The 101,979-nt window shown below is 37.3% G+C and overlaps 12 protein-coding genes and 3 long non-coding RNA genes across 21 annotated transcripts; 10 read left to right on the top strand and 5 right to left on the bottom strand.

Annotated features, from left to right (window-relative positions):
- The first annotated feature begins 4,867 nt into the window (after window positions 1-4,867).
- LOC149037036 (uncharacterized) lies at window positions 4,868-8,122 on the top strand. 2 transcript variants are annotated; one of them, XR_016181010.1, is made up of 4 exons: window positions 4,868-5,915; window positions 6,383-6,469; window positions 6,979-7,115; window positions 7,528-8,122. It is a non-coding gene; the product is annotated as an uncharacterized LOC149037036 (long non-coding RNA). The 2 variants fall into 2 exon arrangements; XR_016181009.1 differs by lacking the exon at window positions 4,868-5,915 and having other exon boundaries at window positions 6,004-6,469.
- Window positions 8,123-8,502: 380 nt separating this feature from the next.
- On the bottom strand, window positions 8,503-12,617 carry LOC149037035 (uncharacterized). The gene is made up of 2 exons (XR_016181012.1): window positions 12,347-12,617; window positions 8,503-8,816 (listed from the first exon to the last, which is right to left on the bottom strand). It is a non-coding gene; the product is annotated as an uncharacterized LOC149037035 (long non-coding RNA).
- Window positions 9,513-11,794, top strand: LOC113676892 (uncharacterized). Of its 2 annotated transcripts, none has more exons than XR_003446749.2 (4): window positions 9,513-9,610; window positions 10,236-10,322; window positions 10,610-10,737; window positions 11,678-11,794. It is a non-coding gene; the product is annotated as an uncharacterized LOC113676892 (long non-coding RNA). The 2 variants fall into 2 exon arrangements; XR_003446750.2 differs by lacking the exon at window positions 9,513-9,610 and adding an exon at window positions 9,844-9,988.
- Window positions 12,618-13,578: 961 nt separating the features above from the next.
- LOC113676897 (uncharacterized) lies at window positions 13,579-31,028 on the top strand. The gene is made up of 19 exons (XM_089188382.1): window positions 13,579-13,706; window positions 13,875-14,204; window positions 21,517-21,591; window positions 22,262-22,313; window positions 22,826-22,891; window positions 23,042-23,198; window positions 23,835-24,019; window positions 24,345-24,380; window positions 25,195-25,263; window positions 25,416-25,481; window positions 25,589-25,748; window positions 26,693-26,877; window positions 27,128-27,178; window positions 28,357-28,396; window positions 28,628-28,673; window positions 29,352-29,406; window positions 30,079-30,222; window positions 30,311-30,379; window positions 30,853-31,028. The coding sequence occupies exons 1-18, from the start codon at window positions 13,680-13,682 to the stop codon at window positions 30,373-30,375; spliced, it is 1,809 nt and encodes a 602-aa protein (XP_089044508.1). The 5' UTR covers window positions 13,579-13,679; the 3' UTR covers window positions 30,376-30,379; window positions 30,853-31,028.
- Window positions 15,840-19,539, top strand: LOC113676900 (uncharacterized). Its single transcript, XM_027193636.2, has 8 exons — window positions 15,840-15,932; window positions 16,411-16,750; window positions 17,258-17,321; window positions 17,826-17,871; window positions 18,136-18,193; window positions 18,364-18,492; window positions 18,792-18,926; window positions 19,396-19,539. Exons 1-7 carry the CDS (start codon window positions 15,888-15,890, stop codon window positions 18,920-18,922), a joined length of 813 nt encoding a protein of 270 aa, XP_027049437.2. The 5' UTR covers window positions 15,840-15,887; the 3' UTR covers window positions 18,923-18,926; window positions 19,396-19,539.
- Window positions 31,029-32,294: 1,266 nt separating the features above from the next.
- Window positions 32,295-35,009, top strand: LOC113676885 (bone morphogenetic protein 2-like). Its single transcript, XM_027193622.2, has 3 exons — window positions 32,295-32,559; window positions 33,318-33,619; window positions 33,917-35,009. The coding sequence occupies exons 1-3, from the start codon at window positions 32,337-32,339 to the stop codon at window positions 34,502-34,504; spliced, it is 1,113 nt and encodes a 370-aa protein (XP_027049423.2). The 5' UTR covers window positions 32,295-32,336; the 3' UTR covers window positions 34,505-35,009.
- Window positions 34,602-40,179, bottom strand: LOC113676884 (uncharacterized). The gene is made up of 4 exons (XM_089187021.1): window positions 39,682-40,179; window positions 38,750-39,167; window positions 35,900-38,556; window positions 34,602-35,467 (listed from the first exon to the last, which is right to left on the bottom strand). Exons 1-4 carry the CDS (start codon window positions 40,058-40,060, stop codon window positions 35,232-35,234), a joined length of 3,690 nt encoding a protein of 1,229 aa, XP_089043147.1. The 5' UTR covers window positions 40,061-40,179; the 3' UTR covers window positions 34,602-35,231.
- A 448-nt stretch (window positions 40,180-40,627) lies between these two features.
- Window positions 40,628-46,602, bottom strand: LOC113676888 (uncharacterized). The gene is made up of 4 exons (XM_027193626.2): window positions 46,119-46,602; window positions 45,164-45,596; window positions 42,231-44,872; window positions 40,628-41,653 (listed from the first exon to the last, which is right to left on the bottom strand). Exons 1-4 carry the CDS (start codon window positions 46,495-46,497, stop codon window positions 41,418-41,420), a joined length of 3,690 nt encoding a protein of 1,229 aa, XP_027049427.2. The 5' UTR covers window positions 46,498-46,602; the 3' UTR covers window positions 40,628-41,417.
- Window positions 46,603-46,632: 30 nt separating this feature from the next.
- Window positions 46,633-52,254, top strand: LOC113676871 (pre-mRNA-splicing factor 38A). Its single transcript, XM_027193604.2, has 9 exons — window positions 46,633-46,793; window positions 47,596-47,755; window positions 48,440-48,561; window positions 49,053-49,138; window positions 49,749-49,790; window positions 49,965-50,030; window positions 50,453-50,553; window positions 50,792-50,830; window positions 51,120-52,254. Exons 1-9 carry the CDS (start codon window positions 46,664-46,666, stop codon window positions 51,415-51,417), a joined length of 1,044 nt encoding a protein of 347 aa, XP_027049405.2. The 5' UTR covers window positions 46,633-46,663; the 3' UTR covers window positions 51,418-52,254.
- Window positions 52,255-53,252: 998 nt separating this feature from the next.
- Window positions 53,253-58,907, top strand: LOC113676872 (serine/threonine-protein kinase STK11). Its single transcript, XM_089187019.1, has 10 exons — window positions 53,253-53,778; window positions 53,944-54,027; window positions 54,800-54,889; window positions 55,049-55,115; window positions 55,559-55,624; window positions 56,271-56,407; window positions 56,692-56,819; window positions 57,345-57,402; window positions 57,859-58,034; window positions 58,516-58,907. The coding sequence occupies exons 1-10, from the start codon at window positions 53,441-53,443 to the stop codon at window positions 58,608-58,610; spliced, it is 1,239 nt and encodes a 412-aa protein (XP_089043145.1). The 5' UTR covers window positions 53,253-53,440; the 3' UTR covers window positions 58,611-58,907.
- A 900-nt stretch (window positions 58,908-59,807) lies between these two features.
- Window positions 59,808-66,057, bottom strand: LOC113676886 (glycine receptor subunit alpha-2). The gene is made up of 8 exons (XM_089187020.1): window positions 65,841-66,057; window positions 64,929-65,041; window positions 64,408-64,475; window positions 63,346-63,557; window positions 62,881-62,963; window positions 62,217-62,348; window positions 61,319-61,692; window positions 59,808-60,766 (listed from the first exon to the last, which is right to left on the bottom strand). The coding sequence occupies exons 1-8, from the start codon at window positions 65,924-65,926 to the stop codon at window positions 60,422-60,424; spliced, it is 1,413 nt and encodes a 470-aa protein (XP_089043146.1). The 5' UTR covers window positions 65,927-66,057; the 3' UTR covers window positions 59,808-60,421.
- Window positions 66,058-67,718: 1,661 nt separating this feature from the next.
- Window positions 67,719-70,284, top strand: LOC113676875 (uncharacterized). Its single transcript, XM_089187018.1, has 3 exons — window positions 67,719-68,013; window positions 69,461-69,600; window positions 69,795-70,284. The coding sequence occupies exons 1-2, from the start codon at window positions 67,734-67,736 to the stop codon at window positions 69,595-69,597; spliced, it is 417 nt and encodes a 138-aa protein (XP_089043144.1). The 5' UTR covers window positions 67,719-67,733; the 3' UTR covers window positions 69,598-69,600; window positions 69,795-70,284.
- Window positions 70,285-70,369: 85 nt separating this feature from the next.
- On the bottom strand, window positions 70,370-73,793 carry LOC113676874 (plasminogen receptor (KT)). 3 transcript variants are annotated; one of them, XM_027193607.2, is made up of 5 exons: window positions 73,657-73,793; window positions 73,195-73,321; window positions 72,502-72,632; window positions 72,205-72,314; window positions 70,370-71,334 (listed from the first exon to the last, which is right to left on the bottom strand). In XM_027193607.2, the coding sequence occupies exons 2-5, from the start codon at window positions 73,285-73,287 to the stop codon at window positions 71,219-71,221; spliced, it is 450 nt and encodes a 149-aa protein (XP_027049408.2). In that variant the 5' UTR covers window positions 73,288-73,321; window positions 73,657-73,793; the 3' UTR covers window positions 70,370-71,218. The 3 variants fall into 3 exon arrangements, with proteins under 3 accessions (XP_027049408.2, XP_027049409.2, XP_089043143.1); XM_027193608.2 differs by having other exon boundaries at window positions 73,195-73,317; window positions 73,657-73,730; XM_089187017.1 differs by having other exon boundaries at window positions 73,594-73,659.
- On the top strand, window positions 73,743-79,895 carry LOC113676873 (ribosome biogenesis protein BRX1 homolog). 2 transcript variants are annotated; one of them, XM_027193606.2, is made up of 12 exons: window positions 73,743-73,868; window positions 73,943-74,001; window positions 74,366-74,418; window positions 75,001-75,044; window positions 75,473-75,543; window positions 75,649-75,698; window positions 76,823-76,896; window positions 77,301-77,351; window positions 77,946-78,047; window positions 78,153-78,186; window positions 78,500-78,594; window positions 78,678-79,895. In XM_027193606.2, exons 1-12 carry the CDS (start codon window positions 73,788-73,790, stop codon window positions 78,870-78,872), a joined length of 909 nt encoding a protein of 302 aa, XP_027049407.2. In that variant the 5' UTR covers window positions 73,743-73,787; the 3' UTR covers window positions 78,873-79,895. The 2 variants fall into 2 exon arrangements, with proteins under 2 accessions (XP_027049407.2, XP_089043142.1); XM_089187016.1 differs by lacking the exon at window positions 74,366-74,418 and having other exon boundaries at window positions 73,759-73,868.
- A 3,553-nt stretch (window positions 79,896-83,448) lies between these two features.
- On the top strand, window positions 83,449-100,410 carry LOC113676856 (uncharacterized). Of its 2 annotated transcripts, XM_027193582.2 has the most exons (17): window positions 83,479-84,450; window positions 84,975-85,088; window positions 89,386-89,520; window positions 90,192-90,320; window positions 90,738-90,851; window positions 91,198-91,326; window positions 91,460-91,600; window positions 91,696-91,812; window positions 93,045-93,146; window positions 93,479-93,601; window positions 94,071-94,193; window positions 94,489-94,617; window positions 95,379-95,772; window positions 96,035-96,426; window positions 96,771-96,902; window positions 97,088-97,313; window positions 97,554-100,410. In XM_027193582.2, the coding sequence occupies exons 1-17, from the start codon at window positions 84,261-84,263 to the stop codon at window positions 97,765-97,767; spliced, it is 2,904 nt and encodes a 967-aa protein (XP_027049383.2). In that variant the 5' UTR covers window positions 83,479-84,260; the 3' UTR covers window positions 97,768-100,410. The 2 variants fall into 2 exon arrangements, with proteins under 2 accessions (XP_027049384.2, XP_027049383.2); XM_027193583.2 differs by lacking the exon at window positions 93,045-93,146 and having other exon boundaries at window positions 83,449-84,450.
- Window positions 100,411-101,979: the final 1,569 nt, after the last annotated feature.

Raw genomic sequence — 101,979 nt, 5'->3', positions numbered from 1 at the left:
ATCAACATAAGTGGACTAATGACATAAGGGTAAGGTTAGGACTAGACTACGAGAAATCTATGCTTTTCGGCGTAGTCGTCAACATGATTTATTGAAAAACATTATTGGTGTTAGCTCGTCTTTCGGAACGCTGAGAGTGAGGCGCACGAAACTACTCTTCATGTTGTTGCTATTCGATCACAATTAAACGACTCAGTTGTCTTCCGGGTTGGGATGAAAACCATATGAATCACGATGAATTAAACGGAATCTTGGAGATTTTATTGCTATTAAATAAAATTTTATGTTTATATCAGACAAAAAATAATAATAACAATACCAAGACGCATGATTACATCACTACCAACTAAGAGAGACAGACTTTGCCTGACACAGTTTTGTTCCCCTTTCGGTTTTAAGAAGATTTTTTTCTCTGCATAGGCCCTGTTTACTTTTTACGGAATCTTGGTGGGAGGATCCCGAAAACGTCGCTGGTCTCTCAGCTCCAAAACCAAAGGGAACACTGCTACGTCTTAGCGGCAAGGTATCTGCACCGCAACTCAGTTCTGGAGTCAGCGACGGGCTTACATGGGTTGCCTGTTTGTTTGCTTTACGAGCCGCACAGGACGGCGAACCAGGCTGGTTCCTCGGTATCTTTTTTTTTATGTTCGAGGGTGATAGCTCAGCCACTGTGTTTTCGCACGGCGTTTGGAACCTTTCATTGTGATACAATCCTACACAGTGTTTCTTCTCACTCGTTGACTGCACGGAATGTTTCGCTCTTTCACTTAATTCTTGAGCAGCGGTTTCCAAATCAACAGGTGATGAGATTAGCCAAGAGTATGACGGGACCACCTTTGGAGGAGAAAAATCAGGGTTACTGCTTGCAGAAGTTTCGTGTCTTTCGTCGATGTTTACCGAGGTTGATGCATTGGGCCGTGTTTGAAATTCTTTGCTCTCTGTCCCGCTTTTGACATTAATGTTTTGTTCAGTGAACTTGTTTAAGTTTGAGTATCGGTTTGTTCTGGATACAACAGACCCCATGGCTTAATATAAACTTTGTATGTACCTGCTAACTCCTCACTCAAACTCAACTGAGTAGATAGGCACTGTGGCAGTATTTTCTTTTCAGATATAAACACGAAATAACGTTGGAAAAACATTCCCACACTTTGACACCTTAACTTAATTGATTGATTGGTAGAGAGTAGAATGTTCTCCAAGAAAAAAGGGTAATTACATCAAGGAAGAAAATTAGGGGATAAGCAAAACGTCAGCACGAAAACAACGGAAAACTTCCAGGGTTAGAACAAAAAATAAAAAGTAGACAGTAGGGGAGAGATTTGGTTTTTGGCAAGGATTCAAATTGAAGGTTCAGATATTCTATTTTAGAAATTTTCATGGATGTTTTTGCGGTGGAGGGAATGAATTTTTCAACCACATCCTGTCGAAGGGGTTAAGACCACTAATTAACAATGTTTATTGACGTGGCGCCGGTAGCTTCAAAGTCAAGTGATGATAATTATCTTAAGTCGAATCCAAAATTACCCCAATTTGCAGTGAGAATTTTCATCAACAACATTCATAGTTTGCACGATTTCTGATAGAGTCAATAATAATACAAAGGACTTAATTCCCGAGTCAGCACTTAACACTGATAAGCCCGGCGGTTAAATCATAATAACTTAACGGATAATTCTCCATCGCCGTCAATGATCCTTATTGATCCTGTTTCTAAACTCTTTGTATACTGCGTCAGCAATTCTACTTTATTGTTTTTTTTTACGTTGCGCCGCCATTTTGTCGATGCGACTGATTTACAAACGAAGAGTCAGTGCATTTTTGAGCAGGTTATGGAATTGACTGCACCGTTAAGTGGCCACTTAGGAAAGCAACAAGTCACCAGGTAATGATGGATTAACGGCTGAATTTTATAGAGCTTTTTGGCACATTTTAGGAAATCTGATGGTAGGCAGTTTAAACTACTCTTATGATTATGGCGAGTTGTCAAATTGCCAAAGGTAAGCCGTTATCACCTTAATTGAGAAAAAGGATAAAGACAAACGGGATTTGTCGAATTGGAGACCAATCTCACTTATCAATGTGGATGTAAAAATAGGGTCAAAAGCTATTGCAAAAAGATTAGAGAAGGTCTTACCAAACATCATACATTATAATCAATGTGCATATGTTAAGGGAAGAACTATTTTTGACGCAGTCAGAACGATAGAAGATGTCATGGAATTCTCACAAAGGTATAATCTTGAAGGGAGAATGATTTGTATAGATTTCAAAAAGGCCTTCGATACTGTCAGTAGAGATTTTCTATTTCGCACTCTAACCTCTTTTGGTTTTGGTCCATCATTTTTGCAATGGATACACACATTTTACAACAACATCTCAAGTTGTGTCATAAACAATGGTTTTTCTACCCAGCCCTTTGCAGTTGAAAGGGGAGTGAGACAAGGAGACCCCCTCTCTGCTTACCTGTTCATCATAGCGCTAGAAATTCTTTGTATTAGGGTACGCAGTAGTAAAGATATTAATGGTATTAAGGTAGATAATGAAGAGATCAGATTAAGCCTTTTCGCAGATGATTTAACTGGTTTTTTGAAAGATAATCTTTCGCTTGTGAACTTTCTTAAACTTATAAAAGATTACGGGACTTGTTCAGGCCTGAAGATTAACCACGATAAATCAGAAATAATGATATTGGGTAATTGTTCTTCTACTCTACAACAAGACAATGTCGTTTCATGCAACTTAAAAATTAAAAAAGTTGTTAAAATTCTGGGAGTGCACTTCACCTATGATTTTCGATTGAAACAAAAATTAAATGTTGATGAATTAATTAGTTCCATTCAACAAAAACTACGAATTTGGAGGTGGAGGGATTTGACGATTATCGGAAGAATTCAAATTGTCAAAACTTTTATCATTCCTATTTTCCTGTATCGCGCGAGTTTGATATTAGTAAATAGGGAATTTGTGAAAGATGTGAACAAAATTATCTTCGATTTTATCTGGAAGGGGAAGGACAAAATCAAACGCTCTGCTCTTATTGGTGACATTGAAGATGGGGGACTTAAAGCCCCACATTTAGATTCTATAATTGAGACTCAGAGAATCCTCTGTTGCAAAAAGTTGGCAAGCGATCAACCGAGCAATTGGAAAAAAATTGTACTGCATTATCTTGAACCTGTGGGGGGTAAACTTATTTTATGTTGCGATTTTGATTTGAAGAAATTGCCCATAAAGCTTCCAGCATTTTATGAAGAATGCTTTAAAAGTTTCGCAAAATGTTCCGCAGCAACTCACACAAGTATACAGGATCAAAATAGACAAGATCTTTCAAAAGCTATTGTGTGGAATAATAAATTTATTTGTATCGGTGGCAAATCTGTGTATTTTAAAAATCTCGCAGAAAAAGGAATTCTTCGAATAGGGGATCTAATCTCGGAAAATAACGAATTTATTGTTAAAAGTAATTACAAGTTGAGAGAATTAAACACCTCGCCGTTAGATATATTTAGACTTATTTCTGTAATAGACGCCTTACCAGTTGAATGGCGCGAATCATTAAACACGCTTGCTTCTACAGCTGACGAGCCTTTCAATTTGTATAACGAAATTAAATTAAGTTTTAATGACAAAAACGTTTTAATTGAAACAGTCATTTCAAAGACTATATATAAAGAACTTCGAAATAGAATCATCACTCCACCGACTGCCCAACTGAATTTTAAGACTCATTTTGTTAATGATGTTTTAGAATGGAAAGAGATTTACAGCTTGCCATTTCGTACTTCCTTGGACACAAAATCGCGTGAATTCCAGTATAAACTACTTAACAGGTGTCTCATCACAAATTCTTTTTTAAACAAAATTGGTATTATTCCATCCCCGGCGTGTTCCTTCTGTGGCGAAATGAACGAATCCTTGGAGCATTTTTTTATTTCTTGTCGTTATACTAAGGATTTCTGGGCTGAGGTAATAAAGTGGTTCGATAATCAAGGCGTAAAGATAAAACACCTCTCTGAAAAAGATATAATGTTTGGTATTTTAAGGTGCGAAGACGAATTATTAATCAATCATATTTTAATAATTGCCAAACAGTATTTATATTCTTGCCGACAGAACAAATCTCTTCCTTCAATTAAAGTATTAAACCTCAAAATTAAAACGATCCACCAACTCGAGACTATGATCGCAAAATCAAATAATAAGCTAAAAGCTCATAATATGAAATGGGACAAGTACAAAAATTATTAGATGATATAGAATCTCGTGTTTGTTGCTGCGCTGTACTAGTATTATATTTAGAAGCCGAGGAGAGCTAAGAGGAACTGTGGGTTGTGTATGTAGATATATGATGTACCGTGTCTGTCTGTTTATGTGAATTATGTTTGTTTATCAAAAATGTATGTAACTTTGAATTAATAAAAATTAATAAAATACAAAAAAAAAAAAAACTTAGGAAATGAAAGAGCACTTCTTTTATCGTGTTTGACCCCTCTTTTGTGGAACCTGTATTTAAACCAATTCCCATGAGTGACCGCTAAATAAAGGTTCGACGGTATTTTCCCCATGAAAATGAAAGAAAGGAAACCAGGAAAAAGGAAATTATTTGGTTTTACTTCTCCCTGAGTGTGTTCCTCCGGCCTTCGTGAGGATTTTCTTTCAAATATCAAAATAAGTGAAAATTCGAATACTCAACGAAAAATTAAGATTTGAGTTTTTTTGCGCTCCCTCTTTCTTTTCCTTTTTTTTCCCAAAAACCAAAGGTGCTGAAAATGACAAATAAATACACTATTGAATAAAGGAAAAATTGAAATATTTCAAGCTTAGATCATTTTATCGCTTCAACTGCGCTAAGTAGTTCACAGAGACAAGTTCATTTTCTTCATAAATTCTAATATCACACGGCATCCAAGGAGGCGAGAGAGACTTAACGGAATGCAATTGACCCAGCCATTTTTCATCACAATGATACTTATTATCCCTTTGTCGCGCAGTATGGCGCATTTTGGCGGGCTAAAATGGAGATTCTGGCGGACGCACGTACGATTGATTTATTGTTTAAATTGTTTCTTGTAATCTTTTTTTTTTTTTTTTTCAGTTCGTATCCCTTAGTCCCTCGATGACTTCCAAAGTCACGATAACAATAATAAAAAGAGTTTATATTCTTGGACATAAATATGTTTTGGGCCCTTCTTAAGGCTCATTTTAACTCTCGCCTCACGGCTCGGGCTGCAACGACTCTGAGTCTGGCCCAAAACATATTTATGCCCGAGAACACAAACTAGTTGCGTAATGATGGTAGTATTGTTTTTAAAAAAGAAATGAAAGGAAAGACTTAATTTTCAACAGACTAAGGTAAGCGAATTTCTTTTTCACCTTTGAACGAAGTGAAGGTGCTAAAAAAGACAAATGGATGCGAAATTCCATAAAGATAAATTAAATTACAAAGGGCTTCAATCATGCTATCGTTCTAACTACACTAATTAATTGGTTTTAAACAACTCAGAGGTAAGTGCATTCTTCAACGAGACCTTTAATGTATGTGCCGTATTACCTCAAGTATTCCTATAGATACGAGCCCATTTCTTTAAATCGCACCCAACGGAGTAAGAGTTACTCAGTGGAATCGAATTTCTACAGATATATTTTTGAACTAATGCTTATTGTAAGTTTTGTTATAATGGAAGTATTGTTCTGAAAAAAAGAAAGGAACGAAAACAACAAAAGCAACCAATATCAGCAACTAATCGTTATTGGGAAGGAAGTTTGACCAATGACAAAACGTTACGTTATTATTCCCTACTTCACCTGCTACACCCCGTCGGCCATTAATCAGTGGAAAATTACCCTGTAAGATTATTCTTTCTTAGATCGCGTGGAGGTTACGTTGAAAAAAAAAGTTTGAAAAAGCCGAGGTAAGGAAACTCCTTTGCGTTATTTTGTATATTTAGTTTAGAAAAAACCTTCGGATTCTCCTTCTTTATTGAAATGATCTTTTTTACTAGATTTCTAAGACAAGTAATTTGGAAGTAGATGAAGGGCAAATGTATATTTGCAAACGTATGTTAAAAAATCCAAGATTTATTGTCTCTGTGTTAGGGGAAATACGGAGGTTATGGCTTGCATAGAGACGCACAGAGGAATGTGCACACAGGCGAAAAGATAATTCTTTTTTTTTCATGACTTTTGCGAGAATTTAGCGATTGATCAATCCAAATCATGCGCAAATACTTTTCTTACAGTTAAGTGATCACTGAGGATGTAAGCGTAAGTGTTTGGAAAAAGTGACTCTGAAATTTAGGATTGTGACAGGAACACCTGTTTTTATGGACAGATGTTAACGAACACTGATATCTTTTGTAATGTTTTTGTTTTTAACCAGGGCTCAGGCACAACATGTCTATCGTTAAAAGTGTTTGTATTTTGCTGCTTTTGACAGCTATTGCTTTGGAGGCAACCCCATTGTCAGGTAAAGGTGACGTTCAGCCTGATTAGATAGTACATGAGTACACTAAGTAAATCATTAGAGTAATTATACGCGCACACATTGAAATTTTGGCAGGTAAGTGGGAATGTTACCGAGCAGGGGCAGATCGAAGGGAGGAGTGCAGGGGGTGCACACCTCCCCCCTCCCCTCCCCCAGATAAACTGCAGCTTTCTAATATAACTTCATGGTTAAAGAAAATTTCACACCGTGTTATTGCCAGCCATAAGCCTTCTTCTTCGTTCTTCGCTTTTAAAATTTGTCTACGTCACCTGTCAGTTACCAGTTACGTCTTCCTGGATCTGCCCCTGATGAATAAATGATTAGGCAAGATGGAAAGCAAGTAAGTTACATCAGAAAGAAATAAGGGGCTGTTTAATACGACAGGTGCATTTTAAAACCGTGGAGATTGTGTGACGATAAATTTGTGTATGAGTTAAATGCTTATACTGTTGGTACTGAAACACTGAAGATAATTTAATTGGTTCTTACAGGAACAATGAAAAAGCAAGTAAGGAGATCACCATTGATCCATCCATGCAGATACACGTGTATACCTTTTGGAGCAATCTGTAGCGGATGGATAGTGGTTACTGGTTCTTGCGGAGGGACGAATATATGCTGTCAAGTCGTTAGTATTTAATTGTTATTAAGCCTTTTTTTCATGTACTCAGGTGACTCACTCACTCAAGGTAGAATAGCCCTTAAAGTTAACGGGTAATGTCAGAGGACAAGGTTCCAAGTGACTTGAATAATTAACAATTACTCGCCGAAGTAAAGTAAACTCGATTCAAGACATAACTCATTCATTCATTCATTCATGTATCCATCTAGCTCCATTTATCCATCCATCTTCCCATCCATCTATCCATTCTTTCATCCATCCATTAAGAGAATATAAACTGAGCTTAGTTTATAATATTTTGATTCATCCCTCTATCCATTCATTGATCCATTCATTCATAAATTCATTCATAAATTCACTCATTCACTCATTCACTCATTAATCCAAATATCTACGTAAATCATTCATTCTTTTTCAGTTGTTTGGATGAAAGGCATCAAGAAACATAATACCAGTTGTGACTGTTTAGTATTTCTAACGGAGAGAGCTTCGTTGTATTTACATAAGAAAATTATAGAGTCACAAAAATAAACTGAGATAATTGCCCAACTCTTGAAATTCTACTGTTTTTGGACGAGTTATATAACTCGTCAAGAAAAATGCCGGAGCGGTCAAAAACTGGCCGGTCTGTCAGACTGAACAAGTTACGAAGCGTAGCTGGCATGAGACCGTTAAGATGACGATTTAGACCGATTTAGACCGTTAAGATGACGATTTAGTAATATTCTATGTTGCACTCAACGAATGCTCACTAAAGAATGGATTAAAAATCGCTGAAGCTAACGGCTAAAGCATGAACGTGAATGTAGTCAACACAGCGGGCAAATGCAGGGCATTCGCGAAGGGATTAGCTTTGGCCCCCGCGCTCCGATTTCCTATCCGAAAATTGAGAAGAAAACATAAGAAACAACCGCTGTCTCGCAAAATATGCGAGAGAAATTGAAACGTTCAAAGAAATCTGAAAAGGGAAAAAAAAAAAAGGTAGGGAAAGGAAAACTCGAGACCTTTCAGACGCAAAGATTCACGCACGGGTATCCTGTCTTTCTTTCTTTAGCTTTACCGAAAAGGTTCTACGCTTCCAAAACACTGCGACTGATTGGCTTGTGTGGGTGTTGGTAACTCGTGTGAGACAAATTTGGTTCTGACAGCCTGAAAGCATGCCACCAAACCCTTATAATCTTCGTACATACGTAGACGTTTAACCGCTAAGTTTCATCTATCCGTATATCAAAGATGTTATTTCAGCATGTAATTTCAAAGCACCCCCCTAAATTTAAAAATGAAGTAATATTTCCTTCGCGTTCGACCAGCTGGTGGACTGCTACATTCTATAGTACCATAAGCGGTTCCTTGACAACTTTAAAAATTTATTCTTAATAATTGAGACAAAAAAAACTGGTCGAGTCTTTAATGACAAAAAAAAAATTTGTTTACAACAATGACAGGGTAATTGTTATCCTTCAGGTGTTACCGCTACTGCTCCACCTATTCAGCTTATTTATAATTTCTTCCAAAAACAAAAAGAAAGGAAATTAACGTTAGTCAAACAAGGATTATTTTTTTGCATCTTCAGGTACACCCTTCTCTCGTTTATGTTCCTTCTACTAAATGTAAAAAAAAAAAAGAGAAAATCCCATGAAAAACTCAGTTTTGAGCTTCTTTTCCACCCTCACTCCTTCTTTTCCGTGATTCCAAAGACCAAAGGTGCTGTAAATGACAAAAATTGGATGAAGAATTCAGCAAAAGAAATAAAATGATCCCTAAACTTAGATAATTCTATCGTTAAAACTGCTCTAACTTATAAGTTTTAACAACTCAGAGGCAAGTACATTCTTTAACAATACCGACTGAGGCGCAGTATGTGCGCTTTAACCTTCAGAAGTATTCCAATATATGATACACCACGAGCATATTTCTTTGCTATAAAAATTGCAACCAAGGAGGTGAGGGTACCTCAATGGAATTCAATTTCCCAGCTACATTTTTAATTAAAATAGTTCTGTTATCTTTCAACAAAAGCCTTAAGCCGTGATAATTCTATTGTTATAACAGCACTAACTGATGCATAGCTGACAACTTCCTTAACAAAAATTAATTGAGACGCGATATGTGCAGTTTTTCATCCGTTAAGATTCCAATATAATACACAACAAGCCTCTTTCTTTAGTTTTTACAGTTTGACCCAAAGAAGTTGGGGGGGGGGGGGGGGGGGACTCAACAGAATGTAGCCACAGCTACAGTTTTCAACGAAACGTTTATTGTAGGTTTTATAATAATGGTAGTACTGTTTTCAGAAAAGAAAGGAACAAAAGCAACCAATATCAGCAACTAATCGTTATTGGGAAGGAAGTTTGACCAATGACAAAACGTTACGTTATTGTTCCCTTATTTCACCTGCTACACCCCATCGGCCATAAATCAGTGGAAAGTTACCCTGTAAGATTATTCTTACCTAGAACGCGTGGAGGTTACGTTAAAAAAAAAAATTTGAAAAAGCCGAGGTAAGGAAACTCCTTTGCGTTACTTTAAATTTTTAGTTTAGAAAAAACGTTCGGATTCTCTTTCTTTATAAAATGATATTTTTTAAACTATCTTTCTTAGACAATTTATTCGGAAGTAGATGAAGGACAAATGCATATTTGCCTTCAGGCTATAACTGTAAGGATAAGATCTAAAGTTTTTTTCATTTTGTGTTCACAAATAAGGCATTCTATTTTAACTACTTATTTATTTACATAGGGCCATTTAAACACGCATTAGCCGTAAACAAGATTCTTAGATATATTTTCCGTTTCCCTTTTGTTTTTTTAACTAACTGATCGACTTTAGGGGTAGCGGAAAGAACAAGTTTAGAAAAATCCAAGGCTAGTTGTCTCTGTGTGAATAAAAATACGGAGGTTATGGCTTGCATAGAGACGCACACGGAGATTTGCACACAGGCGCAAAGATAGCCTTTTTTTTTCAATGACTTTTGCAAGAATTTAGCGATCGATTTAATCAAAATCATGCGTTAGTACTTTTCTTAGATGTAAGTGATCACTGACTCGGAAATTCAGGACTGCGATAGAAACACCTGTTTTAAGGACAGATGTTCATGAATACTAATATCTTTTGTTTTTTAACCAGAACTCAAGCACAACATGTCTATCGTGAGAAGTGTTTGTATTTTGCTGCTTTTGACGGCTATTGCTTTGGAGGCAACCCCATTGTCAGGTAAAGGTGACGTTCAGCCTGATTAGATAGTACATGAGTACACTAAGTAAATCATGAGAGTAATGCTATACGCTGACTGTGTCTGCTACATAGTGTTTCACGTTTAACTTTTAGCAATTAAGTAGGCGTGTTAGTAAATGGGTGAAAGCAAGACAGAAAAATTGGGAGCGGACTGGTGCACTTTAAAACTGTGGGGATTGTGTGTTGATAAAATTTACGCAATTTGAGTTAACTGTTTCTACTGTTAAGCACTAAAAAACTAAAGATAATTTGATTGGTCCCGACAGGAGGATTAAAGAAGAGATTGGGACAGCCATATCCGTGCACCGACTCGTGTGTACCAAATGGAGAGTGTGACGGGTGGCCCCTGTTATATGGAGTCTGCAGTGATTCCACCATGCAATGTTGTGATACCGTTAGTATTAAGAATATTATTGTGAAGATCATTTATTTGCTCGGCAATAAAATTCATAATGAAATAACTGGCAGCATGACGGTTATAGTTCCAGAAAAGAAGTTCTAAGTTCCAAGTTACAAGTGACAAGGCTCAAAAATACTTGCAGCTTAAATTTAACCTTTTTGTAATTTCTGAGCGACTCGATCGAATTCGAAAGACTCCGTGTAGTTCCAAATGGCTCGTAGTCGAATGCTGCACTTAGAATAGTAGAGAATGACTTGCAAGTAAAGTCGTTATCCGTTTTGTTTTGTTTTTGTTTTTGTTTTTGCTCTTTTTTCCTGGGACAAATTCTTCGACTAGCAAAAAAGCTTTTACTCTATTATAATATGAAAGTATTCATCCATTTATCCATTAATTTAGCCATTTTCTCATCCATCCATTTATTTATTCATTTTTTTTTTACTTATTCTTTCACTCCTTCATTTATTTAATTATTCATTCATTCACTTATTTATTCATTTATTTGTTCATCCATCCATCCATTAACTCATTCACTCATTAATCCAAACATCTATCAACGTATATCGTTTTTCTATTCTTTTTCGGTATGTGCAGTTTATGGGGTGAATGTCAGCAAGAAATACAATACCGTTGTGACTGTCTAGCATTTCTAAAATTATAGAATCAAAAAATAAACTTGAGATAATTGCTCAACACTTGAAGTTCTATTGCCTTGGATAAATGCTGTCATATAACTTGTTAAGAAAAAAAAGCCAAAAAGATCAGGCTTCGGCTGATTCATTAACGAGTTCATTAAAATTCATGCGATAAAATGTATGATGAAATAGCCCACAGCAGTGACGGCTTGTTCCACTCAGAGGATAAGTTCCCACTCACTTGAGTAAGATCCAACAATACTTGTGGTTTTAACTTAGGCTAAATCTTCATTCTGTTTCAGGAATGGTGAATGATGCTTCTCATCAAGTGTGACAGTTTAGAATCGTCGTGGATGAAAACTTCACTGGAGTTACATCAATAATTTTGAGGTCACAAAAATAAACTTAAAATAATCAAACAACCTTTGAAATTCCGTTGTTTTAAAAAAATACTACAGCGTAAGTCCCTTTAAAAAGGTGGGGCCCCTTTAAAAAGGTGGGGCTAACAGAGACCGGCCAGTTTGTGAGACTAAACAAGTTACGGAACACAGCTAGGATGTGACTATGCTGATAAAATGACGATTCCCTAAAAATTTTATGTTGCACTCACATAATGCACATTATGGTGACAATGGTAGCAACATTAGGTAAAAAAAAAACAAAACTAGGCTATTAAGTCGGCAGTCACAGACTGTTGTTTCGGCCTGATCAGGTTGTTCAACCCATAAATAGATATACATAAGCTTGAAATTCTTCAAAGAAATTTATCCGTGTTCTCAAACTCCTTTAAACGAGTCTGGTAGACCATCATATGGAACATATTTTCGCAAGGATATTCCTAACCTTTTACTTTCAAGCTATTTCGCATTGCACATACCTTCCTGTCAAAGTAAAATGGGCGTGCCTCCCTGTAAAATGTGCATGTCTCCTTGTAAAGGGCACATGCCTCCTTGTAAAATGGACATGCCTACCTGTAAAAGGCATGTGCCTCCCTGTAAAAGGCACATGCTTACCTGTTAAAGGAATGTGCCTCCCAGTAAAGGGCACATGCTTCCCATTAAGTTGCTGAGATCAAGGGAGAAGATCCATGTAATTATCTTCATTTATCAACTCAACAGTCTGGTTCTATTGTGAAGTAGGGTCATGCATATAAATATTACGCCAGTCTTTAATTTGTGATCGCTGTTAAGAACCAAATGGGCAGTAAGTGAAGACAAATATTAAAATTTGGATAAGCTTATTGCATTTGATGGATAACTTAAATAATAATAAAGTTGCTATACACACTTGTAAGAGCAAGTCTATCCAGTAATTATAAAATCTTGAGCAGGTTTAATTAGCACAGTAAACAATAAAACCTTTAGTATCGAGTTAAGTCTGCAAAAGCGTTGACTAAAAAAACTTACCTTTGCTTTGTTTATCTTATATGAAATAGGTGTTTTTAAGAGATTTTCCGTGATTTTCATGAGTGTATTGGTTAGATATAAAAAGTAAAAAAAAGAGAACAGAAAATAAGCGATCGACAAGAGCAAAGGACCAAAAATTAAACAGTCAGCAAAGCTGCTTAACCCTTAAATTCCCAAGTTCTGATTCTTAATTCTCCCTTCTAGCTGCTACATATTTCCTCATAAAATTGTTTCGAGAATTTGGTGTTGGATCAAGATAGCAACTTCCACCTGATAAGTTTGAGTCTTCTCACTACCTGTTTGCTGGATAATGTATGGATTTTATAAGGAGAAGTTAAATGTTAATCACTTCTGCGAGTTGAAGGTTTAAAGACCCACAAAAGCCCATACCCACTGATCTGGATGATCTAATGAGGATTTAAAATGTACCCCTGACCTCGCGCCATAACAACAACTTAAAAGTGCTACAAATGGCGACACGTAAACTTTCGACCTCATCGCCTGACGAAGTCCAGCAATATAGCAATCGAAATGTTACGATAAATACACTATTGAGTAGCATAACTCTTACATCGTGAGACAAACGATTAAAAGTTCATCTATCTATAAAAACACGATGAACAACAACACATTCTGTAACATGATCTGGATTTTTTTTTATCAAATTCTTACACTAATGGCCTTTCCCGGCACATTGCAGTAACTTTATCACTTCTCAATCAACCACCTTTTCTTCATAATAGCAATTAAAAACAGCTGCATACTTAAATTAAGCCATTTTTACTTTCCACTCAAGATATCTCTTATCATAAGGTGATTGAATTAAACTCAATGTACTATAAATTGCTCCGTTTGCAATTTTCATCATGCATCGAGCAAGTCAGCGAGTGTGTTTGAAATGTCTTCAAATATTCCGTACATCGTGGTGAGTAAGATTCTATGAGGAAAATCAGCTTTTATTCGTTTGAATGGGTTTAGCATACAACAAAATAGAACAGAAAATAAAGTTTTCGCATGATAACGAAATATCGAATCTCAATAAAACTTTTTTCAGTTTAAACATATTAACAGTTTTTCTTTTGCTCGGTTACAGGTGTTGTGCCTTCTTTATGGCGTCCTCATCAATCTTCCACCAGCTCTCACGCTGCAGTGCTACGCCTGCTTAGAATACCCGGGTTCACAGGATTCTTGCGCCAGTGCATCCGTCGTCCAATGTCCATCTTTCTTCGACTCTTGCATGACAATGGTCGCCTCGGCCGAGTACTATGGCATGCAATACACAACGACTGCTAAAAACTGTTCCTCGTCTATTTACGGTTGTGATGAGTCGGTCATGTGTGGTTACGTGCAAACTTCAGTGTCTGGCTCTGGTGGGAGCTTAAAGAGTTGTTCCCTGAGCTGTTGCTCTGGAGATCTTTGTAACTAATGGCTAGGTGTGTACTTTTCTTAAGATTTTCTTGCATTTCATAATGAGATGAAATTTGTTGGGTTTATCGCTTCTGTCCTGCTACTGCTTAGAGCCAATGCGCTTCTGAATCTCTGAGTTGATATCACATTTTGCTCTTTCTTAGGGGATGGATGAACGACAGCATTCTCAAGACAAAATTAAGATGAAGATGAAAATAAATGTCCTGTTCAATCAGTAGTCATGTAAAAATGATATAAATAAATACTCAAAAAGTCGTCTCACGATTAAGATGTTTCTGTGCAAATAAGGGCCGTAAGTTAATTGAGGGCCGTAAGTTAGAAAACTGTAATAGGTTATCTTGGAGGGGAAGGGAAGTAGGAAGCAAAGAGATCATGATGCCCGCGAATGTTTTTTCTGTGGCAGACCCAGAGGGCACGAGTTGATTGAGAAATAATTTTGAGCCCCCTTTTCAAAAGTTCCAGGATCCACCCTTTCTTGGATACCTTTGAAGCACACAGGTTGGAAAAGCCGCTGTCGTCACAAAAGAAACACTTCCTTTTGCATAAATCAAAACAAGAAAAATTTGAATGGTGCACACTCTGACGTTTGCGAGTAGCTCTTTAAGAGCAACTCCAGGTTTCTTGAATAATGTCTAGTGACTCAAGTAACTTTCGCTTTGACTCTGAGTGACTCGAATGAGAATGTGTCATAATGGTCAAGAATTGCCCTGAGTCAGTTTCTCGATCTTAAACCAAACAAGAAAAAAGAGTTAAACTATTCAAGCTCATAAAGTTAGTGAGTCTTTTCAAGAAATGGACCCCGAAGCGACCTTCTCAATGCAAGCTATACCTGTCTATCAACGTACTACCTGGCGAAAGAATTAGTTGCGCGCACTGAATTGTGGGGAAACTATCTACGTAAACACATTGTCTTGAAAGGCACCATAAGAAATCCTATATCTATTTAACTTTTCCTTATTAACTCAAGTTCAATTTTTTTCTGATCGCGCGATTGACATATTCTGCGGAATTTCACAATTAATTTCACAACTTAATAAAAAATTTAACAATTTAAACAGAAGTTTATTTATTTATACAGCTTTACAATTGTTATGTCGTTGGGCCTAACCATAAAAAAATTAAGAAATAAATGATAGGGGAAAGTGTTTCCTAAAGAGAGACACTGTTCAGGTATCTTCTATGTTAGATCTCAAAATGGTTCTCAGTGTTCTGTTTTGAAAATCCGTTTTCTCTTCTCCCCAGAACAACTCCCTGCAACGGGCTCACCAATCAGCTTGCTGTCTTAATAACTACATTACGTTAAGCAAAACTTGCTACTATGGCAACACAGTTTTCAAAAGTATGTGTAAAAGCCCACTTTTTTGGAAAATAGCATTAATTTTTAATTATGAGACCGCGCTTTATATTTAGAGCCACTTCTTAGAGTTTCTCATTAAGTTTTAGATTTGTTTGCTCGGCGAAAAACAGCTCTATAATTATTTGAAGGAACTGTACATATTGTTTGGTCAAGTAACAATTTTCGAGTTCATAACTCATGCCAGTTAATTACATCGCCTGAAGCTGAAGTGTACTCAAGAGAAAAAAATTAATAAAACGCATATTGACTCTTAGTCTATACATTTCTATAAATTGACGATTTTGCATTTTAGGCGTGACTTATTGCGTTTGTACCAAGTGGATGAGACAGATTTCTGTAAAGATTCCGGAAATGTCGTTCGCGTTGGTGAGTAACAACTTCTGTATTGCTTATCAATTGTTCTTTTCTTTTAAATTGTAGTTTCCAACCTAGAATTGCCTGATAATTTTGACCAAATTTATTGATTGATCATTAAGTCAAGAAGGAAAAGCCCGGCTTCTGTATAATTAGGAACCCCTAAAGCCTCGTCTATAATTCCTTCAAGCCCTTGCCACCTTCTGCTTTCTGGGAATACCTTTCCTTATAGTTTCCCAGCTCGTTCTAAAAGTGAGTTTCATGCATGACATTGTTTATCGAACGTTTGATCTTGTTAAGTGTGAGGTGTAACCAAGCCCTGAAGCGAAATTGTTATGCTGACTGAAGCATACCAATTTTAGTTGAAAATGTAGATTGGCCACCGTAAAGAATGAAAAAGCTGACGTTTCGAGTGTTAACCCTTCGCAAAATACTAAATTATCTATTTCACTCTTTCAGTAACATATAGTATCATAATATTACCCAACAGGGATTGTGCCTTCTTTATGGTTTTCTAGCCAATCTCCCAACAGCTGTTGGAATCGAGTGCTACGCATGCGCAGATTACCCAAATTCACCCACCCCATGTGGTGACAACGCTACCGTGCTGACCTGTCCATCATATTATGACTCCTGTGCTACAATGGTGATGGGCTTTGACTACTCAGGCTTCAACTTCACAACGATATCTAAAAACTGTTCCATGGTTGATTACGGTGCCTGCAATGAGAGTTACATTTGCAGTCTCGTGAACAGTTCAGTGGCCCCTGATGGAATCCTGACTGAGTGTTCAGTGAGCTGTTGCCAGGACGATCTGTGCAATGGGCCAGGTATTTACTCAGGGGGATGGGGACGGGTGGAGGGGGTTTGAGGTGGAGACTCCCACGATAACATTAAAAGTGATTTCAAAGAGCCCTGAAGGATACCAGGGCCTCGTTTTTAGGGTGAGGTAAAGCGTTTTTACGCTGAAAAATACCAGTAGTCGATTCGTAGGACTGACCATTGGTCTAATTTCATACTTTCCCGGTAACACATAATTTCCCGTCACAGAAACACTGAACATGCTGTACAAAGGTTTTTTTTCAGGATAGGTAACAAAATGAATCTTGATTATCCAACTGCAATTCTATGATGATGATAAGAAATTTGAACGATATCACATGGAAAATTGCAATTGTATTGATGCTTCAAATAATACTTGAATCAAATAAAGGAACCTTTTAAACTGCCGTGATTGAATGAGAACTCGAAACATCGACTGTTTTAAAAATTTGATGAAAAAAAAGGCAAAAACTATTAACTGCCCAGTTTATGACCTGGAATAACTTCTTCCACAGCCGGACCAGGACCAGAACCAACAGTTGGGCCAGAGCCTCCCGCTCCTGGACCAGACACTAAGAGGTATTTTGCTGGGTACCTTGTCTCTAAACATCTTGGATCTTGATAGAGTAGCAAAAATATGCTGAGAAAGAAGGATTTGGCTGGATAATAACCTTTTCCTTAAACTAACCCTGTTCCTAAGCTATGCGGCTTTTATTTGTCTTATTTTTTCTGGAACTACTTGACTCACAAAAAACATATTTTTCTTAGTTTGAGTCGTTATCTTTGTACTGCTTACAGTATGAATATTTTTAAACAGTTTTCACCTAATCTGTAGGGTCTCTACAGGCTCTCTTTACTTCTCACGAACCAAAGATTCTATTTTTTCATGCTGTTTTCAAAACAGTGACCACGCTACTCCGCGAAACACCCATCTATTTAAATTAAATGAATGAGTAAAGCGGTCAAGATAAAATTGAAAATTCTTGGGCAAGTTATTTCAATACATTTTCAAGTGGCGAACGTATAGAGAAGTCTATGGTTATCAACGTTATATTAAACTTGTAATCGTCGTTCTCATTTCAGTCGTTTACAGTACTACATTAAAACCATACGCGCCATGCTAGATCAGGTATGAATCAGTCTTGAGGACCTAAAACAACGCCTTCGTATATTTCAATAAGAAAATTATGGTGGGGAAGAGTCTTGACAAAATGCTGGGGATAGAGGATGGCTTAATGCATTCTATACCACTTCTTTAAGCATTTCGACTTCCTTCTTAAAGTTTGGCTATTTGAGACAATACAGTTCAGAACATAAAATAGAAGCAAATGAGTTGATTATCCCCAAGAGATACACATAACAATTCATTCTGTTTGTTCGTCTGTTGTTTTAGATGGAAAGTATCGTGGAGAACGAAGTCGGAGGCAATAGGCTAAAAAGGGAATTCAAAGGTACTAATTTGAAATTTAAGGTTTGCAATAATCTTAAGTCTCGTGAAATCCCCTTAAGTAAGATCCTATAATCTATGCAATTCTCTATATCTCGTTTCAAAAATCTATTTAAAAAATCTTTTCCTTTATTCCAAAATGTCTGCCTAAAGAATAGTTTCGTTAACCTACAGAACGTATGCGAAGATCTCTCACAGATGTGCAACCGGCATTGGATAGTGAAGGAGGAAAGCTCGACGCTTTCGTTAATCAGCTGAAAAACAATGCTGCAGTGGCCATGAGAACACTCCAAGCTAAGCAAGGTATTCAATCAATGGCTTTCTATCTGGTTGTTTTAAAGGGGCCGGGTGATAATAAAGGCACTGAAGCCTTTGAAAGTACCGATAACAACAGGGGTTGCGATTATAGTTTTTTCCTCTTATTCTTCTCGTGGATCCAGCGCTCAAAAGTCTCACAACACAGCCAGCTACACGTGCTAGGGTATGTATACGTCCACTAGTGACGAGTTCCAAGCATGGGCTCCTCTGTCTCGAAAGATCTTTCCTAATTTGATCCAAGTTTTCATTCTTTTTTTTTCTGGTACGATAAAATTAAATTTCAGATCGATTCAAAAGACGTGCTGAGAGGAAACTGCCGCAACAGAAACGAAAAGCCAAAAGAAACCAATTTCTGAATGAAGCCATGAAAACTGTCCAAGAAACATTTTCAGGGTTGTCTGCGAAAAATCGCTAAATGGGTGAGTAGTAGAGCTCACGAACAGAAACACAAAGACAGAAAAAAAAAAGAAAAAAAGAGGAGAAGAGGAAAGAAACAGACGACAACTAAGCACAGAGTATTAGTCACATTTTTTCTCTTTGCAGAAAGAGAGTTTTTGCTCAATTCAAAGAGGATGGGAAAAAATTTATACTATGCACTATTTTATAGATGTATCCACCATAATTTAGGGTGAACTCATAAGCTGTAAGGATGCGTACAGCACAACATGCTGAGTCAAATATTTATGGTCATGAGGATAGGGAGGAAAAGGAATTGATTATTAAACAAATTCTCCTTGTCAGTACCAAAGGAAATGTTTAAGGGGCTGTATGGAGAAACACATGTTGATGCAAAGGTGTAAAAGAAACTGAAACTGTTCTGATACTCCTTGTTCACTACCCACGGGCAAATTTAGAAGCAAATGATTCATGTGCTTTCTTTTCAACCAGAAAACAAGATAAAGAACGCCTATATCTGCAAATGTGGAAATGATGCAAGCAGAAAAATAATGATTTACTGGAATAATTCATTTATTTAGTACGGGATAGTAAAATGTTCAATGAAGCAGAATGAATAAAGTGTGGGAAATCTCATGTTTTGTAGTTTTAGTCGATGCATTTATGTATCTAAAACAAGCTTAAAAATCGTGCCTCAGTAGTATTAGACAATACACTAAATAAACAGCTCCTTTCCAAAGATTGATCCGAACTTAAACTGCCCCAATCCTACTCTCTATCAAATAGTGCCCTTGTCTCCGTTGTACCTTTCAAATAGAAAATGAAATAGCTATAAAAACGCAACATAAGCTACCTGGGGTGCATCAACTTTACTTCACATCACTTCACGATTGATTTAGAACACGTGCTCGACTTTATCAACCAACGAGATGTTATGCTGAACCCAAATGATGCGTAGTTTTTCCAACGCTTCAGGAACTTTTATTTTTATTACTAAGGGTTTTCAGTGGCTCATTGTTATAATTCCTTCGTTTTGATTGGCCTTTGTAATTGTTTTACAACAATTAATCGAAATGAGCTCTGAGACAAAGAGAATCTAGTTCATAACAAAGTGATACTCCTGGCTCCCAATGTACGAAAAATGGATAACGCTATCCACTGAATAAATCTCTATCCAGTGTATAGTGCAGCATGTTTTGCTAGCACTTCTATCTACGTTATCTGCCCTTTGAACAACTGGGGACAGATTTGCATTACGAAACCTATGTTGGCATTTTGGGCAAATCACGTTCCTGATTATTCTTCGCCGTATCAATAAATGCGTCGTAGCGTGCAATATCCTCTTTCGAAGTTTAAGCTCATAAGATCAATGAAATATTTATTTCTACAAGATTTAAATCTCTGGAAATTATCTATTCAAAGAAAGCATTCACATAATTTTTTAAACCGTCGGCAGCTGTTTCAAGTAACGTGAAGAAAGACAGTTCTCAAAACATCATCAATCCCATATAAACCTGCACTCGCTTCCGTACATTCTCCCATATGTCCAAATTCGTATATGAAATATGTGGGTCCACAGCAAAACATGTATTAACAGAGACGAAAAAAAGGGGAAAAAACCTAATTTGAAATGATGGACTTTCCTTGTCGGGTACTGGAATAAGTATAATAATAGTAAAAATAAATGTAATTGATTAAGTATTACTGATGAAACGTCGACCTTAGAAGAAAATGTGTATTTACTCGTCATCACAAAATGCCACTTTCAAGTCTTATTAAGTGTTATAAAAATAGCCAAAATTTCACAATTTGTGGGTGTTGTCATAAACATGTTCACTTTTAATTTAACATGGTACAACGGGCAGGGCAAATAATCGGTCACATTTGTATGCTCAGCTCTAATCTAAGTCAAAGAGAATTCCTATTCTTTTTAAAAGCTTTAAAAATCTTGCCTCTAAAGTTGAAAAGTTATCATGGTTTTTTATCAAATCAATGAAGTATATATTCTAAAAGAGAACAGAGATTCCCTGAGGAAAAGGTTCAAATCCAGAGTTTTGTAGTGTCCTTCAAATATTATGCGCATCGCTTAATTAAAGTTTTTTCTTTTCTGTTTGACTAATGCTACATCGAATCAGGAACCATTCTGCTTATTTACTCTCTGTGCGAGATTAAAATTGTCTTCTTACTTCCCTCAACAATTTACTCACTGAACGTGCCGAGAACGTAAACAAATTATATTTTAATTAATGCCGTGAAAATTAAGTTTATCTTTCGTTGTAGCAATTAAAGCATTCATGAAGCATTGCTAGGCACCTTTTTTCGCTCACATGAAGCTTCAATGTCAATGCTTGCAAACGTATAAAAAAGTCTAACGCATCTAACTAGGATTTAAAGTTTTCTGTTTTATTATCAAATTAATAAAAAATTCTTATTTCTTCAGTTATTTTCCCGCATAGAAACACTTTGTTTGCGTCGGAATTTTCTTTAACTTCGACAAATTAACTGACGAGAAGGAGCGTAATTAATTAAAAAATAACTTTGCATTTTGCAATTACATTCCAAAAAGGAAAAAAAACAACAATCACAATATAAATTGACCTATTCTAACTTAAACATCATTTGAGTCTCTACTCTGGAGCAAATCAGTCCTCGGAATTTAGCACGCTTCAGAAGATGTCAGCACCTTTGGTAAGTAAATGATCACCAACCCTTTTTGACTTTGGCTTCTAAATACACGCTTTGGCCACTGGAGGTCTGGTAACTAACGAAAAGGAGCATACTAGAAACTGAAAACCGCCTAAAATTTTCAGAAAAGGCGTATTAACCCTTTAACTCCCAGATCAAATTTGTAACTCTCCTTACTGTCAACTATACAATTTTTATAATGTTAGTTCAGAGAATTTAGTATTGGATCAACTTATTATCCTCAAATAGATATTTTTCTTTGTTCTCATCACTTATCTATTTGATATTGTATTGATACCGTAAGGAGAAATTCTGTCTCGGTCACTCATGAGAGTTAAAGAGTTAATAATCGATCAAACCCTAAAAAACCACCGGAAATCATGATTTCAATCTAGAATGAAACAGTGAGGGCACGGAGTTGGACAAGTCAGTAACAAGACCGTGACACCGCTTTTAACGAATGTCGAAAGCGGCAAAAAGGAGAGCAGGGAAGAAGAAAGAAAGCGGCAATGAATATGACCAAAATTGGAAGTCGAAAAACCCCGTGCCTTTAAATTGCTCTACAGCTAAGCCCCACGAAAATATTTTCCACTCACGTTGGAAAATTGGAATGTAACTTAAAAAGGTAAAATGATTAAAAGAACTGAGCGGACTAAATTGATTCATTTTTCAGATCTTGTGGTGTGTGATTGCTCTCTTTGCTAATGTTCCAACAGCATTTAGCAGTAAGTTATGAGTTTGTTCATATATTTACTTTTCATTCATTTACAATCACTATGTAAAGCCGCTTTCAGTTAAAAGATGTCGAAACACCAAAATAAATATGATCAAAACGGCAAATTAGAGCCAAGGTTAACATCGTCAGTAGCTAATAGGAACTCAGGGTAAAATAAGCGAAAGTGCAGGGATACACGTGACTGGCAGCAGTTGTTTAGAACAATCAAAGAGCAAAGTTAAGCGAAACCAGAGAGATTCAGGATTACTTTCCTTACGCAATTGACAAATTGCTATCCAGTTTAAATACCTCTCGATAATATTTGAAATACTGTAAAAAATCTTTTAAAAAAAAGATTCTTAGAAGCTTTGATCTATGGGCAATATGTTTGGAATATGATAACGATTAACATTATTAATATCATTACTATTATTATTACTATTAATATTATTATTATTAAATATGAAGTTAGACAATTTCTCATTTTCTACGGAACCTGACTTTTGAAAAATACGTCCATAGGACCTCGGCATATTGGAAAGCCTGTTTCCGAAGTAAAAGCGGATGAAGTACAAAAAAGGCAGTCAGGTGAGATGTACAGTGAAGCTTTTATCTAAAAAAATACTGTGGCAAACAAGTTCAAGACAAATTGAATAAACTTGCTCCATATGACTGACATGCTATCCTAAGCTTGCGTTATTAAAAGACTATTTAACATTGATAATTGCGTTTTTACAGAATGCGGGAATGTGACGAATAATGAACTGAAAAGTCCCAGGTACCCGAGTTACTACCCAAATAACATACATTGCGTTTACTGGGTCGTCATACCTGCTGGCAAGACAATGAACATCTACTTTAATGACTTCTCTCTCGAATATAACTCCATATGTAGGTAAGTGGGATGTGAAAGTAAAACGATGCAAAAATAAAGTATTTCATACAAACTCTCCCATACAAACTTGACAATCGTTACCTCATTTATTTCCATCTCAATATTCAGTCCTATTCCATTCCTAGGAGTGACCAAAAAGGTATTTCTCTTTGACATAAAAACTTTTCCCAGCTGAAAGGTGTTAAGAAAGAAATCTATCTCATGGAGATGTTTATTGATTTAACATCTGTTTTTCCTAAAAATTTCACCCCTTTATACATTAAGGTCACAAGAATAAAAGAAAAGATGACCAACTCAAGAAGCTCTTGATGATTTTAAAAACTCTCCTTTTCAGTACCTCAGGAAATGTATGGAGAAAAGTATGGCAAAATGACTGTAAGGTGGAAAGGGTAAAGGATGATTGAAAATACAGATAAAATTTCCTACTTTTTTAACGAAAACCCCATGAACAAGTCCTATTTGCATGTAAATATTGTCTACCACAATATTTGCTAATGGAGGTAACATGTCTATAATAATTGTTCATCCATTTTGAAAATTACTTGACTATTATTACTCAGGTCAGGATCTCATAATAGTCCACTTTGCTCAGGTCAAACGTGACAGAGAAATTTGATTTAATCTTTTACATAACAGCTATGACTATTTGAAGATTGCAAACGAAAAAGATGAGACATTTGGTGGGCGCAATGGAAAGTACTGTGGTGTTCAATATGGAAACGTCAGTGTCACTGGTCAATACGCTGTGTTAACATTTCATTCAGACGGCATCTTCTCACGTAGAGGATACAACTTGACATTCACTTTTGCCCCTGTCGGCTGTAAGTACTGTGACATTTTGTTTTCATATGGGTCTTTACTTTAACCTTCTTAGAGATAAGATATTGCAAAAAGAAAAGAAATATGGTTAAGGATGATGGAGATCAAGCTGAATTGTAAATTAAGGAACTCCAAAAAATCGAGGCTGTCTTTTTCCAGATGCAAAAAAAGTGTGTGCTGACTAAGCCCTTTCTTTGGCTGTTCTCGTATCACTGAACTCCAGTGAGTTTCCACTACTCGGCGTGAGTTATAGGAGTACTGGGCACTCTCAATCTATAACGATTCCATGGGTGGACCTTAATGTAGTGATCTCATTTCACTTTGCAGCAAATGGTACCCAGTCTCCGCCCACTTACCCTCCAAGTAAGTAATACTGTGTTATACATCAATTTCAAATGGAATTATGTTACTGATTATTCAAAATCAAAAATTGGAAATAAAACACATTATATGGTAGACAAACCCTAGTGAGGTAATTGTGCTTGAAAGGGAAAAAAGAAGGAATATAGTGGAGAGGATCAATTTAGAAGATTAATGTATATTCCCAGAAAAACCATGAAATAAAGTTCACCGATAATTCATCAAACCCTGTCTCTTCCTTAGAAGACAAGTGATTCAATTTGGTTCATCTTGTATCAATCAACTCCAGTGATTCCCCACAGGATGTAGTGACTTAGCAGTTATAATAGCTCATTACAAGACGTCATTACAGCATTAAGCAACTTCATGAATGTAATGTATTAAGTGGTGTGGTTTGTTTTCACCTCTTCCGGGACTCGTACCCCTTATACTCCCACATACCCTCCAACATCAGCAAACCATCTATGTAAGTAGCACTGACTTATCCATCAATCTCAGTTGATATCTTTCAAATATCAAGAACAACTTTTTTATGTAAATTGTAACATTGATTTTAACAAAACACAATCTAATGAGTCAATCTACACTGTGAAGTAGATTTCAACTGAGAGTGAAATGTTATTTAAGATTGCATTGGGTTTGCTTTACTTCACTCTGTGATTGGTTAAGAACAGTCACACTACCCCCTCAACCGCTAAACCAATAATAACTTAACTTGTGGAATTTTTCTCTTTCTTTTGTAACTTCTATTTAATTCACCGTTGGCCTCTTGTAATATTATCATTGTTTACCATAGTTGCATTCGTTTTCAATTCAGTAGGTACCCAAGGTCCACAAACAGTATACCCAACAAATCCTCCTTGGTATACCACAGCACCACCAAACGGTAAGAAGACCAAAGTACTACAACATTTGAATTAGTTTGTTGAATAATGTAAAATTCCATTGAGTCAGTATTTTCTCTTTCCCTTTATCACAGTTGGCCTCTTGTAATATTATCATTGCTTTCCATTGTTGTGTTTGCTTTCAATTCCACAGGTACCCAGGGTCCACAAACAGTGTACCCAACAAATCCTCCATGGTATACCACAGCACCACCAAACGGTAAGAAGACCAAAGTATTAAAGAACTTAATTTAATTTTTTGGATGCTGTAAACTTCATTTGTGTCGATATTTTTCTTTAAATAATCCTTCTACTTTTATTATACAGTTGGTTGTGGTTACGTGCAAGGTTATCAGCTCACAAGTCCCGGATATCCAAACAATTATCCAAATGGGATAGACTGTGAGTACTGGGTCTACATTCCTTATGGCAAGGCGTTAAGAATTTACTTCAATGTCTTTCAAGTTGAGTCACATCCAAGTTGCAGGTAAATGAATTGTGAAGCAAACAGGTTTCAAAATTACCGAGTAATGCATCAGTACTACATATAATGATCTTCTCCAGGAACATGACAAGTGATACTTGACTTGGATGGGGAGGGAGGTGGGGAGGGAGGTGGGGTGGGGGCTGTGGCTGGTGGGAATTAGAAAGCAAGGAAGATGTACTGCACCCTGACCGAAGGCTGTTAGAATAGAGTATGGTTTATGACGGTCCCAATGGAATACTTAGAGAAATGATTACCATACAAAGCATACTCGCTGGTGCATTTTATGATCAAATCCAGTACCAAGCTCTACTGCGATTCTATCTTTAACTATTAGATTATGGGCTCGAGATTTCTATCGCATAGTTGCTGATAAGGGAAAAGCCCAAATCAACTACTACTTTTGGCAATCGAGAGAGAATAATGTAATTATTTTGGTTTAAATCTGCAAGTAATTCAATCCTTAACAAGATAGGTTCATGTTATTTTTCTGTCTAGTTTAGAACTGTTCACTGAAAGGTCTTTCACTCAATTCACTGTCTATCACCAAATAGGAAAATATCTATCTCAGAATAGAAAGCGAATAGCACAGCCAATCAGGTTGCAGCATCTGTGAACGAACGCAAGTAGATTAAAACGAAAAGGAAATAAAAATAATTGATGAATAGTTTAGTGTTTGTTCCTATATTTGGATAAATAACGTAGCCATTAGATACCTTTATTTCATTGGTTAGCACACCCTTGACCGCAGTCATGTGATTATCCATATATATTTGCGTATAAATATTGTCCACCACTTCACTTTAACTGCAATATTTGCTGATGAAGGTAACACGTCTATAATAATTTTATAACCATTTTGACAATCACGTGACCGTTTCTCAAGTCAGGAGCCTCTGCTCAGGTTTAATTTGTAGAGGAATTTGGTTTAATCTTTTTCATAACAGCTATGACTATTTGAGGATTGCAAACGAAAAAAATGAGACATTTGGTGGGCGCAATGGAAAGTACTGTGGTGTTCAATATGGAAACGTCAGTGTCACTGGTCAATATGCTGTGTTAACATTTCATTCAGACAACATTGTCGCACGTAGAGGATACAACTTGACATTCACGTTAATCCCTACTGGCTGTAAGTACTGTAACATTTTTTTACAGATCAAGTCGAATTGTAAAATAAGGAACTCCAAAAAATCGAGGCTGTCATTTTCAAGATGCACAAAAGTGTATGCTGACTAAGCCCCTTCTTTGGTTGTTCTCGTATCACTGAAATCCACCGAGTTTCCACAGCTCGGCGTGAGTTATGGAAGTATTGGGTACTCTAAACCCATTACGATTCCATTGGTGGACCTTGATGCAGTGATCTCATTTCACTTTTGCAGCAAATGGTACCCAGCCTCCGCCCACTTACCCTACAAAACGAACCCCTGCAAGTAAGTAATACCGAGTTATATATCAATTTCAAATGGCAGCCTTTTACGAAATATTCAAAACAAAATTTGGAAATAAAACACATTATGAGGAAGACAAACCCTGGTGAGGTAATTGTGCTTGAAGGAAAAAAAAAACGCAGTGGAGAGGATCAATTTAGAAGATTGATGTATATTCAAAGAAAAACCATAAAATTAAGGTCACGAATAATTCACCAAACCCTGACCCTTCCTTGGAAGATAAAATAATCAATTTGGTTCATCTTGTATCCATCAACTCCAGTGATTCCCTACAAGATGGAATGGCTCATAGCAGTTATAATAGCTCATTACAAGAAGTCATCAGTTACAGCATTAAGCAACTTCATAACCATAATGTATTAAAGTGGTGTAGTTTGTTTTCACCCCTTGCGGGACTCGTATCCCGTATACGCCCACGTATCCTCCACGGGTTTCGTAGATCACATTATGTTTCAAACCATGTTTAAAAGGTGAACTAATCGGAGTAATGTGTAATAAAGAGATGAGACAAATTCTAAGTTTCATCGGTCTCCGCTTCTATAGTTTCAACTATAATGTTTTCGCTAATGTTGTTTTTCTTTTAAAAGGAAGATAACATAAATATAAAAATTTTACTTGAAACTATAAAATTAAAAATAGAGTTCACCACACCAATACCAAACACAGCTTATCCGACAGCCAGCCGTGAGTATTTTAGGATTTCGTTAGCGCTCTTCTTCTGGATAGAACTTCATAACTGTTACCAAGTTTCACGCTTTAACTCAAATTCAACAACAAGGTCACGAAATTCGCCTTCAGTTTGTCCTCAACTTGTATAAAAAGTGAAATTATGTTTCATTTCTTCAGAAACTATCCATAACGCTGAAAACAGCAACGTAAATTCATTCAAACGCCAGAATTTAGAGATATGTTTTCCACGAAGCTTAGATAAATCTCGACTCGAACTAAATTGGGTAATGTACACGGTAAAATATTTTGTTATGTTTGTGGCGGATCACGAATCACGCAAAGCTCAATACAAATTTAACTTAAGTTTCACGAGAAAGTGAAAATACCAATTCAAGCTTCACGCATCATTTACAGTGATGTAAGTTTAATCTAAGATGCGAGAAAATGATGTTGTGTAAAGTTTCTATCCTTTTCTGGACCTTTTTTACCAGCTATGTTTCCATCTGTTGGACCATCTCCCGATGCAAAGAGGTAAATAGCGAAATCTGAGTTTTAATTTTTCCATGTAGTTCCTATTACCGAGTAACAGCCATCAAAATACCAAATATTAAGGTTGCTTTTCAGCAGAAATTGCTGCATTAAGTTACACTTTTAAGTCATAAATAACCAGACCTTGCATACTTGATTTTGGAGTAACGGATAAGCTAATGATTCTATTCATTGCTTGCTAATAGAGGAGTTTTTTGTCGTTTTTATTTTCAGGGAACTCCAGTACCTCATTGCCATCGTGCGATACCTCCTAAATCAGGTAATAACATTGAATGAAATAAAAGTTACCGAGATCCGTCAGGAATATTAACGATGGAAGTCTCCTATTTGTATTTGGGGACTGCAGAAGTCCCTAATTGATGCCTTGTTCGACCAGAAAACCTCTCTACAGAAATGAAAGACTACTCCTATATCGCCTATAGAAAAATGTAGCCTGGAAATATGGGTTGATGAAGAAAGCCCAGATTGAGAAATATAGAAGCGGCGTTTTTTCCTTGCATTTTTATTTGATCTAATTCCCCTAATTCGAAACTCAAGTTTTATCATAATGGCAAATGAAAACCACCTCGTGTGACGTAGGCTATATGTGTTTAGAACTGTATTATAACAGAAGCACATAACATTCAGTTTATGACGATGATGATGAAGAATATGATGAAGATGATGATGAAGAATATGATAACGATGATAATGAATATGATATTAATTACACTTCATTTCAAACCACCCAACCAAGTCATCAAGCAAAGGTATTGGATAAGTTCCTGTCTGTCTTTCAAAGTTTCTCCAAACTGAAAAATTTAGCCTAAATTTTTTAAGTTGTACATGCGCAATTCACAACTATCGGTTTTCCAACGACCCACTAAACTGAGAGAAACTAAAGATATCGTTACGTGGCTCCATTAAGGCGCTAAATCTTTACAATTTCCTTCCCCAGATGGAGTATGTAGTGAACAATGAGGTTTTCAGTGTGTCTTTCAGGGATTATGAAGGTAGATCGTTTAATCAAGCATTAATGTACATTCAGAATGTTATTAAAAAAACTTACAAGCCTACGATTAAAATTGCATCTTGTTTGAGCAGATGTACTTTCTGGGAAAACAAACAGCAGCCGTATCAAAAAAAATCAATGGACGAACGAATAAAGAACGAGCACCAGTAATGAAACAAACGAACGAATCGAAGAACAATGAACGAACAAACGACCAAACTGAAGAAACTAATAAGCCCGCTAACATACAAACGAAAGAACCAAAGAATGACAACCTGAGAATGAAAGAACGGACGACCAAACGAATGAGCCAATGAGGACCAAGGAACGACGAAACGATCGAACGCACGAACGAACTATCGAGGGCCAAGGATTGAGCGAATGGACGAACGAACTATTGAAAACCAAACAATGGACGAACGGACGAACAAACAAACGAGCAAACAATAGAATAAATGAATGAACAAATGAAGCAACGAATAAATGAATAAATGTTAAAATTTTGTTTAGTTTTGTTGAGCCGTTCAGCGGACCTCTATCTGTGCCACCATAAAACTTCCCTAAAAATAGATGATTGCGTGAAAACCAAAACGTGGTAAGATGCACCCCGGCTTCACCCCTAAAACCATGGTTCAAATTACTACGTCAAGGTTTCTTGTTTTTTAACCGACAGCTCGAGTCAAGAGAGCGATTACTGATGTCCACCATGCTCTACGGGCTGAAGGAAGGCAGAAGCGTGACGTTAGTAGTGTGAAGATGATTAGCCAGTTGGAAAAGAAGGCTGACGATCTAATTAAGCAACTGCAAATCAAAGAAGGTGGGTAACACTCCTTGGGCAACTCATAACAAGATGAAAAAAATCATTCGTTTAGGACTAGATAAAGAGTCTTTGTGTCCTGTTTTAGATCGATACCAGAGGAGTGCCCCTAAAAGGAAAGTTGCTATTGAGGATGCTGAGAAAGCTTACTGAGCTGGTAAGGATATTAGTTAAAACTAAAGTTATAACGATAAAAACCACGAAATGTTAAATACATGGCAGTAACAGCTGAGCTGTAGCAAAAAGTACAAAAAATATAGCAAAACAGTCCTTATTACCAACTCTCCTGAAAACAACTAAAAGGAAACTATTATAGTAAATTCATGGTTTCAAACAGTAACATGATTTTCTCGACATCTGCTGGTAAAGTAAACTATTGTTATCTAAAAATACCAAGAGAATTACGGCTAAAAACAACTTAAGATGGGTTAAAAATGGGCCCACTCCTTGAGAAGTAGATGGGGAAATAGGCTCAGAGAGATTGAAGATATGCAGAATGGAATTGGGCCGCTACCCTTCAGCTTACAACAATGCGGCACTGAGCAACAGGAGAGCGATTAAAAGTTAGGGAAAAATAAATGTTCAGATCTGAAAACAAGTTGACACTGACGTTCTTCTTTTTGTCCACAGATCAGGTTGACATAGTCAAAGCAACTAGAAATACTAAAAAGAAAGTTGATACTAGAAGAGAAATAAGCGTAGAGAAGAAAAACGAACCCGACCTGCTTACTAAAAACTGAATGATGGCTGTGCTGTGGGGATTGGGTGCGCATATTTGAGTTAAGGCACTGAATAAAGGAACTTATGGCATAAAAAATGTTGGACTCTTTGTTGGACTAAAATTGTTGGACTTTTCCCACAATTTATGGTGCTTTTTTGGTGGGTTTTACAAGATAAATTGAATTTTCAGTGTAAATTGGCCTCCTATCCATCCTCCTTCAATCAAACGACGAAGGGCTAACGCTTGACCCGTAATCTCTATAAAACTCTTTTTGGTGGCCAATTTATATCACAAATTTTGTAGGTAAAACCAAATTGTTGTCGCTTTCAGCAAGTAAGTGATTCAATCATTCAGCAAACTTTAAATTCATCACGAAAAACCCGAGAAATTTTGACTTTTTCTATTAGGGAGAACTAAGGAAACAATTTTGCATCGATCAAGAATTCGATACAACTTTCATTCGTTTTAAGGCAAGTTTGCCTATTTTGTATGCACTGAAAAAGAACTCTTATTGTTAGTTAATAACTAAAATATTACCTGAACGCTTCTCTTTGATTCCCCTTGGACAAATTTCCTATTATCATTGTGTTTTGAATTTCTTGTTGACCACGCGTATGGATGAGTTGAATTGAACTACTGTGCAACCGGGTGCGGCTTGTGCAGCCGCGTTACTTTTGGCGCGAAATTCTGCTGACTTCACACGGACCAACTGAAAGCGGAGCCGCCTACTAAAAGAACTCTTACTGAGACTAGCTTTCGTAGGCTTCATTCTAAACCCCAGACCTCTATACTGATATAAATTTGTCAATTACCCTTTTTATTCCATTTTTTTTCTTGAATTTTCTATTATACCCTAGCCAACGACCTAAGAGTAACTGAAGAGGTCTGAATAAAGCGTATATTTCACCTCGTGCTGTTACGCACACATTTGAAATACTGCGAGATCAATGATTTGAATTTGGCTCCCACCAACACTGTACGATTTCGTGTAATAATCACCAGCCAGTCAACAAGTTTTGATTCGTTCCTTTCCTTTTTCGGACATTTGATTTAAAAATTTCGAATTTCCCGCTGATTGATTTTCATCGTAGATGAATCCAGGCGGTAAATTTTTAAGCTGTGTAACTGTTCATGTTTTTTCAAATCTGGTTTTTTTAAGAGAATCCCCCGCATTAGTTTTTCACTCTTGGTTTTTTCGCAGCATGTGCATTTTTTCCCGTGATGCCGTTCTTCCTCTACTCCTCTTTACGTGACCGACCCCTTCTTAAAAAAAATTTAATTATATAAATCAGATAAAAACTCACTGCTGCGTGACTTTTTGTTTACTCTGCGAGTGTGTATCTTATGATTGAAGAGTAAACGCCCTGACATTCTTCCCCCGCCTTTAACGAAGATGAAGGATCCTCGTGTGTTGTTCCTATGCGTCATATTTGCAACTTTTCACTTTGCCATTTCGCATAAGCGAGAGACAAAGCCAAAGATCCTACATTCTTACATGCTTAAGATATACAACACGCGTGCGCGAGGAAATGAAAATGGTAGCTTTACAATCTTGCTGCGCCGAAACCAGAAGATTCTTGCTGACTCCATTCGAGGTTTCCAGCCGGAGAAAAGCGGTGAGTACCGTCTGAACACAGTATGAACACATACCTTTCTTAGTGGGAACATTAAGCTTTCTCAAAGGATCACTAATTCGACTAGATTTATTAAAATTTCAATACTCTAGCTGAACAGTGAATATACGTAACCGTCGAGGAAGCTCAACCTTTCTTGAGGTGAGGAATTTTTCTCATAAATTTCTAATAAACTTTTTTGAAAAGTACTTCAGCTGTCATTTGTTGTCATTTAGAGATACTGAGTAACGTTGAGAGGAACCTTCCATCGCGGATAAATTCCACGAGAATGCTGCACTGCGTGTGAAAGCGTAATCCACGTCACGTTCGATGCACTCAGAGTGTGCATTGACTTACAAAAGAGACGTAACCAGCGCTGATTAATTAAAAGTAACTGTTAGTTTTCCTTATCCATTTTATACTGAGTAAGGTTAGCATGTGTAGAATTTATTTTGCATAATAGTGCATTGCTGAAGATTTTAATGATTAGAAGGAGCAGATCGTTTGAAACCACCCCGCCCTCGGCCGGCTGCGATCACGAACGAGTGTAATTGAAAATCTCCTTTGAAAGATGAAAGTAGAGGTTTTAAATTGACAGGTGCGCATGACTTGCTCAACTACCTTGATCTTATGGTGAATTCTGGTTTACTGCTTTTATAATTTTTTTCGAAGTTCACTTAAAAGAAGACGTGCTCGTTATCCGTTTACACCCTCTTTGATGTTTTATTCCGTGATAATTTTGTTGTGCTAACATTTCTTAGGAACCACGTGGCAAGGGTCTATTGTCAAGATGAAATTTCACATGGGGAACAGTTTCAAGGACGATTTCGTAGTGGAAGCTGAGCTTGTTTTGACCTCCAAACTGTCCACTAGAAATTTGAGACGACGATATAATGTCAGCGTGTACCATGAAAAATCCGCATCGAACATATCGGCGCCAAATAATACAAGGCTTTCCGATTCCCGCACTTTTCCAAAGAGGGCAAATGTTGAATTTGGTCTTAACGTGACACAAGCTGTTAGAATGTGGAGTTCAATTTTGGCTAGGACTTACACACTATTGGTAGGACTTTGAACTTCATATCTCGATTTTCTGTTGTACACCAATGACGTTCGTTTACCATATTTGCGCCATACAGATTTGCTAAAGTCTTAAATGTCGTTTTATTTTTTCATTTGATTTTTTCTTCTACCAAACAGTTTCGTAAAACAGTATTAACAGAAATGTTGATCCTCTTCCATCACATGGCCTTTCTTCACACCTGAAAATCTTTGAGTTTTCCTTTTTTTCTCTCCCCTGTTTAGACAAATGTTCTTTGACACCATAATCTATTCCTTTGTTCATTTTACTTTCTTATAGGTAAAAATAGAACCACACGATGACTCTAAAGCTTCTTTAAGTGTGTTGAGATACCTCGAGCATGGCCACTTGCATGGACCCTTCCTTGTACTGTACACACAATCTAAACAGGGACAAAACAATAATGACATCTGGAAGCTGTTGACAATCAATTGGCTTGCACTTTCACCTGTGCTCAATAGTACCACTGCTCAAAAGGGTTATAGAAATGGCAGTTATACACAACTTTCTGGGAAAAACACCAGGAGATCTCCTAGGAACCCAAGTCTCACTTGCTACAAGGTTTCATTCTCAGTAAGAATGCAAGACATATACCAAAATATAGTTATACCAAAGACTGCATATATAAACTACTGCGATGGCTATTGTTACTTCCCTATTCAAAATCACTTAACTCCCACTATGCATGCCATAACATGGGCATTGATTTGGAAAAGGCAAAACCCCACAACAATCACACCCAGAAGACCTATGTGTGTACCATCTAAGTTAAGTGCTCAAACTGTAATCCAGAGTGACCCTGAAACAGGCCAGCCAGTGCAGAAACAGTGGTTGAATTTTTCAGCCTCTGAGTGTGGATGCCGTTAAATTGGTGAAAGGACCCTTAGCTGACTTCAACCTGGTGGCACTCATTTTAAATAAACTTTTGAGAAATAAGTTAGTTAAGGAAGTCTAAAACAGAAAGGAAAGGGAGATATTCCTTTACTTGTCTGGCCTGCTAATAAGTTAACAAGGGTTTTGTGTTTACCCAAACATTCTTTCCTGTTTAATTATATATAATGAACTTATTCACTTTTTTGCAACCTTAGGGTTTGATAGGCCACTGTTCATTTGCTGGTACTTTTGCTTAAAGTAGTTCATTTTAGGCTTGAAAATATGTAGTTTATCTGCAAGTTTCAAGCGCATGGTAGTTAATTTTAGCTCACACTTTGTGTAGAATAACAATAAGCATTAGAAAGTGAGCTCAAGAACTTGAGTTTATAAAAAAACCAATACTGCTGAAGAGTCCACTGACATTGTTTAATTTTAGAGTTTATAACCTTATATTTTTGTTTTCATCTAGCAGTATAAAATTTTGATACAAAATGGAAAAGCAGTAGCTGTGGTTTCTGTTGCATATAATTGTTCCCACAATTCTTGATGAGAGATCTTAGGCTCATTGACAGTGCATCCTTCGCTTACTCTGACTAAAAAAAGAAAGATGGGTACATTACAAGAAGCAAAGGTAATCCCAAATAACTTTGATGCTCAATTAGAGTTTGTACTATTTTGAAATTGTTTAACTATACAACGCAGTTAGCCCCTGGGAAAGGAGTTATTTGAGACCGGTAGCACCTACAATTGAAAACGCGGCCCAATGTTGAGGACTTCGAGTGTCCTCTTTAGTTTGAAGAGTCTTCATGGACTTCTGCAACGATACCGCAGCATCACGGGAAGCTTTGTATTCGCGATAGAATAACGTCATCAACTCAGAAGCAGGTTTGTCATCAATCTTCCATAACGTGACAATCACGCAAGCTGCACCAGCTGCTAGAAACGCCCGTGACAAGCCTATAAGAAAGTGAGTAATAATTACAGTGTATCTCCATTGAGTACACGGCATCGCTCAGTAGCTATGCAGAAAATGGAGCCACACCACTGATGGAAATATGGTGACGAGAAACAACAGCGTAGTTCCATTTTCCGCATATAAACTCACACACGATCAACAATTCGTCCAATCGCCCTGACGCCCAAAACTTCAGATTTTAAATTCTTATATTATCAACTTAGTTGATAATATTAAATTACCTTGTTATACCCTCCTACAGACGCGGCACCACTATTTCTTTTGAAACTTACCCCCTCTATTCTTAAAACGCTGAGGCCACTTATGGTAGAAGGTAGCCTTGATTGCGTCTTCAAAATTCTGGAAGGCTGAGGAGAATACTACCACAAACTTAAGCATAGGAGTAAAATCTTACAAAAACGTTATCAACTCACCCAGCATTCCATCGCCTGTCACTTTACCCAGTCCGGATTCGCAACAGCTTAGCACAACAAGTTCAGCATTCAGTTCCAAGCCCCTCACTTCCTCAGCCGTGAGAATACCATCACATTCGAGCCCAGACTTTGTAAGTACAATGAGTCCTCTCATGCTAAAATCCCCGTGGGAGTCTGAATCATCTATAATAGCGTGCGTCGCAAAATGTAGGACCCTGTACTTTGGCATGGCCTTTATCACCACCGCCTTTTGGGCCTGAGATCCTATAAGAATTTCAGACATCGGCGATTTAAGAATCTCTTTGATCATGCGTACTTCGTACTCTGCAGAGGGGAGCTGTGGAAGTTCTTCGAAAGGCATGATGGGGTTTCCAACTGCAAGGAGACTAAGCTCCAGAGGCGTTGTGGTCTTTAAAGAAGTTTCACGAGAGGTGCAAGCTAAATCGAGGAAGTGGATCGCTGGACTGGTAGAGATTATGAAGTCCTCCATGAAATAGTGACCCCTTGCCTCATTTTGTAAAGCAGCGAAGGGAACTTTGAGCAAAAAATCTTGAGGTATGAAGGTCACCCTTTGAGATTCATCATTTTTGGGCAGAAAATCCATAATGGGCTCAATAAGAATCTTGTGGAGCTGGCTCAGCATCGGCGTCCAAGGATCCAATTCTGGGTCACTCTGAGGTTCATTTTTGTGTACCTTTGAATGTGCGCCTAAGGGCTCAGTTTCAACTTCGTAAAAAGGACCTGATGAATTGCCCACAGAAACGTGATCATCATCTTTCTTAGGGAACTCATGGAACTGATCTCCATATTTCCCTTCAATGTTGTTGTCACTTTGCAAAGAAAAATTAGATTCCTCACATGAAGGTTTAGAGGCGATACCATGTTCAAGACCTTCTGCGGTAGCCCCATAGCCGTCATGACTTGTTACTATCAGAGAGGGCTTATCTGCTTCTTCTTCAAAGGGATTGTCACTTGGTTTTGAAGCTGCCAATATTTCAGATTTAGCTTGGCCAGACTCTAAATGTGTGCACGAGTGCGAGGGCTCTGAACCACTTAGTGAATGTTGAAGGCTTTCTTCGCTTGTTGCCAAAGGAAATAATTCATTTTCCTCGACTTTAGCGGGATTCTCGCGTTCCATACTTGAGTCATCTTGAGGATCTTCTACTAGGCATTCAACTATGAGGGGTGACTCGCCAGAAATAACATCAACTTTATCAAAAGTCATCACATTACTTGGCTTTACAGATTCAGTTGAATGGGCTTCAGTTGAATAGGCAAGCTCCTCCTTACTCGAAACTACGTAAGCTTCTTGACTTTCTGAACTACAAAGCTCGGTTTTAGAGGCGGTTGGCTTCTCTGCAACTGTCTCGTTCCAGCTCTCTTGGCTGCCTGTTGACTCGTCAAAGGTTTCGTGTTTAGGTATTGAAGCTTCTTTAGATAACAGTTCTTGTTTTCTGAGATCCTTAGTTTTGAGCGGAATACCAAAACCCTTCCAACCGGTAATATAATCGTGTTCAAAACCTCCTAGCGAACTCAAGATGTCCTCGACTTTAATTGCCGCAACATGTACCTTAGCCTCCCTGGAAACCTTTTTTTGCTCTCCACATGATCTCAGAATCTTGCTTACTTTTCCCATTTGAGATTCCTGGCCCATAGATCGTCTAAGAGACGCTATAAATTCGTCGTTGATCTCAACTTTCGTCTCCAAATCGTGCTGCAGACGAGTCTTGTTGAAATTAAGGCTCCCGGAAGGACATAACACCCAGGTGTACACCCATGTGAAATATGCCCCTGATTGGTCAAACTCTTTCACCACCGAGTAAAACACAAGTGTTGTGGAACGCTTACGGCTGATTTCCACAAGATTGTTGAAGGATTCGGCGATAAACTCTTCATTAAGAGTTACCGTTTCTTCTCCACTAGAGATATCACTACAGCCTGATAATCGCTTCCGAACAATTTCCGCCAATGCTCGTCCTCTGCTTGCATCAGCTAAAACAAGAGCCTCTTTAAACTTCCCCTGCGCGACGAGTACAACTTGTAACAGATTATATGCCTCGGCTTGGTTCTTCTCAAAGTTAGACAGTTTCGATTTGTCTTCTCCACCGACCTGTGAGCGGATTCTTTCCAGTGTTTGAAACGCATCGAGAACCGACCTCTCTGCTTCCGGTAGCTTTCCCAAAAGGAGGTAATCCATAGCTAACTGATGCTGCATAATGGCTACCCCACCGATATCCATTCGCCTTTCAGCATTATCTCTATACTTAACATGGCAATCAATCGCATCTTTAAACTTTTCTAAAGCTCTGTAAACCGTGCCTAAATTTCCCCACGCCATTCCTTCGCGAGCAACATTGTCTGCCTTATGCGCACGATCGATGGCGAACTTGAACATCTCTTCGGCTTCTTCATTGTAACCTAGTGCAGTATAAAGTTTGCCAATTTTGTTAAATGCCATTCCCATCCTTGCAAAATCACCTACTTCCCCAGCAAGGGAGTATGCAATGTACTGATACACCACAGAATCATCAAACTCTTTGGGGTTGTAAAACTTCAAATATCCAATATTGTTGCAAGCAATAGCCAGGCCATGGATGTCTCCTCTGCTCAATGCGAACTTGTAGTGAAATGAGAAGAGTTGCTCTGCATCTTTATACCTGGAACGAATGAGTGCCTGAGAGTAAGCGATAACTAGTTTATGTCGATGGAAATAGGGCTGTTAGACAACACAGAATTAAAAGATAAATTGAATCCTTTAGCTCCAAAGATTTTTAAAAGCATGTGTCTTCTTTCTAATACCTCACAAAAGTAACAGGATGAAATTTCTGAATTACATACAACCCTTAATACCTTCCTTCCGATCTGAAAACGTTACCCAGGTCCCCGCAGCAACTGGACACAAGACCAACGTCTCTCACTTTCTCGGCAAGCTCCAGGGCTTCTCGGAGATACTCTTTAGCTTTGCCCCAGTCTGCCGCAGATCTACAGGCATTGCCGCAATGCTGCAGGAAAAGAGCTCTTGTGTGAGGTTTCAAAGTGGCTTTGAAAACCATCAGTGGCTTGAAATAGGTGTCTATGGCCTGTTTTAGTTCACCGCGATCGAGCAAACAGATTGCAAGATGTATTTTAGCTAAAGATTCTCTATCAAAATCTTTCATAGATGAAGCAATGTTCCACGCCTTCCGATAAAACTCCTCGGCCTCGTTTAGTTCTCTAAGAAGGCGATGTATTGTTCCAAGATTGAGAACAGCTTCAAATAGGAATGGTGCTGTAATATGAAAAAACATGACATCAATTAAAAACCAAAGAATGGCAGAAATAACCAGACAAATTATCACAAATCCTACAATTAATATCATCAATATTTCGAGTCATTTCTTTTGTGAATACAATGACTGGAATATTGTTATCTTCTGTGGACTTTCACTCAGCCGTGTTTAAAATTATCTACCTTCTCGACTCACTCAACCTGAACTGAGTTATGGCTCTGATTGAAAAGAAGAGTCATTGGGATGCACTGAGTGAGAAACTTTGACCAGTGATCTACTTTTAGATCTTTTTTTTTTTAACTCCAACTGAATTCTGTGAAGCTTGTTCATCAAAGCTTCCTTGATAGCTAAAATGTGGAAAGCGTGACCTTTCAAGCTCAGCAGTCACGAAAGTAAACTAGCGTGACGATCAAAACTACAGAGCGCGGAAGTGCAAAAAATTTTCGACAAGTCATCGTGCTTTCTACTGCTTCCAAAACAATGTTTCATTCCAAAAAAATGAGTCTAACTTACCTAAATCGCTCTCCTTCGCTTTTAGACGAACCAAGTTATCAGATGCGTACTCCTGAGCAGCGTCTTGATACAATTTCTTTGCTGTCTCAACAGCCACTCTCCAAGGACCTGTTGCGATTTGAACTTTAAATATTTCGTTCATTGCAGCAAATTTCTGTTGCTTGCTCATGGCTCTCTTTAGTATATATTCCCATAATATTAATGCTGTTGGCAGATCTCTACTCGTGAAATCCCGCGCCATTTCAAATAAACAAAGAAATGGCGTTTCTTCCGCTTTCACTTTCTCAAAGACATCTTCATCAGCTGACGGCAACTTTTGTCGTAAATTGTCGAGTCCAACTTTGACAAGATCTTGGTGTTCTGGCGCTAGGTATTCCATAACAGAGCCGATTGAGTTTTAACGGCGATCAAAGCCAAAAAGGCTGTAAAGATCCTTTCAGAACAGTCAGCGAAAACTATCAAGTTCGTTGCTCTGTTTAATTGAAGGGAAACTCCCTGGGAATTGTGGGAGGAACAGTTTAAATGAGAGGAGTCTGGAAATAGCTAAATTTTAAACGTGGCTGATGCTAAAACCGTCAAAGGAACAAATCCACAGTATCTTGTCGAGAAGTAGTTCGCTTACGTGTTTATGACAATAAATACTGGAACGAGCAATATTTTGCACTTTCAGGTATTGAAGTCTTATTATCCCTAATATGACTAGATTTGACTGGGATATAATCAACCCTTTGGTATCCAAATTTGTTGCAGTTTGTTGCATTTATTTAAATATAGATGTATGTAAATTGAACAGAAGGGTGTATTTTTATGTATATGACAGTACCGTGATAATATATAGGAGCACTACAGAGTCGAAACTCTCCCTAAAATTAGATCAAGAAGTTGGTTGATCGAGTTGAGTACTCGTGGAAACTAATGTAACATGACAATTAAGAGGCCTCAGCCTTGTGTTACTCGTGTTTAATCAATTCTTTATGACAAAACAACCTCAAAAATATAAAACGGAGGTGAAGGAAAAGAAGTTAAAACTTCACTGTCAATTTTGCACTCCTTTATTTGGCTGGCCGGTCAATAAGTTGAAATAAGTATAAAAAGGGTTTTGTGTTTATTGTTTACCACATTCCCTGCTATTCAATAATACAAAGAAAACTTGTTTGTTTCAAACAGCTTAGAGATAGACGAGTCAACCAAACTTTCATCTGGTGTATGTTACATTACATTTGTTGGTACCTTTTGCCAACTGTGCTTCGTTTTGCATTTCCTACTTAAACAAATGTAAATAGCAGCCTCCACAATTTTTGTGGCTTAAAAATGTTAACATACGAAATTCAATAACATAGTAGTTGATTTTAGTGGGATTACTTCAAACTTTGTTTAGATTTAGAGTCAGTATTAGACTGTGAGCAGAAAAACTTCAGTTGAAAAACAAACCAACAACCGGTTGGTGAGTCCACTGACATTGTATAATTTTAGAATTAACTGAATATTGTTGTTATTATCTGGTAGTATGTAAAATTTTGTTGCAAAATGAGAAAGCTGTAGCTGTGGTTTCTATCGCTCATAGCTGTTCCCAAAACTTTTGATAATAAATCTTAGGCTCATTAACACACCCTGTGCTAAAAGTGAATAAAAAAATTTGGAGAATGAAGTATCTTGAATGACTATCGATGCTCATTTAAAGTTTGCACTATTTTGAAATATTAACTGAACAAAGCATTTGGCTCGTTGGAAAAGAGTCATTTGACAGCGGGAACACCGACAATGGAAAACGCAGCCCAATGTTGTGGACTTCGAGTGTCCTCTTCAGTTTGAACAGTTTTCATGGCCTTCTGTAACGATACCGCAGCATCACGGGAAGATTTGTATTCACGATAGAATGACGTCATCAATTCAGAAGCAGAATTGTCATCAATCTTCCACAGTGTGACAATCACGCAAGCTGCTCCGGCTGCCAGAAACGCCCGTGACAAGCCTATCGGAAGGAAAGCAATTGTTAAGGTTGAACAAGATATTGTCCAACAGATTTAATGAAATATTCACATTCAAATTACTCTTCCTAGTAAATGAAGGTTCTCTTCATGAACTTATGCGATTCACCGACGCACTGAATATTTTGGGCAGTAAGGATGTATAAATACACATATGGAACAATCCATTGTGCGTTGTCCGTTGTTTGGAGTGAAAAGGGCGCGACGCCTTAGCATTTTTTTTTTTGTTTTCAGCAAACTAAAACGCTGGAAAGAATGGGGAGAATCCCAAAACCCATAACGAGTGAATTAACGACATAAATTAAAAGCTTTACACTTATCACTTCCATCAGCCCCTGCTTGCGTCCAGTCTCAGCTTAAACTTGTTCCCAACTCCTACCCGTCTAGACTCTTTGGGCCATCGAGACCTACCCTAAAAGTTGTGAAAATGACTTCCTACAGATATTCCTATCAGATGGATTTGTTTGTGTCTTCGAAATTTGGAAAGGCTAAGAACAAGATAGGAATATCGCAAATATAAACATAGGCGTAAAAAAATCTATAAAAAAGTCACCAACTCACCCAGTATTCCATCGCCTGTCACTTTACCCAGTCCGGTTTCACAACAGCTCAGCACAACAAGTTCAGCATTCAGTTCCAAGCCCCTCACTTCTTCAGCCGTGAGAATACCATTACATTCGAGCCCAGACTTTGCGAGAACAATAAGTCCTCTCATGCTAAAATCCCCATGAGAGTCTTCGTTATCGATAATAGCGTGCGTTGCAAAATGTAGGATCTTGTATTTTGGCATGGCCTTCATCACTACCGCCTTTTTAGCCTGAGATCCTATAAGAATTTCAGACATTGGCGAGTTGATAGTCTCTGTAATCATGTGCACTTCACGCTCTGCAGAGGGGAGCTGTGGAAGTTCTTCGAAAGGCATGATGGGGTTTCCAACTGCAAGGAGACTTAGCTCCGGAGGCGCTGTGTTCTTTTCAGCGGTTCCACAAGAAGCGCAGGCTAAATCGAGAAAGTGGATCGCTGGACTGGTTGAAATTATGAAGTCCTCAATGAAATAGTGACCACTAACGTCACTTTGCAAAGCAGCGAAGGGAACTTTGAGCAAAAAATCTTGGGGTATGAAAGTCACCCTTTGAGATTCATCCTTTTTGGGCAGGAAATCCATAATGGGCTCAATAAGAATCTTGTGAAGTTGGCTCAGCATTGGTATCCAAGGATCCAGTTCTGGGTCACTCTTAGGTTCCTTTTTGTGTACCTTTGAATGTGCGCCTAAGGGCTTAGTTATAACTTCATTTAAGGGACCTGACAATGTGCCCACAGAAACGTCACCATCTACTTTTGCAGGGGACTGATCTCCATATTCTTTTTCAATGTTGTTGTCACTTTGCAGAGAAGAATTAGATTCCTCAGGTGAAGGTTTGATGGTGATATCATGTTCAAGGCCTGGTGCGGGAACGCCAGGACCGTTTTGACTTGTTGTCATTAGACAAGGTTTATCTGCTTCTTCTTTAATAGGATTGTCACCCGCTTTTGAGGCAATCAATACCTCAGCTTTAGCTGTATCGGACTCCAAATGTGTGCACGAGTGTGCAAACACGGAATCACTTATCGGATGATGAAGGCTTTCCTCACTTGCTTCAAAAGATGATTTATCTTTCTCCAATTTGCTTTGCGTCTTCACGTTGTCTTGGAGGTCTTCCTCTGGGCATTCAACTATGAGGGAAGACTTACCAGAAATATTGTCAGGTTCATCGAAAGTTACACTATGCTTTATGACACTGCTTTGCTTCATGGATCCACTTGAATGGACTTCCTCTTTACTCGACACTTCGTACGATTCTGAACTTTCTACACTGCAAAGCTCGGTTTTGGAGGCGGTTGATATCTCTGCAACTGTTTTTTTCACTAACCAGCCCTCTTGGTTGCACGTTGACTCGTCAAAGGTTCTTTCCTCATTAGATATTGAGGACTCTTTCTGTACCATCATGTGTTCTTGTGTTCCTTGATCCTTAGTTTTGAGCGAAATACCAATACTCTGCCAACCGGTTATAAACTCGTGTTCAAATCCTTCCAGAGAACTCAAGACGTCCTCGCCTTTAAGTGTAGCAACAGGTATCTTAGCCTTCCTGGAAACCTTGTTTTGCTCTCCACATGATCTCAGAATCTCGCCCACTGTTCCCATTTGAGATTGCTGGCCCATAGATCGTCTCAGGGACACTATAAACTCGTCATTGACCTCAACTTTCGTCTCCAAATCGTGCTGCAGACGTGTTTTGTTGAAATTAAGGCTCCCGGAAGGACATAACACCCAGGTGTACACCCACGTGAAATATGCCCCCGATTGGTCAAACTCTTTCACCACCGAGTAAAACACAAGTGTTGTGGAACGCTTACGGCTGATTTCCACAAGATTGTTGAAGGATTCGGCGATAAACTCTTCATTAAGAGTTACCGTTTCTTCTCCACTAGAGATATCGCTACAGCCTGACAATCGTTTCCGAACGATTTCCGCCAATGCTCGTCCTCTGCTTGCATCAGCTAAAACAAGAGCCTCTTTAAACTTCCCCTGCGCGACGAGTACAACTTGTAACAGATTATATGCCTCGGCTTGGTTCTTCTCAAAGTTAGACAGTTTCGATTTGTCTTCTCCACCGACTTGTGAGCGGATTCTCTCCAGTGTTTGAAACGCATCGAGAACCGACCCCTCTGCTTCCGGTAGCTTTCCAGAAAGGATGTAGTCCATGGCTAACTGATGCTGCATAATGGCTACCCCACCGATATCCATTCGCCTTTCAGTATTATCTCGATACTTTACATGGCAATCAATCGCATCTTTAAACCTTTCTAAAGCTCTGTAGACCGTGCCTAAATTTCCCCACGCCATCCCTTCGCCAGCAATATTGTCCGCCCTGCGTGCACCATCGATGGCGATTTTGAACATCTCTTCGGCTTCTTCATTGAAACCCAGTGCAGTATATAGTTTGCCAATTTTGTTAAATGCAATTCCCATTCGTGCAAAATCGCCCACTTGCTCAGCAAGGGAGTATTCAACGAACTGGTACACCACGGAATCATCAAACTCTTCGGGGTTGTAAAACTTCAAGAATCCGATATTGCCACAAGCAATAGCCAGGCCATGGATGTCTCCTCTGCTCAATGCGAACTTGTGGTGAAGTGAGAAGAGCTGCTCTGCATCTTTAAACCTGGAACGAATGAGTGCTTGATGATGATTTTTATGTTAGGAATAGGGCGGTTAGAGGAGACACAAAGATCTTCTAAGCATACTGTACTTACCCTCTAACATCTAACAAGGTTGATCATCAACTATGTTTTTTTCTTGAAGAAGTTGAATGTGGGGGTCACCGTGCACCCCTGGCTACACCCTTGTATCTAACAAATTGTTAAGCTGAAACTCTAACTTATCTGTTGCCGCCGCAGAAGCCGCAGTAAAACCAACAGGAGAGAATTTCTGAATTACATCGAAAACTCGTTACCTTCCTTCCGATCTGAAAACGTTACCCAGGTCCCCACAGCAACTAGACACAAGACCAACGTCTTTAATTTTCTTGGCAAGGTCCAGGGCTTCTCGGAGATACTCTTTAGCTCTGCCCCAGTCTGCCGCAGATCTACAGGCATTACCATAATATTGAAGGTAAAGAGCTCTTGTGCGAGGTGTCAATGTTGCTTTGGAAACCATCAGTGGCTTGAAATAGGTGTCTATGGCCTGTCTTAGTTCTCCGCGATCGAGCAAACAAATTGCTAGATGTATTTCAGCTAAGGATTCTCTGTCAATATCTTTCACAGATGTAGCAATGTTCCACGCCTTCCGATAAAATTCCTCAGCTTCGTTCAGTTCTTTAAGAAGGCGATGTATTGTTCCGAGATTCAGAGCAGCTTCAAATAAGAGTGGTGCTGCTATAAGGGGTTCTAATGAAGATATAACAATAATTATTTAAAATACAAAGAACGGCAGAAATAACAAGACAAAAGCCACAATATACATCAGTAGTATTTCGAGAGTCATTCTTTTTGCGGATATTTTGACAGGCATATTGTTACCTTCGGTAAATCTTCATTCTGCCGACTTTAGTCTTTCCTACCTTTTCGATCTAAGTTCAACTCCGTCACTCCAAACTCAGATATGATTCTAATCGAAAAAAAAAGGGTTATTTCGCCTCCAGTTATTTGGGATACATTAAGGAACTTTGACAGGGGATCCATTTTTGGAACTTCTTAAATACTACTTAAATTTGTTGATGCTTGTTTATCAATGCCCCCTTCGATAACCAAAATGTGGAAAGCGTGACTATACCTTGAGCAGTCACGCAAGGAAGTTAGCGCGACAATCAAAACTATAAAGTGGAAAAATTAAACATTCGATACGAAGTGATCGGACATTCTACTATTAATGATACTAAGTATTATTTGAATGAATTGTATTAAACGCACCGAGACGGTTTTTATTTCCTGTGAGTCCCTTCAAACCATCAGATGAGAACTCTAGAGCGGTGTCTTGATATAATTTCTTTGCTGTCTCTACAGCGACTGTCCAAGGACCTGTTGCGATCTGAACATGAAAGAGTTTGTTCATAACAGCAAATTTTTGACGCTTGCTCGTGGCTTTCTCTAGCAAGTATTCCCATATAATTGATGCGGTCGGCAGATTTTTACTCGTGAAATCCTGTGCTATTTTAAACAGACGAGGAAATGGCGTTGCTTCCGCTTTTACTTTCTCGAGGACATCTTTTTCTGCTGACGGTAACTTTAGTCGTAATTCATCAAGTCCTTCTTTGGCAATATCTTGGTGTTCTGGCGCTAGATATTCCATTATAGAGCCGATTGACTCTTAACTGTGATCACAGCCAAAAAGATTGGCAAAATTCTGTCAGAACAATCAGCAAATAATGCCCACAATCGGCGAAAGGGAAATTCACTAGGAATTGTGGGATGCACAGTTACACGCGAGGAGTCTGGAAATAGCAATCAAATCCACAATGGCGAACCGCACGGTGTCTGATGCGAAAACCGTCAAAGGAACTAATCCACAGTATCTTATCGAGAAAATAGTTCGTTCACGTATTTATGAGAATAAATATTGGAAGGAGCAATGTTTTGCGCTTTCAGGTAAGTCTTGTCTCTAACATGAGCAGATTTGACTCAAATATTAATCTCTGGTATCCAAATTTGTTGGAGTTTGTAGCAGTGTAAACTTCATTTGTTTGAATCCACAACTATGCAAGTTCACCAGAGTGGTCAATATCTATGTATAGAAAGGTACCGTGATAATATATAGGAGCACTAAAGTGTTGAAATTCTTCCTGAAATTTGATAGAAAATTGGGTAATATGAGATGAGAAATTGGACAATCGAGCGCTGAGTGCAAGTAGAGGGTATTTTTACATGAGAAAAGCAAAGACAGGTCAGGACTTTAATGAGACATTGATCCAAGCTGAATCTATTAATCTAACATATTTTTATTGCACAGTTTGAATACTGTACCGTGAGATCTCAATGTTTTCCATGGTAAATTTCCTTGTCATCAGCATTTTTGTGCAGAAATGTTGTAGAGGAGTAAATTCTTAATATTGAATTATGAAGTTGACAGCAATGAGGACAAACACTTGGATCACAAAAAATGCTTTTTTTTAAGTTGGAACCCCCCTTACCTAAAATCTTATTGAAAGCACATTGTTAAACAAATCCAGCCCTTTGAAACATTCAAAAAGAAAGTATAAAATCATATTATAATCAATGTTTTTTTATATGGGGTTGTCACTTTGACCATTTAAGGTCCTGAATGTCTGGTTAAAACACACATGTACCTCAGGCCTTTGAAATTGAAGTTGAGAACTTGGTGAAACAGTTGATATTTTCTAATCTCCAGTCCCTAATGAACTCACTGGTTACTTTCCTGTCTTTTCATCAGCTGAATTGTTGGTGGACAAGGCTATGGAGTTGGATCATGTTGGTGGTACATTTGGTGGGAATATTAAACCAACGCCGTTTCTGTGTTTGGTGTTAAAAATGCTACAAATTCAGCCAGAAAAGGAAATCGTGGTGGAGTTTATCAAAAATGAAGATTACAAGTAAGTCAGAATTCAAGATGAATTGATGACAAAGGCTTCAACCACAAGTTATCTTTTCAAAGTATCTGTTCTCATCTCAACTAAAACTAAAGGAAATATTCTTGTCCACAGTAGTGTTTTTGGTTCTGTCTTCACCTGTGTAAAAGTTCATTTGGATATTTTATGATGCATTTTTGCCCATCATCTGCACTAAGGCCTCATGTTTGATTTTAAGGGGGTTAGTTTCTCAAGAAACTGGTCGTGTGTGTGTTTAAAAAAAAAATGTAGTTTGATCAGCTGAGTCGATGATATGAGTTGGCCTCTGTAGATAGTTTTTAAAGCTGTTGTTTCGATCATTAGTCTTTGGTGATTCACGCTAACCGACAAAGGACTAATGCCAGTGATGTCAGTTTTAGAAACTTTCTATAGTGGCTAATTTATGTTTTCAACTCAGTTTTTAAAAATAAATTATCTTATTTTTATTGTCACTTTTGGTGGGTGTGGAGTGCCTGATTGGTGAAAAAACATGAAAAATTATACATTTTACAAATTTATGAAAATGGGAATTAGTGTGGATGAGACCTAAGAAGTAACAACCCTTGGTGAATTTTGTAAAGGCATTTTTTTAACAAAAATTAGTAAGTAATCGTTTAAAAATTTTTATTTTGGAGGCATTCATGTTACATTTATACCAACAACATCTAGGTATGTACGAGCACTAGGGGCCATATACATGAGACTTGTAGGGACGTCACTTGATTGCTACAATTACCTGGAACCTTTGTACAATGACTACAGAAAGATCAGAAGGAAAAACAAGATGGGCGGTAAGTTTTCTGGCTTGTTGCTTTCACTGGTTTTGTATTTGAATAAATTATTTTTTTAATGGAAGTACTAATAAATACCATTCTCAGGACCGGTATGTACATGTACTTAAACAAACCCCTATCAATGCATTGCACTATAAAATTTTAGTTATACTTGTCCATGTGCTAACCATTCAGTATTTTTATGAGGTGAAAATGAAGGATATTAACCATTTAGCCCCCTATGAGTGGCCAAGAAGGAATTCCTCCTTACAATATCAATACAATGTCAATACAATGTAGGGTGACCAGTAATGAAAAATGGCAATTAGGGGATCATTAGTTGATCCAATACCAAAGTCTCCAAACTAACATGATAAGAATCGTGTGGCAGACAGTAAGGAGAATTCCATAGGAGTGAGGAGGTGACAATTAGTACCAATCCAGGATTAAAAGGTAACGTTTGTTTGAATTTTTCTTACGTTATATGGAATGATATTCTCTTTGTGCAGAAATGGAGCTTTCCCACATGGATGAGTTCATTGATGAATTACTCAGAGAGGACAGGGCATGTGATGTTATTCTGCCTCGCATTCAGGTGAAACCATTTTTTTGTAAAGAAAAATTAATATACCATCATGTGAACTATATAAAAGAAAAATAGATGGCAGAAAATAAATTTAATGATTGACATCTCACTGTTACCTCAAATGTGTATGCTGCAATCTTGAGTATTTTTTAAGGAAATAACTGACAGCTCAAGGCAAAAGAGTCCTTTGTTTTTTTCTTTTAATTTAAAATATATTCCAAATTTATTGAATATTGTTACCAACTCTTATTTCAATGAACAAACATAGTTCTGAACTTTATTTTGCTAGGTTTGCATTCTTTTTTGCTAGGGGCAAAATTCTCTACTCTCCTCGCAGCTGTCTTTGATTCATAAGAAACTAAAAACTATGTTTCTCATGTTCATGAAACCAAGGCCAGTTTACAATTAGCAAACAAAGGTTTGCACATTGTTTGGCAACTTAAACTAAGCATTGTGCTAAAATTCAGTGACTTCGGAGCTCAGTTAAAAGTGACTTACGAAATTGAGGGGATGTTTCTTCTCAAGGCTTTTTATTTTCTCATCACTTTTAGCTTGATTTTTTCCTTTGTTTTATAGGCAATTAAGTTATGATAATTTTATAATTTCAATCCATTTTCAGAAACGCCAAGTGTTGGAAAACACCAATCAACTTGAACCAAGGGTAAGAAAAACAACAGTACATTATACATTGCTGATAGACAAAAATTTTTTTTAGGATGAATTCAGTTCCCATTTTTGATCAGATATTCAACAATTTATTGAAAATAATTTTTATCATATCAAAAAGTCCTCTCATTAGTGGTTTGATGTTTGGGTTCTGCTTTTAAATTTACAGCGCAGCCTTCTTGATGATGATTTAGAAGATGTTGAATCAGAGTCAGATGAGGAAGAAGAAAGACAGGTATGATTGGCCACAGCTTTATGCCACATTCTTCTGTTGTTTTTCTTATTTCTTTCTCCTCTATGCTTATCTTTAAGAATTCTTTGACCACATAAACTGTATGCCTAAAAATGAATATACCCTTTTGTATAGGACATGACCATATTTTTCTCAGAGGTGCAGGGCTGTCCCCCAGCTCATTTCCAGTTTATTTCCGCCCATCAAGATGGTGGTCAGTTCAAATTCCCGACCCTGAGGTAGAAATTCCTTCAATGTCAAAATCTCTACTTACGAGGGGTCCTCTCAGTCATTTTCGGAGGAAAGCCCGCCCCGTCCCCCAACCTGGGGCCAACCATTGGTAGATAATAGGCGGCTTCTATAACCTTACATTACTTTTACAACTTTGCTTTATCTTGGGAGCCCAACTCTTATTCTTTAATTAGTCTCCGCGTCGCCGAAGCAGAAGTCGGAGTCATTCGCCAAGGCGTTCGCATCGCGATCACGACAGGAACCGAAAACGCAGCCGATCACCTGCACATCACAGGTACGTGTTGCAAATATTGATAATTATCTTTTGGTCAATCTTGGAGAACGAAGAACCTTTGATATAGAAGATACTTTGACAGGTTTCAAACGGATTTTTGCAACGACAAAAATTTCCTTTTCATTTAGGGGAAAACCTCAATATGCTATTTTTCCCAAGAAAGACAAACAGAAGAACAGTCAGAATGAAACAAATAGGAAGAAAGGTTACTATGATTGTGTCTTTGTCTTTCTTTCAGACGAAGTCGATCCAGATCCCCTCGCCGTCGGCGCCGGAGGTAAGCTATTTACAATTTGAATGCTACTGCAGACTGAAATTTCTATTTCGAATTATATCCGTCCCTGCTATTGCTGTTGTCATTTTACTGCAAGAGTCAAATACTAAGCCTTTCGTGGACTTCTTTAGAAAATTTGATCCCAGACTAAAGTAACTCACATTCAGCAGCAGTCTTTCACCAAGCGAATCGGCATTGAACATCAGTTGTGCGTGAGTGTATTTTGATCTGTGGGTTTTTAAGTTGTGGAGAAAGTCAGTTAAGAGTTTTTGTTTTCTCTTTTTGTCCCCAGTGCCTCACCTCATAGAAGACGTGGACACAGAAGTCGTAGTCGATCACCTCATCGTCGCCATTCAAGGTCACGCTCTCGCTCACGATCGCCACATCGTCGGCGTCACCGATCCAAGTCTCGATCAAAATCACCGGAGAAGTCGTCATCCAAGAAGTCAAAAAAATCAGAGAAATCCGACAAATCGGACAAGAAAAAGGAGAAAGATAATGAGGGAGCAGGGATGGGCAAAGAAGAGTTAGAAATCAAAGAAGCAAACGAACTCAGAGCCAAGCTTGGACTCAAACCGCTCAAGCCTTGAAAGACTTTTATTTGTGTACATGTTAAATTAATCCACCAAAGGCTCCCTCGTCACTACGCCTAAGTACCCTGTAGACTCAAGGCTTTTGTGACCTCGTTTTCATGCTATTCTCATCAGGCCTCGCGCTACGTCCGCCATTATGAAAGTCGTGCATGTCTGATTTTCCTTTGCATCTTTATCTTGATCGGTAGGATTTTGTGCTTGTGTGAATAGTTAGGTCTCCTCCGTGGCAAACTGATCGTCAGGTGGCCACCTAAAAAGATGACTGATGAGAGGACTTTTCAACTAGATTTAAATGTATAATCACGGGAGAGATGACATTTATTTTCCAATCAGTTTCACCTATAGAAATATTTGATTTACACCAAGCATGAGAAGTTGTCAGTGCCTGATTCAAACGTAGACTTAGTCACATGTTATAAGTTTAAACGATCCGGAAGCTTTTGAGAGAAGCGCCTGATGGAAAGCGCCCCTTGATGCGATTTTACGCTGGACGTTGAACCTTTAGAATTCCCATTTCCTATCTGCCTTAGGACCACGCATGGACCCGATTGAAAGTCCAGTTGTTGGGAACCGCACGATACATTAATTATTCTTAATTTGACTGACATTTATAAGTGATTTCGTTTATCTCTACATAACCAAACTAACATATATGCAGCACGTGCTTTATCCCCCCATATATGGCACTGTTGCACGTGCTTACAACGGGACGTTCAATGGTGTGGTTTTTTTTTTTTTTTTTTTTTAATAAAACGAGAGTTGTGAGTGGGAGTCAACCGAAGCGTTGTAATAGAATCGCTAAATCAAGTGAATAAACCGTGACTTAATAAGGAAGCGTGGTACATTCTTTCACGTTTTCGACATAGTCAGTCCTTTCTTTTTTTAATGTGTAACTCTGACCTCGCAGCTAAATCCAAATTTTCAAGGTAAACAATTGTGGAATTAGCTAAGTCCTAACACAGTTTATTTGATTGTTCGCGTTCTACTCTAACAAGTACATTTTACTGCCTGTGAAGGTGTCTGTTATAACGAAATAAAAAACTTCGTACTTGTTTACTTTGAAGATACCTTATCACAATTTGTATAGGGAATGGTAGAATAATAACCCTTGGCACCCTAACACTAGTATACATATTCTCCATACCGTTCTCTGCACATTTCCTAAAGTGCAGACAAGGAGAATTTGTTTAACAATCAAGACATTCTTGGGATGATAATATTTCCTTTATTCTCGTGACCTTGATGTTTGATTCGGGCGTGGCATCGAGGGGAGAAATTAGATGCTAGTTACTCTTAAGAGTTAAAGGAGTTAAAAAGGAATTTTGTCAGTGACAGTGATTGACGTTTTGACGTTTTTTAAAATGATGTACGAGAAAATTTTCATTGTTATCTTTGTGGCTGGCATGTCATCAAGTTTCCACATTCTCTAACGTGTGGAAGCAAAGTGAGTTTTATGGCAGAAATGACGGAAAAGTTGACAAGGGAAACAGTGAGAAATAAACTATTTGCAATTTATAATTACGGGTGATGATAGAAACGCAGATTTCTTTTAATAAGTCGAGTCATAGTTGGTCTTCGAAAAGAGATAAAAACCACATAGATGACCCTTAAAAAATTACTTTCTTGAGAAAAACACATTTCTCCTTGTTATTCAGAGCAAGTAAGTTTAAGAAAGATTCTGTGTGATAGCCCTAATCTCGTAGAATTTGCGCACATTAGTCTTTTGGGGTACTCCTTTCAGAAGGGATCGGGATCACTACTAAATAGGGTTTCGCTCCTCAAAAGTTAGATAACAGATGCTTGGAAATGTTAAATTGTTTTCCTCACATCAGGCAAGTTTGGCTTATTAGCCTCCCGGAAGTTCTGTCGTCAGGAACGAGTGACGTCACATTTCCTCTGATGTCACGATGCAAACAAAATGGCGGACGTCGAGGACGATGTGTATCGTAAAGTCTTAGAAATTTTTAGACGAGCATCATGAAATAGCAGTTATTTTGGTCGTGCTGACCAATGCCTTCAAATGGTGGAAAGTATGGTTGTAGAGAATGGTGTCCAGCGACTGTTTGTGGTCGGAAGCGAGGACGGATTTTACGAAAACATCGACAGTCCTGCGTTTCTTGGTGATGAAGATCCAAACATTTTCTTTCATCGGGTTGACTCCGATCAGATTATATATCAACCTCGAAGGAAGAGAGCTAAGTTTATTGGGAAATATTTAATGGGAGATGCGCTTGGTGAGGGATCTTACGGCAAAGTGAAGGAAATGCTCGACAGCGAAAATCTTCGACGTTGTGCTGTGAAAATCATGAAACGACGAAAACTAAGAAGAATTCCAAATGGAGAGCAAAATGTTCAGAGGTGATAGCGTGTTCTTCGTACTTTTTTTTTTATTTACCGAAGGAAGTTTGTCAATAGAGTGTGTGTCACTGATTTTAAGTATGGGATCATATCCTAATTGATAGATTCAATTTTAATAGACAGGATTGTAACCTTGTATATCTTTGAAACTTTATTAATCGACAGAGAAATTCAGTTGCTGAAACGGCTGTGCCACCCAAATGTCATTAAACTGTACGATGTGATGTACGACGAACAAAAACAAAAAATGTATCCTTTATGTGAAAACAGAAGCATTGCATTCCGCACATTTTTTGACCGGCATTTCTGCGGAAATCTAATATACTATTCATTGTTTTACTCTATTTACTTACATTGACAACAATACAATACTTTGATACAGTACCTTAAATCTTATTTCTACCTGTTGTTGTTATTTTTTGTCGCTTCTGTAGTGAGAGTATGTGAACATGAAAATTATACAATGTAAGACCTCCAAGAATGTAGTGAAATAGGAAATCAGTTGCAAATTATTTCTTTATTTGAAATACATGATAATGGTAGAACTTTCTGTACATGTACATGTTTTATGAAACCCTAAAAACAATATATGTTGATCAACACTTTTTGAAAAAAAATGTTTTTTTCTTTCTTTTTTTTTTATGGAGGGGGGGTAGGGTCTACATAGCCCTCGTTTTCTCCTTAAACGTGAATTGGTTTTGGTAGACCTTCAAGCAGATTTGACAGTAATATTTGTTTAAATGTAACCTGGAATACTGTAGCTTTTTCCTTTTTTACTCAAATCTCTAGGGTTAACCAAATGATGTCATGTAGCTGTGCTTAAAATAATTTGCTTCCATGCATTGTTATGAGTTTTGTATTTCTTTATCCCACATAGCATTATAAAACTATGATCTTCCAACAGATAAGAAAACATGAGCTTGTCTGATACCTGCAACTAACACACTTGTTACTGTTGATTAAATATCATGAAAGAACTGAGCAATGCTGTGGTTAAAACCTTGACAGACTTTTTGTGAAGGTATATGATTATGGAATATTGTGTAGGAGAACTCCAAGAGATGTTGGAAAGTGTTGAAGGACATAAATTTCCCATATGGCAGGCCCATGGGTAAGTAAACAATAAGCTGCAACAGAAGTAGGCAACAACATGGACTGTTGTGGAACTTAAGAAAACCATGTTGATGCTTTTATTCACACATTGTTAAAATTGATTCCTCAGTTTTCTGTTAGGAAACTAGATTTAACTTCCTTTTTATATTTTTTGTAGGTATTTCACTCAGTTGTTGAATGGTCTTGAGTATTTACACAGTCAAGGAATTATCCATAAAGATATCCTTTGACAGACCTTTCATTTTTACTTATCACTAAGTTGTTTATATTCAAAGTTATGATCAGTGCCAGGAGCTCAACTTTTTTTCAGATCCTTCATTTGGTATTGCTAGTTCATAACATGGTCCCTGATATGAAATTGTAGTCACCAAATAAAACGTTGAAAAAAAGGAAAAGGAAATTTTGCACAATATTTAAAAATTATTCACTGAAGTGGAGGTGGCCAGCAGTGGATATTTACCAACCACAAAACAACAAGGGAGATATCCACCACTTTCACAGGCACTGTGGTGAACAACTGTTTCAGTACCGCTTAGAAACTGAAAATTAGTCTCTTTCTGTGACGTATTACTGGTACTCTGTCTGTTTGGCTGCTCAAGGGTGAATAATGCTCGCTCATCATTTCCATACTAGCTGAGTCATTAACCTTAATTTTGTATTAAATATCAAGCCTGGTAATTTACTCTTAGCAACTGATGGGACTTTAAAGATATCAGACTTTGGAGTCGCAGAGGTTTGTAAATTGCTATAAAAATAAGGTCCTTTTTAGTGGGGGGGGGGGGGATTATTTGAATGTGTATGTGAGTGTATATATACTTAATTGACCACTCCCCCAATGAAGCTTTTCAGGGCCAACACTAACTAATTGAAACATTTGCTAATAAATGTAGTGTTTTTCAAAAATCCCAACTGGTAGGAGGCGGACCAGTTGGCCACATACAAGGCAGAGCAAAAGAGTTGAATTTGGGACAACTGTGAAAAAAATCCAGTGACCATTAGGGTGTAGGGCTTGAATTGGGACCACCAGATTACAATCCCAGGGCCCTAACTACTCAGCCACACTACCTCTACACAATCACTCTGACATAGGGCTAATGCTCAAAATGTCAGCTCTTAAACTCTTTACGGTGGCCAATTTTTATTATCAAATACAGTTGATAAGACTAAATTACCCTGTTATACCCTCCCACCAATGCAGTATCACAGTTTCTTTTATTAGAAAATTACCCTCTTTATTCATTTACCTCCACACTACCTTACTTAACATGTAATCTGACCATTAATGTGGTACAAAGGTACTTCTAACATTTATGAACAATTGTAGATTTGCTCTCTGAGAACAGTTGCTCTAGATTTGAATTTGCTTTCTGTTCTTGTAGAGGTTAGGACCATTTGCAGTTGATGACACTTGCAGGACAAGCCAAGGATCTCCAGCTTTTCAGCCACCAGAGATTGCCAATGGATTGGAGACCTTCTCTGGTTTTAAAGTAGATATATGGGCAGCTGGAGTAACACTGTAAGTGGAACCTTCAATTATTTGTTGATTATAATCTGGAATTGCATTTGGTTTAGCAACATTTAGCTTTGTTATTAATTAAAGTACTTGTATATCATGTTGAAGCATTATGTATTGGTGTAGCTTTGATTAAATGCTTAAGTGGAGTTTAGTTTGCAATGAAGAAATCTCTTATGAGTGTATTTATGTAAAGATATATTTCCTTGTTGAGTTTTCATTGTTTTAGTACCTAGAGATGTTATTGTAACAAATTGTGACCATAATGTTATTTCTGTATTACTCAGGTTCAACATTACCACTGGAAAATACCCATTTGAAGGGGAAAATATTTATAAATTGTTTGAAAATATTGGCAAAGGAGAATTTACAGTTCCTGAAGGAGTGGATGATTTGTTAGCTGAACTTCTGAGAGGTAAAACTTGGAAAGTTAACAATTCATGGTTATCTTACAGATTTGATGAGGACCAATATAACAAGCCTTTGGCTGTTAGGCAAGCACAGTGTCATAAGATAAAATAAGATAATTTTTGATCTTGTCAGGGGCATAGTAGATTGAACTATTCTATATAAAATTATTTTACCTGGAGCTACAATGTACATGTAGTTAGCCCATGTACTTGGTATAATTTTGGCAAGGTGGTTCGCAGTAGTTCCTCGTGAAGAAAAGTGGAAGGAGAGGGGAGGGTGCAGGGAAATAGAAATTAAGCCTTTTCCCACCTCTCTTCTCCTCTCCCCCCCCCCCCCCCCCCACCATCCACTCTAATTTTAAATCAAACATGGCCAGTGGAATAAATGATCGTAATCTTGTAACGTTAACTTGTCTTAATGATATGACTGCGCTGCAGACTATAAGCCAAAGAAATATAAGTTCACTTACACCAGATATACAATATGATTATAATATCACAATTACGTTGTCCTTTTTTTTTCTTCTTAGGGATGCTGAATGCAAATCCTTGCAACAGATTTACTATTCAGGAGATACGAAAACACAGGTAATAGTAGATTAAAGGAAGTATCACATTATTTTTTCATTGAGATGAAATTAAATCTTGTATGAGAAATGGTGTAGAATTAAGACACATTTTCTTTAATAAGTTTTTAAAGAGCTGACTGTGGCTGTTAAAAGGATAGAATATTTCATCTACCAAGGAATTGCACTTACATGGAGATTTTGGTTTGATTTGCAAATGCTTTTCTACTTCGTGCAATTTGCAATTGAGTGTCAAAAGTAATCTGAACTTTCATCGTTTTTCTTTTCCTTTTGATTCATTCAGAAAATTCACACCACCCTCTCAACTAATTTACTGATAATTCTGTGTGCCCAAAACTTGTTTTTCTTATGTGAGGAATTATTTCCTTCATATGTAACAGGTTCATGCAGATCATGGCAACAACCTACCTAATTTTAGTCCATTTTTCATTATTATCATTATTATTATTAAAATCAGATGGGTCAGTAAAAATCACTGGAAGACAAACTACAGGGTACCCATCCCACCCACTGAGGAAGGTGACATGTTGCGCAGCATGAGTGTAGTTCCTTACCTTGATGATCTACACAATCCAACTCTAGACGAGGAAGGTCCTCAAGAATACAGTCACATTGAGGAATCTTACTCGGCAGGTTAGTGAACAAGTATCGAGTGGTATATTATTAAATGGGTAAATCCTTAATCGATTTTCCTTTAAGTAAATATACTCCTATAAAATCTGATGTGAGTGCTTCCCCTGCCTTCTTTGGATGACTAATGTTACAACTTGCCTTACATGTCTGTTATCATGAACAATATTGTCAAAAGGGAACAATTTCAGTATGTGAGCAACTCCACACTTACCCCTCCCCTAACCCAACAACAGTCCACTGATAACAAGGTAAGGTTAAAGTTGGGTTTGGGGAGGGGTAGTTGTGCAGTTGCTTAGATACTGATATTGATCCATCAAGATCATGGACCTTCTTACATTACATTGTTTAGGAATTTTTTAAGAGGAGGAAAGAATTATTAGAGTCACATGAAATAGATGATTTGTGATGTATCTGTCGATTTTAGGAACGTGCATACTGAGAGTAATTAATTATGTGTTATTCATAATTTTTTTCCCAACAGATGATTCATTAGATAGTGTCAGATCACCTGCCACTCCTAGCAGAAGAAAATCCATCCTGAAAAGACCAAGTCTTGGATCATGCAAAGCACAGTAAAAACATACATAAATCTCTTAACTCCCTTAAGTTATGAATCATATTAATAATTGATTGTACTGTGTTTATTTTATTTGGAAAACTTATGATTCTCTGGAAGTGGTTTGGGGGAAACCATTAAAAACTTTTTTCTTACGTTTGTTTAAGTGTACATAATAATCAATATTATTGCAATAATTGGCCATGAGGCAGCACGGATTTTTGTACATTTGTATTTGAAGCATCTTCCAATTTCTACAGTCTGGTGCTAGTGAAGTCTAACAGCTGGTGTGATTTAATAAAATAGCAGTGAATTGATTCAGACTTGACTTCCGACTGCCGAGTCCCGAATCCAAAATCTCGAATGCCGTAACACGCATTCATATCCCCTATTCCAAATCCCCTATCCCATATCTCACATCCTGTGTCCTGAGTCTCGATTCCATAATCCCCAATCCTAAGCCCTGCTGTGCTTCGAGCAGCTCCTACGCTTTTCCTGTGTTCTCCAAATTTCCCGCGTTTACACGGACTCTAAGCATGCACGTGTAGGAAAAATGTTGCAATATACTTAACCCTTTACTCTCTAACATCAGTATGCATATTCTCCATACTACTCCCCAGACATTTCCTAGGGTTCTGACAAGGAGAATTTGTTCAACTATCGAGAGCTTCTCTAGAAGATGATCATCTCCTTTTTTCTCATGACCTTAATGTTTGATTCAAGTGTGATGTTGTTGGGAGAAATTAGATGTTAGTCACTATTAAGTGTTGAAGAGTTCACCGACGCGCCTTCGGCCATTTTGAAACGCGCCATTTTGTCACTTTGTGTATTTTTGCACATTATGCGCCGTAAGGATATGCAGTGCATTAGAAGGAATCATCTTCATCCCAGATGACCCTTCAAATTGTGCTGACTGGATGGAAGTAACACCTTATGTGTGATTGCCTGGTCGATAATTTGCAGTTTTACTTAAAAAACAATCTGAAGAGAGTATGAAATGATCATTCGTCGAATTTAAAGTGTTTGCGGTAGTTTAAGGAAAGAATTGAAGTTTCAGCACGAGCATATGCTGAGCTACTGCAAACAAGCTGAGCGATTGGAGACAACTACGCAAGTTAAGCGTCAAATGAAGTCGTCATCACAGCTAAGGTTGCAGATCTTGTTTCTTTATAATCATTAACTGGTTTGACAAACTTCGCTTTCCCAACTTACTGTGGTTTTTTTTTTTTAGTTTTTTTTATTATTTTTTTAAAATAAAATCAATGCTTACTAAAATGACAAATGTTTACCATCAGGAGAATTAAATTTAACACCGTTACATTAGTATGCGCATTCTCCATACTTTTCTATATACAATCCCTAGGGTGCTGACAAGGAGAATTTATAAAACAATCGATAACTACTTAAGGTGGTGATCATGTTCCTATTCTCGTGACCTTATTGTGTGATTCTAGGTTGATATTGTAAGGAGAAATTAGATGCTAGTCAAAGGGTCGAAATATCTATAGCAAATATTCAACTTTCTCCTGGAATTCACCTGACTCAAACCTTCAGTTCTTGTCAGTCAACCTCCAAAAACATCATTTTAAAAATATCTGATATTCTTGATGTGACGGCAAATAAAAATCATTAAAAATTGTAGTGTTGCTTTCAACCTTACTTAACTAACACGTGTAAGCTGAAACTTTTGACATCCGGTAAGATTGAAATTTAAGAGGGCTGAATTGGCTCGAAGTAGTTTTAGCCATAAAATAATCTAAAGATTTACTTGATAAGTCGTTTTCCATTGTTTTCCTATTCGAGTGACTGGAAAGTCAAACGAATGGAGATGTCATTTGGATCCCTCATCAGAAGTAAACATGACACCAAAATACATGACTGAGAAGATGAGGTAAGAGAGCGGAAATAAGGCACGCGCCCCCCGGTCTATCGCATGGCCCCAGCTTTCCTTGGCTTCAGTTCCCGCTGAAGTCGTCGAGATTTTAGGGGAGTCTGTCCCTTCGTATCTCTCTTCTTCAGAAAGGATGTGCTCCGATGATTTATTCACTGTTTGCTTAAAGTTGAGAGTGCTGTATCTTAACATCATTGGTGATCTACAAGACGTCAGTGTTTCGGGTTTGGGGGTTTCGGTTTCTTTGTAAAATTCTTTTCCTGTTGGTGTCTGTGAAGTAAGACTCTGAAAAAAAGAGTTTTGAGAGATGTTAAACTAATGTGAGAGACCATGAAATTATCTGCATACGTTCTCTTTTAAGATGGCAAATCAAGAAATGTCTACTCTATTACAAAAGATCATTGGACTGTCTGTACAAGGACTTAACGATGGTTGTGTTTATGTGCCTTCTTTCAATCATTTTTCGATTTTAGATAACATCGTGTGATTTTAGCGATTACCGGGTTGTAGGGAAGACTGGGGCGAAAGAGTCGATTTGAAGAACTCACTAAGATGAGAGATCCAATTAAAATCAAATGTCTTCAAAATTCAGATTTCTAGAGGCTGGTATCCCTGTTTGCATTAGAAACCGTATAGATGGATGAAAAAAGATTAAAAAAATAAATTTATATTACAAAGTATTTGAAAGGATGATGATGCGACAAACGAACGAATGAAAGAAGAGAATGGGTACGAATTGAAAAGTGAACGACCAAAATATGAATCAGTTCGAGACCCACCGACCCCAGGGGTAAGCCAAACCCCCCAGACCCTGAATCGACCACTGGGCCAGATTACCTTATCCTTTCTAGCCTCTTTTTCCGTCATCTTTCCACTGTTCTTTTTTAGGAGTGACCACTGACTGACCTTGTACACCACTGCAGACTCAATCAGGGCCAAGAAGATGAACACGAAAGACACGATAAGGTATAGTTCAGCAACTTTCATATAACTGACTTTAGGCATCCCTTGATTACTAAACTCCAGTAGAAAGATCTCCGTCAACACTGATGTTATTCCCAGACTTGCTCTGTCACCGACGGCCATTTCATCCATCCAAAACTGGATCCAAGAGGCTACTGTGCATGCGATGCAAGGGACGTAAAAGCCAACGATAAAGTGCTGTAAGCGACGTTTTATCTTAAACTCGGCCACAGCTGCTGTATGTGTTCCTAGAAAGTTCAAACAACCCAGTTCGTTAATCCATCTGTCAAAATTATCAGATGTTTTCGTATCTTCATTAAAAGATAAAATTATCACCACAATTGCCATTACCATCGCTATTACCAGCATCATTATCATTTTCAATTTCATTACCATTAACATCATTATCATCGTTATTCTCATCATCACCATCATCATCATCATTGTCATTATCATCATCGTCACTATCATCGTCATCGTTAGAGTAATCGTTATCGTCACCTTTAAAGTAACTGTTATCGTTATCGTCATCGTTACAGCAACCGTTATCATTATCGTCATCGTTATAGTAACTGTTAACGTTATCGTTACAGAAACGGTTATCGTTATCGTCATCGTTATCGTTACCGAGGCCATGATCATAACAATTATCACTACCATTGTCGTCGTCACTGTTCTTGTCAAAATCAGTATCAAAATCATCACACTTTATAAATACCTTGCACAACTTCCAGTCTTATCTTGTCTAATATGATGATTAAGAAATAAATACCTGAACTACCTGTAATAAATGACGTTGATTCCAATCTGAGGATTTGTTTTTCCACATAAAACTCTGTCATGTCATGTTCCTTCAGAGATACTTTTATCCATTCATACAGAACTTGATTATCATCGTAACTGTCTGAAAGAGGTAAATTCACCAAGAAACACAAATTGTCATATTTTATGGAAAACAACATTGTTTTAGAGCGAGAGGCGAAGTAATCACCTTAGGGTTTCCTTAGGAATTATTTGTTCTTGTTGGTTATAGATTAGTGATATCTAAAATGGAGCCAATGAAATGCATCAGATGCATTGTTTAAGTTATCCACATGCAAAGTGCATACGCCATGATGCAACATAAAACTTATGGTTCAATTTAAGTTAAAAGAAAATTTGAATAAACTTTTCTTTAAAATCATACGTCATTCCAAGTGGCTTAATCTAGAATTTAGATATATGAAAATTCACATATTTGCACTGCGGTGGAGAGATGAAATTAGAAGATCCTCGCAGCTAAGAACACTACTGAAACTAGTAGTTGTAAATAGGACCTGAAAAAAATTCAGGCCCGTACGGGATTTAATCTGTCTCTTAAATTTTTCTAAACTAAAAATTAAAGTTAGAAAATCACCTCTTGGTTGCATTATTGAACAAAATGTTTTCATACATACAAGCAGCAAACTGTACTCTCAACGTCTGAACATCCATTGGGTAGCTCTTAAAATCCATGTGACTTGTTAAAGTTGCCTTAATCCTTGAAAATTAGATAAAATGAAACACGAAACAGAATGGATTGTCTTTTGTGACGCAAAGAATGCAGTACGAGGAACTTAGCTTCTTACGTATTTGGGCGAGTTACTGAGCTCCAAGAGTAAAACAAAGTTTTTTTCTACTCCCTCAGCTCGTGGCCATCTAAAAATCTATAAGGAAGCATATGAAAGGAAACGTATAGAGAACAGTGTGGAGGATACGTCAGACAGTATTTAGGATATGCATACTGATGTAAAGGGTATAAAGGGTGAAAAGTCACAACCAGAATTTTCATCGTTCCTACGACTATCATCTTCATAAGTATACCATCATCACCATACTGAACTCTGTGAAATACAATTCAATGATAACTCAATCATACAAACCATTCGGAGAAAAATATCGTCCCATCACCAAACAGGTATGCTGTCCTTGTTTTATCGTCAACATCGTGTTTTCTGGCGTTCTCAATCATTGTATCAGGATACCAAATTTTCTTTAGTAGCTCATTTTTAAGTCTGACGAACCACGTTGCGTTGCCATATGCAAGTCTTGGGTCCTTCCACGTTTCTTTTAATATCAACTCAACTTTGTATTCCTTTTGAAGTAATGATATAAGATGATAAATTAAGAATGGAAAATGCTGGAGTCCTTTTCATTGCCTTACAGTGATAACTGATACTTTCCCTCTACACGGTACTGATCTAACTTTAGAACTATTTTCAATAAAGAGCCGAAAGTCGCTCACAACGTGGACTCAAGAGAATATAAAAATCTCTTGGTGCATTGCGTTTCTTATTTGTCACTTTGCTTGGTGATTGGTTAAGACAAAGTTCGATCCAGCCTATCAACCAATCAGATGCAAAATTCAGAGCAATTTTCAATTGAGTGTCGAAAGTAACACTTGTTTGCTTTAGTTTTACTTAACTTTTGCTCTGTGATTGGTGCAGAAAACTCGCGCCATCCTCTGAAGATGAAGACTACGAACAATCGCGACTTGGTCATCAGCGTTTTCCCGCGCTTCAAGCAGTTTGCTCGTTTTCACTTTCAGTTTTCATTGGCTAATGGTAATGATTACCTTGGTTTTGGTTTTTCTGACACTCGATTGGAAACTGGTCTAAGCTAATAACAACTTGGTCACGTGCGTTTTCCCGCGCCTCAAGCAGTTTGCTTGCTTTGAATCCCTTTCATATTCACTTAAGTTCTGATTGGCTGTTGTAATTTCTCTGATTTCATTCGAAACGTGCCTTCTCTAAAACCAAATCCCCTCTCAGGGCTTCCGATCCAAAATACTTTGCTTTTGTTTATCTGAGAAATATCTTCAATAATAGCACATTTTATAAAGGTAAATTAAAAAATGCTATTGAAAAATATATCTATGTCAGTTGTACTTTTGCCATACTTATTAAAATTTTTAAAGAAATAAATATATGTTTTTATGTGGATACCATTTGATCTTCTCTGATATCGTGAAACGAGTCAATGACAGCATAGAGTAAAACTTGGACTGGTTTCTCTAAAATAAAAAATGCCAAAAGAAAGGGAAGACGTTATCTAAACAATAGCAGTAAAAAGGGACTGTCAAACTTAGAAAACTAAAAATCTAAGTATCCTCTTGATTTACTCAGTTTGGCTTCAAATTTTGCAAATCAAGACAATTATGTATGCACATCAAATTCTCAAAAGCCTGTCTTTAAAACGGTTACACTGAGTTAGATAAAACTGAAAACAAAAGCTCAAGAAGATTCTCGCGTTGAGGAAGAATTAGATCTCATGTGACAAAATTCTGACGCGTTGCAATTGAATGAGCTGCGAGATCCGACGGAAGAGAGAAGGAAAAACGAAACTATATCAAAAACGGGCACTTATCACCTGGTTAGTAATTCATGTATTTTTTCCTTCTTGTCATTGATCTTTATTGATCTTTGCATCTGCGACATAAGTCCTCCGTCAATATTTATACACCCACCTCTGTAGTTGGGCCTAACTCTATTGTCATATCCTTTGAAGAGTTTAGCAAATATGTCTGTTTTGTTAGGCGCCTCAATCCTGTGGCGAAAAAGCTCTTCTGCTTCGCTTGATCTATAATTTAAACGCACAATTTGAGAAAGGGATGGTGGTTTAAAAAGCCGTACATTATAGCAGGACTTAGCCTGTATCTCCCCCCCCCCCCCAAAAAAAAAAACGAGGGGCTAATACTCGAAACGTCAGCTCTAAAACTTTCTGCGATGGCCAATTCCCATTATCAACTCAGTTGATCAAACCAAATTAGCTTATTTCACTAAAGACAGAGGCCATGTTTGCTTCGAAACATCAACAATCGAACTGATATCATCAAAACAAAGTGTATTTTTATGCTGAGGTGTAAATGACTTGCGTCCTAAATTTTCAGAAATCATCCAACACGCTGTTGTTCATGAATTTGATAAAGGTGGCGATTAACACGATAAGTTGTGTTTAAAGGGAGAGGAAGCGCTAATATCAAGAAAGAACATGACAAATGAGTGGCTTTAAAAAATGAAATTACATTTCGTTCTCCAGAAAAACAACTTTTTCTCGAAATAATTTGTGATCACGATTAAACTGTTAGAACTCGAGGCATTTAGGGTTTATATAAGATGCTGGTCTCTGAGTCATACTTGAGAGGTTCATTTGGAGTTAATTCTCTTACAGATTTCCCAATAAACATAGCGTCAAATTTTCAATTTTTTGCTTAAGTTTAAGACACTTGGTCCACATATGAGTCTAATGTTAATGCATCATTCCTTTTCAAACACTTCTAGTTAAATCTTTGAAAAAAAAACTTTCCTACGACTCGAAAAGTAGATTTGAGAAAATAACTTTGATTCAGTTGCGTTTGACATACCGTGGGACATCTCACCTGCTTTTCTTGACTTCATCGCTAGCAGCAAACGAAAAAGTTGCTTGAAATATTAAAAACGCCACAGAAATTAAACTTTTTGACATTTTCCTCAACTGAAAGGGGTGAGTGAGTAGAGCCACTCAATCTCGGCTTGTACATGAATCATCAACTTTGAACTGCATTGAGTTGGCCGATCGGTGAAATGTGTTGACTGAAACGAAAATTCTAACAATTCGTCATAATTATTTATTCAGTAATGCATAAAGAAAACCACCTGCATTTAATGTAATGTTCCAGTTATTCTTTGAATCAAGATATCAGTGTTAACACATTGCAAACAATTAAGAAATGACGGCTCGCATTGCCGCGGAAATTAGTGTCTATAATTACAGCTCAAAGTATAAGTCATCTTTCTCACATAAATCACATTTTCGTCGAAGGCTAAAAAGTTAATCACTAACGCACTTTAGTTAAAAACCGTTGGAGACCCAGAGTGCACCTGTCTAAGCATTGGTTAACAGTATCGACTCTTGAAGCTGTGGACGTCATTCAAATCGAAGCGTTTATCATTTCCCATAGCTTTTATTATCATCAAAATTCTACTTGTCTTTGGAAGGCGATATCTCCATTAGCGTTAATACATAGCAGAATTCTAAAAGCATTAAGGGTATATGCTGATTATAGATTTACTCAACCCCTTATTTTTCTGCACTTCTTTGCTTGTTTTCATGTTTTTATTTTCAGTTCCTTGCAGGAAACAAAATAAATTTTCTTGGGTGCCGCCATCCTTAAGTATACTATCGCCGTTTCGCCTCCATTTTCCTTTCACATCTGTTGTTCCAACTTGAGGGACGGACACGCAAAGGAACAAAAATTAATTCTGCTTATTTAACAAGGATTGTGAGAAACATTCTCTCCCACCCACCCTCCCCTTTCCATACCCTCCCTGACCCCCACACCTCCCCCGTCAAAACTCTTCTCAAGAGCGACAGGAAAGGCTGTCTAGTAGCGACACATGCGCTTTAGACTGTTTATGAACGGACCCGCTGTTTTCAAGCGTTCCTTAACCCGCAGGCACTCTACCCGTAGGAGTTCGATGTGCGTAGTTCACGACTCGCAGCTTAAGAAGGTTGTCAAAATAGACGATTTGTTGACATCTCTTATATATGACTCTGACCTTGCCTGCTTGTTTGCTGCGTGTTACGACTGTTACGATATTCGTTGACTGAAAACTGCACCCGGTCAAAATTGAAGAGTAGTTTGATGATCAGTTGTCCGTTAGAAGTTCGTACGTTAGCTAGGATTGCATGTTTGGGAAATCGGCACATCATGTCTTTTTTAAAACATTTCTTAGACAGACCCGTATAACAAGGGTACAAGATAACTATATGGATTAAGTTTAAAAACAGAACGTCGTCTGTTCGAGATACGTTAAACAAGCTCTCAAGTTTTGATAGCATTTGAAACATTTTGAAAAAAGCCATGCGCAATTGCAGACAAAAATATCGAAGATTTCATAGCTTTGCGGGTCAGCCCAGATCAAAATGTCAAACTGAATTTTGTGACATTACATTCATCGTGCTGAAATTGTGTGTTACTAAGCACTTTGTTATTAAGTGTTTTACCTTCAGCTTTTAAAAGGAGAACAACATAGAGTTAATATGGATTGATTTTTTACTTTTGTCAAGGGTGGCTTGTTAATGCAAAAAGAACTTTGACACATAAATGATAAGAACAAGTGCACTGAGACGCGAAACTCGAATCCCTGTCATCTGTGACCTATCTATCAGCGTTAATATCAACGACGCTTTCAACCAACAAACAATTGAGTGACTTAGCTTTTGAAATTTCCAACGGTTTAGTCTCGGAGTCATCGTTTTATCTGTATATTTGAAACTTGTGTTACTTAATATGGACGCCAAGATTTGGTATAAAAGGCAGCCTTACAGAGCCACAATTCACTATCAGCCTACGAGCGGAAAACAGCCAATTCTCGTACTTCAAGTGTTAACTGACTTCCCAATCAAGAAGTATTCGATTGAAATGAAGAGCTCTTGGGTTTTGATCCTTTCTCTTGGACTAATTACAGTTTTATCAGTTTCAAAGGCCAAACCGTTTGGAGAAGAACTGACTCCTCGTGATATCGGAGATGCAATAGAATTTGACGATGGTTGGTTGACGAAAAAGAAAGGTGAATTTTTTTTTAAGCGAAATAACCAATAGTAACACAGAGTGTACCCCTTTTTGCCACATATCCGCCGTAATAGACTTAAGTGCCCATTCTATGCTTGATAACTTTTTAAGTCTGAGTACAGAATAATTGAACAACGCAACAGTACCTTCGTAAAAGTGATTAACATGTAACTTATCCCCGTAATATCTAAACATCCAGCAAACAGGTCTTGGGAATACTCAAGCTTATCAGGTAGAGGTTGTTATCTTGATCTACTACCAAATTCTCGTAACTTATTTACAAGGAAATGTGTGGTAGCTAGAGGGGAGAATTGACAATCGGATCTTGGGAGTTAAAGGTTTAGTAAGGGGCTGGCAATGATGCAGACACTTGTTTATGAAAAACAAAGTGTACCTTTTTCAGTCCACTTCAGAGATAAGCATTTGAAAAAGTAGACGTTTGGCTATCTAGAGATTTTTGCGAGAGCTAAAAGAAAATTGTGCTGAACCCAGAAATTTTTTAAAATTTCATCTTTGTTGCTGAGAAAACACGACGCTTTTCAAAAACAACGCCTTAAGTTCAAGTTGTGGTTTGTTCAACGGATTCTCGGTTGATCTTCACCAGGTCACGCATGCTTTGCTTTGCCGAGAAATAGGACTCGTTTTGACGTAGAGGGTCACATCCCGGCCGTAAGATTCAACTGATATGCAGACATATGGTCTTCAAAAAAGATCAAAGGCTGTTCTCGGCTTGTAAATGTGTTGCATAGTCTAACATGTAATTTTTCAGTATCATGTCATCAGTCGTCAATCCTATCTAGTCTTCCACAGTAGAAGATATCCAGATTGTTTAAACTAAGTTAATTGTGAAAAATTGATTAACGATATCCGTCTCTTTTAAATGACTAAAAAAAGATATCCCTAAATTGGAGACTAACCACTTAACAAGGTGACACTTAACTGACCAATGGAAATATCAGAAAAAAATTCAAATGAATAATGAACCAGTCACAAAACAAAATGAAGCAATCCCAGATAACTACTGTTTGGTGACAACAACGTTATTTGATCCATCCCAGTAAATATAAAAGAAGGGATTTTTCATTAATTAGACTAAATAGCAAAAAGAGGTACTGACTTCCTAAAATAACTTACGAGTTAAAAAAAAACTAAGACGCCACATTATGGTAATAAAAGTCTCAGTACAAACAGAAACCTGCATGATATCTATAACTTAAGTCTACTTGGGAGAAATAGGAATAATTCAAGCTAAAATTTAAAAAAATACACTGTGGAAGGGCACTACTATCATATTACAGAGACATCAATGCGACAGAGGATCATTTGTAGACTGAGCAAAGGCACCAAAAACTACTTTAACTTAATGTTAATATACTTATTTTAATCCAAAAAAAAGAAGAAGCGTTAAGAATTGCTTACTAACTCTATTTTACATAATTTTACAGCCTATTGCTTGGATGTAAACCCAACTATATGTCGGTTGAGAAAACATCAGTGCTTCAGCAGTCGGTGGTTCATAACATACCGGAGTTTTGTCAGTTTTGTTGAAGAAGAGTGCCCACACACTTGTGGAATGTGTTAGAAGGTCAGCCTAATTTTATCTATTTTTCTTAAAGTCTGCTTTTATGGGGTCCTTTATTTTTGAACATGCTCCTTTCTGGTTGTAGACGATCAACGAAATAGTAACGTCTATTATATATCTCTCTGGTACGGTATTTTTTATGTAGTGTTGCATGTTTCAAGGTGTTCTATTAAAATTTATACGACTTATTTTCACAGGCCAGGCAGAGTAAGACACAAGGGAAGGATGTTTAAAAAAATGTTCCAGTAAAAAAGCTATTTTAGAAAGTATTTTACACCACATAATCAAGTTGTGTTTACTTTTGCTGCAGTATGTTACGTTAATTTTCAGTGCAGCAGAATAACTTGAACTTTCAAATTTGGATATGGACTGTCTTTTAGAATTAATAATGCAGTAACTGCTTTACTGATAAGAAAAGTGGACTTTTATGACTCCACAGATACAAAAACTCGGATCTAATATCATCTCATATACCATCTTATTGTAAGGAGGACCAGGAAAAAAGTTTAAGGTGGCTCTGTCATGACTGTATACAGTTTGGTGCCCTGATGAATCTCTACTACCCTGTAACAGTTAATAATATAAAATTTCATGAAATAAATTCTACTTATAAGCATGAAATTACTACCTTGTAATAACAGGTTTGACAGCAGCAGTATAACCAATTAAAATTTGCATTTAACATCACTGGTTTTGCTCTTTTTGCTCAAAGCCTATAATTAGAACCATGACCCCCTTTTTGTCATTAAAATACAATCAACAAAACAAATGATTTCTGAATTTTTTTCTTTTATATATGATTTTCAGTTGATTTCAGGGAAGAGTGCTATATATTATGGCCCTAAGATCAAGGTACATGTACACCACTGACAAAATTCTGAGCCTAAGTTGTCTAATATTAGTGAAATGTTGACACATATGGGCCTTACATACATGTATACTTTCAGAACAAATTAATCATGCTAAAAAAAGCCACTTCTCTTTGGTAAGTAATTTTTTCACAGTTACTGGGTTTGTACAGGTCATGGAACACTTGGAAAGTCATGAAATTCCAAAATGTTATTTTCCAGACCTGACAAATCATGGACTTCGAGTGGGGGCCATATAAAGTCATAGAGATGAGTAAACATAATATTTCAGAGACCAGAAAATAAACATATGCCTGCAGCACATGATCTTTTCCTTTTTCATTTTCTCTCAATGGTTACTCTTGGGAAACATCTAAAAGTTTGTGGGAAATGTCATAGAGAGAAATCCTTTTATTACTCAAACCCTACAGAGCAATAACAAGCATGCAATATACAGCTTTTTGAAGACTATAAAACAACAATAAAGGGGTGAGTTTCTAAAGAAACTATGGTGCTGTGTCAGTGGGAGAGTGTAACAGGGTAATGTAGTGTTATCAACTCAGTTGACGATGTAAATTGGCCACGGTAAAGAGTTTAAAGGCTGACGTTTCAAGCATTAGCCCTTGAAGCAATACACTCTCAAAATAATAAATTCAAAATGTTTATGTAAGCGTATGGGTTTTACAATGATGTTAACTTAGGTATAGTAGAGATTATAGATTGCATAGGTGTGTTTTTTATGTAATGCAAGCTTCTCAGATGACTAGAAAAGTTCAAGATGACTTTCCTTCAGCCTTTAGACGAGCTTCTTCAATTGATTTGAAATCAGGCATCCCAGCAGGGAGTTGAAGAATTGAATATTCTTCTTTCATGATACGTTCTGCCTCCTCTGCAAAAAAGCAAAAGCGAAAAGTAAAAAAAAAAATCAATAAATCCTGACAAGTAAGTTCATATGAATAAACCAGAGACCAAAACACTTCTAGGTCTCTGCACTATGCAATGTATCTTCACCAGCTATAAAATGAAATGAGGCCACCTTCCAGGGATGAAACAAGCCATCTCTAAAAACATTTCTCTTTATGTTAAGTCCCTATGACATTCAGTTACTCAACTGAGTCTCCAACCTGCAAGTACATGGTGCAGTGCTTCATTTTCTTTCAGCTACATGAGGGGAGTATGCCAAAGGAATGAGTCTCCCCAACAACTGGGTTAAGCAAGGGCATACACCTGAAATACCTGACTACTGCCCAGCTAAAGGAAATGGACAAGACTGCTATGTAGGTGTAACAGTGGGTCTCATAGGAAACCATGGAATGCAGATTCAACTGGATTTTGAAGCCTTTATTCGGCAGATGAGCATGGGTTGGCTCCACTAACTCCTGAGTTTTGTACAACACAGTTTCTTTTCAAAAATACTGTCAACCAAAACCACAAGGCTTTTTTAATGCCCTTTGGGGGCTCAATTACAATAAATTGACACTGTTCCCTTAGGCTAATAGTGTGAGCATCCCTCACATTCACGTAACTCTGGTAACTAAAATAATGAGACTCTACTACACAGGCTACTTTATAATAAGGCAGATCTTTTGACATTAGGAGAGGGGAGCATGAGTAAGGTAAGAGACATGGAGGGCATATATATTTGCATGACTACCACTCAACTAAAGAAAATGGACAAGACTGCCTCAAGGCTACTTTATTATAAACCAGATCTTTTGATGGTAACTATCCTTATTTTCAACCAAACCTTTACACTAACCTCTGATTCTGCTGACTTTGCCTCCATAAACATAATCAGCCTGATAACCAACAACAAAGGATAGTGGAAGAAAGGGAATTAAAACAGCTGGCTTTTTGGATTTCATAAACCTACGCAAAAAAAGTAAAAGAGGACAAATGTGATCATATGAAAATGACACCATAATAAAACACACAACGATTACAGACTTTTTCCTTCTTTACATCTTCTTGATCTAAGTTCAAGTTTTTTTCTTGGTCTGCAACCTTTCTAGTAGGAAAACTTTGAGTGAACAGCTGTGCATTATGTAACACTTACCCAGCAAACATGCCAATTGTTGCAATTCCATAGAATGTAGCTAACCAATTAAACATTTCTCTTGCTCCAGCCAGTTGCATGGACATTTGTCTTTCTCTCATAGCATTCTGCATTTGAAGCTGCCTTCCCAGCTGAAAAAAATAGATGTGTTACCAAAACAAGAAACTTTTAACCTTTTACACCCTAACATCAGTAAAGGTATTCTCTATACTGTTCTCTATACATTCCCAAGGGTGCTGACAAGGAGAATTTATGTAACAATCAATAACTTCTTCAGCTGCTGATAATTTTCTTTATTCTCATGACCTTACTGTATGATTTAGGGGTGATATTGTTGGGAGAAATTAGATGCTAGTCACTCTTAGGGGTTAAAGGGTTGAGTATCTGTAACAGTCCTACTGTTATTCAAAATCTCAGTTACTGTACATCTTCATTTGATGACTTAAATAACCAGCAAAATCCTGCAAAGAATCATAAACATTGGTGTATAAGCAGCATTTGCAGATAAGCTTCACCTTCTGTTTGACAACTCAAATTTGGAAAAAAGGTGTGGCTTACACCCTGGTTTTAACAGTAATTTGTAAAAGCTTCTGGCTCTTATATTCAACCATGATATCACTGGTAACAGTTTCAAATTCAATTTCATTTCCAAGTTTCAGTCTCACACAGAGCTACCCTCTGCAGTTAAATTACCTGTATTTGTTGAGTTTTCAACATAAATTCCTGATTCTTCTTCATGTTTTCATCCATGGTCTCTTTCATAGCTCCTCCAAGAATAGAACCCATTGTGTTTATTTCTCCTCCTTAATACAAAATCTGCCTAAGAATGGAGGGAGATTTGAATGAAAAATAATTTCCTCTCATGAACAAAATAATTAAAACTAAAGGTACGATTAACAAATCATTTGATATTGGTTAACAGCATAATAACGATTAACTATTTTCAAATGTCAGATCTTGCATTTTCAGCGAACTGGGGTTAATCACTGACGCTATCAACAAACCCGCGACTAACAGAATTCGAATCTTGCAAAGTTTCTCAGGTCCTTATCTTTTATCTTAAGCACTTAATCTGCAAACTACAAAATTAACCTCTTAGATTAGTCTCAGAAGGCTTCATTTTCGGAGGAGAAGTCGAAGTTCAGGGATATTTACCTCGTTCTAAAAATCTCTCCCTCCTTCCAGGGCCTTTCTTCGAAAGTCAATAATATTCTCTATGGGTCAGCAGTGCTAAATCAGCAGTTTTCCCAAAAGCCTGGTTACCAAGCTTAAGTTGATAATTCAAAATGGCGAAGAAAAGGTTCAAAGAAGTGGAAACTTCTAATAGTTCTAATGGAGTACAGCCGAAGAAAAAGAAAACGAAAAAGGTTAGATCCAACCCTCATTTAGCTATTCTTTGCTAATGTATAATAAAATCAAACTTTTGGCCGTTTATTTACAGGGAAAATGGACAAACAAACAACGCGTGTTGGTGTTTTGCTCACGTGGTATATCACACAGGTGAGATCGAAGACGCCAAGATAACGAGACTTTAAAGCAGGAGAATATTATCGTTGTTCTTTTCTTTGATTTCATATTCTTTATGGCTTATATGAGTTGCATGGTGTTCCATTTGTCGAAGATAGGCTATATATGGCATGGATGTATCTGTGTTTCACTGAATGTTTTATGGTTGAATTAAATGTATTTCTAGTCTGCATAAATATCTTCGCTGATTTCCGTAAACTTGTTTCATATGTATTTCACTTTTTTCCGGATATATCAAAAGTGATGTGATAATTACTTTGTCTTTAAGTTCATTCTGTATTGTAACAAATTCCTGATATCTACATGTACCATGTATATCTTCTTTAAATTTTCGCAGAGCAAGGCATCTTATGCTGGATATACAGACATTGTTACCCCACTCAAAATCTGGTATATGCATATGATCTTTATGATTTTATGATAAATCCCCATACATACCTCTTTTGATGATTATTTTGTGTTCAGGTGCATGCATGCTGACCACAGATCAATCAGCTCAAAGAACATGACTCCTCTTGCATTTGTACAGCTCAAAATCCTTGCAGCCCTGATTTAACTCTTTGACCCCTATGAATGACTAGCATCTAATTTCTCCTTACAATATCATCTTGAATCAAACATTAAGGTCACAAGAATAAAGGAAATGATCACCAACTAAAGAAACCCTTGACTGTTAAACAAATACTCTTTGTCAGCACCTTAGGAAATGTATGGAGAATATGCATACTGATGTTGAGGTGTAAAGGGATAGGTTGCGACTCTGAATTAACAACATATAGGTCAAAGGACAAACTAAATAATGAATCATCAAAAAATCCCATGAGACTACTTCAGGTGCAACCTCAGGTGCCTTCTTGAGGAGCTGGTTGAGTGTTATAAGGCCTCTTTTATAGAGAGACAGGAGTGAAAAGCCAAACAAAATCAGACCTTGAAATGCTTCAATTATGTTTTCTTTTTGTTGATCTCTTCTAGAGACCAAACTTGACCGCAAAGACAAACTATTTATTGTCAATGAGGTTAGTAAACAATTTTCCTGTGACATTTCATTGTCATCACACTCAACGTTAATTATCACCTATCAGCATTAAGTGCACTTACTCATTGATATGCAGCCATCAGCCAATCAGATTGACTGTTGGAGTTTTTGTAATATTTTTTTGTAAAGTAGTATAACATAAAGCTCTTCCTCAAAGGAAATTAACTCTCCATATTTCCCAGTTCCTTTATCCAGTTATAAATTGTAGTTTCATTCTCTTCTACAATGCACTTATTTCACCTCATGTAAACAGGAATTCCACCTTGACCAAAATAGTGTAGAAGCCCCTGTCATCCCTGAGCATTTTAGAGAGAAAACATCAGTAGTTGTTAAAGAGAGATTAAAGATGGTAATTGGCAAAAGTGTATATTATATCAGTAACAAATAACACTATAACTTGACTTGTAGGTCTGTGAGATGAAAAACTGTAACAAATGTGTCTTTTTTGAGATGAGAAAGGGACAGGACCTTTATATGTGGTAGGTTTCATATTTTGTTTCCCCTTCACTTTAAATTTATTTTAGTGTGTATAATATTACAAATGCAGGACACCCCTGAGCCTGTTTTGTTTGTTGTTATTGAAGGTTTTCTTGTACACCACATGGGCCATCTGCCAAGTTTTTGGTTGAAAATGGTAAGTGCTACTAGGGGCCACTCATGATGTTATGGTATTTTCATCATTTTGTCATTTTATTCCAATAGTTTAAATTTAATAAATTACCGTAAAAACCTATAGATAAGCTGCACCTTTTTTCCAAAAATTATCACTAGAAATTTGGGGTGCGGCTTATCTGTGGGAACATTTCCATTTTCATGTCCGATCTAATGCCTGGTTCCTAAGCTTCGAATGTTCTGCCCACATTCTCATTGTAATGCAAAAATCTATGGAAAAACTGTGTTGAATGAAGAAATTCCTGTCAACAAATACCAGAAAAAGACCAATCATATGTCAAAGTTGGTAGAAATGATGTTCATTAAATTAAAGTGCTAAAGTTGTGGGTAAGACTTTGAAGTAGTGAGTTTATGTTCAATGAACAGTGGATGAAGAAGACTTCTCAAGACATGGCTTTGGATTTCTTTTGATTTCTTTTAAAAACTTTTTCTAAAATTTGAGCTGTTAAATTCAGGGTGCAGCTTATCTGCAGGTGTGGCTTATCTGTGGGTTTTTATGGTAGATAAATACACAACCTGCATATTCATGCTAAGCTAATCAAGGCAGGTTGGTTGTGTAACTGACTATCAAATTTAGCAAAGTGGATTAATAGTAAATAAGGTAAAATAAATATATAGGATAAAATAAAATAAATAGGTATACAAATACATTCACCGATAGCTAGCATTTTCATGAGTACAGCAAGAGCCCATAAGAAAACTTAAGAAATAAGGAAGTAATGATAATAGCTAGAGTTTGATTAATGATAATAAGTAATTTTTGAGAGTAACATTAAGACATCAACATACAGTAACCATCCTCATCACCAAGCACCGCAAACAATAATTGGTGAATTACGTTTTTGAAAGGTTTTTTCTTGTGTTTACACCAATCAGGCTTCAGGCAGTTCCATAACTTAGCTCTGAAATTGGAAAAATTTATTTCCATATTCCGTCTTGATTTGTTAACATATAAGTTACCAGCATACATGCTGAGTTATTGTCTAAATTATTTAGGAATCAACAATTTGGGCTACTGAACAAATCAAACATAATATTATATTGAAATAAGTAAACTGACTATTTTTTTTTTTACTGGTTGTTTAGTGCACACAATGGATGAACTTAAATTAACTGGAAATTCATTGAAAGGATCAAGACCAATATTATCATTTGATCAGGTTAGAGCAAATGTCTACTGTAGAATAGTTTTAAATTTACAAGGAAGAAGATTGGCATCTACCATGTGAAGCAATATATTTTAATCTACTTCCAAGCCTTATCAAAACCAGAATATGGACAGAGGGATGTGTCGTCTGGTTTGTGGAATGGTCCTCTCTCACCATATTAAGATATTTTTTTTCTACACCTTGCAAGAAATTGTTGCCCCTGATTTCATGCTTCATTTCTTATTTCCTTTTTATTATTTTGTTCCCTCAAAATGTTCTCTGCATTGATGATAACCTTTCATGTCAACTACAATTGTACTAAAAGTATGCACACATTCAGCATAGAGCCAGTGTCCTGGAGTATGATCAGTTCTTACTGATACAATAACATACACTTTGGTTTTACTCCATAACAGCATTTTGATAAAACACCTCAGCACTCACTTTTGAAGGAAATGTTCATTCAGGTAGGTAACAATATTTATAATTTTGCTTTTGTTGTTTTATTTAAACAACACTTTTTTTTTACAGAAACAATATTAACAAAGTGGACACTACAATAATTATATAATCTGGGATACAATACTCGCAGCTATGCTACTAATTAAGTAACCTTACTTACAATACTGCTAATTGCAATACATTAGCAGCAATACTACTGATTACTGATTATGTTGTATCACTAATAATACAAATATGTTACATCACTTATTATATTACTTAGAATATTACTAACACTTTTTGTGATACTTAACCTTACTTATGGACACTACCTACTTGACTAATTCTTACATCAATATTATATTATGTAGCATAAAATAAAGGAATAAAAAGAAAATGTTCAGGGAATTATGATGAATTTCTGGGGAAGGGGGTGGGGTGCAATGTTCTGGTATCCCATCCGGGGGATAGTACCAATACTCTGAGTCACTTCATGTTAAAGACAGACACTGGAATAAGCTCTGGCTGGGTGGGCTGAAGTTCAGACTTTTTATAATATTTACAGTATTTGTGCAATGATTCTGTTCTCACTCTTACTTCTCTCTCTGTTTTTTGTGCAGATTTTTAGTACTCCTTGTTATCATCCCAAGAGCAAACCCTTTGTAGATCATGTGTTCTCTTTCTCTGTAGAAGACAACAGAATTTGGTTCCGGAATTTCCAGGTAAATTAAATACTAAATAGTTGTTGGTATGGAGTCCATAAACAATCAATTTTTGTAGTTTCATTTGAAAAAAACTGACCTGTGCAAACACTTATTGTTCCATAGATTGTTGAGGAAGATGGATCATTGCTGGAAATTGGTAAATGCCTTTCTCTTGATAATTTCATCCCAAAGATCTCTTAGTAGTTCTCCTTACTGTCTGTTATACAATTCTTATGATGTTACTTAAGAGAATTTGATATTAGATCAACTGGTAATCCCCTTATTGATATTTTTCTCTATTCTCATCAGTTTTCTGCTTGATAATGTAATGATGTTTTAAGGAGAAATTCTTTCTTGGTCACTCATGGGAGTTAAAGGATTAATTTCTTTATTTTTACATAAGACTTATAAGAGTTGAAATATGGCATAATTCTGAATTGTGATTTTAACGTGGTAAATTTATATTTCAGGCCCACGATTTGTATTAAACCTTATAAGAGTGTTTGAAGGAAGCTTTGGAGGAGCAACACTTTATGAAAACCCACATTACCGGTCACCTAATGAGGTAAGTTTTGTAAGAGTCATTTTTACACAAATTCTTTATCTAGGGTCGCCACACTTTCTAAATCTCACCCTTATTTATCTTAGTATCGTCGGATGATCCGCAAGCAAGCTGCTCAGCGGTATCGAGCTCGCGTGGAATCGAAGCAAGCGCTTGAGGATCGACGGGAGGCCAACCAAGATATTCCACATGACATTTATGATGTAGATGACGTATTTCATACAATTACCCAATCAGATATTGACATTGCCAAGGCAAGGGGAGGCGGTGGGGCAAAATGAATGAAAGATATCTAAGAAGACGGAAAGTGGAAGACGGAAGGGGTAGATGAATAAGCGAAACTAACTGACGAAGACTGGTTCAAGATCTTATCGGCTCTAAGAAACTCATGGAATTTGAGTAGAGTTTCTTTCTGTCGTGGCACAGATTTCTGTACACGAGTACTACGGCAAAATGTGTTTTGCACCAATTGGCGTTTTTTCTCAAATATATCTAAACTGCCCATGGTGTCCATTTCTTTAAAGAAGTGTGAATATACATGTGGACGTTTGCAAGTCTGATCGTAGTGTTGTTTGAATGCTCATTCTTTTATTCGAAGATACTCTCTTTAAAAAACCTTTTAAAGGGAATTTTATCGTGTAATATTTGAAATTAGTAACCAGCGGAAGAGGAAGACTCGTTGCATCTAAAACTCGACCATAACTTAAGCATTTCTTGAGAAGAGATAAATTTTTTTCATTAAAAAAAAATGCTTTGTTCTGTTAATTGCAAAAAAGGTGGGCGAGTCTGGAATTACTTCCTGGCTTTAAGATCCTTGCATATTTAGGAACCTTCCTTTTATCTGTGTCTCTTCTGTTGACAACTTCGACAACTTCCTTGTAATTGAACAACTTTTGATGGATATATTGATATGTTAATGTGGCTTTGATGGAAGTTCTCAGGTTACTTTCAATGTGCGCCTCGCTTTCGCTTGTTGCCATTTATATTGGTGCTTTTTTGTAATCAAGAAATACCTAACACTCAGCGGCAAGCGTTGTTCGTAAAGACGAGAAATCCTGACCGTATGAGATACAAATATTGCTCAACGCCCTTGTAAAAGAGTCCTTCTTCGAATGATGAAAAATGAACATCTGTCAGATGGGAAGTGTTTTGTCAACATTACAGAGGAGACAGGAGAACAGGAGAGACGGAGAGAAAGGAAGGAAGAGTACTACGTAACAGATGAATTTTCATTCTGTTTTTTTACCTTCAAACAATTTTGATTGTGCTGTAAAACGTGAAATAGAGAATTTGTATTGCTCAAATTTGTGTTTCTGATTGTGAAGACCACTTTCAAAATTTTCATCATGTCCTCCTTGTATAACTCGGGTTCAACGTGGGAGGTAGTTTTGATGATACCTCTTTGACCAGAACGCGTGTGATAACGTGTGTCGAGTGCATTAAGTGAACCCAATACAGTGGAAACAGCTTTGCCAAAAAAATTGTGGTCACTCGATTATGGTAGAGATCAAAGTTTCTCAAAATGTGTTTCAACTGACATGATTCCGCACAAAACACGTTATCCTGACCAGATCGGTGGACTTGGGTCAAGGTTTCAGCAAGGAAGTTGGCTCGATCACAAACGGTCATATGATGATCGAACCATAATTGCAAATTTATTTTCTATTTTTGTCAGCTGTACTGAAATTTTTCATAAAGATGCAGGTATTTCCAAGGCTTCTTGCCATGAGAGTGTGAAATGAGCTCAAGAGTTATAACTTGAATATTTGTTACTGAGTTTGATGCGAGCTAGTCTATCGGCGCCATGGACTCTGAGAAGGTCGTCAAATCAATATGTTCAAACGCAGGCGGCCCAAGTTCTAGCTGTGAGATGATCATCTTGCGTAATAAGAGTCACAGCCCGAAATTAAACGAGTGTTAATGGAATATTTACCACCGCTCTTAGGAATTAGAAAAATACGGTCGAATTCCCAATAAAAATATCTCACCTTACTTCCATAGTGCATCGCTTGTTATCTGACCACTTAGTATGTTGAAAAGAACCCATTTTAGCGAGTTATTCATTTCTAGGTTTACTAAAAAAGGGTTTATCTTATGTAGTAAACCTGGAAATGGAAAACTCGCCAAAATTTTTAACATAGTAAGCGGTCAGATAACAAGCGATATACTGTGGAAGTAAGGTGAGGTATTTTTATTGAGATTACACTAAGATACAAGTAACACTGAAACTGCTAAATGCTCTGAATATTCAGTCAAAAAGATTCGAAAGATTTCAAAATTTGCATTTGTAATTTTTTTGTTTCCCAGGGATATAGTAAGGTATTGATAGAATGAGGAGCTTGTATTAGCGTCTGTAAATTAAGGTGATTGAATGTAGCGACGCCTTCTTATCTATGAAGAGAAAGAGGAAAAAAATATAATAATCACAGTGCACAATACAGCTCATGCAGTTTTACCCTCGTTCTGTCTGTCTGGTTACGTAATATCTATATCACTTCGTGCGCGTTAATAGCCGTGTCTATGTAAGCCTCTGTATTTTGAGGGAAATCTTTTGCAGCGACCAAGTGATGCAATTCCTGTTGGCTTTTAGGACCTTACATGGAATTGATAATTTAGCATATTTAAACATTAAAAGAAAGAGATATTTCGCATCCAATACCGGAAAATCACTTCAAAAGGTGGTCGTGAAAAAGACACTAATACTATACTGATCCTATAAATACAACCTCTTCTCTCAGAATTAAAGTTGTACCCTGAAAGCGACTTTAACATAAAAGAATATCAGTTGCTAAGGCTTCGTTTTGTCATTTATGGTGCATTCAGTTGCCAAACACTGAGTAACTACGATGATTGTAAATAATTAATTGGGAAAAAAATTCGTAAATGAATTGGGACTAAAGCAGATATTCTTAATGCGCCGCCTGCGTCACTGAGTTATTCATCACATGAACATCAGCCGAGTGATATTTGTCATAAATATTTTACTATTTTTACAAGAGCATCGCCGAAAATAACCTCCTTCAAATAGGAGCCAGAAGAATACTGAATTTTTCGCATTTATCTTTTGTAGTATCCTTTCCTGTGTGTTTGCCTTTCTTTTGTTGTTAATGAAAGTTTCGTAACCACTTTTGACGTCTAACATACTAATAAATTCAAATCACGCACACTGAAAATCGTCTAAAATTTTAACATGGCAAAGTATCTTTTTGGAATTTTTAGAATCAATAAACGATCGAGGCCGTGTTGTCTTTTTGCCGGTCTGTTTAAAAAATATCAGCAAATTCAATATCAGTGTCAATGAAGTAGATATAGAATGGACGTCCAAAAAATTCTCGCCCTACTGCCGTCAGCTAGCTTTCTTATCGCTTACCGCCGACATGAAACTAACGTAAGCCTGCTACAATGATCAGATCATATTAAATTTATTCATGTTGAAAAAGTGAGGTAAAAAAATCAATCAATGGTCATTCGTAAAAATAAAGTCAAAGGAGATAGTTTCGTCCATCATAACGGCGTTACTAAATTCGAAAAAAACGCTAGTGCCCAGGTCGCGATGTCCGGCCATGGTGTCATGTCAGGTGATATTTCTGGCGCGATCGTGCGAGTTACACGCGTACCGTAAGACAATCGTACGCGTGACTCGCAGAATATTTTAGAACCTACAAGGGCGGGTGCAGCTGTTAGAAAGCTTTTGCATTATAAGAAAGCGTGTAAACAAAAAAATTGACATAAAATAATATTTTAGAAGGAACTTTTGTTTTCCGTTTGCGTCGACTTGTAAATACACTTGCCAGACTTTCAGGCTGAGTGAGGAAAGTAAATTTAATTTTTAGTTCTGCATGAAATCCTAAAAACAAAATATTACGCAAATTCAGGTCATAATAAAACCAAAAAAGTTAAATGGAATGTCTCTTTATTGAAAGCTTTTAGGTCTTTTTGATGCATTTTATGAGCTGGACTAAAGCCAACTGGCTATCGTTTTATTTTACTTAAAGAAATAAATTTAAAAATACTTCCATGAATAAAAACATAAATATATAAAAAAAAATGTTAATATTTTTATGATGATGACCACAATAATTATAGTTGTGATAAAACGTTCTGCATTGCAATCACTGTAAAGACAAAAATTGAAAGCGAGGACTTTTTCTAGCGCTGCAATCATCTTTCCTCTGAGCAATTTGTTTTTGCCTTAGGATATTTTGCATGCTTTAAAGTTCAAAAAGAACAAAAATTTTACATCTATAATTTGGAAATTGAGCTACAAATGACTGTCATGACTGTCACGTTACATAATTAAATATTAGGGATAAAAGTCACCGAAGGTGACGGGTACAATCTTAATATAAATCATCAGAAAAACAGATGACTTGATAATCTTTAGATTTTTATAAACATATTGGAATTTGATCACTGTTTCATCTCATTGATTTTTACTCCCCAACAATAGTTTTACAAAGAATATAGCTATGAAAGATGCTCCGTTTGGAATTAAGAAAACCTTCATACAAAGTTTAAATGAGACGCAATTGTTTCTGACCCTTTCGTGAATTTACATAACCCTGAACTTGATGTTTGTGTTTACGTTGTCGACTGTTTTGAGAAGCATTCTGAATTTTTCCCAGGCAAAACAGGGCATATTGAAAGTCTAATCTCCGAATATTACTAACCTTTGTTACATCAAAAATAATAGGTACAAATTTAAGGAAACAGACACAAAGGGAGGAATTTATATCGACTTTTTTTCTAACTCCTGCAGACACCATCTTTCTTTAGTGTCAGCTAAAACTACAGTAATTCATGGTATGGTGAAATTAAATACATTATTTGGGAATAGGTTGAAGTGTTTAACATTCCATACATTTCTGGAACAAAAAATTATTGACACAGCGTCTCCCTTGGTTTTTAAGGTTACAAGATTCATCTTTCACAAGAAATATACAAGTTGCAAGAAGTATGATTTGCCGAGAGCGTTATCCAGGTGACTAAACATGTTACCAATTCCTTCAAGTACTTATCACAGTCTTCGTAAACAGTGGGATAGATTTTAAGGACTCAAGCTGGCGCTCAAGACTTCTTTTGTTTTCAAACTAACATAAATGACAAGTCACTTAGCCTATTTTAGGTCCTACGCATGTTGTGCCCCTTCTTAAAGGATGATTTCCTTTTTCCGGTTGGTCTCCCAAACTTTCCCTCGCGCGAACCCTTTACTCTGCCTCGCGGACTTGTACGTGTTTCACTTCCGTTGCCCAGTGTTTTTACGGAGTTGCACGTGTTGTCCACATTGAAAAAGAAAGAAGGGAGAACTAGAGAATACAAATTCATTAAACCGTATGAGCAATTAGTTAGCTCCTATTTATGATGAAGCATTCTCATAATCTCGTTATGGCCATTTTTGAACGAACGGCAAAATACATACGTGTTACCCTCGCAAGTACACGGAAATGACTGATCTGTTGAAAGATAAGTATTTTCTTAAGCTATTGTAGTGATAGGCCTTAAAGGATTTTTCACTAGTAAAAATTAACCCGAAGACAAGAGAAATTACTTCACAAGTTTAACTACAAGCCCAGACAGCTCCGCTGTAAGCTAGAGAGTTCGTACCCCCCATCCACGCACCACGCGACATTCACACATCCACCTGTCTCTGTGAAGATTAGTGGCGCGCTATGACGTCAAGTGGCGTGATACTCGCCCGAGCTGTGGACAAATGGCAGCCGAGCTATGCAAATCAATCTCTCCCAGTGATCCACGCTTGTACACGAAAGACTACAATTGACTTATCAAAAATGGGAGCGGATTCACTTCGCTATCTGGTAGTCGTTTGGATTATTCTGTCAGCAAAGAGAGCGGTTTTAGGTCAGTTCCTATCAAGACTAAACATACTAAGACTTTTAGGCAGATTTGTACTCCAACTCTTTCAAATTTCGAGCGACGGGAGAGAACTATCGTTCATAATGCGCTTGGCAGTTACACCTTTAAACTACTTTTAGTTTCGCTTCTTGGCAGGAACTTCTATCGAACTTTCAGTGAGTTCGATTCGAGAAAGCTATCGTCAACTATCGAAAGGTTTATCCATTGTATTGGAGTAAGATTTTTGAGTAAACTTACAGTCGTGACGGCGTTTGTACAACGAACTGTACGATGAATATTTCACGATAGTGGGAAGGTTGAGTTTCACCGCTCCCCCAAACACGCCCTCCGGTTTTCAACAGTGAACTGAATTCCCGTTCCAATCGCGCTAAAGTTCGATGTTATTTTAGTTTATGACGAATTAGATTATCTTACTAGCCTAGACCTTGACTTTGGATCAAAAATTAGAAGAAAGTCCACAACATTCTTTCTCGATAACTGCTAAACGTGTACCTGCCGTACGTTGCTAGGTTTTAACTGTAGTTCATCGAAGTTCAGATGCAACAACCAGCGCTGTGTTCCCTTGGATTGGCGATGTGACGGAGCAAATGATTGTGGGGATAATTCAGATGAAAGTGGTTGCCGTAAGTTTTATTTCTTGTGTTTTTTATTTGAGTTGAAACGATACTTGAGTTGAGTAAACTGGTTAATGTCTACATCTGTCGCGTTCGGCGGAAATACGAGGTTACTCTCAGTGAAGAAAACTGGTTTAGGAATTTACTTTGCCGCAGTGAATTAGATTCAGTAAACTGATAGGGAAAAATTTGGATAAAGAAAATCGCCACAATCTATTTTTTAACTCCATCTAATTCCCTGCGTGGAAAAGCAACGCAACTGAAATTTGAAATTCAAAATCGTATATTAAGATAAGAATTTCTCGCATTACGTAGCCAGTCGTACGAGTATTGAACGTTCATTTGAGCCTAAGATGGGGTAGAAAACATCTTGAAGTCGACCTGAATGAGCTCCTGGCAGGAATCTTTTGATAAGAAATAAATAGCTGACGAAATCCCGGGCGAAATTGTAGTATTCTCTCGGGAAATTGAACTTCCGTCTTAGACCTGGTTTAATCTTTCTCGTGGCGATTTCGTTGAAATCTGATACGATATAACCATATTATTGGCCATAGTGCTTGTTATTAGCCATCTAAAGAACATAATTTTTGGAAAATGGATTGATTTTCGCTAAAAAAATTCGCTCGCTTAACTTTGAAGTTCTAACAGTAAGCCGCCTTTGTTTGTGGGACGTTCGTGGGTGTGTGCCAATATGGCTGTCGTTGATTGGTCAAGCTTATGCTGGTTAAATTTGCATGGAACTACTGTGCGACAACAGGTTTCTTCGCTATGACGCGTTCGCTGATTTCGCTGTCTTTCTGTGTCTTTTCTTCGTAGTCCAAGCGAAAAACTCTATTTATAATTTGACAATCCTATTCGGTTCGTCTCCATGATAACTCTCCTGAGCGAGGTATTAATCTTATCCCACTTTTTACGAGTTTAAATTCCAAACATTGCTCTATACTAATTTGTTTGGGAAGACAAAACACCAAATTACCGTACGCAAACGTCAGTTTACCAATATAACCGGTAATCTTTCTAAGTCTTAAAGTTTTTGGAAAATGTAAGCACTTTCGATCTGGGTTTTCAGGTTTTTGTTTACAAAGTGTCATTGTTGTTAAAATATTATGATCGTAGTCTCCTAGGGGATTCTTTTTCAAATATGTTGCTAAGTGCAAAAAAATAATTGAATGCCTAAAGTAATCCCTTGGAATGTTCTTGTTATTTATGTTTATAGAGTCAGTTTTTAAACATTGAAGATGATGCTTCGTTAGATCATTTAGTAAAATGAGCCAAATGGTTACGATGCTTCTAAAACGCGCCACAGCGTCTCGCCTGTTTAAGGAGGGAAATTAACATACTGAACGCTATTCAAACTTCCTTTGTTCTTGTGACAAACAATGTTGTTGATGGAGAGTAAATTTTTGGCTTGGTGGGAAATTCCTTTTTAGAGACTTCAGAATGGAGTAAACTTGAGAGTCACCACTTTATTTATGGCAACAACTTGGGCATAAACCTTTTAGACTTGCTTTCTGCTCAAAAGGAATTTGAATGTTGCTTCTCAGCCCTTTCATTTTGTTAAAGGAAGACAAAATTGTCCTTTTATCTTCAAGACAATTGCTCTAATTCAACATATTTAAATTTAACTGCCCAAAGTCATTTTAATATTGTTATTAACATACAACTATTGAGTAATCTAGAACAGATGGCCAGGGAGCTTTTTCACTTTTTGCCAACATGAGTTAACTTTTTCAAAACAAGACACAACTAGAAAAATAAACCATATTTGTAAATTCCAATGATATGCAGCTTAATGTTTTAGCTTGAACTGAAAGGATCAGTTGGTTTCAAAAAATTGGTCTCAATATTGTATTTTTAGAGGGGGAGTTGAGAAGCTTTTAATTGGCTGTTCTCTAGTGCTTAACATGCGGTTGGAAATAAGTATTCCTCAAAGACCCAGAATTCTAACTTTAGAATGTCTTCTATGCAGAGGAAGTGATGGTTAAGTCATTTTGTCTTGTATTTATTAATAATCACCATTTGTGGTTATGAACCTAAATAATTATATAAGCCACCTCATGTTGAGTGGGAGAAAATTGTATTGTTTAACCATTGGACACTTTGATAATATCTCATTCTTTTGTCCAAAAGAATTTATTTTTTAAATCAAGAATTATTGAAGTTCAAGGTGATCAAGTTTTTTGTCCAAGACAATGTTTTTAACCATTTGCATAATTAGCTCAGTGCACCACCAAAAAAAATTAACCTAAGTGGCTGACATTTTCTTATGGTGGAACAAAAGAAAACCCAAGTAGTTTGTAGATTGATCCAATTTGATCATGAGGCATAGCAAGGCTCTGTTGTTGCATAACTTAACTCCTGCTGCTAAGTCAATACTGAATAATGTTTTCATGGTTTCAACACCACATTGTTTCTGTGACCATGTCTGGATGTCCTGAATTAATGACTTGAAATTTTGAGGAAATTTCGCTGTGGATGTTGTAGATTTTAGCGTTAAAATGCAAAAGCCATTTGTTTTTTCATGTGATTGTTTGTTTTAAGGGGCATATAAGAGAGGTTGACCACAAGGGTAGGCTTTTGTTTTTTGCAAACAATGAATGTGTAATTTTAGACTGAAGTAGATAGTAAAGATAAACAACATGCAAATAATCTATCCATGCCAATCTGTCACTCTCAACAATCTATCTTGTGCTTAACAAACAATTATGTGTACATGCATATATATTATCTGCAACCAGTCATTGCACCAAAGACACGAAAATAGATATCTTGTTTTTTTTAAGGAACACAACACATGACTCTGACATAAGGGCTTTAACCCAAACGTCTAGATCCAGATTTATGAGCTCTAAAATCTCCATTTAGCAATGTGTTCTGGAAATTCCATTAACTTTAGTTGTTTGGGTACCTAATACTAAAACCAAAGTTGGAAAGAACGTGCAACTCTATCTTGTTATTTGAAATTTATGAAAGTTAATTTTGAAATCAAAAATGCTCTTAAGCAAAATTGAAACAGTCACAATATCATGGAAAATTATCTGTTTCTTCTAGGGTTAACAAAAAAAGAAAATTCAAAGAGCTCTTAAGAATCTATTATGCTGTGATATTTTCAATATTGTGATGGTCTCCTTCAATCCACATTCCCAACTTGGGAATTTTATATCACAGGCTGTTTTGATGGCCGTTTGAACTAAAGTCATGTACTTTGAGTGAGTTATCTAATAGTGTTTGGCACTTCATTTATATATCCGTTCTTTGTATTTTGCCTCTGGAAAAAAACTCTTTATTTTACCTGATCCCCAAATAATCTTTGAAAAGGTACAGTGAAAAAAAAGAAAAGAAACAGCACCTATCGTAGATATTTGATGGTGCAAATTAAATGAACTGCTGCCCTCTTTTTGGCTTGGTTTTCAAAGTTTTGCTTTTTCTTATGGTAAGCACTGCTTAGATACAATTTTATCATCAATTAACATGCTGCGTTTATTACACTTAACGTCTGCCCCCTTGATATGATCCATAGGAAAAAAAACTTAACTGAGACATAACGTGCGTTTCAGGTGATATGTCTCCCCTGGAAGTGTATTATTGAAATCATTCCCTTGAAAGTTGAGAGGAAGGGATGGTGTTGTTTTTCATCACAAGAATCGTAAATCCAATTTGCAGAGTACGCCCCCACTAAATTGCACGTTAATATCTGGAATTCTTTCAGACTCCTCGCTGTTTATGTGTTATTGTGGAATTTGGGTGATATTCTTTGAACTCAAATTATGTCTGAAGTCGACTCTCATCAGAACGGAACTGAACTGGCCTTTTTAACTTTGTCTCCTTAATACCGCCCATTTCTTGAACTGTCAGCGATCTTTTCCAACACAGCTGTAGAAGTTTATCCTTATTTTGGGTGTCTCTCTATTCATCATTAATTGGATATATCTGAAAATAAACACCTACGGCAATTGATCCTTCCGCCCTTTCGAGCTTATGATTTAAAGTCTTATTTTCCATGATCCAAGCGGTATTTCTAAAATTCACTTTAAAACACGCAACTTTCTCTACGTGTGCAATCGTAACACGCGTGAGATACGCCTTGTCGCGCGCGTCATGAATGGTGTGTTAAGTGCCGTAGGGTCTACTTCATTCGTCAAGGTAGCTACTTAACCATTGACGTGCGTGCCTGCCCAGGGAGATAATTAAAGGGTGAAAAGTTGACGTCAAGTTTAGATTTTGATGCTAATTAGACCAACGATTTTTAATTTCTTGTTTGTCTGTGCTACGCAATACGTCTGTAAGATATCAATTTTTTTTGCAGGTCTACGCTTGTGCGACCCAAAAACCGAGTTCACCTGTGCGAATGGTACCTGTATACCCACTAGTTGGGTTTGTGATGGTGCTAAAGATTGCAAAGATGGAAGTGATGAAGCTACTGATAGTGGACCTCGCTGTCGTAAGTATTTCAAATTCTCCTCACGCGTCTATACACAATTTATTGCATTCGTTTGGGAGAAATTCTCTCCGCATCGTATGACGAGGCAGTTCCCCTTCAGCGATCAATCCGTTACTAAATTCTGCTCATAATATCATTCCTTTGTTTTGATCACGCGAACTGACATTGAAACCATCTTAACAGCTTAGTCAGAACCCTGCAAATAATAGCGGTTTGATAAATTTATCCTAGTCGAGAAAGCAGCAGTGTGAGATTTTAGCGCATGCGATTGTAGATTTCAAAGGTGAAGAACATCTCACGACATATCTTAGGAAGTATATCTCGTGTGACAAGTTCTTGTGGTCACCTTGATAAAGAGCGATAGCCAAAGCCACTATGTAGAAACAGCCTTCCTCAAATCAAGAGATGCGCAGTTATCGACTGATAGTTTTTTTCCATAACATACCCACTGCCCCTATCCCTTTCTCAGAGTTATAAGGGTAAGGAGCCTGTAACTTAACCGAGATTACATGGCGTCAGAACAATCGATTTTCTAGTTTCCTGAAAATGCTGCTTTACTAGCTTTGTTTTTCTTTAAATTTTGTTTTTAACGTCGGATGAAAACACCTTTCGATGCCAAATCGTGCAGAAGATCTGATCAGGATGACCGTTTTTTTTTTGTTTTTTTTTAGCCACTGTTTCCCACACTTGTAGCTCTAGTGACTTTACATGTGCCAATGGAATCTGTATTGGAGCTGAACTGAAATGTGACCAGGAAAATGACTGTGGTGATAACAGTGATGAGCTGAATTGCGGCTCTCGTAAGTGAAACTTGTTGTAACTAAGAGTGAACTGTTTTTGTTTGTTTTTTTGTCGCACCTTGTTCGTCACTTGGTCATTAACCTCCAACGTTGTCTAATTAACAAATAGATTCCAAGTTGCCGTGCGTCTGTTCAGTAATAGATCACAGATAACGTCAAAATGTGGTAAGAACAAAAAAGTGGCACACGAGGCGCAGCCGAGTGTGTCAATGATGTTCTTACCACATTTTGACGTCCTCTATGATCTATTACCGAACAGACGCACGGCAACATGGAATCTATTTGTTTTATATAATAAAGAATTTTAAAAAGTTGTAATGATGACATCATCTATACGTCTGTCCTCCAATAGATCATAAGTGAGAACCAATCAGAATGCGTGCATAACTGAGCTTATTATATAATTTCTTTTTGCAGTCAAGTGTAAATCCACGGAGTTCCGCTGCGTCAATGGTTTGCGATGCGTGTCCAACGACTTCCTCTGCGATATGGAAGACGATTGTGGTGATCGGAGTGACGAACGCAATTGCCGTAAGTTGTTTCCTTTACTTTGTGATTTTTTTTTTAAGTGCTGTTCAAGTCTTTTATTTGAATGGGAAACCGGTCATCATTTATCACCAGGGGGGGTCGGAGGGGCTCTGTAATATCCTTATGAACCCCTCCCCCCCACCCCCATTGGCAGTCAATTGGCAGTCAGTGTTCTAACCAACTCTGTTGGCGACGACTGAAGCCCTTCCGTTCCCCCTGAAAACCATGTGACCCTCCCCAAAACAAAATCTTTCCTCCCCCCGTCTCAGGGGATTAATAATGAGCAGTGCCTAACTATATCCTTTGGTTTGAGTACTACTGAAGCCTTCTTTTCGTCATATTATAACAGACAAGACCCCTTGTGATCCATCTCAGTTTCGCTGTGTTGAGAGTGGACGATGTATCCGTGGTTTGTACCGATGTGATGGAAGGCAGGAATGTGTGGATGGCTCAGACGAACACAGTTGTAATTCATCAGGTAAGCTTTATTTGAACTGTTTTCAAAAAGAGGTTTTCCTCGTAACAAAGACAAATAGGACATAAGCTGAGATCAGCTCCAAAAACCCCTGTATTCCGTTTGTAACGTATTCTTTTTTACTTCAATCCATTAGTTATAACCCGACCTACCCCTCCCCCACCCAAATGCCGTATAAATGAATGGCTGTGTAGCGACAGAAGTCAGTGCATCCACAGGAAGTGGATTTGTGACGGAACAGCTGAGTGTAGCGATGGAAGTGATGAATCAAGCTGTGGTAAGAAAAAGATAAATCAATGTTTATGTTTTCAGGTTTCAAGGTTTTTGATTTTACAGAGAAAATTCTAACCCTTTGGTTGGTTTTGATTTTAGGCAACATCGGTTGCACGCCTCAGGAATTCCAATGTGACAATCAACAGTGTATTCCCTCCGTGCAGCGTTGTGATGGAAACGATGACTGTGGTGATGAAAGTGACGAGAGGAATTGTCGTAAGTATCAAAACTGATGGAACTCGACCAGTATCAGTCTTGTGATATGATTTGCTGCATTCAATGCAGTCGTGTCCCCTAAAAATCTCTCGTAGTACTTGAGAAATATTGCACCGTTATTTCGCTACCATTTTAAATCCAAGGAAACGCTTATCGCAAGTCTCCACCTAGATTGCTCTGCCTTTAGTTAAAATTGGAGCAACGCCTATCTTAAAAGTTAAACTGCGCTTGCATTTATGATTTCGTAAGCGTCACTTAAATGAACTTTAAACTGAAAGGTCGTGATGACCATTAAAGCTTAAAGTCCCTTAAATTCTTATTTATCGCCGCGAGCAAATGGTTCCCGCGAAATATAAATGCATTGTTGGAAAGTAAACTATCGCTTTTTTATAATTTATTGAACAGTAAGATAACCTCTTAAAAATAAACTCTTTTAAATATTGCCTTAAACTCATCTCATGATGACATAGCCGTGAATGCTTTTTCTTTCGATCTGTTGAGAGAAACCACTTGCCTTCTTTTCCAGTTTTTTCCAACTCGTAAATAACGTTTGTGTCATCTATCCTCTTGTTTTTTCCCTTTTCTGGCCATACCTTTTAATTCCAACGCTTTTTACTGTTTCATGTGCACGTACATACTTCAACTTTACCTAATCTTATATGGACTATTATATCCACTCACTACTAATGCACTGCAAGCATGCAATGGCTGTGTAAGCTGGGTACTATGCTGCCCACGTAGCTTAAAACGAAACCTCGCTGAACTTTGCTTTGAATCTAGCTGGCTTTTTCGTTAGAATCCTTACAAGGATGTAGTTTTTTTCTTTTTCTGCTTAAATGCTGTTGATGATTTGTACTAATTACCTTAATAACGACACTCAGACTTTATGTTGTATATGACATGACATCACATTCCATCGCATTGCGTCGCATTGCGTCACATTAGAACACATCGCATCACATCAACGAACATCACAACATTAAGAATACTTACACTACTCAAAATACAATACTTAGGCTAGTATCGATGAATACAAAAGTGCTAAGTACCTCCACATCCCAGTATTTTGCATGAGGTACCGGTGCACTTTTATCTCCGCAGTCGCGTTGTGGTGTGAATAATGATAGCGTATTTACTTTGTGTTGACCCATTGTAATAGTCCAAAAATAACTGTTCTTTCTCTTTATAATACTTGTATTAATTTATCTGGGCAACTGTCTTCTAACTCCCAGCTTCTCCAACCCCGTCTGTAACTACTAGTACCCAACCTCCGACAACTACACATGCGTCTCCGCGGCCAGGCCCCACAGTTGATGTATCAGGTTACTCTAATAGTAAGTACAAAAACTGGCTGAAAAATGCGATACTGACTAAAAGCTTTGCGCTCAACACTATCGTGATAAAATAAAGACCCAATAAATAAAAGATAAGCTTACAATCAAAGCTTTAACGATTTGCTTTCTAGTATACAGAAAAGTCCGTTTTTAACGAGAAGAAATGATAATTTAAGTGAATTTTTTGGCATTACGCTGTACATCTAAAGCTTGCGCTTGTAACATAAGGCCCTCTAAGTCTCAATCCCGATTCCTCTTGTATAAACGTTTGTCTTGGTGAAGAAAGTATCAGACTGAAAAGGTATTTTGTTGTCACTATTCATTTTGTACAGAAACCACTTCCGTGTGCAAAGCCAACGAATTTCGTTGTGGCAGCAGCTTAATTTGCATTGATGATAGCAAAGTCTGTGACAGACATCCCGACTGCCCCCATGGAGAGGATGAAAATAACTGCGGTGAGTTTGAGAACTTGACGCCTGTTTTAAGCAATATTTGATGAAGATGTCTTAGATGTTGTATCGTCACGTTCTGTGTCTTGTCTTTAAAACGAGTGCTTCTCCCTGAACCGATAGTGTGTTCCGCTGGAGTCTAGTAAACCCAAAGCCAAACCAATCTCAACAGCCAATCAGCGGAAAGGAAATTAACCACAAGAAGCCAATGAGAACGCAGATTGAAAGCAAGCAGACTGCTTGAAGCGCGGGAAAACGCGAGTGACCAAGTCAGTTTTGAATCTGATTGGTTAACAGAAGGCGCGGATTTTTTGGACCAATCATGCGGCGGATACCAAAACAATGCTGGATTACATAAGACACTCGCTTGAAAATAACTCAAAGACAAAAAAACTAAAACGAATAGTAACTTGGTCACCTATACTTTAGGGTGTATAGGGTTAATATTCTTAATACTTTTTTTTATTGTTCTTAGACATAAATGAGTGCAAGGATCACAATGGACATTGCTTGCACTATTGCCACAACACGAAGACTGGGTTCTACTGTTCGTGTAGACCTGGATATGAACTGGCAGACGACAAAAAGAGTTGCCAAGGTAAGACCTTGGAAGCCAAAGAGGAAAACACCTGCGAGCCAATTAGATTTCTTACGTGACAATAATCGCTGAGTATTTTGTAAGCCAAAATGTATCAGAGCTAGTATTCAATAGGTTGGAATATAAAGTTGAATTTGAAAAGCAGTACTTGAGCAGTACTAGGTACTTTGTATTGCTGCATTCTCAGCTAAAATCAGCGAAGATTGGTAAGAGAGCAAGTCTTTAAATGACTACTTTAACTTGTTCTTCTAATTTTTTCACAATGTTGACTTGGAAATTTTATTGTCTGTTACAGACATAAATGAGTGCAGTATTCCGGGAATGTGCAGCCAAATCTGTTACAACTTGAAAGGAGGATTTAAATGTTCATGTCTTGACGGTTATCAATTGGATCCTGACGGCAGGAAATGTCGCGCCACTCGAGGTACGTAAAAAAAGTTATCTACCCGCGAGTTAGGTTTGATATCCTGGCGCTACGCTGCCATTAGTTAACTCTGACGAAGCTGTAATTGGAAAGCAACCGAAGGTCTCCGTATTCTCGAAATATACGACGAGGTTTTCTTTGACAAGCCCTTTTGTCCAAAAGCTGCCCAGCTAGTTTTCAATTAGACAAGGCAGTTTGTCAAGGACAAGATCAGTTGCCTTAAGAATTGGGAAGGGTTTAGGAAAAAACAGTACCCTAGCAAGTTTTGTTTCGTAATTAGTTAAAGTATACAGCGGAAAGGTCTGTCCTCGATAGATACAATGATTGAGGAAAACCCCCAAGCATGAGAACAACATTGAGGTAATGAGAATAAAGGAAAGGATCATCTGCGAAAGGAGTTCTGGATTGTTTAACAAATTAGGTCTCAGACATGGTTTGATGCTACTCTGGTTTACAGATTTAATGAATGTAACCGAAGAAGTTACAATTCATAGACCCAACGTTTTGACACTCGGCACCAGACAGGAGTGTCGAAACGTTGGGTCTATGAATTGTAACTTCTTCGGTTACATTCATTAAATCTGTAAACCAGAGTAGCATCAAACCATGTCTGATTGTCCACCTGGTTGCCATGTGAACTTTAATATATTTTAAATTAGGTTCCTTGGTAGTACGATAGGAAACGTTTAGAGAACAGTATGGAGAATATGCATTCTAATGTTAATGTGCAAGGGGTTAATATCGTATGGTGTCTCTGTCAGGTCCTCGTCCATCGTTGATCTTCAGCAATCGTAGGAATATTCGTCAGATCAGGACAGACGGCTCCGAATACAAAGAAGCAGTCGCTCAACTTACAAACGCCTTTTCTTTGGACTTCGATTTTAAAACAAGCATGATTTATTGGACAGAAAAGTCTCTGAGGAAAATCCGGCGGGCTCGTATTGATAAGAATCCTACTCCCAAAATTGTAGACGTCATGCAAGAAGGATTGGAAGATTCATCCCACATCGCGGTGGACTGGGTCGGGAGGAAAATCTACTGGGCCAATGAAGGTGGTTCTATTGAAGTATCCGAGATGGACGGTTCCTTCCGTCACACTTTGATCAACGAAGGCATCGAGAAACTAAGCGCTATAGCTGTGGACCCCGTTGAAGGGTAAGAAAAATCCACTAATATTTTCAAATTGGAGTCCAAAGAAAAATAGAATCGGTGCAATAAGTAACCCCAGAGTTACACCTTAATGTTCGTCACACAATCGTTATCGCGTCTCTTGTGGAGATATGTTGCGTGACAACCATACTATTATTGAGGAAACCTGTAAGCGTCGACCAGAACCAAGCAATTAAAGTGCAAGTCTTAATCTCTGTGTTAAGTTTTTCGGTGGAAATTCTTACATTCTTCTATCTTTGTCTTTCAGGGTTTTATATTGGACAGACTGGGGAGACCCGGCCAAAATTGAACGAGCAAACATGGACGGAAGCGATCGAAAAATCGTTATAAGTGGAAACCATATTGAATGGCCAGTCGACATAGCTATTGACTTCACCACTAAGAAATTGTTCTGGATTGACGCTAAACTCAAGGTTATTAAGCATTGTGATATGGATGGTTCCAATGTGCGTGAGGTGGTGAACCAGGGCATTAAGGATCCCTCTGCCATCACAGTGTTTGAGGATCACATGTACTGGATTGATCAGAGAAAGATCGTCAAAGCCAACAAGTTTACTGGGAAAAATGTAACAGTTCTTGTGAATCAAGCCGAATCGCCCAAAGATTTGCACATATACCATCCACAGAGGCAACCACATGGTAGGCAAAAAAAACTCTTACTTTTGGTCGCAGCTAAAACGCGTTAGTGTTATTGGAGTTAAAACACGTACTTGATTTTGCAACCAAAACGCGTTTATCTGAATCGCAGCTAAATGCATTATCGCAATAAGAGGCTTAGATGGTACTAAGGAAAGGTGGTGTCTCATTGGCGGGCTCAGAGGCACCTTAGAGGTCCCCGTAGCCGCGCCCTGTGTACCTCGTTTAACACCTACAATGCGTTTAGCCTATCCTTAGCGATTATGTATTGAGGTTCTGCTGATTTAATAACTGTAGAAAGGTTTTCATTGCAGTTAGAAAATGTTTCTCTTGATCTTTCTTTTCAGCTGTTACGCCTTGTTCAAAAGACAACGGAAATTGTTCGCATCTTTGCCTTTTATCGTCGGGTGCTAAGAAGTTTGCTTGCAACTGTCCTAACGGCCTTTATCTTCAAGCTGATGGAAGGACGTGTAACTCAAGTAAGTTAGTGTTTTCGTTTATTTTTTTGTTTGTTCACACGCTCTCTGAGCGGGTGATAGGTAGTTGTAGAAGGAATTTGACATGTTACGCCTGGAACAGATAAACACAAAACAAAAAAAAAGACCAGCTCAAGTGTTGAGAAGACGTGTTCTTATGATTTTTCATTTACTTGTTTATTATTCAGCTATGCCACCAACTACCAAACCATCGCCATCTTCATCATCAACTGTGTCATCCCCCGCTAGTGTGAGTTACAGCACTGAAGAACCAGTTGTTAAACAACAATCTGGACAAGACGACAGCAAACCTAACTACGGAATTATTTTGGGAACTGTGTTTGGTGTTGTTGTGATCGTGATTATTATCATTTTGTATTTTATTGCAAGGAGAAAAAGATCGCCGAAGCTAGAGTAAGTTTAAGTAAATTACCAGTCAGATCAATGTTTCTATCGACCTTTTTAATCCCAGCTGTTATTTCGACTTTTGAGTGAACTGTACCATAGTTATGTCTTGGAAACACTATCTATAGTTATCTCTCAAGGAATTTAAATCCCAGGGATATTATTTCCTGGGGGGGGGGACTTTTCCGTGTTACTGGGAGTCTCTTGGTTACAATTAAACAGTCTTTAAGTGTTATTTTCTACTTGTAGAATTCATTACACTGCTGATCAAGATGTGCCGGACGACAAAGCTATAATCGTAAAACCGGATGGTGTTTATACTAAACGGCCAGCAATATTCAAGGGAAATTTGAACAGAAATTTTAATAATGTCAACTATATGGAAGGACAAGGTAGCGTAGAATATGACGAGGATGATGACGACGAAACACGCCCTGTGGTATTAAAAGAGGATATAGTTTGATATTAACCTACAGTGCGTTATGTATCTGCTGTGTTCCAGACATTCAGACCTATGAGAGCACTAAAAGAGGAGTTACCGTTCTTGCTACTTTCCTGGTCTCTAACCCATCCCCTTTGAGTCAATGGGGAGGGGAGGGGTAGCAGGAAACCACAAGATTGAGCTCTAGGATAATGGATCATTCGACTCTGCCCAGCAAGGGTTAGCAGGTTGTGTTGCTTCTCTCGATCTTAAAAATTTTGCTCTCAAAACCGTCAAATGAAGTAAGGTTGGTTTAATATCCTTTAAGGGATAATGTTTAAATTCAACAAATCAATCAGTATTAAGCAAGGTCTGACTGTATTTTTGTAACATAAACCTCTAAACTGATAATGCGAGAAAAACAAAACAAAATCTAATTTATTATATAATATAATTTATTCGCGTTATGTAGAGGTTTAAGATATGTTCCTTCTCAGCCTTGAACTTTGCCTAGTTAAAAAAAAAAAGGTGGCAGAAATTTTATTGGTCAGCTCAGATGAATTTTGTTTCTTTGAATCGAACTTTTTCCAGATTTGTCAGCTGTCTTCTCTCCCCACTCCCCCATGGGGCGACCCTTGGGGTTTGAGCGAGGAGAAGGCTTACACTTCAGACCACAAAATAACACGTTGGACAGGAATTCGTCCCTTTTCGAAATCCTGTTCAACAGGTTTGGGCATCAGCTGGCTGTATGTTCGAATGGAAAGATAGAGTCTATGACTTGCAGTCAAATTAATAATTAATAATTATAATAATGGTTTGGACCATAGTGTGAAGCTCTAGTTAATTTGTATTGAAAATAATGGTTTACTTTTTTACTTAAAAAAAGTGTGTATAGTTTTGGCAGTTTAAAAACTGTACAGAGAACATACGCCTGAAAATATTTTTGGTTGTAGTGAGTTCTACATTAACTTTAAAATTGCTAAGATATTGTATAATTGATTAATGCCGCTGTATTAATTATTTGCAATCGTTTTTGGGATCAATATCAGTATCTGGCCAACTGCCCACCTACCCCTCTCCTAACCCAACAATAGTCAATTGATGACAAGTTAGGGTTAATGTTGGGCTAGGGGAGGGGTATGTGGGCAGTTTCCCAGATACTGATATTGATCCGGATTTTGTTTGCTGCTTTATAAGTTGTAAGTCACTCATCCTAATGTTCGCCTTTTTCAACTGATACCTACTGCAAGACAAAAAATGAAAATACCGTTTGTATTTCAAAGAACTCTTACAACACTTAAAAATGGCGGTGCGTGTATTTTAGTTCCGCTTTTCATTTTGGTGTCACATTTTATAGTTTATTTGTTTCCTAGTTTTTTACCAAGCATATATTTTGTATGCACTCTGAATAGTTTGTCATTTAAATTGAGGGGCACATTAGATCAAGGTAGATTCTACTCCTGCCCTCTTTGAAATTTGTATCTGCAACACCATGTCATCCAATCAGTGTAAATAACAACTTGAATTTGTAATTGAGTGACTCCAAAATTTCCACATGGCTTGAATTCTCATTATTAGAGTTAGTAAGATGGGAATTCACCAGCGTTCGCGTGTTCGCTTTGAGCGATGTCTTTTAGCAAAGGACGTGAATGTTCTATAGGTGTCGCAGGTATAAATTAAGTGTCACGTTTAAAAAAACAAATCGTTTAGTAGTTACGCTTCTGAGCTTTAGCCTCAGAATTTTTGCAGAATTAAGACAACCGTTTATTTAAGTTGTCACGCAACGATTGTCACGCAGCGCTTCTCACAGTTGCACTAAGAAGTGTAGCATGACAGTACTAGAATTCGTTGCTAGATTGTTTGGTTTTGCCAACGAAAGAGAATATATTGTGTTACGTATTGAATTGTTGGCCGTTGTATAATTAAAAAGTTTGTAAATATTAGCATATATGTATGGACATAGGTTAAGAAATAATAGTTTGGATATATTTCGTCACTTGTACAGTCTCGGTGATTGTTGTTTAAATTCTAAAGAAAGTTGATGTTTAGCATTCCCTTGGAGGTGCCATTTCTATTCTTGGTGGTTTCAGATGATTGTCTGACTTTCAAGCAATCGTTGTGTTACTTTCACGAGTAGATTCCTTTGTAAATTAATCCAACTTTATTTCCTTCAACTTAGCCCTTTGATTCCAAAGGGTGACTAGCATCAGATATTTCCTTACTATATCACCACTGAATCACCAACTAATTAAGGTGTAGATTGTTAATAAATTCTTTCTTGTGGCACCTTTGGAAATATATGAAGAACAGTAACAAGAATAAGCATAGCGACGTTAGGGTAGGAAAGGTTCAACCATCGTTCTTTCTTTTCTGTGCTAGGTTAATTTCCTGTTTTTGTCACTGATAATATTTTACTAGAAATGACACAACGTTTGCCTTTTAGTCCAGACACAATTGAATAGTTCCCAGTGTTTTAACATGGTGATTGCTCTCTCTATAATCAATTGTCGCTTTTTCGGATTTTTGTTTAGCGATAGCTTTAAGGCATGTTACTATGACAACAAACTTTCAACGTTATGAATAGGTGTTACATTGTAAGTGTTGTATATGTGAATTGAAGCTACAGGCTTCCTAACCTTGTGATTTAGTGATAGTTGTTTTGTGAATAAAATTAGTTGAACATTACACAGTTTCCCGCATGTTTATTGTACTCTTCTCCATAGAGTAAACAAGATGAAAAGATACACTCGTTAGCCCTTTGACACCTCTTGAGTGACTTGCATCTCATTTTTCATTACAATATCACCCTGAAACAGTTTAGGTGACGAGAAAAAAGGAAATGATCACCGACTAAAGAAGCTCTTGATTGTGAATCAAATTCCTCTCATTTGCATCTTAGGAAAATTATAGAGAACAGTACGGAGAATATGCATACTGATGCCAGGGTGTAAAGTGTTAAGATCCTCCTTTAGATGCAGGCGACAACTTACAGGCCATACGCATTCAATGATTTTTTTCTTTCTGTTGTAGCATTTGTCAACCGCGATGCACCACGACTTTATTCAGTAGCGCCTGACGTTATTTCTGTACAGAAAAGTACAAAAAAGCGTGAATGTACTATCACAGTTTTATTGAGGATAGTGTACAAACATATGTCATAATTTTTTTTTAGCTAATTACAATTTGTACTCCACGGTTCTTTCGTTTCTATTATTGTAGAGTGTCAAACGAATTCTATCTTACCTCGGTTAACGTATATTAGAGATCGACGCACAAAGAACAACCAGTAGTTCATTAATCTATCACATAATTTTATTTATGTACAGCATGAGTGATATTACATCGTGAAACAGTTAAGACTTTGTTGCCGCTCTGAGAAAATCCTTGGCTTCGGTTAGGGTAGCTCGCAGCTTGTAACCAATCAAATATAATATATTTTACAGCATAAAATCCTAAGTAATTACTTGATTTAAAGAGCTTTTTTTATCGCGTCTTTTAACCCTCTGCACCCTGAGAGTGACGAGCAAGCAATCTTTCCTTACAGCAATACTGCTGAATCATTCGTTAAGATCATGATAATAAAGAAAATGATCGCCAACCGAAGAACCTTTGATTGTTGAACAATTCTCCACACCAGTACAAGAGCAAATGTGCATAGAATAGTATGGAGAATATGGATACTGATGTTAGGGTGGAAAGGGTTAAATGCGCGTAAATGAAAACGCTGGCGATTAAGCAAATGTTTGATTAGTTAGAGTGGAAGAGCAAGCTTGCAGTCAAAGTGACGTGTAACTCGATCAAGGTCAGTCTACTTGAATTATTATGCCTAAGTTGAAAACTATGTACAGTTATGATAACCTATTTACAGTTCTTTGATTTGTCTTTACAGCTGGCTTACTAATAGCTAGAGGCAATTTGTATGGCTTCTATTTGCTTGCGTTACTTTTGATTAACTTTTAAATCAGAGTCGATAGTATTAACAAATGAAGTATTTAAGAGGCTCTTAGGTACTAATACTCCTGTCACATTTTTAAACATGATATTTGATTGTATGATTTGTTGTTCGTTTTATGTTTGTTTGTTTGTTGATTTTGTTGTAGTTGTTTTTTTTTGGTTTGCTTTATTTTTTTTCTTTTTGGTTGCTTTTACTCATGGCTTTCGATATCACCCGTTATCCTGATTACAAACAGACTTTCAAAGGGCCATAAATTTCATTTCGCGCCTTGGGCTTTATGAATTATGAGAGTTAGTTAG

The sequence above is a fragment of the Pocillopora damicornis genome, chromosome 11 (assembly GCF_964200805.1).
Source record: "Pocillopora damicornis chromosome 11, jaPocDami1.2, whole genome shotgun sequence".
Lineage (NCBI taxonomy): Eukaryota > Metazoa > Cnidaria > Anthozoa > Scleractinia > Pocilloporidae > Pocillopora > Pocillopora damicornis.
This window is presented reverse-complemented; position numbering and strand designations above follow the sequence as displayed.

Bases quoted from the DNA above. Each gene is read 5' to 3' on its own strand.
- LOC113676897 (XM_089188382.1), top strand. From the start codon at position 13,680: ATGTCTTCAAATATTCCGTACATCGTG. The intron at 23,199-23,834 runs GTAAGTGGGATG...TTTACATAACAG, and splicing joins GAATATAACTCCATATGTAG to CTATGACTATTTGAAGATTG. The intron at 26,878-27,127 runs GTAAGTACTGTA...TCACTTTTGCAG, and splicing joins CACGTTAATCCCTACTGGCT to CAAATGGTACCCAGCCTCCG.
- LOC113676900 (XM_027193636.2), top strand. From the start codon at position 15,888: ATGAGACAGATTTCTGTAAAGATTCCGGAAATGTCGTTCGCGTTG. The intron at 15,933-16,410 runs GTGAGTAACAAC...ATTACCCAACAG, and splicing joins CGGAAATGTCGTTCGCGTTG to GGATTGTGCCTTCTTTATGG. The intron at 16,751-17,257 runs GTATTTACTCAG...CTTCTTCCACAG, and splicing joins CGATCTGTGCAATGGGCCAG to CCGGACCAGGACCAGAACCA.
- LOC113676885 (XM_027193622.2), top strand. From the start codon at position 32,337: ATGAAGGATCCTCGTGTGTTGTTCCTATGCGTCATATTTGCAACTTTT. The intron at 32,560-33,317 runs GTGAGTACCGTC...AACATTTCTTAG, and splicing joins TTTCCAGCCGGAGAAAAGCG to GAACCACGTGGCAAGGGTCT. The intron at 33,620-33,916 runs GTAGGACTTTGA...ACTTTCTTATAG, and splicing joins CTAGGACTTACACACTATTG to GTAAAAATAGAACCACACGA.
- LOC113676884 (XM_089187021.1), bottom strand. From the start codon at position 40,060: ATGGAATACCTAGCGCCAGAACACCAAGATCTTGTCAAAGTTGGACTC. The intron at 39,168-39,681 runs GTAAGTTAGACT...TTCATATTACAG, and splicing joins AGCGAAGGAGAGCGATTTAG to CACCATTCCTATTTGAAGCT. The intron at 38,557-38,749 runs GTATTAAGGGTT...CATTCGTTCCAG, and splicing joins GTTTTCAGATCGGAAGGAAG to GTATAAAGATGCAGAGCAAC.
- LOC113676888 (XM_027193626.2), bottom strand. From the start codon at position 46,497: ATGGAATATCTAGCGCCAGAACACCAAGATATTGCCAAAGAAGGACTT. The intron at 44,873-45,163 runs GTAACGAGTTTT...CATTCGTTCCAG, and splicing joins GTTTTCAGATCGGAAGGAAG to GTTTAAAGATGCAGAGCAGC. The intron at 41,654-42,230 runs GTGAGTTGGTGA...TCCTTCCGATAG, and splicing joins GACAGGCGATGGAATACTGG to GCTTGTCACGGGCGTTTCTG.
- LOC113676871 (XM_027193604.2), top strand. From the start codon at position 46,664: ATGGCGAACCGCACGGTGTCTGATGCGAAAACCGTCAAAGGAACTAAT. The intron at 48,562-49,052 runs GTAAGTTTTCTG...CTCTTTGTGCAG, and splicing joins AAGGAAAAACAAGATGGGCG to AAATGGAGCTTTCCCACATG. The intron at 49,791-49,964 runs GTAAGAAAAACA...TTAAATTTACAG, and splicing joins CCAATCAACTTGAACCAAGG to CGCAGCCTTCTTGATGATGA.
- LOC113676872 (XM_089187019.1), top strand. From the start codon at position 53,441: ATGGTGGAAAGTATGGTTGTAGAGAATGGTGTCCAGCGACTGTTTGTG. The intron at 54,890-55,048 runs GTAAGTAAACAA...TATTTTTTGTAG, and splicing joins CCCATATGGCAGGCCCATGG to GTATTTCACTCAGTTGTTGA. The intron at 58,035-58,515 runs GTTAGTGAACAA...TTTTCCCAACAG, and splicing joins TGAGGAATCTTACTCGGCAG to ATGATTCATTAGATAGTGTC.
- LOC113676886 (XM_089187020.1), bottom strand. From the start codon at position 65,926: ATGTCAAAAAGTTTAATTTCTGTGGCGTTTTTAATATTTCAAGCAACT. The intron at 62,964-63,345 runs GTTTGTATGATT...CTAATTTTCAAG, and splicing joins ACGATATTTTTCTCCGAATG to GATTAAGGCAACTTTAACAA. The intron at 60,767-61,318 runs GTAATCTGGCCC...TCTTTTTTTCAG, and splicing joins AAGAGGCTAGAAAGGATAAG to AGTCTTACTTCACAGACACC.
- LOC113676875 (XM_089187018.1), top strand. From the start codon at position 67,734: ATGGACGCCAAGATTTGGTATAAAAGGCAGCCTTACAGAGCCACAATT. The intron at 68,014-69,460 runs GTGAATTTTTTT...ATAATTTTACAG, and splicing joins TTGGTTGACGAAAAAGAAAG to CCTATTGCTTGGATGTAAAC.
- LOC113676874 (XM_027193607.2), bottom strand. From the start codon at position 73,287: ATGGGTTCTATTCTTGGAGGAGCTATGAAAGAGACCATGGATGAAAAC. The intron at 72,633-73,194 runs GTAATTTAACTG...TATTTTTTTCAG, and splicing joins TGAAAACTCAACAAATACAG to CTGGGAAGGCAGCTTCAAAT. The intron at 72,315-72,501 runs GTAAGTGTTACA...TTTTTTGCGTAG, and splicing joins ACAATTGGCATGTTTGCTGG to GTTTATGAAATCCAAAAAGC.
- LOC113676873 (XM_027193606.2), top strand. From the start codon at position 73,788: ATGGCGAAGAAAAGGTTCAAAGAAGTGGAAACTTCTAATAGTTCTAAT. The intron at 76,897-77,300 runs GTTAGAGCAAAT...ACTCCATAACAG, and splicing joins CAATATTATCATTTGATCAG to CATTTTGATAAAACACCTCA. The intron at 77,352-77,945 runs GTAGGTAACAAT...TTTTTTGTGCAG, and splicing joins TGAAGGAAATGTTCATTCAG to ATTTTTAGTACTCCTTGTTA.
- LOC113676856 (XM_027193582.2), top strand. From the start codon at position 84,261: ATGACGTCAAGTGGCGTGATACTCGCCCGAGCTGTGGACAAATGGCAG. The intron at 89,521-90,191 runs GTAAGTATTTCA...GTTTTTTTTTAG, and splicing joins TGATAGTGGACCTCGCTGTC to CCACTGTTTCCCACACTTGT. The intron at 94,194-94,488 runs GTAAGACCTTGG...TGTCTGTTACAG, and splicing joins CGACAAAAAGAGTTGCCAAG to ACATAAATGAGTGCAGTATT.